The sequence below is a fragment of the Sparus aurata genome, chromosome 7, assembly GCF_900880675.1.
Source record: "Sparus aurata chromosome 7, fSpaAur1.1, whole genome shotgun sequence".
Taxonomy (NCBI): Eukaryota; Metazoa; Chordata; class Actinopteri; order Spariformes; family Sparidae; genus Sparus; species Sparus aurata.
Window position 1 is genome coordinate 4,759,757 of NC_044193.1, and position 121,896 is coordinate 4,881,652.

General features: G+C 43.5%; 6 protein-coding genes across 10 annotated transcripts; 2 read left to right on the forward strand and 4 right to left on the reverse strand.

The window, feature by feature from the left end:
- The first annotated feature begins 522 nt into the window (after positions 1-522).
- Positions 523-7,846, forward strand: zbtb39 (zinc finger and BTB domain containing 39). Its single transcript, XM_030421786.1, has 4 exons — positions 523-635; positions 1,960-3,220; positions 3,304-3,663; positions 4,809-7,846. The coding sequence occupies exons 2-4, from the start codon at positions 1,985-1,987 to the stop codon at positions 5,781-5,783; spliced, it is 2,571 nt and encodes an 856-aa protein (XP_030277646.1). The 5' UTR covers positions 523-635; positions 1,960-1,984; the 3' UTR covers positions 5,784-7,846.
- A 459-nt stretch (positions 7,847-8,305) lies between these two features.
- ackr5 (atypical chemokine receptor 5) lies at positions 8,306-12,669 on the reverse strand. Its single transcript, XM_030421963.1, has 2 exons — positions 12,177-12,669; positions 8,306-10,018 (listed from the first exon to the last, which is right to left on the reverse strand). Exon 2 carries the CDS (start codon positions 10,013-10,015, stop codon positions 8,924-8,926), a length of 1,092 nt encoding a protein of 363 aa, XP_030277823.1. The 5' UTR covers positions 10,016-10,018; positions 12,177-12,669; the 3' UTR covers positions 8,306-8,923.
- A 5,588-nt stretch (positions 12,670-18,257) lies between these two features.
- Positions 18,258-31,363, reverse strand: pip4k2ca (phosphatidylinositol-5-phosphate 4-kinase, type II, gamma a). The gene is made up of 10 exons (XM_030423563.1): positions 30,867-31,363; positions 29,665-29,762; positions 29,274-29,370; positions 28,667-28,816; positions 24,884-25,030; positions 23,342-23,380; positions 23,132-23,245; positions 22,480-22,744; positions 21,329-21,432; positions 18,258-21,131 (listed from the first exon to the last, which is right to left on the reverse strand). The coding sequence occupies exons 1-10, from the start codon at positions 31,023-31,025 to the stop codon at positions 21,051-21,053; spliced, it is 1,254 nt and encodes a 417-aa protein (XP_030279423.1). The 5' UTR covers positions 31,026-31,363; the 3' UTR covers positions 18,258-21,050.
- A 5,625-nt stretch (positions 31,364-36,988) lies between these two features.
- igfbp6b (insulin-like growth factor binding protein 6b) lies at positions 36,989-41,450 on the reverse strand. The gene is made up of 4 exons (XM_030421781.1): positions 40,736-41,450; positions 39,822-39,856; positions 38,932-39,051; positions 36,989-38,562 (listed from the first exon to the last, which is right to left on the reverse strand). Exons 1-4 carry the CDS (start codon positions 41,070-41,072, stop codon positions 38,449-38,451), a joined length of 606 nt encoding a protein of 201 aa, XP_030277641.1. The 5' UTR covers positions 41,073-41,450; the 3' UTR covers positions 36,989-38,448.
- A 2,250-nt stretch (positions 41,451-43,700) lies between these two features.
- On the forward strand, positions 43,701-97,635 carry spryd3 (SPRY domain containing 3). 5 transcript variants are annotated; one of them, XR_003984708.1, is made up of 12 exons: positions 43,701-43,812; positions 46,049-46,179; positions 48,379-48,454; positions 51,548-51,672; positions 53,621-53,756; positions 53,882-54,070; positions 66,742-66,891; positions 79,171-79,228; positions 89,244-89,363; positions 89,895-90,037; positions 92,123-92,324; positions 97,281-97,635. XR_003984708.1 is itself a non-coding variant. In XM_030423805.1 (11 exons), the coding sequence occupies exons 2-11, from the start codon at positions 46,052-46,054 to the stop codon at positions 92,255-92,257; spliced, it is 1,260 nt and encodes a 419-aa protein (XP_030279665.1). In that variant the 5' UTR covers positions 43,701-43,812; positions 46,049-46,051; the 3' UTR covers positions 92,258-94,324. The 5 variants fall into 5 exon arrangements, 4 of the variants coding, with proteins under 4 accessions (XP_030279665.1, XP_030279666.1, XP_030279668.1 ...); XM_030423805.1 differs by lacking the exon at positions 97,281-97,635 and having other exon boundaries at positions 92,123-94,324; XM_030423806.1 differs by lacking the exon at positions 97,281-97,635 and having other exon boundaries at positions 46,052-46,179; positions 92,123-94,324.
- Positions 97,636-99,461: 1,826 nt separating this feature from the next.
- On the reverse strand, positions 99,462-121,626 carry lima1a (LIM domain and actin binding 1a). Its single transcript, XM_030423471.1, has 11 exons — positions 121,382-121,626; positions 118,789-118,982; positions 117,227-117,272; positions 113,495-113,851; positions 105,042-105,108; positions 103,629-103,723; positions 102,272-102,337; positions 102,098-102,149; positions 101,750-101,802; positions 101,517-101,650; positions 99,462-101,258 (listed from the first exon to the last, which is right to left on the reverse strand). Exons 2-11 carry the CDS (start codon positions 118,911-118,913, stop codon positions 100,193-100,195), a joined length of 2,061 nt encoding a protein of 686 aa, XP_030279331.1. The 5' UTR covers positions 118,914-118,982; positions 121,382-121,626; the 3' UTR covers positions 99,462-100,192.
- Positions 121,627-121,896: the final 270 nt, after the last annotated feature.

The window sequence follows — 121,896 nt, forward strand, 5'->3', positions numbered from 1 at the left end:
TCTTTTGTTGGAATTAAAATTTTCAATCAATCAATCAGTCACAATTATTTCATTCCAGGCTATAATACATAAGCTAAATGGTTGACAGATGAAAACATATTTGGTTAGAAACTATATATTTATATATATTTGTATGTTTTATAAATAATACATACATAAATATTACATTTTTATTATTTATTTATTCATAAGTTATGATTAAATGAAGAAGCCCATGCTGGATTATTAGCTAAAGATTCATTTGAACAAGCGATTAAAATTGCCTGTTTTCTTATTCACTAATCTTTTGTTGGAATTAAAAATGTCAATCAATAAATCAATCAATCAAAATTATTTTATTCATGGTGTCCAGGTGTAATAATGTCTTTGCTTCTGTATATACTGATTGAATTGATAAAATCCTGAGAATCTTGAGCATCTATCAATAAACTTGTTTGTTTCTGTTTCTCTGTCGCTGCGATGACTCATCCGGGCTGCAGGGGGCGCGTTCAGGGCGCTTTTGTTGACATACGTCATCAACGTGCGACGGCCGATCAAAAGGGGGATGTAATTACTGTAATTATAAGATCCGTGGACGACCACCACAACATCTGAGAACAGCAGCTTCTCCGTCACCTTCCGACACATTTCAATGGGTGAGTCGTGTTAAAGAGACGCGCGGAACAAAACAACGTGTCGATTTATTTACAAAACGTTTAAAATCTGTTGGAATAAATGTGTGTTTGTGGAGAGAGTTACCACAATGAGTCTGGACTGTCTGGGGAAACTGGTGTAGCTCGGTTAGCTTCGTGTTTGTCTGCTGCAAGTCAAACCAACATTTAGAGAATAAAACATAAAAAAACTGGTGTCATTCTGAGATTCAGGGGGAAAATGTGTTTGTTTATGTTTGTGTGGACGTTTAACAGGAACTCCATCCGTCTACATCGCTGTCTGATGACTCTTCACTTACACATTAATCTGTTTCAACTAATGTTCGTCCTGAAGTATTTTACAGTGAAATGACTACTGTTTTAGTAAAGTTATTTAAAGTAAAATAAGATGATGGTGCTTTGTTGTTGTTGTCAGTCCTTGCTGATGCACTGCAGGTCAGATTTATTTGTATAGCACCTCTCCACCAAAGGGCAATTACAAAAATGCAAAAGAAAGAAAGGATTTTAAATTCAAGAGCAAATACAGAAATGTTTAGTGTGTAGTGTAAAATATAAAGGTGGTGATGCCAGCCAGTATAAGAACTGAAGGTTGGAGCAGATCTTATGTTTTCTGGGAGTTTGTTACAAATTAATGTTGCATAAAAATAAGTAAATGCTGCTTTTCTGTGTTTTAGTTTCGACTTTTGAAAAATGAGCAGACCTGACTGTGATTATCTGAGAGATGTGGGAGGTTGATAACGGAGCAGCAGATCGGAAATGTCCTCGAATAAATCAATTCTTTGTCAGATAGGAAGTCGCTGCAAATATCTGACAACAGAAGTGAAGTTTGTCCGTCTGAAACTTGAGTAAATTATGATATAATGATGATATGATGATATGAAGTGCAGTTGAAGTGAAGTGTGGTTCTGTCACAGGGCTGAAACCTTCCTTGTCTATAACATGTTGGATAGTGAATAAAAGTCCATTGCAGTTTCCCAGAGCCCAGTGTGAAGTTTTCAACACTCCAAAATCCAAAGACATTTAATTAGAAATGATATAAACAGATAAATTATATTATGAGTATGTGACAGGATCAGTAAATGCTTTTGGTCCCAAACAGTCGTCACCCCTTCTCTCAAGAATGAGTAATTATTTTCATGTAGATCTCTCAAAGTTATCTAGAGGAAATTTCTGTATTTTTAAAAATTGCAATACAGTATATATATATCGCAGAAAATCCAACTTTGCACAGTCAGTTTTTTCCAGTGTCTTGCCTCCCTCGTGTGCACCTCACATATTCTTCTCCCGCTCTGCTCTGACTGTCTCGTAGCCCGCCAGGAGCTGCAGCAGCAGGGATGAGGATCCGGCTGCAGGGTCCCGGCCACGCTGCCAGCCTTCTCGCTGAGCTCAACCGCTGCCGACAATCCCGTCGATACTGTGATGTGTTCCTACAGGTTGGCAACCGCACGTTTGCAGCGCACCGTGCGGTGCTGGCCTGCGCCGGGACGTACTTCCGCAACCTGTTCGCTCGGGCGCCGGCCTCGTCCACCGCCGCCTTCTCCTTGGAGTTCATCTCCCCGGCCAACTTTGAGAGGGTGCTGACGTTCGTCTACACGGGCGACATCTTGACTGATCTCATAGATGTTGGGGTGCTGTATGAGTTAGCTGAGAGGCTGGGCATCAGTGAACTGGTCAGAGCTTGTCATGCTACTTTTCCTGACCTGCAGGCTTCTGTGTCTGCTAACTGTAAAGCAGCTGGTTCTGGAGATCTCCCCCTGGACTCCAGCATGGTGGCTGCTGCGGCGTCCACGGTGGCTTCTGTTAGTGCAGCTTCTGTGTCTGCATCGTCTGCGTGTTCCTCTGCCGCCTCCTGCTCGTCTCTGTCTTCGTCTGCTGCCCCGACCCCCGCCGCTCCATCACCTCTCTTCCTCACCAGGACGGCGAGGGACGGCCGGGAGGCTCACACTGGAGCTCTGACTCTGGACCTGAAGGCAGAAGACATCCAGTCTCACATCGGCTATGGGCAGATGGCGGCGGATCATCAACCACCAGAAGGGCACAGTCTTTTAAGCAGCAGCCATTCCAGTCAGTGTGACGGCGGTCTGCCTCCTGGGCCAGTGCTCCAGCTGAAGACGGAGCAGGTGCTGGAGGACGAGGAGGCAGGAGGCAGCTGTGATGCTGACAGAGACAGACAAATGGTTTCTGAGAGCGCGGGAAGCTCTCTGCCTCAGAGCAGCGATGCTGCACCGTCCGACTCCTGCTCCTTCCCTGACTCCTCGGCTCAGCTCGGCGCCGAGGCCTGCGACCCGACGTCGTCCTCAGGAGAGCCTCCGGGCAGCCTGCAGGGAGCACCGCTGGACGGCAGGCTGACGTTTGGAGAGGTGGAGGAGGGAGAGAATGAGGACGAGAGGGAGGCTCTGCAGGGTAATGGAGCAATGGAGGGAACAGAGGAGGAGCAGTGGAGGCAGCTGGCAGGAGAGATCATCGAGCTGAGCGACGACGAGACCTTCATGGAGGAGGGAGATGAAGAGGATGATGAAGATGACCTTGTGTGTGTTGAGAACGGAGGAGGAGGCAACTCGAGCAGCCAGGTAACGTTTGTGCTCATCAACACTGAAACATTCGGGGTATATTTGAGCCCACGCAACAGAAATAATGTTTTTCTCTCCTCCAGGTGACGGAGAACGTGTTGTCGTGTAAAGCCTGCGCGGTGCCTCTCCCAGCTGACTCGGCCGCCGTCAGAAGACACGCCGAGACCCACCTGACGGAGCTCGGGCTCTGCAGGCTGTGCGGAGCCTCGTTCCAGGACCGGACCGCCGGCGTCACCCACTGCCTCTCGCACGTCGGGGTGCAGCTCTTCACCTGCGACATGTGTCACTCGCATTTCTGCAGCCAAAACAAACTGCTGCGCCACCACCGCCAGACCGCCTCCAGCTACACGATACCACAAGCGGCGCTGACCGGCAGCAGCCAAGGCCTGAGCGCCGAGCTGCAGTGTGCCGTGTGCGCCAAAACGCTCAGCAAGGACTTCCAGGTCAGTGTTTTCTCAGGCTGCAAAAATCACAGTTTCAGGTCACTTGAATAGATTATGTTCTAACAATGATAACTAGGGGTGGGTATAGGCAAGAACCTCGCGATACGATACGTATCACGATACTTTGGTCACGATACGATACGTATCACGATATTGCGATATAAATAAAGATGAAAACACAAGTACCTGTATATGTACATCAGATGATATTGATCAGAGGACAAATTGAGTCAAAACTATTTCATTCAAAACAGCCTCTCCGTTTTATTAATTCCCATGTAATTTCCGGGCAGTAATATTCTCTTTGTCCAGCTCGTTGTTCTTGCTGTCTCTCTTAACTTTGAAGCCAAAGTGCTTCCAAACGTCAACTTTAAATTGCGGAGGCGTTGTTAACTTGCTACCATTTTGCAGAGTCGCTCTTCGGCGCCACCTACTGGAGTGGAGGTACGGAAGTCGTACTGCATTCACAACGCGTCTAAACATTAATCTTTTTGTTTTTAAAAAATCGATCTTTGGAGTTGAAAAATCGATATTGTATTGGGCGAAAGTATCGCGATATATTGCCGTATCGATATTTTTACCCACCCCTAATGATGACAATGATTTGTCAAGACATTTTGAGTGTGCCTGATTGTTGGTGCGTATTCCAACACTTTCATTTCATAATAATATGACAATATTCAGAATTTGATACGAGTCATATTCTGTTTGGATATTCCTAATTAGGCTGTATTCCAAACGTAGCATTTTCTGTTACAGACAAGCGGGATATGTCAGTTTGAGGTGTGAAGCAACCAGTTCAAAAACCAGAATATTTTGTAAACGTGGTCATTTGGAGACGGAGAGAGAGAGAGAGAAGGTCAAAATGGCCGACAGACTGTAGGTATTTTCGGTGGTCTGGTCCTCCTGAGAGGCAGACAGGTCACAGAGAGAGAGAGAGAGACGGGGTGGTATAGAATAATTATCAGCAACATACAGAGTGTTGAGGCGTCTGTTGTTTGTATGTAATTAACACCAGAGAACTGATGTAGCGGAGAGACATCTGACAGCGACTGAAATCAAGAATATGGAATGACTCTTGAACCAACTGTTTCACCCTCTGCTCTGCTCATTTCATCATTTTTTTTTTTTTACCTCCCTCACAGACTGTCAAGGACCACCTGCTGAGCCATGTGTGTGCGCAGAGCCTGAGCTGCGGTGTGTGTCACCTCCCCCAGCTCTCCTTGTGCTCCCTGCTGTGGCACGCCCTCGCCCACCTGTCCCTGCCCGTCTTCACCTGCCCACACTGCGCCCGCTGCTTCGTAGAGCGCTCCCTGCTGGACAGACACATGACCGCGCACGCCGAGGAGGCGGCGGCCAAAGAGAGGGAGCTGAGGGCTTTCAGAGCCGGGGCAGATGGAGCCGGTGGAGGTGGGAACGCAGGAGTGGAGGAGCTGCATTGCTTCCTGTGCCCACAGACTTTCCGCTCCTCCTCTGCGTTTCAGTACCACCTCAGCCTGCACACCACCGAGTCCCTGGGGAGCGGCGGAGGGGTCGGGGGTCAGGGTTGGCCGGGCAAACGTAAAGCCGACCAGTCTCTGGAGTGTCCACCGACTTCCTGCTCCTCCTCCTCCCCGCGGGAGGTCGGCGGCCTCGTTAAAATGAGCAACCTGGGTTTGGGGCTGGGGATGGGCTTCGGCATCCCAGATAAGTTCTTTCAGGGGTCAGTGCACAGCCTGTCCTCTGGGATCCTGACCAACGGGAGCGCAGGGCAGGACGGGGGAGTCGGAGCAGCAGGCGTCCGTGGGAAGTGGTACCGCTGTCGCTACTGCGGCAAACGCTTCGCCCACTCGGGGGAGTTCACCTACCACCTCCGCATCCACACCGGGGAGAAGCCGTACCAGTGCAAAGTCTGCCTACGCTTCTTCAGGGGCCGCTCCACCATGATCTGCCACCTGAAGACGCACGCCGGCGCCCTCATGTACCGCTGCACCGTCTGCGGCCTTTACTTCTCCACACTGAAGCTGGTGTCGTCGCACATGGAGCTGCACAAAGACCACCTGCCTCCGGACTTCAACATCGAGCAGACCTTCATGTACAATGATCACTCGAAAGAACCGCTGCCCACCATGGACACCTGATCGGCCTGGTGTCCCCTTCCTTTCCCCTCCTCTGACACTTCCTGTGTGTCTGGTTGTTGTGGACCACATACTGCATATCATATCAGAGTAGGGCTGCAACTGTCGATTACTTTTTTGATTCATCGATTAATCGTTTGGGTGTAAAATGTCAAAAGAAACGAGTGTTTCAACAGAGAGCGGCGGGGATGGCGTATGTTTGTACGCCGACCTGGAGCATCAACAAAAAGCCTGCGGGGTTTTTTAAATGGGTTTTTGAAGTATTATACAAAATAAGCTCTTAAGTTAACGAGGCTTAATGACACTTGATGTTTTGTTCAGCAAGATAATCAATCGGGACAACTTTCTGTGATTTTTAAAGCGTAAATATACCAGAAGTAAAAAGCTAACGAACTACGATGTGCTGGCATGATTCAAACGTCACCACCACGATACAGACTTTACTTTAAACTGATCAGTCTACAAGTCAGAAACTCAGATTTCGAATAGTTTGCAACTAAAATAGCAGATGAATCATCATGTTCGGTATCAAAACGTTTTATGCACCCTCTTCAGTAAATGTAAGTGTTGCAGCATTCCTCTAAACAACTGAAGCAGCTGGAGACTTGTTTTAAAACAGAACAAACTAAAGAAAGAAATTGGCTCCAAACATCCAGTGTGAGATCTTAAGATTCCCAAATTGATTTGAAAAGATGTTCTGTACACCATCGACGACTGGTCGAGCTCGTGCGCTAATGATTTGATCTTAGCAGCTACAGTGAAGATTTAATCTTGAAAAAGGGTGTAAACGACATGTTTTCATATCAGTTTGGGCTCTCTGGGCTTCTGGAGTCATTTCATGTTTTCTGTCTGCTGTTTTTTCTGTTTTAAACAAGTCTCCAGCTTCTGCAGCTGTTCAGGAGAACGCTGTAACACTGTTTTGCTGTGCAGCTCCAAAAATATATTTGTGGACTGAGTAACTTTACTTGACTTTCTATCAACGTGGAGGCGAGGAGATAATAACTGAACTTATCCTTTAACCACACACCTTATTTTAAAGGCATCTAACTGAAAACCCATTTTTAAAAAAAAACCTCACTGACTTTGAGCCTGTTGATGACTCATTCCTGCAGCACTCTATCGAGTCTAAGGTGAAAAAAACCAAACCCCCAAAGATATCCAGTTCTAAATTATATAAAACAGCGAAAAACAAGCTGCAGATCATGACGGTTGAGAAGCTGGAACAAAAGAATGTTTTCATTTTTTACTGGATGATAAATGACCTGAACGACTAAATCGATGATCAAAACTGTTGCAGGTGACTTTTTTTTCTGTTAACCGACCAATCGATGAATCGTGTCGGCTCTGTAATAGACGTAGACTCTTAGAATGTAGTGGACATATTATCTGTCAGATGCTGTTCGCTGATTCGGCCCGTGTGGAGGTCGAGTCCGTTTGAACGAAGATTAAAAAGCGGCCACGCGGTGGCAGTGTATCCTGTCTGTGTGTGGGCGGCAGAAGAGAAGCTGTTTGTCCTGCAGCGCTCTGAACAAGTCTGTATCTTTATAACTTAAATATCAGGATAGCTTTTTATGTCAGTGGTTGATGATTATTACACTGTTATTAAAAGTAGCACCTCATTGTAGCATAGAAATTATTTTCTTATATTTGCAGTCACTATTTTCAAACACTCGATTTTTTTTTGTGTGTGTCTTTTGCAGTTTTCTCACGTCACTGTTGGAACACGACCAGCCACGTAAAGACTTTAACTGTCCGTCACTGAAGCATAAAAACACGTTTTCGATGTTTAGGGAAGAAACGTGCCGCGTAGTCACATGTTGTGTTCACCTGTCCGGAGCGTGTGAAGCATGTCGTGCTGTAAACACATGATATTTAAGTGCCCGTCACATTTCTTTGTGTGTAACATTCGTGTCTTACCTCATATTTATGACCGCAGCGTGACTATTTATTTTGATGCCTTTTATACATTTCATCATCTGTTTCTAAAACAATCTATGAATGTTGGTCTTTTTTTAAAATATTGTTTTTAAGAAGAAATAAATAATAAAAATGCCTCGAGGAACGACTGTTATCACCCTCAAGTGATTTTTTAAAAAAATCTGTTTTGCTTCTGTTTTTCCATCCGTCATCACAATTTCGGTGTTGAACTTGCAGAATTGTGCGTCGTATTGCGACCCCCTCCCGCTTCAGGGGGCTCGTGACCTTTAACCTTTTTAAAAAGCCCCGTCTCTTCCTGTTATTGTGCCATCTGTGGACCGACTACCCCCCCTCTCTTTCCTTTTTCTGCCTTCTTATCATTTAAACTGTTGAACGTGACACATTCCAGATGGAGGCAGAAATGGAAGTAAATGTAATAAAGCGCAGCGACTGCGAGCGGAGAGATAGCCGAAGTGCAAGAACAGCAAAGTGTGGTCAGTAAAATAAACACGACAAGCTTCCAAACGCGCGTGTTTCCCGAACTTTTTTTTTTATTGCTCGAATCTGGTGTTATGATAACAGAGTAAAAAAAATAAAATAATCAACTCTCCGGCTGAAATTGAGTTTTATTGCATGTTTTTTTACAAGCGACAGCAGTCGTAGACAACAGCAGCATCCAGACAAACAGATAAATAAGCGTTTAGCAATGTGCACTTTTATCTATCTGTTAGATTTGGGATGAATCAAAACACTCGTCTATTCAGGTACATTTTCCAATTCTTTTTTTGCAAGATGTTTTACGTATCTTCAGCGGAGTGCTCTTATCTGGCGCTGGAGGAGACAGCAGGCTTGTTTACACACATTCCTGGCGTGGCGCTATTCGTTCCCCCCCCCCGTGCCGCCAGATTTAAGAGGTTGCCATGAGTTCCTGTGGGAGCTGAGCAGCTTTGAGGGGGTAAAAAAAAAAAGAAAAAAACATCAAACATTTCCTGCCTTCCTCTGTTTAAAACAGTGTGCGATCAGATACATGATGAAAACAAACAGGAAGTGGATTATTAGGTGTTTTAGGCGAGACCATCCGTTTACGCGACACAATGAGTCTTTGACCACCAGAGCGAGATGACATGTAAGAAGCTACACCTCAGCTCTCCTGAAGCACCAACGCTCGACTCAGTTCTGTCAACTCTTTCTTCACTTTAAGCTTTTTTTTTGTTTGTTTTTCTTCCTTATGAGCCGACGTCAGACTGGCTGGTGCTGGCGTTACTTAGCTTGCGCTGCTTCCCCGGGTTTCCCCCGTCTCCGTTGAGAGCGTTGGGCTGAGTCCCTGCGCCCGGCTGGCCCTCAGTTCCCTCTCGGGGTAAGTACGTCACCACCGTGTTGATCAGGTTGCTGCGGAAGCTCTTGCTGAGGAAGTTGTAGAGGATGGGGTTGGCGACGCAGTGGAACAGCGACAGGCTCTGCACCACGCTGAACGAGAAGTAGAGCACCTCCACCGTGTTGCAGCTGAAGATGTACGGGTTGATGTCGTCGATGATCATCAGGAACATGACCATGTGGTAGGGCAGCCAGCACATGACAAACACCAGCGAGTACACGTGCACCAGCCACACCTCCCGGCGGCCCTGCACGTCCGGCGCCGTCCGAACTGCGCGAGCGATCAGCACGTTGCAGGTGATGATGACGGTGGCGGGGCCCAGGAACTGGAAGAGCAGGCACAGGAACTCCACGGTGACGAACCACTCGATGAAGTGGTGCTCGGGCATCATGTAACAGCCGGGCTCGTCCCACTCTAGGAGGTCCACGTGGACGTTCTCCATCAGAGCCAGGAACAAGGAGAACGTCCACAGGCCTCCGCAGAGCACCCAGCGGCGCCGGCCCACCACGGGGAAGAAGGCGGGGAACGTGGGTCTGGTCAGGGACAGGTAGCGCTCCAGGGTCATGAAGGCCAGGAACAAGGAGCTGCTGTAGAAGTTGACCACATAGATGAGGTTGGTGACCTTGCAGAGGAAGCGGCCCCACAGCCAAACCTTGTCCATGGTCACCTCCATCATGAAGAAGGGCAGGATCACGATCACCATCAGGTCCGACAGGCTCACGTTGATGATGCAGAAGAGAACCCCGCTGGCCGAGTGGCGCCGACGCCAGTTGACCCAGACGACCAGCAAGTTCTCCAGCAGGCCCACCATGAAGACGAACAGGTAGAGCAGGAAGAGGGCGATGCGCCGGTTGTTGGCGTCCAGCTCGATGCTGCACTCGTAGACGAACCACGGCGTGCCATTTAGGTGGTCCAGTGAGATGTTGTGCTCCTGGGCGCTCATGGTCTGGAGTGAGAAGCAGAGGGGAAATTGTTTCATATCTGGACATAGTTCAGGTTTTACTTCGGGGTTAATCTGATTAGGTTTTCAGGCGTTACACAACAGAAACACAGGCGGAGGAGAAGGAGGAGGAGGAGGAGGAGGAGGGTGGCAGACGTGCCGGGTTGAAATGTTACTCAAATTGCAAATAAAAAAGCCATTTACCAGCCTACAGCGTGCAAATCAGAGAGTATTAGTGTCTCACTGTCGGCGCATGCTTGGATTTGTATACTTAATGATTTATTGCGTATTTTCTCACTCAAAGAAGGACGACGCCGCTGATTTAACAGGCGATGGGGCTGCACAATATGGACCGATCTGATCATTTTGTATTTTTGTATTCTAAAGCAACAGTATGTGGCTTTTTGATCTTAAAACAACAGCTTCAAAACCATACGGATGGTACAGTGACTTGTTATAGGCTGACTGGTGTCAGTAATCCTGTTTCCATGAAGCAAATTTGAAGAATATCGCATTAGAGGTTTTATGGAAACTTCGTCGAAGTCGCAAAAAGAGTTGCTAGCGTCGCTTGAGGTTGTTGTCGTCCTCTGCAAATCAGAGTTAATTCGCAAAATGTTTGATGGAAACAGATTTGCTGAATAAAGTCTGACGTAGCGAACATTCAGCCCACATGACCGATCAGCTGTCTCCGTCGTCTGCATCCGCGCGTGACGTAGCCTACGCCGCGTCATCCTCTGACGGAATTACGCTTTACGTAGCCGAGTTCATTCACTCAAACATTCGCTTAAAATGAACTTTTTATGGAAACGTGGCTTCTGTCACGACGCCCCCCATCACGTGTTTCTGCACCATATAACTTCAGTGAGAAGGTCGGATCACAGCGTTACAGACATGTTGACTTCAACATACAACATTTCAACGCATGACATCATGAGATTTGTTTGTAGTGAGCACCTGTATTACGTCTGACAAACCGTTACAGACCTGTGATTTGTGTTCACGACAGCGCCAGCGCACAAATGCCAATTTCCACATAACGTTGCTTTAAAATGACGTTCAGAGCCTGTAGCTTATACGTACCTGAAAGTAAGAAAGACTAAGAAGTAGTGAGCACCCTGCTGGAAAAACCTGCACCAAAACACAACATATATTAACATATGTTGTGTTTTGGTGCTGGTCGATGCTGGTTTTTCCAGCAGGGCAAAGATGGAGGATTTAATATTAAATTGCTGGCTGTTTAGTCCACACTTCTTCTTCTTCTTCTTCTCCTCCTCTGTGTTAACTGGCGTATCACAAACACATTTTCAAGGCGGTGTCATATAATCGGCTCTATTTATCGGCTAGAATTCGACAGATATCGATATCGAGAGATAAAGAAGACTCAGAGACACCGATGACTTAAAACATGATCTTAGAGGAGCAAAATAACATCACATCCATGAAAATCCTCCCGAGTCTTCTCCAATGTCCAAATGATACCTAACAGCTTCAGGAGGAAGTGCTTCCATACATGTTATCTGTTTAACAACATAGCAAAGCGGGTGATGCAGAATCTCTCCACTTTAGCCGGACAACTAAGAGGTAAAACAGGTCTCAGACACTTCGTCTGTAAACAAAGACAAATCGAAGGCCTCCTTACAAGGTTAAACAGTTAGCTTAGCCTTGGCTGGTCAGACATCAGTTCTGTAGACATATCTACAGTAGCTTTGAGTATCTGGGTTGCAGAGAATATGAAAAGATTGCGCGTATCATCATCCAGACTTTAACGTCTGTACAAGACACGTACGACCTCCTGTTGTCTGGAGACACCACCCACAATGCAACTCAACCACTGAGATTTTGGAGATTGTAACACTAGCAGCCGCTAATAAAACCTCCAGCCTGCAGCAGAGATGACTTGCAGGCTCTCGTAAGCTTCTTCTCTCCTTGCCTCCACATCCTCAGATCCCCTTAAAACAGTCAAACCGTTCAGTTTGCCGACTCGAGTGATGTCACCTCTCGCAGTTTCCCTCGAGAGCAGCAAAAACTTTTTCCACATATGCAGAAATAATCCCCAAGATCTGCTCCATCAGTGGAGATCCCCTATCCCTTTTATGCATACACATTTTTAGTTGAAAGCAGAAGTCTTTAAAAAAAAAGTATTCAGAGCTGTTCTTTCCCGTACCGTGTCGTGATGATGATGAGCGTGCTGGAGATGAAGAGGGCAGCTCCCTCCTCAGGCCTTGGTGAGTTTTCTGAGTGAAGCCTGCAGACACCAGATGAATCCTTCCAGCAGCTCTGACGTTGAGGACTATCTGAGCGATCAAGCAGCCACGAGTTTCTACCCTCCCATTTCTCATGAACACACACACACACACACACACACACACATAAGTACAGACACAGATCTAACAGGACATCCTCAGTGCGTCCTGGGGAGTTGGAAAAAAAAACAAAAAAAAAACTGTATACAGACAAAAACATGTTTCTCAAAATACCTGATCAGTACATGTGGGAGGAACATAACGAGACTTGTGAAATAAATTCACCCCCAAAAAAAGAGAATTCAGTCGTTATCTCCTCCTTATCTTCCATGTTGATGGAAAGTCAGGTGAAGTTTCCTCGTCCACAAAACATTTCTGGCGCTTCGCAGCAGAACAGAGCTGCAGCGTTCTCCTAAACAACTGAAGAAAAGAGTAAAGAAACCAGATTAATATAAAATGTCTCCATAAAGATCGTCTGACGTCATCCAAGCCTGTGGAAGTCCTGAGATCCCAGTTTGATTAGATGTTATTTGCACCCTTGACACCATCGTGTCAAGGGTGCAAATAACATCTAATCAAACTGGGATCAGGAGCAGCTACATTAAAAACTAAAAGAAAGGTCTCTTCCAATCAGTTTCAGATCTCATGTGCAGAAATGAGAATGCTGCAACCAGAAATGTTCTGTGGACGAGGAAACCTCATATCACCTGTTTCCCCATCAGCTTGAGCAGATAATAACTGAATTGAAATGTTTGGGTGAACTGCTCCTTTAACAAAAAAAAAACATTCAAACCTGAACAGAAAGAAAACTGACATGTAAGAACAACATGAGGACGTTATTTGGATTTAACAGACACGGTACATCTCACCACACAGTCCTTAAAGCACTGCTGCGAATATTAAAGGAGCATTATGTAGATTTGGGGAAGAGATTTTAACCAGGAGAAGAGAAAGATCTTCATTGACTGTCATTTTTTTTAATGCCCAAAACAAACTAAACAAACTGACCTTAAAGGACAAGATAACTTCATACTGTATTACTTTGTTTATGTGGCGGACCCTGCCACCTTTTTAGCCTCAAACAGTGTTCTGGAACTTATTTTCCTCTGAGAACAGCTTGTTTATTCAGTTACTGAAAAACAATCACATCTGAGTTTATATTATTACCTCATTAATATTGTAAATGTTTGAATGCTGAGGGTGAAATTGTTCTCCAAAACTACGTAGTGCCCCTTTAAAGACAAAACTTAGCTATATGCTACTAGCAGCTTTCTGATGCTGTTTTTAGAATTGAGTTAAATGCTAACACTGTGCTAACATGCTCACAACAGCAATGTTAGCATGCCGATGCTAAACAGATGTAATGATTAGCATATTTACCATCTTAAAGTGTTAGCATGCTAACATCTGTGCTACTCACAGATGTTAGCATGCTAACACTTCATTTTGCAGGTATTTGTGTACAAACCAAAGTATTGGGACAAATTCTAATTTTGATGATGATGTGGCATTTCACCATTTTTCATATTATTACTGAACTATATTTTTATGATTATACTGTTTTATTTCATTAACATTGTGTAGTTTCTCATGATTGTATAATCGTTATTGTTTTGACTTGTATTATCATTTATTCTCCATGTTTTAATATTTTAAGTAGACGTAACTCTTTGCTGTCTTGCTGTGCATTATTCTGCAGGTGGATGGTGTAAATAATCTACTCCGTGGAGCGGACGTAGTTCACTGTGTCTCTACAAAGGTGGAGGAGTTTCTGTGAAGCCAGACAGTTTTGTTTTTTACTAGCACTCATAAAATCTTCAGGAGGTTGATACCACTTTTACGCAGACCCTCAAGAATCTGTCCAAGAGGAATAAAAATTGTTTACGACTCGTATACGGGCAATATAGGAGGAAAAAAAAAAATACGCCGGCCTTGTCGACCGTCCATTTGGATTTCTGGGGTTATAAAAACCTGAATCAAATCTGAAAAATGGAAGATGTGCAGACGAGTGCTTCTCTTCTGGGTGCAACCAGAACCAGGACATGATTAAAACAGTTACATTAAATAAAGATGGAGTTATGCATCAGATGTTTTGATCTACTCGATCAAATCTCTTTAGGTCTTGTGAGGGATCAGAATTTCAAGTAATTTCTTTAATCGATAGTCGGCTGACTTAACAAACAATTACCGATTTATCATTAATAACATGAAATATGTTGAACATTCTTCCTTTGGAAAACTGTTTTAACCACTGACGTGATCTGTGTTTGATGTAAAATCAGAGTCGGCTACATTAGGAGCTGGGGGGGGGGGGCCAACAGGGGCCAGTGCCCCCGTAACTCTGAGTCTGGACCCCCCCTGTGGCCCCCCCAACAGGGAGTCTGCATTAATAATACAATGACAGATTTCTTGCAATGATTTTGTTCTGAAGGAACAGGCAGAAATAGTGTCTCAGCAGTTTACTACCCAATCAAAATTGCTGAAATTGTAAACACTTCTTTGTCTGAATGAGGGATTTATCCTTTTTTCCAGGTTGTATGTGCCCCCTAACAAAAAAGCCGGCACCAACCTGGCCCCCCTATTAAAACTGGTCTAGAACCGCCTCTGCCTGTATGTCTCTGCAGAAAAAAATCAAACTAATACTGGAGCGACTTAATGACTAATACGTGATATCAGTTTGTGTCAAATGTCTTTTTTATATTTCTTAAAGTATCTTACTAAGTATTTTGTGTTTTATTGGATATATGTGAAAAGTATCTGTCATGTGTTGTTGTAAAATAAACTTTGATGTGTTTGTGTCTGTCTCTTATTGTCGATTAAGACTTTTTTTAATCGGTTAATCATCGACGCCCCTCGTCAGTGAACCACATTCTGCAGACGTCTTCTTTTACATTCAGTCTAAAGAGTTTCTCCGTGAATCCATCCTCCTGTGTGAACGTATATCGCTGGTAGAAACGGTGCAGAAACAGTAAAACGGGCCCCACATAGGGGAGAACAATGCCAGGAAGCGTGGTGGGTGACAGGCAGGAGTGTGGAGGAGGAGGGAGGCCTGGGGCACATCAGCCTCACTGAGGAAGGAGGCTCTTTAACCTAGACAGACTCACACACATCCTACAATCTCAACGCATCTCAGAGCTGTAAACACTGAGCTGCAGACGGGCCTCACTTTCAGCCCTGTTGGTGATGATGACAGAGCAGAAAATGTTCCACAGAGTTTATCAAACATTTCGCACGTACGAAAGTGCAAAACCTGGCATCTCCTGATTGAGGGGTTAAGCTAAGACGGGCTCGTTAGGGTCACGACTTGAGCTCAGCCTCGCACGCAGCGAGCGCAGGAACGTTTGTGTTGGCTGTGATTCACACTGATTAATGGGATCTGCTCCCTGAACGCCTCCCGGCGGTGTTCCTGCCGCCTCTCCGGAGGTGTCAGCAGTTTGCAGCTTAATGACCCCTTCAACGACGCCCTCCTTCTGTCTTGCTGCTCATCCTGCCTCGACTCCCATTGTCTGCATCCATTCAGGTTTTTCTGGTGAAACATGGAGGAACCAGTCAGCAAATTCTGCCTCCTCTGATGAAACAGGAAGGAACCAGTCAGCAAAAACACATCTCCTGGAAAGAGTGAGACGCTCAGCAGACCCTGACCCCCCCTCAGCACGTTATCTGAGAGGGGATTAAAACAACCGTGATGACAAACAAGCTGCAGTGAACCTGAAACTCCGGCCTTCAGAAACCACTCAGCTGCAAGTAAACTACCTTTAACTGGAGGTGAACGACTATACAAGCAGCACAGTGAGGCTACGCTTTCAGCTAAATGCTAACAGAACATAAATTCACAACCCTGTAGAATCCTTTTTAGTTTTTGAAGTTTGTGGTTCTTCGTTTGTGCATTCGAAGCCTCAAGAATCACTTATTTTTTTAAGTGGATCGGGTTGAAATTTGTCCTGAACATCCAAGAAACACTCAGGAAACTCGGCACCACGCATTCATGTAGAAAGATGTTGCTGAGAGTTGGGGTTGCTCAAATTAACAACAGGAAGTCAACGAAGAATCCGTCGTTTGAAAAGGGTTTTCACCTCCTTCCAACCACTTCCACATCCAGCCTGTTACATACAGCTTTGGAGCAGAAAAAAGAAACCATGTATCATATTTTAACTGCAGATTTCTTTAATTTCCTTAAACTTTATGAAATGGTTTCTTTTTATTGTATTTATATGTATAAAAACAAGATAGAAAACATGCTTTGCTACCGTTTTAATAATTTCTGTCACACACACTTTCTTTCATTAGACGAGGTTTCAGCTCGACAGTGATCTCCTTGATTGTTGAGTGTTGGAGCTTGATCGTCTGATCACTCACATGTTACATGTTGTGTTACGTCACGTATATAACACGAGTGTCTGTATGTCAGCGTGTGTTGATCTTGAAGAAGGCCTGAGGGCTGAAACATCATCTAATCAAACTGAACTGGATGTGGAGCCAGAATGTGTGAATCTTTGTTTCTATGATATCAGATAATCATTTATATATTTGTGTTAAATTGCTAATTCTTCCTGCTTTTCACTGGCTGCAGTGTTCATTCAGTGGTTTTATTATTTGCACACTGACACCTGCTAATTTGCACAAACACAGTACAGCTGACTGTCTGCTTCCTGTTGTCTCCTGGTTTTTATTCTTTGTTTTGTCTTTTCTCTTAGAAAACAGCAGCAACATCTCCTTCTTCACACTACGACTTGTTTTGGAAATAATTTTGATTGAATGTTCTACAAGAAACTTTTAACTGGTTATGATTCAGACTTAACCGGGTTGGATATGGAGTCAGAACTGTGACGGTGGACAAACAAAACCTGAACTCACAAAAGGGAAAACATTGGCATTTGTACGGAAGCCCTGAGGGGACAAGTGAGACAGTTTTCTTTTCTAGTGCTCCGTTTTCTGAGTTCTAAAAATGTTTTTTTTATGTGTCGAGACGAGTGAAAAAAGTTTTTTTTTCTCTTTCACAAAAAAAAAAGGTTTAGAACTTGGAGCACCAGAAAAGAAAATGTCTCATTTGTCCCCTCCGGGCTTCCGTACACTGAAATCGTTGTATTTGGAAAACAGTTGTGTTGGCACAGAAACGAATATTCAGCACTGACAAAAACTACTTTGATAAATAACACAGACATTAACAATTATTTAATTTAGATTTTTGTGGATTTTGATGTTTTCAGCGACAGTGTTTTTTTGTCACTGTTCTGGTCCCATGATTGATTTAGTCCTATAACCAAAACGTGTTTATATCTGAGTGCTGATGATGAATTGAGGAGTCTCACAGCTCTGTACTCTGGTGTTACGAAACTAAAGCCTCTTTTACTTTGTTTCACCATCGTCATCTTTGCCTCCGGGCTTTTGTTTTATCTCCCTCCGTCGCCTCCACAGCAGCAGAAATGTCTGCACCTGTTCACATTCTGATATCAGAGGGGGAAAGTCATTTTCGCTGCTTTTCTACAATGTGATGCAATTAAAATATGTCCTCTTTAGTGGAGGATTTCATTCAGGCAACCTCTGAGGATCATTTTGAACATGAACCAAAGATCAACTGAGGAGTTAAAGTACCTGACAAACAGCTGAAATAAACTGTAAATAAGAGCAATATTTGAAACTTCTAATGTCAAAGTATCAGGCAGGTTTAGAGTCATCATCTCCCGGGTTACTTGGAATAAACCGGATTCTAACACCACTTCTAATTTACGGCAATTGATTTAGCATTATATCTGGGTTTGTGTCTCCTCACAGGTCAGAAGTTTAAGATTAGAATTTTCCAGACTTATTGGAATCGGTCCGGTAGTTTATGAGGAATAAACGTCAGACAAAATATGAACCGACTGAATAACACCAGCAGGAAATCACATCTGCTCACAGGCGTTTCTGTCAGTCTCGTTTGTCTCCGGATGAAATATTTCCACGCATGTCGTCACCAAGACTCCCACACGGACCTTTTCCAAGTAAATAACCAGTCACAACACTTTTCAGAAGTTCTTTGTAAAATATATTTTGGTCCAAAAGCTGATTTGCAAAAATACAACATGTGCAATCATCGGAGGATGAGGCATCATACAGAGTCTCCTGTATCTACGCTGCCTAGTCAGTGTTTTTAGGAAAGCTGTTTCACGTCACTGTGTTAAGGCGAACTGCACAAGCTACTCAAATGTAGTGTTACTGTCAATAAAGTTTTTACACAGTACCTTGGTTATCACTAAATCTCAAACGTCATCACAATACACAGACAGTAGTTGCTAGTTCTATTGCTAAACTCTTTATATCTTATCCTATCACGATGATTCACATAGCGCACATTTGCCATTTAAATGCACAAAACACTACACCATGCTCAGAAAGGGAGTGTGTCCAGAACAGTGATGGATGGGCTTGTTTTCAGGAGTGTTTCGATGTCGAGTTAGATGTCGACACGTGACGTTCTTCATAAAAAAATTAAAAAAAAAAGGCTGGACTGATCCTGAAAGTTGTGACAAGTCGCTTCATTAATGCTGTGAGATGCTCCGAGGTCGGCCCGGTCCAGATTCTCTTCGCAGGCTGTTTGTAACTAACAGATGCAGGGCTGCAAAAAAAATCTTCACAGGCTTAAAAAATATACTGTGTGCTTTCAATTCGAAAACCACACGTTCAACGAGTCAATTAACAAAGCTGTTCTGTACATTTTATATCAAATTTTAGTTGAGGCTCTGGTAGAAACCAGGATTTGATCCTTTCTAATTACGGTTCATTGAACTGCTCCGTCACAAAAGAGTTGATTTAATTGTGTGCAAATCCCGCCTGGATAAAAACTCTGATCCCACATGTTTGGCACTCTAAACATTCAAATGGCCTCCTTCAGCAGATAAATAATATCATCCCTCTCTGTAGAGTCTAACCTACCACTATTTTAAACACCCATCTCTATTAAAGTTTATTCATTATTCTAAGATCAAAGGAATGATTTGACATTTTGGGAAACAACATTCTACTTCTTACTGAGAGTTAGATGAGAAGATCCAGCCAGAAGTTACTTAGATTAGCTTAGTCTGTCCAAAAGTAACAACATCCACCTGCGAGCGCCTCTACAGCTCACTAATTAACATCTCATTTGTTTAATCCACGCAAAACCCAAAAAGCAAAAACATCACGTTGTGCACGAATCCTCTCATAAACCACGAATAGTCGTTTTTAGAGACAAACTGTCTCCAGTATCAACGCTAACTGTCTCCTCGTCCTCCTACAACATATCTGAAAGACGCCCCGTGGAGGTTTTATTTCACTTGTTATTGCTCCGGGTGTTGAGTTCATGTGCTCCCCCAAAAAGGTCTCTTTGCTCAAGTTTAGAAGTCGTTCTTCTGACTTACAGCATTTGGAATCAAATCAGGTCAGCTGAGGCAAACAGACCTGCTACACATTTGTTGCTGCTTCATACAAAAGGAAAACTGGCACGATGCTAATTTTCAGTGATCTACAAGACAAGTCTCCCTGATGCAACACGATTTAGTCAGATTTGAAGGTTCTTGGTTACATGGGAGTTTGTTGCATTTCAGTGACATGCAGCCTCTGCATACGCAACAAAACCAGAATCCCTCGATCCTGCAGGACCTTCAGGAAAGATTCATTATTTCCAACGTGAGCTGTTAAAGTTATCTGGAAGAAATTCCTGTTATTATTTCATATGACAATATATATTTCTGAAAACCAAATTATGTCCAGCAGCCCCATCGTGTACCAACATTTTCCTCGACATTAAAGTTCTTGAACGACTTAAAGGGGCGTTTACATTTTTCCGATTATTCAGACACAATTTGAACGCACCGTGAGTGAAATGACCTGGAAGTAGCAGCGATGATTAAAGCTAGATGTTCTGACACGTCCTTTGTCTCCTTAAGAACAGAAAACACTTGACCATCTTTTATGAAAAGGACAATGCCGTCCCACAGTCTCTCTTGTAGCAGCATCTAACAAAATGCACCAATCATCCGGCGACAAAACGGTTAAGTGATTTGCGTGTGTAGCTGGCCTCTCTCAGCATCACAGTTTTCTTTTCAGAGGTCTTTATGTTTCCATCGAGGTCAAGAAAAAAGTGTTTAGAAAGATTAATCGGACTTTTTTCGACTAATCAACTGCACCCCATGTTTACTAGCGTGCACTTTTCTTCTTCTTCACTGCCTTTGTTGGTGCGTTGCTAATTATTTTAGCGTGTTAGCGCCACCTGTTGAACAGTGGAATACTGTGACACCTCTGGCAGGACTGTGTACACTATCAACATGCAACCTCATGCACGCGACAAACAACACAGGGACGCTTTCAATAAAAAAAATTAAAAAAAAAGGATTTCCATTGTGCTACTGGCTTTAATCTTCTCATCTGACTTTAAGAAAGGAATAAAATAAATTGCCCAAAACTTCAAAACACTTCCTTTAAGTTTAGTTCATGCCTGAGGACCCAGACAGAAGAAAAAGAAAGAAAAATATTTGATCTTGCACTGACGTGCTTCTAACACTTCCAACACTGATCAACAGCAGTTTGTTTCCATGTACCCTACATCTCCAAAGTTATTCAGTTAAGAGTGCTTAATATCTAGAAGAAATGCTTCTTAAATCTTAAAAATAAATATATGCATCAGAAGTAGTACATTATATTGCTACAACGTTAAGTAGTCTCGCCTCAGATCACCACATTTAAATAATGATCCGTGTGCGTACTATTTTTTGGTCAATGATAAAATAGACGTATAGCTCTCAGTTGGATCGACTTATGGCAGTGTTCATGGCTGAGTGTTACGCAAAAATGTTTGAGATGAAGTCGCGAAACCGTTTGGCGTACTGCTCGGGGTGGACTGTGGAGATTTCAGCGCCAGCCTGCAGCAGAAGACAGAGGAGGAAGGAGACAGAGAGCAGAAAAAGGTCATCAGCATCATCGCTTCACATCGTGCGCTTCATGACACGACAAGAGAGGAAACATCAAACATTGCCCTTCGTGCAGGTACGACTCGGTGTTTTGAGCGGCCTGACAGCAGCCCTCCACCTCTTTCCTTCCTCTCGCTGGTGCTACTCACCCCGTGTTTGACAGTTTTTGCTGCATGAGCGGCTTTCTTCTTTGTGTCGTACTGAGTAAGTACGTCAATCAGGCCCATGAAATAGACCTCCCTCTGAGGGGCTCCTGGGATGAAAGGCAGAGAACAATCAGGGTGATGTTATTAGGCCTGTATTGACAGTGCTGTACTGGCAGTGACGGGCCTCGTAGCAACAATCAAAAAGATGAAAGATCCCTGTTAGAAGTGAGTATCAAATCCAATATCATTACTCTACAGATGACCTGGATGCTGATAGTTAAGCTGAAATTATAAAATATGGACATTATGGAAGAGGTAGAAGACGGGGTAGATTTAAAGGGTGACTCCACCACATTTGTCTTGCAGAGTACTGCTGCGTATGTGATAAAAGTAATATAAAACCTTCTAATTCTCCAGTGGAAGCTGCATGTAATCTGATAAATCAGTTCCAGTGATGTTACTCGATGGCTGCGTTGCATCGTGGGTAATGTGGCAGCAGGTTTTAAAAGCTTGCTCTCAATTCAGGGTCTGCATCCTTCGGAGGAGCATTTGAAGGCCAATTACGCCACTACGCTGTGCGAAGGCTGGCCCAATTCGAAGGCTCCTCCAAATGCTCCTTCTTTTCCCTCTTTTTGGAGGATGCACCGCTACTATCCTTCGCGGCCTCCCATATCACAAGATTCTGTGCACGCCCCAAAAAAAAGAAAGAAAGAGAGAAAATGGCGACATCGTGTAGCATAGATTGTCACTTTCGCGGGCCTGGGCAGCAGAAATTGTGACGTACGGGTAAAATTTCTGGTAACGCAACCAGGAAATGCTCCAAAGGCTAGACCGTCACATTTAACAACGGCTGACGGGGTTAACAAGGACTCTCTGAAGGACTCGCCTTCGAAGAACGCAAAGGCCGAGTCCTTCAGAGGATGCAGACCCTGAACTGAGACACAGCAACTCTGATGGTCAGTTTAAAAACAAATGATCCGAACTGACACAGCCGAACTAGAGAACCTACATTACCCACAATGCAACTGCCAGAAAGTCATTCATATTCCTCGTCTTGGGACCATGACTGTCACTCTTTGTTGTAAGTATTTTTCCCCAAACATCACAATTTACTCTCAATAAGTCTTATTTTGAGGCCTGAACCGAGTTTTCACCTGGGCAGCTCCCGATTGCGTACACGTCCACGTATGGGTCGAACTCTCCGGGCCCCAGTGGTTTGCAGGCGGACATGTAACCAGCGATTCCCTCTGGAGAGGTGCCGTAAGAGCCCACCGTCGCGCCCGCTGCCAGGCCGTTCTCAGCTTCTGGTTCTTCCTCGTTGGAGACCTCCTCGCCCTCCTCCTCATCCCGTTCAGCTCGACCCACGTCGTGGATACCGAGCAGCAGGCTGTAGTCCATGATCTTCAGCCTCACCAGAAACTGGACAATAGGAAAGAGGCATTAGTTTTCACAACACAGTTAACTGACAACACAGATTCACTGTAATAATAGACAGAATGTAAAATACTGCAGTTGATTAATTGATTGCTACTGCTACTGTAGATGGACTTCTGCAAACCACATTGAAGACAAATGTCCGACAATTAAGTGTTTCTGGCATTTCGCTCCAAAAAAACTAAATACTACAACTATAATGAAAATAGTATACTGAATTAATCTAGTAATCATGTTGTGGTTGTTAAACTAGTAAAAACAGGAATCCATCCTCCTGCAGCCAAAATGGCATCACAGCACCGGTTCATCCCTGATGTGCTGATGCTGCCGCTGTGTGGCGGACGTGTGCTACAGCAGCGAGGCGTCACGTACCTCCACGTCTCTGTTGACTTTCTCCATGAACTTCTCCTTCTGCTCCTCCGTTACGTACACCTTCTGCATGTTGTTCCTGAAGTCCATGTCCTTGAAGGTAGGAAGCTCCTTTCCCTTCAAGAATAAAATACATATTCAGACACATGCCTTAAGGCGGAGACAGCTGGTCACTTCATAATTTAAATTGTGGATACAAGATGTGTCTTTTACCCGTTCTTTGTCACTCGCTTCACGAGCCACCAGAGAGCCCTGCAAGAACAAACTGGTGTAAATACTTTGACTGAAAACAGAGAATCCAACGCTTGATTGGATTATACGGTTTATTACATTACATACCAGATCATATTTACACATTAAAACAGACAGACTAACATAACAACGTTAGCACTGCTTTAAAGGGATATTCCGGTGTAAATTTAATCCATGGTCTAACACACCGTGAAACTGTGTTAGACTCCCTCTCGAGAGATCAAGTTAGCAGACCGCTAATTTACGGAGTTTTATCAACCTCAGAAACGACCGCACGACAACAATACACTGCAGTAAATGGATCCAAATATAAACCGCCACCAAAAAGCCACAAATAATGCTCAGAGCAGCACCAAACTTCAGCAACAGTACAAATAGGGTCTCAGCACATAGTCCGGGGCATCTAACCTCCGCTAGCTTAGCTGGATTTCTACTGAAAAGCTGACTAAATTTACCACTCTTCTGCAGCAGCTTCCTGTTGACGGGAAGTCCCGACGAGTCGATTACCGAGTGCAGTAGAGTTCTGCGGCTCATGGATGAAAATGTATGATTATGATTCCATGGAAAAGCAATCAAAGTTCATATGTGTCTCACCTGCCAGTTTATAACAGTTATTATCGAGAGCGGACAGGGAAAAGAACGGAATTGAGCATTTCTAACCGCACTCGGTAATCGTCGCGTCGGGACTTCCCCGACCCGGAAGCTGATGGAGGAGAGTTCAAATCTGTTTTTAGCTTCACAATAGAAATCCAGCTAAGCTAGCGGAGGTTAGATGTTCCAGACTATGTGCTGAGACCCTATTTGTACTGTTGCTGAAGTTTGGTGCTGTTCTGAGCATTATTTGTGGCTTTTTGGTGGCGGTTTATATTTGGATCCATTTACTGCAGTGTATTGTTGTCGTGCGTTCGTTTCTGAGGTTGATAAAACTCCGTAAATTAGCGGTCTGCTAACTTGATCTCTCGAGAGGGAGTCTAACACAGTTTCACGGTGATTTAGACCATGGATTAATCTTACACCGGAATATCCCTTTAAGGTGTCTGTGGAGTTAGCTACAGTTGTTGGGATCAGTGCGGGGGACCCAACTTTATAAGCATTAATTTTGTGCAAAGTAAGGGCGAAATCTAAAGATCTTAAGTTCAAAATCACAGTAATCACAGTTTTAATATCTTAAAAATGTCTGGCGGTTGAATTTCGTCATCATGGCAAGTTTTGAGTTATACATTTTATACTTTCATCCACATTATTAGCATTACTTTTCTTTTACTTTCCACCTGCACTTATTTCTGTCCATGTGCTGCTGCAACATCTGAATTTCTCTTTTGGATACTTCCCATCTTAAACAGAGTATTAACCCACTTCTGTTCTAAAAGCCATGAATAAGCAGGTTGTTAACACCTCGGTTTATAGAAGAGTACTTTTTGCAGGACTTCCACATTGCGGTGATAAGAAAATAGGACGTGCAATTAAAAAGGTCAGACTGTTTGTCGTGCAGTTCCTCCTCACCTTCAGGTCGTACTTCCTATGTACCACCAGTCTGTGGCTGAACATGTTCCTCATGACGATCAGGTACGTCTCCTCGTTGTCCACGCTCACCCGGTACATACCCAGGAACTGTGGCAGCAGAGTGCTGCCGTGACACTTCACTATGTGCTGCAGAGAGGAAACAACAGCGGATTTGCATGTCAGTGCAGAAAGAGGAATACAGTCAGGGGCATACAAACAGTAGAATACAGTAAAAGAGTAGAAAGATGGTCAGCTACTTTCAAATGTTGCTTTAATTGTAAGCCAGTTACTGAGTGTTATCCAGGTTAGGTTGTTAGGCGTGCTCAGTAGCAGCCAGTTAAAATAGACACTCGCTTCAGACTGACCTCATTCAGCGTCCCCTGAAGTGAACGGGCAGGATTTTAAAAGACATCACTCTAAATATCTGAACACTGTTTTGTGTGTCCACTTTTATCTCTCGCCACTGTCGCCACTGTTGGTTGTCTGTATATAAATAAATAAATTAGAGAGTACGGTTTGGACTGGCTCCAATTGGAAAGCATCAAGAGATAACTTTTGACGTGAATTGGCGTCACACAAATAAAAATTGACTTGACTCTCGTGGCGCAGAGAGCCGGGGTTCAAACCCAGCTACAGTGTTTCAGGATGAGCCAGGAGCTCAGTGAAAGTGCTGGAGAGCTGATCAGGATCCTGCTTTTGTCAATGACGCTGCAACTTGTCATTCAGGGTACCTGAATATGTTAGACAATGAAAAGTCTGAATCCAGTTTTTTTTATCAATGCCATCTTAAGAAGTGGACGGTCTGCCCTCGCTCTTCCCCTCCTGTCTACTGACAATCACACATGCTCTTCAATGATTGTGACGGGACCGGTCTTATTGAACGTAGGCCGACTTCGTTGGTTTGTGCAAATGTTTAAGTTTCGGTGCACATTGGTTTTGATCAGCTACATGATTTGCAAGCTTCCTTCGCACGTGGCTCACCTGCTGTAACGACACCAGAATTGGGGTGAACCAATCCGAAAGGCCATGCGTGTTTTTTGGACCATTTCATTAAATTAAAGTAACGTTATGTGCTTAATGAAGCCTTGAAGAACAACTGAACAAATAAATCAATGTTATGAGTGTTTCGTAGGACATGTGATGCCAAGTTTCACCCAAAAATATGTTGATTTTGAGTAAGTAAGACCTTTTTTTGTGGTCAGAAATTACTGTGGAAGCTCTCATACAATGAAACGGAAACTGTTTCAAAAGCTGGTCTCAAGACAAAATCCCTGCAGCTGCCAACAAACACAAAACCTGATCCTCAACATTCTTAAAATTCATCCAAATAATGCCTAAAAGCCACAATGATGAAGCCCTCTACAACACAACCAGCCCAACTGCTTCAGAAATAATCTCAATATTTTGTTCTTCTGCAGATACGGTTCAGCTGAAAAACAAAGACATCCGAGTTATTCAATATTTCATTTGGTTTCTTTTAACAAAACAGCAACCTGCAAACTGTCATGACGAGAAAAAAATAAAAGGAAACTTTGTCTCTGATAACAAAGAGTTCATTCAGAGCCGAGTGAATTAAAAAAAACACTCTGAAACAGAGCTGCCATTTTTCCTCATCACCCTCCCAGTTCTCTGTAGGCTGCGTAACCACAGGCTACACATTCCAATAGGAGCTCAAAGCAGCCAAAAGTTTACTCGGTGGTATGTTTAGCCCGAAGTGAGACCCAATTTTCAAAGTACCCACGCGACCAGGCCGGGCACTGAAATAAGGCCGAATAACAAACAAACACAGCAGAGGTGAAAGTGTGTCACCTTACTCTTATCTTCCCTTCTAATGTTATCTACTATTTACATGAACATAGATGTGTTGATAGGAGCATTTGAATACATGTGACAGATGATGATAATGTAGCAGAGCATTTGTTCTGTCCCCTTCGCTCAGTGCTGCTGTAACGTCGACTAACCTTTTGTTTGATTTTTTTTTTTTTATATTCTCGTTCAGTTTAGCTTTTCCTCTCAGCGAGGTCAGCAGTCACGTTCAGTTTGACCTTAAAGCCACAGTAAGGCTCTTGCTCAGGGACACTTCAGCAGGACAGATGTGTGTTGCCATCCTCGGGTTTAATACGTATATGCCATCGTTAAACTCACTGCACCATTTTGCTGCTCCAGGCAAGACGTTAAAGCTATAAATAGTCATATTTGGGTCGACTTCCCTCACCTATGAGGCAGAAAAATAGAAAAAAAAAAATCCCTCTAGGAAGTTCTCGTTTTAGGAACTCTATGACAAACGCTCTCGGGGGGTTTCTGGCTACAAAAGGTCCAAACAAAGGTTAAAGAGAAAATATAGTAAGTAGGACACACAGGCGCTGCTGTAGATGTGTGACTTTGTACACAGTTCAGAGAAGCAGACGGGAGGTGAAAGATCCCGTCGCTGTGTGTGATGTGAACGTGTCTGGAAGCTGACTGGAAAACCTGAAGTGAATTAATGAATGAGGTTCAGTTCAGCTTGAGCACAATTTCTCATTTCTCATAGATTTCTTACCCCCTCCTGATAAATGCAAGAACTTTATGATATTACCAAATTGCTTCAGTTAATTTGAGCATGAAAACCCAGTTTAAAAGCAGTTTCAGTAGAGATCAGAGCAGAAAACTCGCCACACTGCTCACTCTGCCATTGCTTTTTGTGTTTATTGACATCAGCCTGATATCTGCAGACAACTGGCTAGTTAGCATTAGCTACCCAGCTGTTAGGAAAGAGGCCCAGAGGCACCAGACCGACAACAAAGAACTACTCAGGTCGCCTATGTCTTGATCGAAAACCTGCACTTGAACATACTGCAAAGATGACCAATGACTGAGAGGAAATAACTCTCCATACAATCAGGCAGCTGTATTCTGTAGTCGTCATTCACAAAGCGATAGAGGAAGACTCCAGACCGAGGATAAACAAACTGTTGTTACGATAAAGCAGCAGTTTTTCACACCACTGTTGCTAATATAACCACTTCTAACTGAGAATGTGTCTGATAAAAAAAATAGCAAATAGCACTGATGAAAAGGAAAGAGGCAAAAAAAAGGAGAACCAACACAAAATGGGTCAAATCATAGATACTACAGTGAGAGGCTCAAGGGGCTTCTCCTTTCTTTTTCACTTCTATTCTTGTGCACGGATTGGCTCTCACCGATGGGCTCCACTGCCGGTTCTACATGCTCAATTGGGCCAAAAGCCGTCAACAAGGGCTGACTAGTACTGACGATGCGGGACGTAACACAACAACTAAGACCACAGACGCTCACGACACCTCAGTTGGCCTGGTCCCAATGACAGAGCATAGATATTGCAGATATTTCAGGCCACACCCATGGACTTCCTGTGACTAAATAATGCCTCATCAACAAACATAATGCCGGAAAGCGAATCATATCAGTCCATCTCTTGTCTTTTCTGCCCCTCTGTAGCTGTGACTAAGAGGTAGCCTGAGTCAGCTGTAGCATGACAGCACCATAAACTAGCTTTTGGCATCAAAGTTGGGCTGAACTGCCAAGAGACAATACATGTAGCCTGCTAACATTAACATGACACTTTTGTACATGGTGCAATATTTGATATTCAACATGTAGACATTTTACTGATGTATTACATACAAAATCAAAACACGCATCAGTCCTCGGCAGGAACTAATACGTTTGCGGCATAGTGCCAGAGACGGATACAGGAAGTGATTTGTTGACAGAAAGTAACTACAGAATATCGGCACACCTTCCCTTCAACCATGCAGACGTTACCTGGTGATACTCAGACAGGATGTTGTGCATGTCTGCAACGTCCTCGCTGGAGATTTGCTTGATGACCAGCGCGCGGTCGTAGGAGTTGAGGAGGAGACAATCTCCCTGGTCATCTACACTCCTCATTGGTGAGCTACGGGTCAACGAAACCTGGAGAACGAGAAACAAAAAGCACGTTGTTAACTGTACAAACAGACAACCTCCCCCCCAGTGTTTCTAAATGGTATTATTGGTGGTGGCGCTGTCGCAAAGACAACTGGACTGTTGAGTTTCCCTTAGAGTAGAAAATACCAACAACACAGGACAAAACCTGAGTTCATTCATTCTTGTGTTCTATAATGGTGTCAGCCTTCATGTTCCTGGGAGATTTCCTGCCCAGAGGCAGACAAGGGAACCAATCTTAACGCCGATGGTGTCATTACTCTACAGCCATTACACTGTGCAATCAGCAACTACTTCATAATGATGCATCAAAGCAAAGAAACGTGTTGATCGACAGTTTAAGGAAAATTAGCTCCTCTAAATACAGCCCAACTGTTTCCAGCTACAACACAGTGACATCAGAGGGACGTCTGCACACAGAACAGTAGATTATTAAATCACATACCTGATAGTCCAGATCCTCAATACCAAACCGTTCCCTCAGATTTCTGAAGACCTGAGGACAATATTCTTTAAACTTGAAATGTCCTGGAAGATTTTCTCTGCAAAAGAAAAGAGGAGGTAGGTCAGTGAGAAGGAGCTGGTTGAACACACTCATGTTTCACATACTCGTAGACAAATTCTTGAAGAAAGAAAACATCTGCGCGACAACATGTCAGGACTTTGTCATCGGTTTATGTTCTGAGCTAACTGCCACTGATTGTATCTCTGAGGAACAAGTTTCTTGAAAACATCACCAGCCACCACGACAGCGTCTGGCACATTTTTTTTACAAGTCTAATTTAGTTACATTTCAACCAGTCCTGCTTCGCTATGTGCTTATTTTTGCGCCGTACTTGTTGAAGAGGTGGTTGTTGACTTTGATCTTGGTGTTGGCTTTGAAGTCATCGGGCAGCAGCATGACAGGAACAGGCACCTGGTTCAGATCGTTTATCTGGAAATAGGAAGGGGAATTAATGCAAGCTTCAAAATACTTTAACAGCCCAGAGGGGAGTGAAGAAAACATTTAATTTCAGCATTAACTAAAAATGGTAGAGCTGAAGTTATAAGCAGATTAATCAAGTCAAATCATCTGCAACTTTCTTAATCATCTATGAATTGTTTAGGTCATTTTTTACAACGAAATATGTATTATAAATATTTATATTCTGGTTACAATGTCTCATATTTTCTTTGTTTTCTATCATTTCAAACCAAATATCTTTGGAAGTTAAACTGTAGATGGGATAAATCTAGTAACAGATAGATAGATAGATAGATAGATAGATAGATAGATAGATAGATAGATAGATGTCTTTATTAATCCCTGAGAGGAAATTAGGTTGTCATAGCAGCGGGTACATTAAAGCACAAACAATCAAAAACGGATATTTGACTGGAAACTTGTGAAAGGCATTTATTTTTGTGTTTTTAAGTTTTATATAAATGATAACTTTCATTTTTTACCCTGTTTCTTTCTTTGAATATTTGCTTAGAATCTGTAAGAACTGTTCCAGATTAGTTTTCTGTTGGTCAAAATGTGGGTCAACTCCAAAACTGACAATTTTTTAATTTGTTTATTCAATTTAGAAGTTGATTTTGATCCACATTAAACACCTCAACTTTATAAAACAATTAAAAATCCAAGGCAAAAGGGAACTTGTAGAAAAAAATGATTTATAAAACTGTAATAATGATTCATCCTTCTGTGTTTAGACAGCTGTTAGCAAAAATGGTGAGTCCATGTTATTTAAATGGCAACGTAATAGCTGTTAGCAAAGATTGTGATGTTTATAATTAGATATGTGTGTGTGTCTGTAGGCCAGCAGCCCTCCACCTGTCAATATGTGGTCTAAACAGCAGTGTTTTCTGTGGATGACCCTTCTGGAGTCCAGGAATCTATCTGACCGGTCACAGATATCGTTGTGACACTAGCCTCGCTTGCTAACGCTCATGCTAGCTGAGCTTTGCTAACCTAATCACAAACACAGTGATACGTTGCGGTTCCTCTCGGCGTTAACATTAGCATGTAGTGCAACGTTAGCTTCAACTGACTCACCGAGTGATTGACGCCCCACATGAAGACGCTCAGGACGGGGTCGCTAGCTCGAAACACTTTCACCTTCTGCTGAACAAAGTGCTTCTTTTTCGTTTTGGTCTTGGGCGCCAGGATCACCATGGGACTGGAGACAGCCCCAGAGTTACCGAGGGTAGCCATGACCACAGACTGGCTCTTCTCGCCCCTGTAGAGAGAGCTGGTGCAGGCGGTGACACTTCTTCCTGATGGCTAACCGTTACTGAGCTACTCGTTAGCTCGTGAACGTTTGTCACCGCTCCTCCCCGGGTCTCTCGCGCTCCGACACGGCCACGGCAGCCAAAGGTCACTCGCTCGAGCTCCGGTTGTGCTGTAAACGTCACTGAAGCTATTTTACCGAGAGTAAAATTTAACGTTTTTAACCCGCGAGATGAATCATTACTTAACTTCATCCATGCGTGGCTCCATGTTCCCAAATAATCGCTGACAGTCCACCACCGCCCCCTCGAGCCCACCCATGTTATTATCAACCACGTGGTGGGTTTGTGATTGACAGGTGGCATGGGCCAATTAGAATCGACATTATTGCATCAGGTGACCAATAGATGGGCGGGTCCTTCGCATATTTTTTTTGTGGTGCGTTAAAGTTAACATTGGCGGTTGGAATTATGAGCTCTATAACGCAATATTTCAATTTCCAAGAGTTTTATTGGCAGAAAGAAACAGATGTTGCCAAAATAAGTGTGAAAGAAAAAGCTAAGTAATAATAATAATAATAATAATAATAATAATAATAATAATAATAGTGAAAAAATGGGTTTGTTCTTGGAAACAAATGGGTAAAAAAATGTGTTTAATAGTTGATAAATGTAAATTTTCAGTTAAAATTACACACAAAATATAAAACATAACAATAACAAGATCAAAAAATGCACATTGCTAATATAAGTGTGAAATAACAACCTCAAAAAATACAGGAAAAGAAGAAAGATGATTTTATTCTTCTTTGTTCGGTGTCTCTAAGCCTTTTTGGCTTGTGTTCATTAATAAAAATCAGGTTATTATACTTATATATCACTAGATATATTACGCTTAGCTTCCAACAAAAGGAAAGATGTTGGACCACCTGTCAAATGTTTTCAAAACTTCAATTAAAAAAATAGTTTGAGGCCAAAAGAGGTCAGATTTACAAAGAAAACATTAGAGAAAACTGACTACAAATTAGAATTGCTTATTAGATCTTTATTTTTTCCTGCTTGCTCTGCAGTAATCATTTCATGACCCCTCAGATGTATCTGACTAACCCTCGGAGGGTCCTGACCCCTTGGTTGGGTATCACAGGACTAAATTATCTTAATGCATAAATTAAAACTAGCTCCACTTCTACCACTAAGATAGTAAAATGCTGCTTCCACCTGACATTTTACTGATGAAGCGATTAACTTCAAAATTGTTGTATGGCTGCTTTTAACATAAACAGCCAGGGTGCCAAACTATCATCATTAAGCGTGTATTGATTAGGGTGCTGTAGAAAAAGACAGTGCACCGGTTAATGAGTCAATTAATCACCGTAGCAACAGCTGTCCTGCCAGGCTGCAGGAATCTCCCCAGCTGGACACTTTAACAGGAGTTTATCCAAGTTAACACATGTTGTGTGTAGAAGACAGGTAATAAGTGGACTGTTCCCATAGCTGTCATGTTGATATCAACGAGGTACTTTCCATTCATTTTATTACTCTTTATTCATTCTAAAATTAGCTGCAGTTAGAGGTTTTTTATTTACAACTTGGAAAACAAAAAGTATTTCATCTCAGTGGCTTAAAACCAGTGATTAAAGCAAATACAAATGATTTATTGCACATTAGTGAAGCCACAAATTACAGCTAATAAACCAATTATAAAGGGTGGTTCCTTATTATAGAGTGTGTGGTTCTGAGGTAGGCTTTGATTGCCAGTTGGCAACAGTAGTGAAGAAGAATTTATTTGCTTTTTAACCTTTGATAACTTTAATTAATGGATCTGAATACTTTTTTTTCCCACCACTGATGGATTGACAGTGGAACATTGGTCATGGGTAGTTGGGTGGTATCAACAGATGAACACAGTGAAAGTAAGTGAATTTATATTAAACAAATTATTTTCAGCTGTATGTTTCAGTGTCCTACTTAAGTCAGAGGAACCAGATGTATGCAGACGTATACGAGGACAGCCTTCATTATGTATAGCCAAAGAGATTATTAGCCTCTAGAGGGCAGTAAGATCACAAACAAAGTCACATCATCATGCTTTGAGGTTCCTTACAGAAACAGAGCTGCCCAGTTTGAATGAAGCAGTATTAGTTTTAGATTCGTCATTGAAGGTGGCGCTGCAGCTGTTGAACAATTTTATGTAGCAGAGTTTGAGAAATCCCCTCTTAGTCTCCTTGTATGTGCAAATCTCCCAAAACACTGAATCCCACCAGTCAACATTATGCAACAGACTGTTTTCTTTCATTCAACTCCCTCTGACTCACACAGGCGCACAGCTTTCAAACTCCAAACCTCCAATTTGTAACACAGAGTTTGTTATGTATTCATTGTCACCAAGCCCAAGCTGAGATAACCCTAATGAAAGCAATACGTCACCTAAGGGGGATTTATCCTAAACACCTAATGATTAGCTGGCTACCATTAGCTAATCAGCTCATGGGTCAGTAAACCATGGAGCCAGCGGACCTACAGTGTGTCTGGACCAGGACCCCTGAGTAGTACCCACTGCAGGCAACAGGGTTCAGCTCGCCCACCTCAAAGGCCTCCCGGTGATCTTGGCTGGACACCGAATTGGGGCTAAGTGCAGCCTCCAAGGGCAGCGGGGGTTAGTTTGAAGACAGGGGGAAAAGTACAGAGGTGATTTACAGCAGCGTTTGAAAATGGCATGTAAAGACAGAATATCTTTCACATCTTACCCTGTGAATTGAGGATTTGATTCAACCAAACTAGAGGTGATTGTGGAAAGAGAAACCAGGACTGTTTTGGTGAGTTTTATTTGTTTATGTTGAGTTATAACAAAGTGTGTTTTGTGATGAGTTATCAAGACAGTTAAGCTCGTCTAAAAGAGAGAAACTGGAATTCAGAAGGTGTAGAGTTGTACTTTTCTTTTGTTTGGTAAGGAAAATATTCCTCTTCTTATATTAAAAGCTAAGAGAGCTTGTAAAACATCTCCCAACTGGAACTACAGGCGCTGTCAGACTGTTGGTATTAGGAGGCTAGCTGTTTAGCATGCCAACTTCAGTGGACATCTCTGCAACACGGTACACAGATGTCGCTTTCTCACACTCTTTTGAAAATGCTATCTAATTTTTTGAACGCTTTAAAATGAAATTCTGCCAATGTCTTACACATTTCCCCTTTAATAATCTGGACATTCTGTAAACTTTGCCCCCCAAATAATCAAATCTCTCCAATCCATCTGCATCTGCCAGGACTCTTAATTAAAATGTTCAATCTTTAAATGGGAATGTGCTGCCTTTTGCAATCATAATTGTGCATGTTGTATCATATCCTCCTTGTCAGACAATATCGCTGGCTTCATCTCAGGCTCAATGCACAGAAAAGAGTCTCCAAGAATAGCAAATGCAACCACCCTAGATAGAGAAGTAGGACGTGTGGTGGTGTGATTCTACAAAGGATCATGCTTCCTCCTGCGTTTTTCTTGCGAGGCCTTCATTTCATATCACGCATGGACAAATTGGATATTCTATGCGGTTACCTTGGAAACAGGCATGTATCGGGTCCCTGTGTTGCGAAGCAGGAGAAAATGATCCTTTATGTGCCTCGTAATGGCAGAAAAAGCAGCATGACTCTAATGTGCTCTAATGTGTAATTTCTGTTTCACTGCTGGTGACGGGTTTCTGGGACTGCAGAGAGGGATTCTCACAGAATGGATATGAGAATAAAGCCTTCAAATCAAGGCTTTTTTTTCAGTAATACAGAGTAACTCGTTCTTATGCCGGTGGTGATTCAGAGAAACCCTCAAAGGCTTCAGGAGTGACTGTGCAGAAGTCTCTGTAGAAAGGGTTTAAACACTCACACCTTCATTACCTTCATCTCTCCTTCTTATGAATATTTATGATATATTCTAGATGGATCTCTTTTGTTTAAGCTCCACACTCAGCGGCTTGTGAAAGAGCCAGAGGTGGAAATGGGTTTTCATTTTGGAGACAAAGCCTGTATTTTTTGATACCTAGACAAAAAAAAAATGCAGATCATTTCTAAAACAAATTGTTTTGCTGCTGATTGCAGATGATTGACCAGACAAACTGCTCGGGCCTCCTCACGGTCTCTCCCTCCTGCAGGGATCCACTTGTGGCAGATTTTTAGATGTAATCTTTGTGATTTCAAGTAATGCTGCAGAAACTGTATCTCCTCTGGCAGCTGCGTCACTCTCATTAACTTATCGTTTTTCACTTGTTCCACCACTTTGGTCTAGACTGAAATATCACAGCAATTATGAGCTGGATCTCTGAGTGCAGTTGTAAATCGCCCGACCTTTCCTCTCATGCCACCATGAGGTTGACATTTTTGGTTTTTGGTGAAATGTCTAATGGATGGATGGTAATGAAATTAAGTACACATATCCATCCATCCAGATGGTGATTGGTCTGAATCACCTGCAACTTGCTACTGACTCTTTTTGTACTTCTGATTTCAGAACTCACCCAAGCCTCGGACAGATAAAGGATCAGTGAGTTTGAAATGGACAGAATAGACCCGTCGCTGGACAAAGTGGGGCCCATGGGACAAAGCTGGCCCGCCATAAGGTTTAATTTAACCTGCCAGATGTTTCTGGTGAACAAAATATTGCAGTATTTTATTTTTTATGAGGTAAAATTTGTAGGATCGGTCGGCATGGTTGGTGGAGACGCTCTTAGCGGATGTAGTCATGCAATTAAAGGAATCCTGGTAACATTTTGCATCTTGATATAATGCAATAGCTGCTTCTTATATTAAGTTTCCATTTTTTGAATTGTGATGACTTTGGTGACCCCCTGACTTTTCCTCGCGTGTCATTCTGAAGTTCACATTTGTGATTTTCAACTTCCCAGCTGTGTTTTGTGTTTTAACTGTTGTGCACAGCAGTTAGCATGCTATCACGCTACATTTACTCAATGGGTGGGCACCAAGATTAATATTGACTTTGTCGACTCCCTAACTTTTCCTCTGGTGCCATTGTGATACCTAAATGTTTGCCAAATTTGGTGGAGATTTGGTTTAGGAAAATTGTAATATGATCCTTCTTTGTTTTAGTGCCAACATTTTGTCCAGTAGTTTGATTTATGACCAATATCCAGTTGTACCTTCTGTTTCAGTGCAAATTTGCAGATGTTGGCATGCTAACATGCGAAAAGATGGTGAACATGGTTAACATTGTACCCGATAAACACAGTTGTTAATCACTGTGAGCATGTTGTCATGCTAGCGTTAGCATTTATAAGCATTATAAAGTGTGTAGTACAGCCTTATAGAGCACATGGCTGTACACTGTTGTTTTTATAGCTTTTTGATAGCTTCTTGATTGTTCGGATCAAGTGTAGCGTCTAGTGTTATACATGTTTTCATGATTTTGTCATCACATTTTTGTTTAATTCAGATTTTTGCATCGGTGGAATATGTATTTAGATCCTTTACCAAGATATTATTGGCGACACAACAATATGAAATACTCCTTTCAAAATAAAAACCAATATTATAATAAAGTAAAAGTACACTAGTATTACTGACGTATAAATTGCTCCTTTCAAAGTCTGGTATCACTAATATTATTAATATCATTATTATTACTGATACCTTCACATTTAAGCAGCATTTTGATGTTGAAATGGAGCAAATTCTAACTATTTTATAATCTGTGTATCATGTTTTATAAGATGGTTTGCATATAAATCAAAGATTCCCCTTGAAATGCAGTGCAGTAGAAACATAGCAGCATTGAATTAGTATCACAGTGCTTGAGTAAATGTACTCAGTTACCTTCCATCACTGGGATTATGACATATTTTGGTGCATCTGGCCTTTGATGTTTGTGTTTGTCACTTTATCATCGTCATAATGGCAACTCGCATCTTCTTCTCCTGCACTTCACGAAAAGGACACACTCGACACCAGTCGTTATATTAATATATGTTTAATTCTTCTCCATTTTTATTATCATTATGTTTTATTTTCATATTTGCAAATCTTACAGGTCCTTTGTGCACGGACCTATCATCACGGCACACACATTGGCACAACAAGATTGTTCAGAAATAGATAAATTCTAATCACACATTTTAATAGCACACAATTTCATGACTTTTGCAAGGACTTGGGAAAGACATACTATAACAATAACAAATTTGATCTTTTTTTTTTTTTTTTTTTCCTCTGTTGAAATCAGAATTTGTAGTATGATGTGCCAACATTAAACATAATAGCAACATGGACATTCTCAATTCTCAAATAAACAAAGCATAAATAAAAAAAGGAACTTAAAAACATGAGATATAACCATAAGATGTGCAGCAGTTGAATAGAGCTCTGATGAATATGATGAGTTTTGCCATAAAGGTGCCTTTAAAGCACAACACTTCCCCTAACATGAAATAAAATAATCTCTGTCTTTAAATAAGAAACTGCTGACAATATAAAAATACATGGCATTGTACTGTAGTTCATTAAATAAACCAACAATTCATATATAAAATATTATATTGACGTGTATAAAAATATGCCTTACAACTTTTTGAAAAGGGTAACAGCCGTAAGCTTTTTGTCTGCCACTTCAGAACACACAGTCGACCACAAAATTCCAACATATGTACAAACAATCAACTAATAAGCAGTCAGATCGCCATCAAATAAAATGAACAGAAGCATCCAGGATCATATTCGTATGACTATTCTTTTTTCTGACTTGACATATATATAAGATACTGTAAGATTCAAGCAGTACTTGATGGACATACAGACTCAAAAATAAATTAATAGAAAAAGAAAATAATCTGTCAATTAGGTATGTTGATATCAGTGTATCTTTGGAGAGAGGGAGAGAGGAGGGTGAGGGAGACACGTTTTTCAAACATTTGTGTCACATCACCTGCGTAACAGTATTTCAGCCCACTGAGATCAGAACAAACACAGGCAGTGTCAGCTATCCTAAAGTAAAGAGGAAAAAAAAAATCAAAAATCTACCAGAAAGCCAGGACAAGAGCCAGGGAATATAGAGATCATTCGGAGTAATACCGCTTGGATCACTGAGGCAGTTCACGGAGCGTTGATGTGAGCATGCAGCATGTCACCGGACGACGCAGAGGACGTTGCTGCAACTGTTGAACATTCAGGCAGATGTTATTGTTGCTGCTGCTGGACTGTGAGAGAGTGTGTGTCTTGCTTCTAGAGAGGACATGAACGTTAACTGGTGTGTATTTTCCATAGGAAGTGGTTTATCCCTGCTACCTCCTGTCCAGGCAGTGTCTAGCACATGCTAAAGCCACCCCCTCTCCCTGTGTTCCTGCTCCTCCACCACCACCTCCTCTTCCTCCTCCTTCTCCTCTTCCTCCAGGCTCAGAGCAATAGGACAGACTCATCCCTCACTCCCCATCGCATGGTAAAGTACCATCTTCGCTGGCACGTGAGGGCACGGGCGTGCCGAGCTCGTCCACGCACCAGCAGTGGCCACGCTGCATGCCCTTGGAGGAGCGGCACTGTGTGAGATTAAAAGACAGAGAGGGAGATTTTGAAAGGGAAGGAGGGCGGAGATTGAGTGGGAGAGTGGGAAAGGTGGTGAGAGAGAGGAGAAGAGAGAAAATGATATGTCATCATAGCGCAGTACTGATTCTCTGAGCTCACAGCTGAGAGGCTCAGAGAGAGAAGTGTCAGTTATTCTCAGCCCCTGTGGTCTCAGACAAATCTCTGGATGCACCGCACAAGAAAGCTGCAGTGGAGTGCAGCTCTCACACTCTCAGAAATACACACAGTGACACCAAGTCAGTGCAGCAAAGACACATTTTCACATCACATCGCGAGAGCGAACAGTCGGTAAAGTTGCACGTTTCATGACTGTGACACCTTACCTGCTTTTTCCTGTAGAAGCCACGGGTGTCACAGTTGGGTATATAGATGTCACGATCAGACTGGAAGATTGTCAGCTCCAGACCCCTCAGGACACTATTCAGCAGCTTGCGGCAGGGTGCCTGAAATCAGCAACGCAGAGATGTGACTTCAAACATCACCAGAGGCAAATACAGAAAAACCTGTCTTCATCTGGAGAGCGGCCGTGGCACGCCGCTATCCCCCCTCAGGTGATTGTGTTGGCAGAAATCCTCTTTGATCACAACACGTGTGGATGTGAATCACAAAGGATTAGCTACAGTGATGCAGCATCAGAGCCAGAAGCAGAGAATATGTATATTTATACATATCAGATGTCACATATTGTATAACATTATATAACCATATTGTTACACAATGCTTTAGCTTTTCAGGTCACTGAATGGTTTGAAGTGACTGTGCGTTTTTTTTTTTTGTGTCACTTTGCGAAATTAAACTGTCATCTTGACCAATTATGTGACAATTGTTGTTGCCGTGATGACAAACGTGTTGGTTCAAACGCTGCGGATTTCGCAAAAGTGAAAAATCCGCGGCGGCAGCGGCCGACTTGAAACTTTCCTGATTCACATCATGCTCAATTAGTTCTGCCGCATAGCAGCACACACATCATGCACCATAATGCATGGCTTCAGGGCAGAGTGTGTGTACATGCCACTGCAACACCCCAAACAGCAAAGAATCTATGGTAATAACTCTCTATAACACATTATAGCTCGATATACAACCCTCTTCATCACATATGGATACAATCTTGTTACACGAAATGCTTTAATCATCACAGATTTTTGATCATTTAGGTGACGATCCATCAGCTTGACTCGTTAAGGACTGTGAAATAAAAGCATGAACTTACTCTTTCAATGTCACCACTGTGTGAGGGATGGGGACCTGAGAGGAAATGACAGACCGGCATGAGAATGTGATATTAAACCACTGTAGTCATTAACATCAAACCACATCCAACGTCACATTTTACAATATATGCGGCACGTGTAATATTTAGACCGTGGTATCGATCATACCGGCTTTTTGCACTGGACATTTCTAAGCAGTCGCCGAGAGGAGATCTTTCTGTGGTGGTCATTCAATGAGAGACCTAATTTCCTTCAGTATATTTCCTTTTCAGGCAGTTAATCGCAGTATCTCAGTTTGAACAGTAGATGGAGATCACTGCAATAAAAAGCTGCTTGATCAGGATGTAGGTGACACTGTGACAGTTTCACATTCATTCTAAATTCTCTACAGAGAGGCTGACTTGTAGGACAGATCATTGTCATGCACCCTGACAGTGAGATGGATGAAATATATCAAACGCAGGGATTCGCATCTTTACTTGAACACTGTTGCAACACCTCAAGAGCGAATAAAAGCTCCTCGTTTCGGGTAATTTGCCATCATTTCTGATTAACGGATCACAATCCTTTACATTAGGACTGAAATGACAAATGACATTTTTATCAGAGGGACTCCAGAGGCACTGCTGAGCAGTATTAGATGCTAGAGGTTTGCAAATTCATCTGTGGTGCACAAAATGCATCCAGGCTTAAATGTCACCCACTAATTGGCCTTTCTTTTTTGTTGGTGAGTGACACAGCATCACATGCAAGACAGAGCAATACAGGAGACACACTGTAAATACAGTTATGTGCGGTGCACACGACTAGCCCGCCTGCAGTGTCCATGCATGTGTCTGTGTGCGTCTGTAGGCGCATGCATGTATGTGTGCATACATGATTTGTGCACGTGTGCGTGTATACAGTATCTTACCTGTGGGGTGGGGCCTCTCAGTGGGACTAGTCCTGCTGTGCTTGGCGCAAATGCCCCTTCCCTGCAACAGAGCCTGGAGGGGGCTGTGCTCCCGTGGTGGGGGAACACAGCGGAGCCCCTTGGCACAGCTCAGGGTGTACACACCACAGGGCTCTCCCTGGGCCAACACTGACGTGCTACCGGCAGCATTATGGTCCCTGGGGGGCCGACCTGCCCCCAGTGGATCCCTGCAGGAGGGACAGACCTTGAAGGGGCCCAAGCGGTTTGCCCCGGTCCACGATCCGCAGTGAGCAATCAGCAACAAAACAACGGTTGTTAAGTTAGAAAGGATAGGCATTTTCTGTCCAGGTCTCAGGTTCTCCACTCTGTCACTCTCTGTCAGTTAAATGTGGCTGATGCTATTTCTGGATGTATATTTCTCCCTCTCTCTCCCTTTCTCTCCCCTTTCCTCAGTCTTCTGCCCGTTTTCTATACAGTAGCTTTCCTTGGTGCTTTGCCGGTTGAGTCCCCTGCAGTGCCAGAGGAGACAAATGGAGATCGAGAGAGACACAGCAAAGCACTAGCTTTTAAAGATCTGAAAGGCGGTGATATAGAGAGTGAGTGAGTGAGTGAGTGAGAGAGAGAGAGGGAGAGAGAGACAGAGAGAGAGAGAGAGAAAGGGAGAGAGAGAGAGAGCACAGTTATGACACCTTCAGGGGCTGGGACTCAGAGAGAGAGGGAGAGAGAGAGAGGGAGAGAGGGAGAGAGGGAGAGGGAGAGAGGGAGGTGGCATGGAGGGAGAGAGCAAGTGGGGGGTGGATTATGTTCCTTTCAGAAATTATCCAAATCTCCCCACCCTTTCCTGTTATATACCAACACATACATCTAGCCCTTCTTCCTACTCTCATGCTCCACATTGCACATGTATAGAGAGAAGTGGTCACGTTGAGCTTCTTGCACTTTCTTTCCTATGTCAGGGACCTCTCTGGAAAAGATTTTTGCCATGGTAACAAACACAAACGTATATGTGCGCCTCCATCAGCCTCGCCACTGCAACGCCATTTCCTCCGAGAGAATGCAAAGCTGTGTCATTTCTCCTGCCTCGACTCTGTGCGAGGTTATGACAGAGAATGTTTCCTGTACAAACATGTAACGCTCCGTGTCCACAACTCGGATACTCTCTCTCTTTCTTCTTTTTTTTTTTGTCAATTACAGAAACACACATCGAAGTTTACTGGTCTCACTTTATGTAGCACACATGACCAGAAACTGTGCCTCCGGATAATCAAATCACTGCTGAGTCAGATGTGTAATGCATTTCCCTCTACAAGAAGGCTAATCCTGTCTTTAATTAGACTTCTAGATTACATTTCAGCAGCTATCAGATATTAACTGACTTCATGGACTGCATTAGACGATAAAGTGTGAAGGGACTGAGGGCGACTGCTCACCAGTTGTTTGAATTGGAAGAGTAATCATCTGGATAATTAGGAGGAGGGGGGAGGACTCACTTTTCCAGGAATGCACATTGCTAATAATGCAATCCATCGCTCCACTCAGCCAGTTAGGATTTTCCATCTTGAAGAGATCGGCTACTGAGTCCTTCATCCTCCGGCTCAACACTTGATCCTGCCATTCTTTACATGATAAAACTGTTCAGTAAGGTATTCCGACAATTAACCACAGGTTATTTGGTGTACATGGATAAGGCTGTTAAAATATATAAGGCATAAGATACAGACACAAAAGGAAACTTTAAAAATCCTGTGGCTAATACTACAGTAGCCTGTGAAGCCTCCAGACTCCAATTCTGAGGAGCTTACAAAGGCAATAAGTGTCATAAATGATAACAGCAGTAAAATTGAAGGTATGAACGTTTCTTTTATGTTTTGTTTTAGCTAGTTACACCTCTGTAAGCACGCACATGTACATACAGTATGTTTAAAGAGAAATTGAAAGCAGAACCACGGATCTGCACATGAAGATCATCGGTGGAGGATGGCCGGAGGTATAGTGTTGAGGAATTCCTCTCTTATCTAGAGTCCCACTGTCTCCTGCGTTATCTGACATTGCCCCGCTGCCACGGGTGCTCTGTGGACAGATACAACTTGCGCATGATACCAAAAAAAGAGAGAGAATTTCAGAGAGCACGAACAGGATACTGATCTAACAACGCTGTAACCTGCAGCCTTTAAAATAAGCTTGTGTGCAGGACATTCACACACAGACATGATGCACCCACTGGCCTGTACTTGCTGGAATTCAGGGCTACCTGAGGCCAAAACCTGCCTCGCCATCAGCAGCCTGTTGCTCTGATTAATCCTGGCACGGAGGGCAGAAATCACCTGCCGTCTTGTGTTCCCATCAGCACACGAGCTACAGAAAAAGTCTGTTTCCACACATCAGGAGAATGTTCCAAGACGCACGCCAGACCGACGGGGGCTCTCTTTTCCACCCTGCCCTGGGTTATTCATTTTTCCTCCTCTAGCCACTCTTTCTCCTCTGTCTCTCTCTCTCAGCTCAGGTCCATTTCAGCTGGCTCTGAACGTCTCCCTGCTGCCACTTGTGCTTTCAACACAGCAACCAGATCCATATAAACCCTGTGGTGGGACGTTGCTCTGGCTTGTTGAGTAGTATCCCCATGAACAACCTCCCTACCTCCATGATTTTGATAGTTACATTTCAGTTTAGGCTCCTGGAACACACTGTCAATAGAAAAGGGGGGGGAATGTTGCACTCACCTGATCCAGGACCAGGTGACCAGTTGGTGCAAAAAGTGGTAAAAGTGTGTTTTCTTCTAAATTATTCATCACTGTGAGACTAAGTTAATATTTTCATCATTTTACATGTTGGTAAAATTCGCATATTGCACCCAGAGTCAAAATAGGACCCACATTCACAGGCACGCTATTCGAGAGATATGATTGGCCGAGCGCTTGTCACCATTTCTCAAAACGCGGTGCGATTGGCTATTTTGGGAGCGAAGCTGTGACGTCACTGGGAAGCGCCGAACTCTAGTTTCCAAAGTTTTATGTGGAAGCTATGGATAGCTGATGGACAAAAGTGAGTTTCTGTCTCATTAGCCGCCTAGATAACAGGTAAGCGATTGACTAATCGATAATGACAGCTGTGATAAATCACTGTCCCGCTCTCTGCCTGTCAGGAACGGTCTCCCGTCATCATTTTGCTGAGCACTGAACCTCAGCTTCAAGCAAAGAAGCTATCACGTTAGCCGCTAGCTAACGATCCTAAGCCAGCTTTGCGACCAAACTGAACCCTCGTCACCAACTGACGAATACATAATCGCCGTTTGGAGACATTATTTAATCAACACTAAGCTTACATCCCGTTTTCAGTCCACAGCCGTTCACTGTTATCTGTCTGAACAGTCATGCTAGCTTCACTGACAGTAGCTTTAACGTTAGCTCGATTGCTAGCTTACAAACCATGACGGCGTTAGATGTAAACAATGGCACGCCCACTTTCCCTAGTCTCGTTTTTTTCACATTGTCTGTTTAAAATGACTAATTCATTCCCGGCACCCGTTGGCAAAATGCCTTTGTAATGTTTTAAAGGAAATAACACTCGGTGTGTAAGTTTGACGTGTTTGCTGTGTCCTCACGACATCATCCAACGTCACTGACCGACATCACGAACCAAACAGACGAATACAATCATCCCAACTAATGCACAAGATACGTATTTATTAGGGTTGCTTGATCTGTTAGTGTATATTTGAGGGAGGGAGTGTGTGTGTGTGCCACCTCTTTCTTCTTGCAAATACACGTTTCTTGGCCCGTGAGAGAGATTTAAATCACCCCGTGACCACTTAGCAGCATAACATAACGTCACATACAATTATGTCACATGTGGGTTGTATAAACATGCAGCTGATAAGTTCCTTATCAAACCATATATGAAGGAGGAGAGTAATGGTGGTGTAAAAATAACAGTAAACCTCCAAAGAGATGTAGTCACGTTACAATAGACATTGTCCTTTGTTCGATGTGTTTCTTAATAATAACAGCTGGCAGAGGCACATAATATCTTTTATACATCAATTGAATAGATTTATGAATGACAGATTAACTTAAATATGCCTGTCAAATAATGTGTCTAGATATCTTGACAAAAAAAGCCATCTGTGACCCATAACTAGGTTTTGGACTCTTGAAAGCAAAATGAATGCGAACAGCAGTTGAGAGAAAAATTGCTAATTAAAGCCCTAAACGTGTCAGTGATTTGCTTCATCTAAAGACCAAATATAATCATGTTAGAAGTTCCAGCAGACATAGAGAGATAGGTGGCATCACATATGTAAATGGATCCTCAATCTATTCTTGTTTCAAATCCCCCCAGTTCAGTTGCACCTCTGACTGTCTATGAGATGACTTTCAAGATTTGTTGGCGGCAGTGACTTTCCTGTTGATGAAGTTTACTCTGTCCTTGGTTTTTGTAAATCAAAAATATACTGACATATTTGCCATTGAGTGTCTCTGGTTGTTTTTTGCATCAGTGCCATGAAGCCCCAACACTTTGAAGTGACCAGAGACATTACAAGAGCAGTCAGTGTCCGACTGTTCACGTGTCAACTATCATAGATATAATTACTGAGGAAAATCCAACCTGGTGGAGAACTGAATTACATAGTAAAAGCGTGGCTAAAAGAGAGCGCGTCTAAACCCCTATTGTGCATTTTTCCTACAGCCATTAAAGTGTGCAATCAGTATTTACTTCAGAATGATAAGTTAAAGCAAACAAAAGTTGTCTTTTGCTATTTTAATCTGTTAACTATCCTATACATACATTTTTCACTAGTGTTTTAACCACATTTGAGGGATCATTGAAAAACAATGTGTGCTTAACTATACATTCTGTGTTTACTGTTTAAAATGTAGTTTTTCTCCCCGGTATTTTTATCAGGTTGGCCCTAGACATCCAATAATGGTCGGGCTCTAAAACGTTTATCAGTATCAATAAGGAAACAATGACACTACAATGGTTCCAATTGTTGATATTTTTTTTTAACCAGCTTAAGTTCCCTTATCATCAACATCTTGGTATGATGACATAAATGAAAACTTTTATGCAGATAAATGTATGAGAGTATTCACTTGTCAGAATCTTTCAGTATAAAAGATTCAGGAGCCACATGCATGAGAGGAGCTGGGTAGTTGATATATTGTAATGACACTGTGATTCAGCTTCCTTCTAGCTGTGTTTTCTTCTCTTGGGCAACACACTGTCAGGACAGTTGACATTGCACAGCCTGCTGAACTTACGGTAAAGTTTTTCTATCCCCCCCCCCCCTTCAATGTCCCATTTTTCTTCAAGCAGATGGATGACATCAACGTACTACACCACAGATGCCTCCTGAATTTGAGGCGTCGAATCAGAGATATCGGGGATGGGCGCCCTGCACAGGAACGATATATGAGGTTGCAGAAGGATGGAGACACACTTAGGTCAGCCTCAGGTCTTGAACTGAAGTGATTATGTGGCTTTGTGGATTTAGTTAGACAGAGTAGTTTATCTTAAAATACGCTGCTGTGTTATATTTAGTTGGTTTCTCTGTGTTCTTTATAATGACATGTAAAACTTGCGTGTGCTAGCTCTCTTATGTAGGTTTTATCTAGCAATATATTGAGTGGGATTTAATCCTATTTAGTTATCAGTCTTGTGGGCCACATTTAAAAAGGGAAATGGCTCAGAATCTATTGCTCTTAAGGCAATCCTGAAAGTTTAGTGTGTTGTTATCATCAACAAACTCAACCACCATTATGCAAGTAGTGGGGATGTGCCAGGTAACCTCTTTTTCCCTAACTAAAAATCTGCATCCAATCCACTTAACAGTGTCAGTATCTGTCCTGATAGGATACAGCAGATCAGATCAGATCAGTGCATTTTTATGCAAGGAATTATTTGGTCTATGAGAAGAACTTCTTAGTTTGTGCTGTTTTGCGATTATCTGTCTCCTCCTGTTTGCTTTAAAACTTTAAAATATGTATTTGGGAAAAGGGTAAGTGGTTAATATCACTGACTCACAACAGAGGTAGAAGATAAAGGACACGTAATATGCGTGCGCATTTGCTTTCCCCCCCGCAGTAAATAAACCCAAACAGTTCTTCACTGAAAGCAATGATTTAAAAAGTCTGTTGTCAGGTCAGCATGACATGAAACACAAAGACACAGTATTTTTCCGCACATTCATGAGGAATTTTTGTGATTAGTTTAGTCTGAACATTGTTTTTGGTTTGACTGTAAACCCCAGGGCCCAGACCTACCACATGGTTTTGTTCTTTAATAATAACTTGCAAATGTAATTCTTTTTTCTTAACATGTCGGCTGCTTAATACTGTGTCAAACATCCAAAACACTTTGCCGCTGATGCAAAAGCTCCTTACGCTCCAGTGGTTCTCGGATAAATCTGTGTTTGTCCTTGCACATGTCCAGTTTCTCCTCCCTTTAGAAGAATACATAGCCAGTAGTGATGTGCATTTCATTTGATAGAGCTTTCTTTCATCATCTGGCTGAAACAACACTTCCTCATTAGCTTTCAATCTCTTGTAATTGTTAACACAGGGCACATATTTCTGTGTCATCTTCCGTGATAATACTGGTAATTCAGCCCAGTCGCCTGAATAAAATGTTGCAAACCAGTGATATTTTCACATTTGTACGTGTCGTAGGCCACGTACCATGTTGACATTTCAACAATACGTGTCATATCATGTTCACATCACAGCCTCTGTGACCCGACCTCCATATTGGGAGGTGGAGGGGATGTTGGGCGAGTTTGGCGGGACGGCTGCCAAGCCAGTGACGGCAGTTCAAGATTGTGTTTCAACACTTATGAGTATGAAATCACTGAATATTTGTATTTTTATTAGAATTTCCAGCCCTGTTTGTAGCAACAAAAAACCCAGATCTTTTCAATGGGAAGTCAGGACAATTTCAAGCCGTGTTGTAAAGAACAGAACAGGTGTTTTTAACAAAGCCTTTGGACGTCTTCAGCCATTTTTGTGGCGACCAAACCAGATAATTCAAGCCAAAACATGATCCTTTCCTCGCCCCTAACCGAGTGATTAGGTAACCCTTAAAATAACCACATCATAAGCACAATTTTGTCTCATATTAAAATTGAAAGTTGAACCTAAAAAAATGTAAGGTTTGAACATATTTGTGGTTCTCAGAAACATACACTGCCAGTGTTTATTCTGGCGATTGGGTTGGCCAGCTAGAGCTTGAATAGTTAATTAATCGCCAACTATTTTGAAAATCAATCGTTTCAGTCATGAGTCAAGCAAATATGTAAAACATTTGCTGACCCCACTGTCTTTAATCAAAGGATATATTGCTTTTCTTTGTCTCTTATGTTCCTTTAAGAAAGAGCGTTTGTGATGTTTGGTCAAACAAAACAAGCAATATGAACCCATCAGTTTCAGCTCTGGGAAATTGCACATGAGCATTTTTCACAATGTTTTGAAATATTATGGAGGAAAAGATCAATCGACACTGAAAATAATTGTTAGTTGCAGCCATAGTGTCTCGACAGTGTCTTGATCAAAAAGAGGAGGTTGTCGATGTGTGTTTCTGATTGTGCATACAGCAGTCTGACATAATAGAAGTCACCTATTGTTAACCTGTAATTTCTTTCTCTTTAGTTACCAAGGGAACTCTGAAGAGGTGGGTTGCTATGTGGCTGGCCATCCTTTATCAAAGGGAAATTGCTACTTTGAGGTAAGGCTCGTTGATAGTGATGCTGTAAGCCAGCCTCTGACATTGTTATTGAAAGTGAGTTCTGCTAGCTTTCCAAGGTTTTTTTTTTTTTTTTTATTGTGCAGGATTTGTTGACTTGACCGACACCAACTGCTGTGCCACACGTTTTGTTCATCAACTTTCTGGATATGGTAATCATTAGAGAACAAGTAGGCCGTTGATCCTTTGCACAATTATTCATTTTGAAATGTTGGGGGGGGGGGTGGGGAGGGAGATTATTCACAATATGATTGGCTCACCACATACCATCGTCCCTGTGTGTGCCCAGGATTGCTTTACCATCCAGCCAGCAATTTTATCCCCCTGGAATCCCATTGCTGACAATTTTCTCAACTTCATATTAAATTCTGTGTGCCCCCCTACAGTCCCAGTTCAACAGTGCAAAACCACTACCTCAAAAATGTCCGAGCTGCATTGGAATGAGGGCTAGGGTGAGGGTTAGGTGGTATCTTTGAGCACAAAGATTAGTCCAACACACAGCGTTTTTCAGCAGGCTGGCAGAAACGGGGACAGCAGGAGAAGCTATTGTGCATTTAAGCATATCTGAGGTGCCCCTATGTATGAAAACTATTATGTTTTCATACATACAGAAGAGCATGAGTGGAAAAAAGAATCCTGGAGATTTAGCACAGGAAAGTTATTCAAGTTCAGTCATAAATTAGGCGCAGAGGGCTGCAGTGTGTTATTTATGAGGCAGCTTGTTTGTGGATGTTGCACGTCAGAGCAGGCCTTGTGACGCGAGGTTTCGAGACGGCAGGTGAGGCGGACGTACTCCCTCGTCTGGGTTTTTGAGGCTTAAAGAGGAAAAATCAGGCCATACATTATCCTGCGAACCTACGTCATTCTGCTAGGCTGCAAATAGAGCCAGACAAGGACCGCGCAGCGTCAGAGACCTGCAGCTACTGCGAAACCTCTCGTAAACGATTAACATCTCCCGTTATTGTTTTCCGATTTCTTCTCTTCTTTTTTAAGTTGAGAAACACCATTTCAGACATATGTTGAAACATTTCAGATCTGCTTCAGTGAGACCTCAAGCAGCATGACAATGTGCTCGGACATTATTTATTGTGGCTGTGAGGTGTCCTAGATTTGGTCCAGATGTGACATTTCTTTTAAATGTGAAGCCAAACTCTCATCTCACGGTGACCTCCAATTACCTCTCTCTCCCCTCCATAGCAAGAAACGCTTGATGATAACAATGTTTATATTTAAATGAGAATAACATTTGGAGACTGATAGATCTCTCTGACATTTAAACAAGTGGATTTTAGTGCGATCATTACCCAGAGTTTTATGCTACATTATTCTCCCCGCTGTGACGCACATGCTGTCAGTTTCCAGATATCTCGAAAGTTTGGGAGCGTTTATTCTGACAAAGGTCAGGCCTCTGTCGACGTATGCGTCACTGCTATCCTCGTGTTTCTCCACGTTCTGCTTTCACAAGGAATCCATTTCACTTCTGTCACTGCTGCTGCTGCGTTTTCTCCAGTTTTTTTTCTTTCTCATCTGTCTTCAAGCCCAGCTGAACATCTGCAGCATTCCACTTGTTTTAATAATGTATTCAAAAAATCCATATCGGCATAACTTAACGGCTCATCAGCGAGCAGATTCCTGTGCTTTCCTAATCTCACATATCATTTCATGTGTTTTTGTAACTTTTAGTTTTATCATACAGACACAAAAGAGACAGTTTAAGTGTGGGAGTGGTGACCTGCCAAGGCCAAGAATTTTGTTCTTTAACAAGGGAGGGGTACAGAGTATTATCCTGAAAGTGCCAGACTGGAAAGGAATCGAGCCTGGAATTTTTAGTTAAGGAAACCCAAGAAGTTTGGTTTCACATGTGCTGAAAGCCGTCCTGCAGGAGCAGTGATTTGGGGGTCTGGGCTGAAGAGGGAGGTAGAGAATGATGGAGGCAGATAATTGGAGAAGGGGAAGAAGACATGTAAGGAATGATGGAGAGGACAAAAAAAGAGGGGTGAGAAATAACTTTGAGAGGTCACCAACGAAGAAAGGGAACAAACGCAGACTCGCACCGGACGGGGCTTTTCTCCTGTGTTTGGCTTTAGTTACCTTTCACCTATTTCTGATTGGTAGTTCGTGTCATTTTGCTCCGATTGACCTTAGTTCAGCAGACCGGCCCCGGACCAGAGAAGGGCAGGTGCACATTTTCATGCCATTATTGTCTCATCACATGTAACTGTAAACCGCAGCTTTGTTGGACTACAAAGGAGAGATTCATTCATGTTTTCATAGTGTTGTCATGATACTGGAATTTCTATCTTTGATACTGCACCTTGAAAAATACCGATATTCATATCATGATTGATACTTCGGGGGAAAGTAACATATAGGGAACTCAAGAGGAGGCGGCGCAATGTGGGCACGGCGGTGGTGTGTGTGTCAACTCAGTCGTAGCTGGTGTTTGTGTATCGATGGTGCCAAAAATTTAAATAATCAGAATACATATTTATCGGTAAATCAATATCTTTGACAACAACCTGTCGATTGTCGATCACTTGTATTCACTCTGTTTACAACGGTTCATGAAATATATCTACTGAGGGTTAATAATGAAGCTCCTCAGTCATCCAGGTCATGGAAAGTCTAAGTTACCATGACCTGGACGTGTTTCAATTTCACCTCTCATCCAAGATGCTTCTTCAGCTCTGACTAACTGGAGGGGGAGTACCTAGAAGTATTTGCCACATTGCTATCATCATAATGTTTCACCACGGTATGCAGTAAAACCATATAATCGGTACATCACTTCCCCTGACAGCTGAGTGTCCTTGTTGGGAGTCAGACTCTGGCATCTGAAAGAGGGCCACACTTGCCAGACAGACGGAGAGATTTACTAAAGAGTTTCTTTTCCTGAGTCAAGTTTTCTCTACTGAATCCATTCTGAAATAGTTCTAATCAGCCCACATGGGTGAGAATATACTATGAAGACCTGCTCTAAAGTGTTGCAGTTGATTAAAGTAGCTAATTGGGGACCACAGTTAAACAGTACTAACAGTGTTTTATGTCCCTGTGTGTCTGTCTGTGTGCGTGTAGGTGACAATAGTGGACACCGGGGTGAGGGGAACCATTGCTGTGGGCCTGGTGCCTAAATTCTACAGGCTGGACCACCAGCCTGGCTGGCTGCCATACTCTGTAGCTTACCACGCTGACAACGGCAAGTAAGTCAAACCACAGTCATCTATACTCCAAAGTACAGCGTTGGTTTCTTGCATGGTTTCAGAAAATGGATTGTGGTTTGTTGATGATGCATCCGCACATAATGTGACTGCAGGAATAATTGTATCATTCTCCTAAATTCTTACTTGGCATTTTTGGCTTCATGGCTCTGAATTGGATATACATGTACTTGTTTGTAAGGCTTCAGCTAATGATTATTTTCACTGCAGAATTTGTTTTATGATGAATCATTTAGTCTGTACGTTTAAGGTAATAAAAAGGAAATACAGTAGAAAATGGTGAAGGATGCATTTCGCAGTTTTCCAGAGCTTGTTGCTTGTTTCGTCTGACCGAAATCCAAAAGCAGATTGCAGCAGCCGACCCTCGTATCGAGGAGCTGTGAGTGTTTTGCATTTTTGCTTGGAAAAAGTGACATATATATTTACCCTACTCTGGTATGGAAAACTCGCCGGAGAAAACACAAGCAGGAGGCCAACGAGCCAACGAAAGTTCACGTTGTTCATCGTGTGTGGCATCCCACCCAGGCTTTGTTGCAACGTTCAGCTTGAGGGTCGATCAAATGCAGGTTGAGTTTAGACAACAGGGGATGTGACGAACCAAATCATACGAAAATTGTGAAGATCTCGCCTGAGAATATTTCATATCAAAAGAAGTCACATCAGCAGCAATGCAGATTTGCCATTGTGTGCTTCAGGGTGTGATTGGTGACGGAGGCATATCAGAATCAGACTCAGTATTCCTTTATTGTCCCACAAATGGGAGATTTGTAAAAAATAATTTAAAAAGATAAGAAATTGAATAGAAAGAATAAACTCCTTACATACATATGGACATATTTAGTGTACAAAAATTACAAAAAATTACAAAAAAAACAGTGTGGCAGTGAATTAACAAATAATAATAAATATGGGTATTTATAAAGATTGTATGCAGATGTATGCTACTGGAAGCAGTGCTGGTTGTAGAGTCTGACAGCAGCAGGTAGGAAGGACCTGCGATACCTCTTCAAACACACTTGGGATGTATCAGTCCGTTGCTGAAGGAGCTGCCCAGTGCTGTGAGAGTGACCTGCAGGTGGTGGGACTCCTTCACCTGCAGCGATGACACCTTGTCCATCATCCTGCTCTCTCCCACCACCTGCACTGGGTCAAGAGGGCATCCCAGGATGGAGCTGGTCTTCTTGATAAGTTTATCAGTCTCCTGTCTGCTGCTGCTCCAGCAGACTACTCCATAGAAAATGGCTGATGCCACCACAGAGTCACAGAACGAGGTCAGGAGTGCCTCCTGCACTCCAAAGGACCTGAGCTTCCTCAGCAGATGGAGTCTGCTCTGACCTTTCTTGTATGTAGCTGCAGTGTGATCAGTCCAGTCCAGTTTATTGTTCAGGTGAACTCCCAGGTACTTGTAAGATATCACCATCTCATTGTCAGTTCCCTGGATGTTCCCCTGTGTGCAGGGTTGTTTGTGCCTGTGGAAATCCACCACCAGCTGTTCGGTCTTCCCGACATTGAGCTGGTTATCAGGTTAAAGTGATACTTGGCGCAGACCAAGCAGGACAGGGAAGGGCAGTAAAACCGTGTCAGGGGGTTCAACTCAACAAGCTGCCTGTCCACGGGCTCCAGTGTGGTCTGGTCTGCTGGGATGTAGTAATACCATAAAACACCAAATTTACAAACAAAGTAGTCTGGCAGATTCAGAGAGGGCACAGATTTACATAACAGCTTACTCATGACGAAAACAACAGTGTAACACAAATATTGACGTGCTAATTTAGCGCACGAAAAAAACCCCAGTGTGTACAAACAGGACTTAGCCGTGACGTGTGAGGATCTTTCTGTCACGTCACTAGAAAAAATGTAGTTGTTGAAAAGAATCATGATTGAATTTGTTGTCTTTTATGAAGATTTTCATTCTTTTCATCCTTCCTAGACTATACAATGGCAACCCTGTAGGACAGCAATTTGGGCCAAAGTGTGCGCGGGGCGACCGAATCGGCTGTGGAATACACTCTGAAAATATTGAAGCAGGTTTTACATCAGTCTTTTTCACCAAAAATGGTAAAGAGGTAGGTGTTTTTTTTAATCTGAATGACTTACAAACGCAGACATGCACTGTTACCAGTTCTGGACTAGCAGAACTGTCTGTATGGTAGAGTACCGTTTCTGTTTCTTACGTTCCTCTCCCATGCAGGTTGGTTCAGTGGAGGTTCCTGTGTCTGCAGAGGGGCTGTTCCCTGCCGTAGGGATGCACTCCATGGGGGAGGAGGTGAAGGTTGACTTGCAGGCCGAGTGGCTCCTGGAGGAGGACGATAGTATGATGATGGTCGACAGCCACGAAGATGACTGGGGACGGCTTTATGACGTCAGGGTGAGCGGCACGGTAAGAAGCAGGGAAAAGACCCTATTGGTTTATTCACATTTAAAGGACAGGTCAGATACAACGCTACTTGTTTCTAGGGCTGAACTACATGCGTCAAAGCTTCAGAGCTTCTGCTGACATGCTTATCAAGGTCAAAATCGCTATTTGATTGCTTCTGCTTTGCTTGTGTTATTTAGTTTTTCTTTAAGAGGAAGGAGACGCTGTGTCCGCTGCAATGAAAAGGAGGCAATAGATTAGTAGAAATGCGAGAGATTGAGCTGCTCCTATGGCTTTTTAATAAACGTCAAAACCCACATAAGTGTGTGGACATGATACAAGAAGACAGATCAGTATCTGCGAGTGGTCAACTTACCATTGAGGGAGCATTTTGTATGCAGAAATGCACAAATGCAGTCCCAAAAACACGGGGCGAGCACAAGACCGTGGCTGAGCATCTCCTCCTGTCCTTCCCCATCATTATTAATTGAACTGTTAAGACTATTAACATTTGAAAATAATTAAAACATTTCCTGAGACATTAACAAAACGCCCTGTCTTAAAGAAAGTAAGAAAAGAATTGCCGGTTACGTCCCTTTATCCGGAATCCGAACAAGAAACCGATCCTCCATCTGAGTTTCATGGAATCCTGTCCCCTTTTTTTTGTGTAATCTGACAAACCGATCGGCAAATCAACAAACAAGGGTGAAAACAAAACCTTCGCGGAGGAGCTAATGACAAGTGCATCAGCAGAGACAAAAGTGAACTGCCCACCCAATTCAAACAAACAATGACGGTAACCAAACTAACTACGAACTATTCCTGCATGTGTGATGGAATAGCAAACAAATCTTCTTCATTTATGATGCTGGAACCGTTTTCAGGCCAAACCTATATATAAAATACATGATATTCGATGTAATTTTCTCTATTAATCACTTGCACACTATTTTCAGAGATGTTAACACATCGTAACACTTCTTTAGTGGTTGAGTTTGTGGCGATGTGCACACAGAGACGATGTATGTGACAATACACACATCACTGATATATTGTGTGTTTTTCTAGCGCACGTCTTTTGAATGAGACAGATTACAGTGCGGTTTTTCTGTTGCTTGTACTTTTGCGTGGCTGTTGCCAGTTCCCCGTGTTTGTTTTGCGCTCTTACAAGATCCTTCAACTGCCGGTTCTTTAGCAAATCCCCCTTTGTTGACAACTGTACTTAATGCTCGCTAAAAATCAGGGGGAAAGCTCCAGACACTCTTGAATTTGAAATATTTTGTCTCAGTCATTGAATGATCTTGCTATTAATGGATTTGGGTCACCTTCTGAGTGTTTTTGCAGATTGCTCCCTGACATCAGCTCAAGGATTTTCCTCCACGCTCTGTAGCAAACAGGTTCAGTAACAAGATAAACAGCAGACTCACAGTAAAGACGTCTGTTTCATTCCCTCTTTGCTACATCAGAGACGGGGATTATGCAACAGTTTGGCAGATCTACCTGCAAAGCCTCGGCACACAAGCCGGGTAACACACCGACATTATCTACGGATAAATTAGGATTGGGACCTTCAGACTTGTCTGATGCAAGGCAGCTTCATCAGCTTTTGGTTGCCGGATGCGGCAGAATGGTTGCCACATTGAATCACTGTAATGATTTGCAATTGATTTAGTCCCTTGGGTTAACTGTCTATCTGTCGACGTGGACAAAAAGTCGATAGTAGGACTGGCATGCTAGAAGCAGAGCAACGTAGCAGATTCTCCTTTTGGCAAACTTGTCGGGTGGGGTTAAAGTTCACAACATGATGTCACGCAAACAGGACATGGCGTGACACTCCCACAGTGATTAATACTGACTGGTGTTGGCCCTGTTCGGGTTAGAGGGTTAAAGTTCAGGTTCGGGGCGGTTTTCTCAGACACAGACCAAACTATGATTCAACTAGTTTGATTTCGCCTCTCGAATGGAATTCATTGTTGGCAACAACTGCGATATCAGCACTATCACAATGCTGCGTTTCCCTTCCGAACAGCAGAACTGTAACACCTTTGTTCTGTGTTAAGGTGTGAGCTCTCATCACCCACCCACCTGCACCTTCAGAGTAAAACCGCAAGACTACAGACAGGTCTGTCATTGACACAGAAGAGGTGGGGAACCGGCTGTGTGTGGGTCCCGTATGTGGTTACGTGATAAACGTTTCTATCCGCAGTGCTCCACAATCATCAGCCACACACGCACAGTACAGAGGCCATCATCTTCTCTGAAAGCAGACAGAGGTCATAAAAGCAGAGAGCTGTGGGTGAGGAGGATGATTCAACCAGCAGTCTTGCTCTCTGTCTTTCTGTCTGTCTCTGCCTTCTGTTTTTCTGGACCAAGGAGTGGCAATGGCATGAGATGTGTTTGTGGAGCCAAGTGCCTGGCAGCCCACCAGGTTGTAAAAATTCAATAAGTGGAGTAACGGGACTCGCAGGAATCTTTTACTCTTTCTCATGTGGTTGGAGGTTTTCACAGCTGGGGTGCCCGGCTGCATGGTCCACTCAGCCGTCCAGCAGTGATTTCTTTCTTCAGTTTCTTTTCTCTCTCTTTCTTTTTTGCTTTCTCTCACGAGTAAGCTGCCATTAGACTCCCAGGTCCATCATGTGGCCGTCATGGTGGGGCTTTAATACTCAAAACCGACGAGGCTACGTCAAAAGTTTTGACAAGTACAAGGATTTAGTATAGACACTGGATAGAGGGAAGGGTGTGGGACAATAGCTGCTTCCTCTAAATAACAGAAAGTTTAGTTTGTGGAGCATCGAGAGAAAGAAAAGGAAAGTGTGGCCGAGGAAATGAAATGATGGGAGGAGAAGTGAGGGGAAAGTCGAGGGTTTGTTTTGAGGGTAGAGATCTCTGAGTAGCAGGATTAGTGTGAGGTAAGATTAAGGGCAGAATGTTACGTCCGCCACAAGGTGGTCTCGCCTAATCTCCTCGATGGTTTTGACTTCTAATTTATTTCATTGTGTGGTTTTTAACCAGTTTGCCTCAACTTTTCCAAATGTCTGCTTTAAACACAGCGCTCCCCTCTTGTTTCCTTCCCTTCACCTTCTCCTCTCTTCTTTTCACTTCTGCTTGCTTCCTCTCCTCTCGTCTTATTTTCAAAGATATCAGTGTTTTCACTCTTTGTCTTTTTCTTAATCATTGTCACCTTTCATCTCTCCTTGCCTCGTCTCCTCTCTCCTTACACCTTCTTCTCTGTCCTTGCGTGGTCTCCTCTTTCCTTGACTTTTCTTGTCTTTCCTTGACTTATCTCCTCATTCCTTGCCTTGTCTCCCCTATCCTTGTGTCTTCTCCTCTTTCCTTGCTTCACCTTCCCTTTCCATGACTTGTCTCCCTATCCTTTACTCCTTTACTCCTTAACTTTATCCATGATTAAGCTACTCTGTCCTTGTCTTTGATTTCTCTACTCTATCCTTGATTCATCTCCTATATCCTTGACTCGTCTCCTTTATCCTCGACTCGTCTCTTTGTCCTTTATCCTCTACTCTATCCTTGATTCATCTCCTAATATCCTTGACTCGTCTCCTCTATCCTTGACTCGTCTCTTTGTCCTTTATCCTATACGCTATCCTTGACTCGTCTCCTCTATCCTTGACTTGTCTCTTTGTCCGTGACTCGTCTCTTTGTCTTTGATTTCTCTACTCTATCCTTGATTCATCTCCTATATCCTTGACTCGTCTCCTCTATCCTTGACTCGTCTCTTTGTCCTTTATCCTCTACTCTATCCTTGATTCGTCTCCACTGTCCTTTACTTGTCTCCTCTCTCCTTGTCTCATCTCCTATATCTATGACTCCTCTGTCTATCCTTGAATCCTTGAAATTCCATGTTGCTTGTCTCCTTTCCATTCCTCCTCTCCTCTCCTCTCCTCTGGCCTCCTCTCCTCCCTCCCCTCCTCCCCTCCTATGGATTCCAGTAACGTTTGAGTTAGGAAAATGTTTTTCTCCTTCCTAACATGTGCGGCTACGCAACAGATATTTCCAGTCCTGGTGGTTTCCGATAACTTACGGATCTATCGTTTGGTTGCCATAGATGAACTGCACCTCACGGCAGCACCCGACAGCACCTCACAAACATTTGGTCAAAACAGTGAAATAGTTTTTATACGTTGCTATTTGCTAAGTGCGGATAATAACTGTTCCGGATGACGGCTGTCCTTACTGAGTGTTAAGGGGGGGGGGGAACATGGTGACGGAAAAGATTGCTGCAAGATAAATGACTTCTCTGACTGGTATGCTTTTGATGAGGCAGTACTGAGAAGTGCAAAGCCGCAGACTTCACAGAGGACAATGGTGGGGGGAAGGCTGGCCACTCCTGTTTAGATAGGTGGGTATCTGATCCTAGATTTCTGCCCGCTCCCATCATACCTACCCTCGCTAATAGTCCTGCTTTATTCTTTTTCCGCTCGTGCCTATGCCTGTTTTATAACCCTTTCACTCTTATTTTTATCAAATATTTCATTAGCATCATTTTGTTTGGTTGTCCTCGAAACAGCCTGGATAAAGTTGGTGTCAGATAAACCTTGAAGATCCTGTGGGGGACGTTACTGTTTTCACTTTATTTCACTCTTTGTTCCTTTCAACCTTTTTAATCACTCATCTGAAGGCCGTTTGTTCAGGGTAATGAATACGCTTTTAATATAATGGTTGTGCCCTTGTTGGCTCTGTTTTCTTTCGGTGGCCGCTTGATAAGTTATAAAAGCGAGTTTCGCCATGAGAAAAATATATTAATATAAGTGCATGATGCCTGTCGAAGTAGCAGATATCCTCAACTTATTAACTCTCCAAAAGACCAACAACAAGTGTTTTCTCTCTGCAGTGTGATGACACTTTCCTCTGTGTTCATTTAATGTGTTATGTTGAGCGACCAAACACCTTGTTCACCAATACATTGATGGTAATTAAGAACCAAGCTTCTACAAAATAAAGGAAAACCACCAGTTTTACCAATATTAACCATTACATTTACACATTCTGTGGGGATTTTTAAAAAATAGTTTAATCTCTGATAACAACACACTCCTATCTCTTCCCAGTTCTTGTTTTATTGTACACCGACATTACAATGTTTCACCAACAAACGGTCTCATGCAAGTAAACTTTACATCTTCCATACATTAAGAATAAGTCGTCTAATCGGACTGAGCCTCATTAATGGCAAAATAAAATGTATTGTGTAGTAAATTGGTGTAGTGCTGCAGTTTAAAAGCGGAAATACCATCCTACCATTTCCATGTCGTATTACTGTTGGTGCCGCTGTCACAAAGACAGTGTTAGCAGTATGGCTACTGTTAGCTTGTCTGCTGTCCAAAGCAACAAATAAATAGATTCATCGTTTGACCTTGAAATCTGATCACAGTGCTATGAAAAGTCAGAGAAAACACATCTGATTATCAAGTAGAAATGCCTGTTTGAACCATCCTGAGTCATGGCGGAAGGGTGAAACGCATATCAGTTGGGTAACAGACTTTGGCACAACACCTGCATTGTCAGTCGAGTGAACAGGTTTTATTTTGGAGAGCAGTGTCCAAAGTTATTCCAGTCGCTCCACTGTTACCTGGGGATAGTGACCAGGTAAAACAATGCCCTTTCTTGTTTAAGTTGGCCTTTGCAGACACACTTCTTTGTGTCGTAATACGACTGAATAGCATAGTGAAAGCAACACTTATAGGGACCAATCTATACACTGTGCAATCAGTTTTTGCTCCAGAACGATAAGTTAAAGCATAACAGTGGTCTATTGCCAGTTTAAACCTCTTTATCTTCCAACTAAGACTGTGAATATGTGTGCTGTTATCCCCGTATTGGCCAGAAGACATTCTCCATGAACTGGTCCCGTTCAAGCCTAACATAACCATTAAAGGTTAGGTACCAGAAGCAGTATATGTGGTATATTACCGCCAATTAAGTGACTTTAAGATCATTTGGACAAAGTAAACATCATTATCCCGTAGAGCGAAGTTAACTTGAGCAATGTTCCGCTTTTATTACACCTACAAAAAATGTTGCATAACACAGAATTTGCCCCCTACTTCTTAAAAACACGTCACAGAAACCAAACCTAGAGAAATGAGAGCTTTAAACAGGACTGTAGTGCAGTGGTACTGTACCTTACAGCCAGGTGTGAGCTCAAGTACAGCACACTTCACCTGAATACGACCAACAGGGTCAATAACAGACGTTAAGCCGTTAACCAATAGAGGTCAGTGCAGCAACATGTTTTTCTGAGTTTAGTTGATAAACTCTTCCGAAGCTACTAGCGCTGTTCAGAATGATTTGATTCATCTGTTGGATTCGGTTTTCAAGGCTTTTGTTCAACACCAATACATTTTAACGTCCCTTTACAAATGCAACTACTTCTAGATTACTTCATCTCGCAAACACTAAAGAACATTTTTCTTCTAGCTTTGTCATGACTGTCAACTGAAGGTGTCTTGGGCAAACACAGCATGTTTGATAATAATCCACATGAATGATTTTTTTTTTTTTTTTTTTGCTTGCCACCATGCTCCTGCTCTGCTGTTTTTCTTGAGAGGAGACATTTGGCTGGCTTTCCACTGCGTACGTGCGACTCAGTGCGAACACGAGCTTCCAATCCTCTGCTTCCTGTTGTCACAGCAGTCGCTGTGCCCACCAACTTAATCCCCTCAGCTGCGGATGAGCGGGCTGACAAGTAAGTGGACAGCACCTGAGTCTGCAGTTATCAGTTTTCCCAAGTGTACCGGCGCTCCCTCACAGCACAGATCTCACGTCCACTCTCTCCACCTCTAACCTCCATGTGGAGATTAAACTCCTCATGATGTATCTGACCCTCTGCTTCAGAGGTGCACAGGAGGTTTTTGTTGTTGTTTTTTTTAACGCTGCTACACGTTGCAGTATCATCTCCAGATCATCTCCTCCTCTGCCCTTACGTTTGTGTGAATCTGAGCCACACCAATCATCGTCGAGTAATAATCATTATTGCTCCGTTCCTCGTTGTACCTTTTCCAGCTGCCAGAGCCAGCTGTAGTACCAACGCCCCTCTAAGGTTGCCTGCTTCCTTCCTTCCTTCCTCTGGGAACAATAGTCATGAATCCCAACATGACACTGCTCTTGGATGAAAGTTCACTGCTTTCCCATCAAGTTGTTGTGGTTGCAACCACCCAGGCCGAGCAGTGGCACCGTCACGGTTGCCTCCAGTTTTTCTGAACCGAGCAGCGTGAGAAAAGAGGAAGCTGTGAAAAACTTAATCCGAGGAAAGTCAATGGGCCGAGTGGAGGCTGGGTGACTGGTTGCGGACCTGCGTCACACAAGTTGACTGGAGCAGAGCTGGATTGTCTACTAAAGGGGTTAACTGAGTCCCACCATGATATAAAGTTAAGATAAGGTTGTCACAATAACAGAATTCTTAACTTCCACACAATACCAGCATAGAAAAACACTCCATACCGCTTTTGATATCACAGCACAAAGATGAAAAAGTCGAAAGCACACAAAATATTAGCTTTTTTTATTTCTGTTTGTGATATTCATGGACAGGATGTCCAGGAGAGTGTCCCGTTCAGGAACCTCAGAGTTGCGTCTCTGCTTTTTGTAGATGACATGTTTCTGCTGGCTTCTTTGGTCTGTGTCCTCCACCAGGCATCCAAGAGGTTTGCAGCCAAGTGGTTGGTCAGTATCTCCAAGTTTGAGTCCATGGTTCTCGGCCAGAAAAACATAGATTGTCCCCTCTGGGTTGGGCCATGAACCCCCACCCCAAGCAGAGGAGTTTTAAGTTTAAGGTCTTGTGCACAAGTGATGGAAATGAGTTTCCTCCAAAGGATAGCTTGACTCAGCTTTGTGGGAGCTCGGAGTAGAGCCGCTGCTCCTTCACTTCTAAAGGAGACAGCTGAGGTGGTTCGGAGATCTGATCAGGATGCCCCCTGGGCGCCCCCCCTTTGGAGGTTTTCCAGGTACGACCAACAGGGAGGAGACCCCGGGGCAGTCCCAGAACTTGCTGGAGGGATAATATATCTCATCTGCCCCAGGACGTCTGGAGAACCTGCTTAACCGTGACCCGACCCTGGATAAGAGGATGAAGATGGATGGATGGATAATTTACACATTCACACAGTCGGCGATGTTTTGTCAGCTGACCTTCCAACATTTGGCATCTCTAACTACGTTACTTTCAGGCTGTATTATGTGTTTAACTTCTTACTCAGCAGTATGTATGTTTTGTTTTGTTTTTTTTTCAAAAGTGGCAACCTTCATGTAAAACTGTAACCTTTTTAAGACTTTGTATAAACGAATCAGCCCTGGTGGCAATGGCCGGATTTGGAGCAGTAAATTAATTTGGGAATCCTCCTCCCAGCAGTTGTAATGGTGAAAAATAAATGGAGTGTATTAAAAGGTGATGAAAAGCTGCACTTGGCCAGCGAGTGATGAGGTGTCAGTGAAGGGCAACAATGTGGTTCCTCGGTTCTCACAGGTTTCAACTGAAATCTCAGCGGGACGATTGATTGATTAAACCTGCAATGTGAAGACGCACGTCTATTCTTTTTGGGTGTTGTTTAGTGAAATAACTTGTGACGGTTGCCCAGAGCTCAGATGTTATTGCTGGTGTGTAATACCGCATGTTGTCACTATGTGAAGTCACTGGCAGCCTTGCAGAAATTTTCAAAACAGTGTTGCTGCAGGAGAGATTCTGCGGCACGCTGCATGGATCCCAGCCAGTATCATCTTATGCTAACATCACAGTTAATACTACTTCACCCGACTCTGCCTCATTTGTGTCAGCGCTATGGTAAACACAGGTTGTGTTTTGATTTCGTATATTGTTTTTATTTCGAGTGTCTCTTTGAACTTCCTGCTCTGGTTATATAAGGCCGGTCCCACCGCAGTCGGTTAGCACGACACATTACATGCTTGAACAAGAAAGTTGTTCAAGCCCTGTAAAGAGTGAGTGATTTGATTTGGATGTGCTGTGTTAAGAGTAAACATTTGTTCATATATAGAAATGTACTGCAAATATGGTGTGCGTAGCTTTTGGAAGCCTGCTGTCAAGGTCGAACATGCGAGCAATTATCTGAGGTTTTAATGACTAGGCGGTAGAGAGTTGTAGCGGTTTTGTTCAGGTGATTTATATCTCATAAAAAGGAGTTAATGTAGTGTGTTTCATGGTAGTATAAACAAAGTCATGACATGGTTTAGGTAGAGTAATTTTAGCACCAGTAGATGCATTCAGTACAAAACGTCACCTGTTGGCTGCAAGCTCGTTAAAAAAAGCAGCAGCAGTGACAGAGTGGCTGTAACCAGCTGTGGCATTATGATGGTGGTTTTCAGTCCAGGAGGATATTCATCTTGGTTGCCTCATGCGCAGAAAGAAATATGACTGATGGACAAGTCAGATTTAGCTACTGGAGGGCATCCAACCCAAGTGAGAGATGAATTAGAGCAGGGAATCACAGCCTCTGGACAAGGACAAGGCCGGCTCTCTTTCCAAATTAAAGTGGCACATGTGGCCCAGATCATTCACATTTAATGTCCAGGTTGTAGTTTTTTTTCTTCTTTTTTTTGTAAGCGTATGAATTGGACTGATGTTTTTGGAGAGAAAGAATGACAGCGAAGAGGAAATATGCAGGACAATGAGATGAAAAACGAGGGGAACAGAAAATGAGGAAACGATTAGAAACGCACAAAGAAGCAAACAGAATGTAATAAGAATAATAAAAAGGTAACGCGGTAAAGACAAAGGTCATTATTTAACATCTGTTACGTGATGTGTAATCACCACATATCTGTGCGCCACATAAAAAAAAAAGTAATGTGTCTTAATTTCAGCTTCACCTTTCTTTTAAGTTCCCCCATTAGGTGTGACAGGAACCTGGCAGGACCACTCTCTGGGCGTTACATCTGTTTCCCAGGCAGCAGCTCAACAAAACACGGCCTTGCACATCACAATTCTCAGCACTCAGAATTGAAGGAGTGAGTGAAAGAGAAAGAGGGAGAGAGAGAGAGATTGTCAGCTATCTCAGTGAGGCATGCTTCGCTCAAGGCTACGTCTCCCTTTTCTGCCCTCTTGTCTCTTCTCCGCCTTCTATTACTCAGCAGCAAGAAGCAAAGAGAAAAAAAAAGGAAAAAAAAAGAAAAAAGGTGCGACTGAGTGCTCATCACGCCGAAACTCTATCCTCCTCTCCCCAAAGAAGAGTAGCTGTCCAGGCATGAAAGTGCAGCAGGTTAAGGAGACACGAGTGCACACAAAAGGGCAGTCTGCAACAAATAAGGTGGAGGTTAATACCGGCATCCATGTGATCAATTAATCAGCAGAGTCGTACAAACAAACTATAAAGGAATAGGGTTTGGTTTCGAGGAATGCGAAGAGATTTACTTTGTCTGTATTACTGTAAAAACACTTAGCAACAGCACACTGGGGAGAAGTTGGCACTTACTTTCACGATGGTGAATAACCTGCAGCTTCTGATGGATGTAATGAACAGACATCTTGTACAAAACTTTATAGAATCACAGAACGGCTTTAGTTTAACAGCGTAATTGTTAGATAATTGCCGCCCCAGGTCTGCCAGCGTTTTCCTTGCCGTTGAAATTGTCAAGAGTAGTTCTGCAGTATTTATGCAACCCGACTGACAACCAGTGGCTGCTGGGTTTTATGTAACTGTAGACACAGGCTCTGGTTTAATATTCCTGTAATCCAACTCAATATATTCACCGTTCTTCATATGGCGTGATCAGCTCGTGTGGTCTGCCTGAATCTTTTGAGGGTTTGAGCTGAGGGTGAGTTCTCCATTATAATCTTGTAACAGTTTAGCTGCTTCTGGATGCTGGTGAAAAAGACAGGCAGACCACAAAGAGTGCATAAAATGACAAAGGCCGCTGTTGGTAGGTCACATAAGCATTCGTTGATTAGTGGTAATTCTTTAGGATACTTGATAGCTGAAGTAGGAGAGTGGGAACTTCCTGATTAGACTTTCATCAATATCATATCCATAGTTTAAGCTTGTCAACGTTTTAGTTATGAACCACGACCTTCGGTATTTGGAGGAAAGATCAAGAATCCCTTATAGGACATGAAATTCTCACTGACAGGTGTTCTTTGCAGGTAGAACGGGAATGACATTCAGCAAAGGTCATCGGTTGGATGGGTGATGTTAGGTTTCCAGGTCAACCCTATTATATTCTTATGATCATAAATTACACGTAGGTTTCCATTTTTCTGTTTCTTCTTCTGCATTAAAAAAATGCTTTTGAAGAGGCTAAACGCTGCTCGCTCGGTATCAATCTTGGTTGCGGTTCTGGTGCTATACAGCATCAAACTAGGCAGCAGATGCTTTTTTCTGTCCTAGTTTGAAGAATAAAACCTAGAAATATGTTTCAATACAGCATATACAGCATGCAGCATTTGTGTTTGGTGCCGTTAAAGCAGTTCTGAACTTAAAATGTACTTTTAGCTTAAAAACAATTGGTTGGTTGTACTTTTTAATCTCTTGAACCAAAGGAATTTTGTTACTGTACATCGTGAACTGTGCGAGTACTGTTCTCACTCGTCAAGCCCAGAAACGGAAATTAAACATTTCCAGAGCCTCGGCTACATTTCTGAGGTATTTTTTTTTTTTTCAGTTTGATGCATCTCCAAGCAACACAGAATAACAAAAAGGGAAAATGGTGCGAGTTAATTGAGACACTTGACTTTTTAGTTGTTGAATAAATGTTCCCACCAGGTGTGTCCTTCAAGTGGCTGGCTAGTGGAAAACACACAGGCAAACACAAAAGCTTAATACAGAAGTAATTTTGTCCACCCCCTCCTTGTCTGTCATCCTAGCCTTTCAAGCCGGGGGCGTATTCGACATTGGCGCACACACACACACACATGCACTCAGGGCATGGAAACTCTGCTCAGCCTAAAGGCTTTGTGGTTGCCTAGCTGCCCACCTACTCACCTGTACCCACCCATCCTCACCTGTTTAGATGCTTAAGACCGAAAATAGACCTGAAAAGTAATTGCATTCTCATCGGGAACCGTGCATGTAAATCTCAAGTGGCTGTTGATACTTGTAGGATGCTCGCCATGGGTGGTGCAGCGAGGGTTTGACTGGGTTTGGAAGTGTCAGTCTGTCACGCTGCCCACTCACTTAGGACACGCTTGCAAAAGCAGGTTGTGCGGTTAAGTCGCTCGACTCCGGAACAACAGCGGGCCGAGGATCCTGCCCAAGCACGATCTGCTGCTTACCACTAACAAACACTTGCATTACTGCTTACCGCGTCGCCTAAATAACCAAATAAAATAAAGCTGAAACAATGAAAGTCCGAATAATTGAATAATAGCTGTAACTAAGTTTACTGAGAAATTTAATGCTGAAACAAAAGCTTCAAACACACAAACATGTTTGTATGATGTGTCATTCCACCATTCCCCTTTTTGGAAAAGCGTATGTGGACTTGGACCCTGAACTCAGCATGGAGAATGTCGTATTATTAAAAACCTCACCGAGAACATGTCATCATTGGAAGTATTGCTCTTCATTATCTAAGCCTCATTGTTGGAGTTTACTGGGCAGTAACAAGTGTAGGATTGAGCGTCTATGTGACCATGTTTGTGTTTTAATTGGTCCCTTTTTTTTTTATTGTTTATCTTCGAACATATTAACTCCCATCCTTCTTTCTGGCCCTCTGTGTATCCCTTTCCTCAGCTCTTGGAGTATGTTGGAAAAGGAAAGAGCATCATGGACGTGGGTTTGGCCCAGGCCCGCCAGCCACTCACCACCCGCTGCCACTACTATGAATTGGAGATCGTTGATGCTGGGGAGAAGTGCTACATCGCGCTGGGCCTGGCAAGAAGGGTGAGCTCTCTAAGAAACAACAACTTTTGACAAGTTAACACAAACCTTCCCTGAACATTTTTTTTTTTTTTGCATCTGGCCCTTTCCACCCTTTTTTCCATACTGATATTTATCAGGCAGTATAGTTCAACGCCTTCCATTGCGTTCCCCTCTCTAGTCCCCTTAGTTCAACAAGTTGTTGAGCTGAAGACATGCTAATGACGGAAAACTTTGACAATAACCTGAATTGGTAATAAGGACGGTAATTGGCATGTACAAAAATGTACCTCAGGCCCTGTCTTGAGAATGTTGGAAGCTTGTCCTAATAGAAGAGCAGCAGCACTCTTTATTTAATTTAAAAAAATTCAATTTCAAAGGTAATAAACCCCGCATACTTGCAAACTGCAGTATATGTAGGAAAGATGATGAGTGGATAAGCCTGTAAAGCCTCTTTGAGAGGACAGAAACTTTGTGAAATAGACTAGACGAGTTGTAAACATTGTGGTTCTGTCATGGGCTTTTATTTTCTTTCTCATTATGCAGCAGCTTAGCAGTTCTCTTTGGATCTAATGGCCTACTTTGGGTAGATGAAACACCCCCAGAGGAAAATACAATTAGAGAAATTTTTAACACCTCTCATTTGAGCCCTTATTTCTTTTTCCAAAGAATGCACATGCGGTTCCCATTTCTGCATTAACACTGCAGCTCTGCTTTGAAGAATAAAAACAGACAACGTGATGTTTTGGGCACCGAGCGAGGGGCCGATGCACGTTACGAGATGCACCAAGCAAATAGAGCGAGAGTTAATATATCAACACGTTACGATGCACAGATGCAAGGACATTAGAGCATGAGCAGTATTAGTTTAGGATCTTGCAGCAGTTACACTCGAGCTGTTTTGAAATCTGCTTACTAAGCTTATAAAGGACAGGATTAAACTTGTATAAATGCCTGCTGCTTTCAGATAGATGGATTCTCTCGCAGAACCTATTTGCATTGCATTTTTTTTTTACGTTACATTATTCTTCTGACTCGGGGAACTATTTCTTCGACAGAATGGGTTCATGATTTGTGAGTGTTTTACACCCTGTAGGTTTAGCCTCGAAAGTGTTATGAGCGTGAAATATTAGTGACTGCCGGAGCCAAGGCCTGTGGAGAGCTGCCAGCACTGTCTCTCCCAGGGTCAGAACTCCTGCTCCTTTTAATAACAAAAAATAAAAGATGAAACTTGTACAACATCCTTCAAGGTCTCGGAGGCAATTTATATTAAACAGGAAAAGAGGAATGCACAGGTCACTGAATTATTAAGACAAAGAGAGCTATAGAGAGAGGGGAGATCAAAAAGTAGAAATGTACTTGCACTGTATGTGTGCGACTTGCATGTAAGACAGTTACTCTTGGAATTTTTGTTAACATGAATATCTGAACGTCCTTTATGTGGATGGTCTCAGTAGGATGTTTGAAGCACTAAGACACAAATGAAAGTCGTGAGTTTAACGTCACAATGTTTTAAAGGAGAACTATTATGCTTCTTCATTTAACTTTTTATTTCCCTTCAGTGTTTATTAAGGTTCTTATGCACGTAAAAGGTCTTGAAAGTTAAAAACCAATGAGAGCTCCTCTCTCCCACAGGAAACACTGCTCCTGAAACGCCTCGTCAGTTGTCCCATCTACAATTTTGTGACTTTGTGACATCACACTGTGTCACCATGTCATATATTTGGATGATTCATGCCTAGCAGCTAGCTTGGCACGTAATAATTAATTTAACAAAGCCGCTCTTTGGTGGCTGTGCAGGCTCAGAGCGGACGGAGTATTCAGAAATGGGGTCTTAAAGATTAATTTACAGTTATGTCGAGTAACAGTTAAAAGGGCATGAAAGTGACAAAATATCAAGAGATACAAAACACGTTAGTCTCATAACACGATGGCAATTTGATATCTATAAACTGCTGAGCCGTTTTCATAACTTTATTTACTGATTTTTGGCGAAATGCGCTTTAATTTCTAGGAAAAAGTAACATGATTTAGTGCGTTTCCTGAAGAACAGACAGATTTACTTGGCTATTTAGCTCAGTTAGCAGCCACAGCTAGTGTTCCTATTGGCTAGCTGACTCTGCTTGGACCGGGAGCCAAGTGCGAGATATTAAGCAGCAGTTGGCGGTCACTTTGAGCAACATGTTAAGCTTTCTATCCAACAGAAACTCTGCAAATCACAGCGAGTCCACATAGAGCATCAGAGTGAAACCAGACAATATTTTCGCCAAAAAATACGATCAAGTTCAGATTCCTGGTCCGAGCCTCTGCAAATCACCTCTGGATGAAAGGGAAAACACACACAGACTGAGTGGGTGGCGGAGTCGCATCCTCGTACTTCCTGTCAGCGCCGTGCCAGGAGCAGATGACCAAGAAACGAGCTGACAATGAAACGCATTCGGTCGCCGAGAAAGTAGGAAAAACTCGGTTGCAACGTAATATTCCTAGCAGTCTGAAACCCGAGTTCTTTGCTCGCAGGGACGACTTTTTCCTATGTTTACCTAATTATTTAAAGCCCTGGTTAAGTTTAATACATCCTCCGTCGTAGCATTATAAATACATAACAGAGAATACTAATAATAGGTGCGCTTTAAAGCCTCAATTACAGTATACTCCAAATCTACATCCATTATATTTGAATTTTTTCTTCTTCTGTGAATTTAGACTTCATGCACACACACACACATGCTCTCAGTTAAGCACATGCAGACGTGGTCCCACGGGTGAGGAAGACGTTGAGTGGTGATAACTCCAGTCCCATTACCTCCTCAGAGTTCTCCTCTCCTTTCTCTTTGCTCCACTGCTTTTTTTCTCTCTGCATCTGGGTTTCATTATAAAGACATTAAGCTTAAGTCCAGGAGAGGTGATAAAGCAGCAAATTGAATGGCTTGGGTAATGACTGTTTACTCAACAGCAGACGCGAGTTTGCACGCTGGACTTTTTCACAAAGCATCCTGTGGTCAGAAAGAAGGCCCGGCCATGAACACAAATCCTCTCATTAATGCCCCGCAGACAGCCATATTCTGCCCGTCTGTCTGTCTGTCCGTCTGCCTGTCTGGGTCTCACTTTCTGTATGTTGTGGCTGCTGACTTCACTCTTCTCTTCTTCATTTCACAAATCTCCCTCTCCTCTGATGCTGACTTTCTCCGGCTTCTCATCTTTACATCCACAGTAACCGATCATGTCTCAAGGAAAAAAAACAAATTTTAATTCTTGACATGGCGCCTATAAAGACAGTGTTGGTTGCGATCTCACTGAAATATCGCAGCAAATATCGGATAGATTGTTAAATTTGGAACAGACAATAATGTCCCCTCGATGACGACGCTCGCTTGTTGATACAGCAAGCATTCAGTTATCCAGTGAAACATCTCTACATCATGGATCGACACCAGATTTTGCACGGACATCCTGTTAAATGTCTTGATGACTATTGGATTGCCATTAAATTCGGTACAGACGTCTTACGTCCCCATCAAGATGAATTAAATGAACCTTTGTAACTCCCCTCCAACTGGAAAACATTCTATTAGTCCAGTGATTTTGTTCTGCAGAACTGTTGACATTTCCATTTAGGATTTGACCCAACAACTCATTTTTCTGACCAGTGTTTCCGACAAATATTATATTTGTTTGTTTGCCGTTTGTTAACCATTTTAAGGTGCCATCCATGGTCACTTCACTTGTGGACAACCTGCTGCAGCCCCTTGTTGTTTTAGTGTGTATTCGCAAATGTTAGCATGCTAAGATAAACGTTATAAACATCAGCATGTCGACGTCGTCAAGAATATCAGCACGCAGATATTATCGTTGGCCTCCGCAAGTACACGTCTGCACACTCCCAACGCAAAGACGCCAAATAAAGGCAAAGTCGACATGTTAAAATCAAATTAGCTGGTTTCAAAAAGGTGGAAGTAAATTTTTGAATCCCCAAAGCCACCGTTGCCAGTTTCCTGTCCAACAGGGAAGTCTGAGGAATTTGTGTTATGTGATAAGTGCGACTGCTTTGTGCGTAAGGTAAATGTGTTGTTTGTGTGTGTTTTGTGTAATCTTAAGATCTGTTTTGACCCCCCGTTGCAATTTTCTAGACCTGACATGACCTCTCGCTTCCTCTCTCATTCCTCTGAAGATAAGGGACTCCATGAATGTACAGCATGCATATGCTTGGTAGCGCGGTTGTTTTTCATCCGGTACACACACCGGTTGCTAGGCTGTGGGACAAAGAGAGATCTCGGCTTAGTTATGGGGTGGAGGAGCGCGGCTGATAGATGGGAGCGAGGGGGGTCGAGGAGGTGGGGCAGCAAGGTGAAAAGTTGGGAGGTAGAAAAATCAAGGGAAGCTATTCAGAATGTGAAAAACACAGGGAAAAAAAAGCAGGAAAACCCTCATGTCCTGAAAAACAAACAAACCCCCAAAAATCCTGCGAAAAGGGAGAATAACGCTGTGGGAGGATGTGGAGGGAGGAGGGCTGAGAGCGAGGGGAGATGGACGGATAGGTGTCATCCGCGTGATGGAGGTCTGACGGGACGGATACGGTTCAGCCGACATCTGCATGAAGCTGATGTTCTGCATCAGATTAATATATTGACTCACTCTCTGGTCATGCACATAAACACAGTCATAAAGCCAAACACACACACACACACACACACACAAACGCCACACTGTGCACTCTCGCACACAAACAAGACGGCTAAAAAAAAAAATTATAATAAAATGGCTCAAACTGCTCAGGAGGTTGGAATGGAAGTGTTTCCTCTGTCCTGGTTTGCCCTGAGACCAGGTCCTGGGAACAGCTCTCCTCCTCTTCCTCCTGTGACGCAGCAGTCCTACTAACCGTTTTTCACTGCTGCTCTTGTTGTGCCTCTAATTCGGAAGCTGAAAAACACACACAGCACACCACCAGCACAAGAACAGCGGTCGATGTGCTCCTCGGTATAACCTAACGTTGACCTGCGACGACTTAGTGGACTATTCTTTGTCGATTGCCAGCTGGTTTGACAATCTAATAAGAATGTTTTCATCAATTTCAGCAAAGAATGCCAAACATTTGCTGCTGTCAACCCCTCAAATGTTGGATTTTTTACGATTATCTTAGTCATTCGTGATATTACAATGACTGTCTTTGCATTTTGGATCGTTAGTGGGACAAAAGAAGACGTTTGAAGATAACCCAAGATAAAAACCGTCTGTTAAGAGTCAAATTAGTTAAATTAAAGACTCACTGTTTCTGAAGCACGTTCAATTTTGCCTTTTCCAATGAAGAACTGGAGTTTATACAAATTAGAAAACAGCCATGTGACTCCAGGATGCAATTATTTCACACAAGTCAACACCTTCAGACTCATCGGGATCCAATTTGTTGTGCTCCTGTGATGATTGAATGAATGCTGGAAAACAGATGTGCAGAAGTGGAAACAGCTCTGCTAGCGCGGCTCTCGGGTTCGCAAGGTCAGTTGGTCGAGCTACGTAGCGGAGACACGGTTTCAAAACTAATGTTCGCGTCTGTACTGCATTTTCCTGTCACTTTGTCTTGGGGTGGAAGAGTGCAGGGTGTCGGCCGGCGGGTTTATCCTCCACAAAGCTAAAACAATTTTATTTACTGCGAATCTGTCTAGTTACTCTGCCTGTAACTTTACTTTGTTGGTTTATTCTCACTGACCCCCATAGTGTCTTTTTCAATCGTGAAAACTCGACTGTACACTATCAGCGCAGCGCCAAACAAATGACAGGCACAGTTAGCAGCTAGCTTGTGAACATAGTTGAGCATTTAGCAGCTAAAGAGCCAAATAATTCCCCTCAGGGTCTGGAAGAGAGCTAAAAGAAAGTGAAGGAAAAAAAAAAACAGCTTGGCATATCAGCATAAAAGATGACATGTTGTCTTTAAAACTTGTGTCTGCTCCCCCCCAAGTGGCCGAGAGTATTCAACATCCAATGAGATTCCCTTCCCAGATGCTATTATTGACATTGTTTCGTAACATTCTCGAGGCTCATGTTTGACCAGTCCTGCAACAACATCCCCCAATAGTTCCTCGGGCCGCTGGAGAGCATCGGCTCTGAACCAAGCAGTTTTTGGAAGTGGGGCAGGAACCTAAGCTGTATTTAAATCAAAATTTGGACCCAGGTTCCTGCAGGTAAGATTAAGGGGAAATTTGGCAGAAGTGAAGCCCGACACAGCCGCCAACACGGCTGCACACTTCTCCCGACGCAAAGATGCCAAATAACAGAGAAAGTCAATACGTTTTAAATCAAATTTCCTGAAGAGAAGTTGGAGGAAATTGTGTTACTTGATAAGTTTGAATGCTTTGAATGTAAGGTTAATGATTTGTTTTCGTCTGTTTTGCAATCTAAGATCTGTTTTGACCCCCCCGACAGCAATTCCTAGACCCGTCCTTGTTTCCTCCCCCTATTCCTATAAAGATAAGGGTCTCCATGAATGTACAGCATGCATACGGTTGGTAGCGCGGTTGTTTTTCATCCGGCACACACACACACACACCGGTTGCTAGGCTGTATTTGAATCAACACAGGACATATGTTCCTGCAGTTGAAACGTAATAATAGTACTCCAGTGATTGCCAAAAGGTGTATAAATGCAAATTTGGCAGATCCCAAAGCAGAGGCGATGTTGTCAGGACACATTTGGGGGAAAAAACTGTATGAATCAGACGCTGCTACACTGTGTGAACTTTGTCCAATAGGTTCTGCCAAACACTCAGAACAAAACAACCCTAGTGATTTAGCAGTTTTATGCCTTTTGTATCAAGAAGTTTGCATATTCGCTCGCATCCATAAAAAGCGATGAACATGCCCTGACAGATACGCACGGATGGGCTGTTGTTCTCTCCTCTCTGCAGTCAGATCATCGGCTAATGTCAGACGGTTGTTGTTATCGTGTGAAGAGCTACGTCTTAGCCCGATGACACGAGGTTAAACAAACAGACCTGCATTAGTTTCCTACACCGTCTCTGCCCAACCCCTATAGGCGAGGTTGTGTGGGCACGTACAAAACAAAAAAAAAAAAAAAAAAAAAAGAAAGAAATGCGCTACTTTCCCTCCCTACAAGCACACGCACACACCCATACACTCGCATCCGTTTGTAATTCATGGCTTAAACTCAAGTGATATTTTTAGACAGTTCTGTGATAACCGCTGTAGATGATGGGTATCTGTTCCACATGGTTCCCCCGCTCGGCCCGCACCTTTCCGCTCTTACTCTTTCAGACTTGTTTACTCTGCCACCGTGTGGAAATGCAGGCTGCTCTGATGACACCGGTGTAGCAGCTGTGGATCTGATATTGCAGGCCTTTGCTCCACTGTGCAGTATTTGTTATTCCTAGATGCAGCTTGCGTTTTGTCAGATTAGGTTAGTAGTGACCGTGTTCTGAAAGCTTATTGTACGTGCGAGTGGACCGGCCGGTTAACGCGGTGTTCTCCGTCTTCAATACATTCCTTCATATGTTGATAGGAGGAGGAGTGTAGGTGCGATCTTGTGGCGCCGCCACTGATTGAAAAACACAAATCACAACATTAGCTGTTGTCATTTCTAGACCACAATCGGCTGGAATGTTTCTTTTTATCTGAGGTAAACCTGCTCCAAGTCCCGCAAGATGATACGATCTCCTTTGCACAATTTATGGGCAGAAACAAAAAAACCATTATAGTCAGTCAGAGACGAGTCAGAAGATTAGGATCTTATTTTTACACTGTTAGCTTGTTTTTTCAGGTACTTAGACAGCCTGTCTAAAAATGTTCTGCATTTATCAACCACACAAAACGCTAAATAAAGATATCATGGTGGGTATTTCAGGTATTACGTACAGCAGTGATTGTCAGTTTGCTGCCACGATAACCAAATGTTCCTACCGGCTAATAAACTTGTGACAGCACTGGTTATAATAATCACAACAGGATTTTTTTCAGTGCAGTTTACTGCAAATGCAAAGCAAACTTCTCTGATTGCTGCAGCTTTGCATTAAAAGCATTTAACCGGTGAAATACGCGTTGACTTTTAGGCTTGTCGCAGGAAATGCAACATGTTCAGTGATGCTGCTGCATGTAGCGGACACCTTGAGTTATAATTGTGATCGTCATTTGACTTGATATTGATTTAAGAACAAGAAGCTAAGCGACGGTGGGTGTTATGGTCAAGATACATAATTGTGTGTGCTCGAACACTGTAACACCGGCAACATCAGCTACCACGGCAAGCCTACCAATGACGTTACAGGATGGAACTTGGGAGATTATTCTCAAAAGTTAATCAATACAGCAGAATATGAACACATTCAGATAATTAGCGCATCCAACATTAGGCTACACACTAGTGGAAGAGGCTCAGTTTACTCTGAGAGTGATCGTGGCTTTGCTTGCCAGCCCATGACAGTGAGCCAAAAAGTCCAACTCTCCTCTCGGTGGACGCACTATGACACCGCCCTGCTCTCAGCCTTGTCATTCCCTGAGGGCTGAGAGCAGCACACAGGCTAGATTACGGGGATGTAACTTCTGAGTTGTCAGAGAATCACTTAGCTTGTCGATTATAAGCAAGAGGCGTCACTTGGCTTTATTTTTCTTGGCCAGCTGCTCCCAAACTGAGTATTTTTGTTCACTTGCTGGGATTCCGAAGACTCATCCTGCTCCTCGTTACTAAAAAGGAGATACCATAGAGCTGAAATATTGTAAAGCCTCCTTCTCGTTGTGCAGAGAAGGGCGTGCTGCCTCAGTTTCCTCACTTTACCCACTATGTTTATTTGTTGAAAAGAGCTCACTGAGTGGATGTTTTTGAATTGGAGATGATGGACACAACAATTACCAAGAAGACGGCTATAAAAACAGACATTTAAGGAGTTGATCCATTTGTCAGACCCAAGTCTGCGGTTTACATTAAAGCACCATAAATCCACCCCGCTATTTGTGCAGTCGTCCCTAATGTTGTCTTATTTCAGAGAGTTCCTCAAAATGTCTGATCAGATCAGGGGGCTGCGGATCATCAATCAGGGAGCGAACACCCAGACGCTCCTCTCCTCCTCGTGGAGATGCAGCCCACATGCCAGTCAGCCAGAGGAATCCTCCGGCTTGTGGTTGAGACGAGGGGGAAGAGGAGCAGACTTGGCGGATCAGGAGTTTTCAGGCTTGGAGCAGTAGCTGCATTCCTCCATGTCTCTCTGTCTTCCTCTGCTGATGTCTCACTCCGTCCTCTCCTCCCTCTCTCACTTTCCCCCCATCCATTTCCATTTCCTGTTCCTCAAGCCCCAATGGGGTTGTCAGACAGTATCGTTGATGTTTCCCTGATGTCTTGTCCTCAAATGCTGCGCACTGTCTGCCTGGCCCGACCGAGCTGCCGGTCTGCGTCGTCCCCCATTACTCATTTCTCTGCTCCACACAGGTGCTAACAATGATAATTACATCTGCCCATTTTTTTTTTGTCTTTATGCCTCCACGCTGGCGGCAGCTTGGTGGGAACAATTATGTATTCGGGTTGTCCCCTCCCTCCATCCAGCCGTCTGTCTGTCCCTCCCATTCTTGTGAACACAATATCTCAGGAACCAGAGCAAACCAAATATTGGCCAAAGGTCACTGTGACCTCGTAATCTCACATGTTTCGGTCCATAACTCAGTAATTCATACACTGCCTGTGACAACATTTCACACAAACGTCTAATAGGATGATATAGTATCATAATATCTACAAGGTCAAAGTTCAACTTCAGTGTGACATCATAATACTCATGAACAGATCATATTTTGTGTTCCGTTCAACACTGAATTGATGACACTAAACGTGGGTGTCCACCATGAAACTGTGGAGGAGATTGTCTGTCTGTCTGTCTGCGTCTGTGCTGCCAGGTTCAACATGTGTGTGTTCTATCAGAATCAGCTGTATTGGCCAAACATGAACACACACAAGGAATTTGACTATTTTGTTCCCTGGAAATTATTTGCTGGAATCAAACATGCGAACGGTAGTGATAACTTAAGACCCTTTTTTATTAAATTCCTCAGAAGTCTTTACCTTTTTATATACTATGATTCTGGGCAGAGTAAAACTGTAACTTGACTGGTTAGCAGAGTTATACAACCGCCAGGCAGTAATTCTAGTTGAGTGATGTATTGTCTCTTGTCTCGGTGTCTACATCAGTCATCATTGGCCGTTCTTTTGTTTGGATGAAATAACTTTTCCCCTCACTGCGACTCGCCAAAGGCTGACTTTTTCTTCTTTTTTCTGCAATCCTGTTCATAATTTGGAATTTCTTTGACCTGAGACTAAATGAAAGTATTTCTGTTGCCCTTTTTTTAGTCTGTGAAAGGAGCGGTATGTAAGATGTGGCTGGAATTTTGGTTTAAAGCGTTGGAAAAATGGACTAACATTGTCAACAGAGTGTGAAGCAACAAGTGTTGGAGGTTTTGTGGACAGACATCTATGTACTCTGCTCAAGATGTCTACTGGAGTTAGCATGCTAACCAGCTAAGCCCGACCCGTCCCGTCTCATTATACCACTTTGCTCTGAGTCCAATAGCCCCTGTGGTAAATTAACAAAATGTCAGAGAGTCATCGTTAAGCACACTTCCTTCAAACTCGACATGAACTAAATAAAACACAACAAAACACTGGTGGTTTGGCTTTTCCACAATCACCTCTGCTTTGGTTGAAATAAATCCTCGATTCCCAGAGTAAGATGTGAAAATATTCCAGATCTACATTCTGTTTTAATTGCTAAACATGTCCGTCTCTCCTGTTGCTTCGTCTCCAGTCGCACGCCTCTCCTGTCCCTGCCTGACACGTCTTGTCGTCGCCATAGTTCGAGCCGCTGTATCGCCGCTGTATCGCCGCTGTACTGTGACTCCTGACGCCAAACTGAGCTTGGTCGCTCTGGGAGGCTGTGTTCTGTCCCGTGTTCACTCTCAGGTCATACCGCCAAATCCAGTCGAGTTGAGCCCCCAGTTATCTGTGGTTTCGGCACTCACGAGCCACTCGCGTCACGGCTAACTGAGCGATAAAGTTAGCTAACGGCAGCAAGCTACAGCCAAAGGATAGCGAGCTGCAGTTGTCTGTTATTCTGGAGATTCGCTACCTCAGTGTTTTAGAGGTGCTTTTGGAATTCTGGTCATATTCTACAGATTGCACCTTTGTGTCCTCCTCCTCCTCCTTCCTCTATTGTTCAGTAATGTGTTTCTGCAGTGATGGAGGTGCAGCCTAGAAAACAGATAAAAATCTCTGGTAATTACCTCTGAGTCATCCTCAGATCTTATCCAAAAGTTGGCCCTCTACTTATTTCTGTTGGCATGGTGAAACCGTGAAGAAAGGCAATCATACTGTACATGCAGACAGATGAGGAGGGAGACGGCTCGACGAAACTGACAGATATCCAAAATAGAAAGGAATCATCTCACTCATTAAAATGTTAATGTTGGTCAAAGAATACAACAATATTAATTAAACCTGTGCTGCAGGGAAACCATGTTAAACTGCTCTACGCTGTAATTCAGAGTTTATTGACAGACTTTGGATTTCTCCTCGCGTTGAAGCGGTGAGCGGGGTGTCGTACAAGCGATAGTCTGCATTTAACCCTGTCATACATGGTGTCCACTGCAATGGGCAGATGTGTGGAGTAGGAGTGGGTAAAAATATCGATACGGCAATATATCGCGATACTTTGCCGCCCAATACAATATCGTTTTTTCAACTCCAAAGATGGTTTTAAAAAAAAAAAAAGATTCATGTTTAGACGCGTTGTGAATGCAGTACGACCTCCGTTCCTCCACTCCGGTAGGTGGCGCCGAAGAGCGACTCTGCTGTGCGGCGGGTGTATTTCTGTAGTAGAGAGAGTGGCTGTGGTCTTTGCAAAATGGATGGCAAGTTAACAACGCCTCCGCAATTTAAAGTTGACGTTTGGAAGCACTTTGGCTTCAAAGTTAAGAGAGATGGCAAGAACAACGAGGTGGACAAAGAGAATATTACTGCCCGGAAATTTCATGGGAATAAATAAAACGGAGAGGCTGTTTTGAATGAAATACTTTTGACTCAATTTGTCCTCTGATCAATATCATCTGATGTACATATACAGGTAATTGTGTTTTCATCTTTATTTAAATCGCGATATCGTGATACGTATCGTATCGTGACCAAAGTATCGTGATACGTATTGTATCGTGAGGTTCTTGCCGATACCCACCCCTAATGTGGAGGCCGTGTTTTAACCATGTAAGCTCGTCCAAAACATCAAAACGTTTGTTTGTGACCCGCGTCTGTTTGTGTCTGTGCAGGACTACCCCAGGAACAGACACCCAGGATGGAGCCGAGGCTCGGTGGCGTACCATGCAGGTGAGATTTCTAGCTTATTTCTCTTTCCATCTGTCGCTCTGTATTTCGTAGAAAGAGGATGGTTTGGAATTTCCTCTGTCGTCTTGTGATAAAACTTCCTCTAAAGCCTCTACTGTATCTGCTGCCTTTTTTTAAGATGCAAACATCACAGGGCACCGGCCTCAGCTGGAAGTCAAGGTGGCTTGCACAAACAGAGATCAAGGAGGATTGTGGGTAGATAAAAGAGGAAAAAAACCAGATAAAACAGACGGTGACAGCATCAGAAAGAGGATGAGGATCATATCTCCATCTCTCTCCCTCCCTCTCTCTCTAAATATGTCTCTCTGCATGGCTCGGGGAGAAAAAAAAGAGTTTATTTATCTTTATCTTTTTATGCTTACACACACACGTTCAGTCTTGGTTGTTTGCGACGACAGGCTTGTGAACATAATCTTTACGGGCATCTGCACTAAACCCCCACAGCTCCCATTCCAGGCCTCAGCACCCCTCACTATCGGTGCTAAGAGATAAGCTATCAAACGCTAGCTGCCATGATATGAGAATAGCGGCAGCTAGGTAGGTGGTTGTTATTACAGCGTACAAACTATATTAGGTTGCTGCCTCTTTATCCGACAATCCACTGTCACAGTCAAGATCTCGTTATTCCCTATCGGAGCGAAGCGGTTAGGATCTAGCTGCCTTCTATCTGCAGTATCTCCGTCTGAAGCGTCCCATTGTTAATCTCTCTTACAGGGGAATTTCAGCTGCTCTCGCTCTGAGTGATTCACACGCCACACATGTCACTTTCTGTCGTATGTTTTTCCCCACCAGGAAATGTGTATGATTTCATTTATTGAGGAATGTTTGTGTACTGTTCTTCCAGCTGACCTCCAATCAGCCATCAAAACACATTTTCTTGTTCACTCCGCACATTCCATTCGTGTTTTCTAGTCGATGTTTCTGGTCGTAAATCCCGGCGTCCCTCAGCTGATTCCATTTATGCTTTTAAGATACATTAATTATAGTAATAACAGTTGATGCTGCGCGTCCTGCCGGGGTCTGTCGCTGACTGACAGACGAGACCAGTCATTCACGGGGGCTCACCGTGCCAGTCCCTCAGGTCTAGCGCTGCGGTCCGCCTGGTTTGGCCGCCGTCCGACGGACACCACAGAAATGTGCGCGCCCCAGCACAGCTCCCATTAATCTTATTTGTTAGAGACTAAAATGATGTATGTGGTTTTCCACGCTGTGCACTCGAGGTTTGCCTTCCCTAAGGTGAGGCAGTGATCCAGCTACTTAATATCAACAGTGAGGGCCTCCTCTTCATGCCTCTCCTCCTCATCCTCCTCCACGCATCCAAGATTTTCTCTACGCGGCGCAGGAGCCTCATGAACTGCACGTGGACGCTCTCTGGCAGACCGACAGAAACTCAATGTATACACAGTATAATGTACCCCAGGTCATATAACCACAGCAGAAATTACTTAAAGAAGGAACGACTTTAGCTTTGTACCCTCGCTGTGAGCCAGGAATGCTGTGAAGAGGCGTTTCTGTTGCATGTGGTACCTCTGTTTATTAACTTTTATGGTTCGTTTTTTTGTATTTGACCTCCGTATCTAAAGGGGGCAAATGTCTGCCAGGATTTTCTTGGCAGGCGTTAACCTCGTACAGACTGCTTATACTTTTATCGCGCTCCATGCTGTTCCTTAACGCACTGTGACTGTTTGTAATGTTTTTATCATTAGCTGTCAGTGGCTGCAGATGGTTTTCCCGAGTTATATTACGCAGCCTGGAGGCAAATACATAAATTACATAATGAGTCAGTGCAACATCATTGCTCTGCTTATTTATTCTTTGCGTTAACAGTTTGACTTCGGAGCGCTCCTCCTCCCAGCCTGGTTTGCGGTACATTGTGTTGGACACGCGACCGGTGTTGACCTGGATCACATGTGACGTGTATTATTGACTTTTAAGTGAAACTCTCACCAAAATGCAACCTAGGCTTTTTTGTGAATATATATGAGTCAAACCTTCGTGTAAAAGCATAATTAAGACGAAAGAGGCACTTTTAAGATTTAACGTATTTTCGTTTTCAGGCAAGCTCATTTTCAATGGGAGTGCTACGGGCACTTTTACACTAGCATCAATTTCTCTATTTTTAAAACGCTAAGAAGACTCGACACAACATGAAACTTTTCTCGTAGTATCACCAGGGTCTCTACACATGAACACGAGCATTGAGAACATTGTTTGTGTACACAGAGTTTACTAAAAAGAAGGTTTTTGAACAACTCACGTTAGCAGTAGCTTGTTCCGCTCGCCGCCGTCCTGCCAGTGGAGAAGTGTCGATCTCAGAATGTGACGTAACCTGGAGGACAGTTAAGGTAGAATGCTCCTAAAGCTTAGTTCCATATAAATGCACAGATAATTTGTTGTTTTGTCGTGAGCGAAAAACAATATTGACCTTGAAGTTGAAAAAGGAGCCTCATATAAGAAACAATACTAAAATAAAAAGCCGGAAAAGTCACGTGAGATCTCGCGTGGATAGTTGTTGCTGGAAGACAGTAGTTCCACCTTAACTGTCCTCCAGGTTACGTCACATTCTGAGATCGACACTTCTCCACTGGCAGGACGACGGCGAGCGGAACAAGCTACTGCTAACGTGAGTTGTTCAAAAACCTTCTTTTTAGTAAACTCTGTGTACACAAACAATGTTCTCAATGCTCGTGTTCATGTGTAGAGACCCTGGTGATACTACCAGCAAAGTTTCATGTTGTGTCGAGACTTCTTACTGTTTTAAAAATAGAGATTTTGATGCTAGTGTAAAAGTGCCCGTAGCACTCCCATTGAAAATGAGTTTGACCCGGAAAAACAAAACTACAGTAAATCCTAAAGGTGCCTCTTTCGTCGTAATTATGCTTTTACACGAAGGTTTGACTCCTGCATTTTGGTGAGAGTTTCACTTTAAAGTCTGTGATTTTGACTCCAGGTATATCTCAGTCATACACACACATCCTGTCAACTGTATCGCTGCTCCTTTTTGTGTAGCTTGTATAGTTTGAGTTTTGAGTCCGTTGGCCTGCGCTGGTTGTTACCTGAGTGTTTGTGTTGGGAGCGGGCCCAGCGAGGACCTCCATCCTGTGTGTTGGCTCGGGTTGGCTCCGCAAGTTAATGGGCCGTGGGGCGCTGCGAGTCCCTGTGGGCCCCTGTGGGACCTATCATGAGCAACCAGCCATCCAACCAGTGAGTGCTCCTCAGCAAGCCTCATTAACCCTGTCACCCCCCCCTTCCAAACCCCCCATCAGTGACTCACACGTGCTATGACTCAACACCCGCAGCTGAAGGTTATGCCCTACCACCACCGCCACCTCCATCCATCCATCACCACCCAGCCAACCTGAGATAATGGGGCTCATTCTTACTTCTGTGCTCTGTATCAGTGACGGGGTCTAATCTGATTCCAGCTCAGGTTCCACAAAAACAAATATTCAACACCAACATGTTGTGTCAGGGGGGATCATTTTACCGTCCTACCTAATGGGACAAAAATGGACTTGGATGACATAGTCTCTTAAAACACTTACCGGCACAAAGAGAGTTTCGAGAAAACGCACCAATTACTTTAGACCAGAGCGTGTGTGTCCTACTGCGGACGTCACCGCAACAAAGAGAATAACAGCTGCAGCTCGCAGTTATGTTTAATATCGGTTGATTAAGCTGAGAAAGAGTCATTCTTGCACACACTTTCCACCTTTGCATTGATAAATCTATTAAAGGGACAGTGTGTAACGATTTAAGTAATTTATTAACTCAAATCAACGTCTTCGTTCATAAGTAAGTCCTGATTGGTGTACAATTACCTCTGCCAACAATCTGACTTATCCTCCTGAGCGAAGAATTACCTATCTGAATATACACAGCACGGGCAAGCTCTATGGAGGCCGCCATGTCTGTCCGGTTTTAAAAAAAACTACGGACTGCCGAGAGGGACACAAAGCACTACGTGGTACTACGTAGTAAGGCTAAATGCGTTTTCGCTCAGAGCTAGCTTGACTGCGGAACTGAGAGGGAACCTCTAGTTTTATAGCCTTAATAACTAACTACATCTTTACCTCATTACTTGAATCAGTAGAGATACTCAACGCTGTTGGGAAAGAGTCCATATTTTGAAAATTAGTTTCTTGTCCGTCAGGGCCACCGTAGCTTCCGGAACGTCTCCAACGTCTTCAGAACGGGAGGGGTGAGCAAAGGAGTGTTGCAGTGTAGAACCTCACAGCTAGATGGCGCTAAATACTTGATATATTACACACTGTCCCTTTAAAGATGATTGACGATCACAAAATCTTTTGTGCCTGAAACGTCGACCTTTTTAAAGACAGGATGTAAAGACGTACAACCACTAGAGGGCGTAACTCAATTGGTCAAGGCAATTTTGTCTTGTCTTGCACGGACCACCATTTTTCCTTCGCCACTGTCCGATCTCCTCCCAGCTGTTATGTAGTGATTGTGGGCTCGGGTAACGTAACAAATCAAGGATGTTTAAAACTTCTCACCAACTCATATTACCTGTCCTCAAATAGTTCTGCCATCTTTAAAACTTCTTCTTCTTGTCTTTTGGTCTTTTGTCGCTTGAGTTATTGGCCAAACTGCTGCACTGCCCCGCACGACTACCAGAGGTCCTGCTCCGTTCGTTCATACCTGTAACCTTTCAGAAAACGTGTGGAAATATGGATGAATTTAACACTATATGCATATCGTAACGTTGTGCATGAGCATTTAGGGTAACTTTCAGTTTTCAGTGTGTAAGTTTCTCTGAGGTGGTTGAGGACAGTGATGCAGACTATGGCCAACCCATCACATAAGATGATCTCTAGTTATTATTTCAGTTAATCCTGCAGTCTGTATAATCTTGTGAAAAATGTCAACCACAATTTCCAGGAAAAACCTCGTAGTGATGATGTCATATTGCTTGTATTTTCCCTTAAACTGTCAAATAAACAGGAAATATTCTGTTTTTATCGTCACATTAAGACAAAGAAAAGCATCAAATCCTCAAATTGGAGAAGGTGGTGATTGAGAATGAAACAATCTGAGTCTGGACTGTTTATTAGACCCTTTGCAGAGAGTAAAGAACGGAGGAATCCTGTGTTGTATCTCTCAGACAGGACTCATGTTTGTTCTGTGGTCAAACGAAAACAATAAATAGCTGCAGATTATTTGTCTTTAGATCAACACGGTGTTGTACGTCACGTCATCACCACCATTCATCCTAGATTTATAACAGAAGCCAGTAACCTCTCCACCATCCTATAACCTCAGTCTTCTCATGCTTTACTGTAACCAGAGATTAATTAGATTTATTGTTCGTATACTTTTGCAAGTTGGGGCCTCACTCTCAATCAACAGTTCAACACTTGGCAAACTGAATTTATAGTAAATGCTTATGAACAAACTCTTGTGTGTGTGTGTGTGTGTGAGTCGGTGAACTCATGGGAGAATATCAATATTTATTTTTAATCTTACATGTTTTAGGAGTCTGTGAAGTCATTGTTCCCCGGGCAGGGAAGCCCAGTTCTTTCCAGACAAACTCTCATGTTACGAGAAAGCCTGTTTTCTTGTTCCCAGCTGCTCTCAGTCAGGTTCCCTCCGCCGCCACAGACGCTGCCCTCTCCTCCTGTGGGCTCGGCTCCAAACCACCAAAATCGGCTCCATTTTTTTTTTTTCGTGTTGCTGCTCGGATCACCTTTGGATCCAGCACCTGGTGGCGGTCACGGTAGCTAACTCTGTCGGCTTCTCCAACAGCTGCCACAGTTTATGATCTTGGCGTTCCCATTAACACTATCACCCGTATTCTGCTCCGTACGCTCTCGCCGGCGTCGGAGCCAAACCGTGGTCAACACCTCTGTGCTAATTTTAAACTCTCCTGGTCTCCAACACAAATTTTAACATTTTCCGCCACAGACGAGCTCCAAATTGAGCCTGCTTCCTGAATCTCGATTTCCAATCTTTTGAGCACCAAAGCGCACACAGGCAGATTATTGTCTGCTCATCAAGTGCAACGGATTCTCAAAAACTTCAAGACAAAATGTGTTTCAGCACAACTAAGATTTGGGTTGGGGTTATTTCATTTATGTCTTCTATGGAACCACAGTAATCAGAATAACCCGACATGTGCATCTTAGATTTAGACCTTCTTTATGCGTCCGTGTCGGCGATGGTCGTGGTTTGATGCATTATGTTTTTTGTTTATCCATCCATCTGGACAACGCTTCACATTTTTGTCAAACACTGAATCGGTGGCACTAATCTTGGGTGCCCATCTTGTTTATTTCCTTGAGTTATGTGCTGACATTATCCCACCGAGGATCAACCTAAAGAAATCCAGTTGTTTACTCATGATGTGTGTTTCATTAGGTCGCCTGTCGGAGTTCAAAGAGAGTCAAGAGCGTTATGAAGGAGGTCGGCGAACTAGACTAAACTTTTAGACGATTTGAACTTTAAGAGATTAACTTGTTTATGAACATTTTGTGTCTGACTCAAGGATTCCGCTGGTTGGATGTGCGTTGTGGAACGGCAACCGCTGAGGTTTTGCTCCGTGTTCCCTCGTCCGTCAACACCCAGCGGCTGCGTTTTGAGTGCAGCGCTGCCGGACAGCTGGAGTGACGACGGGGGGGGAAGTCGCGTCAGATAGATTCTCATCAGCGAGGCTGGTTGTTAAATAGAAATGTTCAGCGTGTTCAATACTTGTAAAAAGCTTTTTTCACCCTTAGCAGCCAGATAACCTTCCTGTACATCAGTCGTAAACTAGGTCTTTGTGTTGGAATTCAGTTGATGTCAACTCCGCGGATCACTGCTGCAGTCAGGCTGATAAATGGGAGTGAAGATAAATCCACTTTAAATCCTAAAAGTGAAGAAGTTATCTCTGAGCTCTCCTCCCGTCAGTCCCGAGCAGAATCTGATGTGACTCCACGGTTTTTATTCCTCCAACAGGTCGAGCTCTGCACCTTCCTCTCTCCCCTCTGAGCCGGCTCATGTTTTGTTTTGTTTTGTTTTTTGTACAGTACACTTAAAGGGACAGTGTGTAATGATTTAAGTAATTTATGAACTCAAATCAACGTCTTCGTTCATAAGTAAGTCCTCATTGGTGTACAGTTACCTCTGCCAACAATCTGACTTATCCTCCTGAGCGAAGAATTACCTATCTGAATATACATAGCACAGGCAAGCTCTATGGAGGCCGCCATGTCTTTCCGGTTTTAAAAAAAACTACGGACTGCTGAGAGGGACACAAAGCACTACGTGGTACTACGTAGTAAGGCTAAACGCGTTTTCACTCAGAGCTAGCTTGACTGCAGAACTGAGAGGGAGCTCAGCGAAAGCGCTCGTCACTAACAATAACAATAACTAACTACATCTTTACCTCAGTACTCGAATCAGTAGAAATACTCGACGCTGTTGGGAAAGAGTCCATATTTTGACAATGAGTTTCTTGTCCGTCAGGGCCACCGTAGCTTCCGGAACGTCTCCAACGCCTTCAGAACGGGAGGGGTGAACAAAGGAGTGTTGCAGTGTAGAACCTCACAGCTAGATGGCGCTAAATACTTGATACACACTGTCCCTTTAAGAATTTGTAGATTTTCTGCTGCAGCGTCCATATTTGAAGCATCATCTACTATCAAGGCTTTGTGTTCTTGTCCAAACTGATTTTTAAACTTTAACTTAATTAACAGCTAATATTGATTAACTATGAATCATTTCTGCCTTTAATAAATGACTGATTGGTAACAGAGAGCTGCAGTTTTGTGTTTTATAGATGATTAAAGGCCAGCTGGCGTTAGTGAATCATCATCAAATACGTTTGCTTGTCGTTTGAAGATTTCTCCAGTTAAGGTCACGAACATCCGTCCAGTCCTCGACGCTCCGCCGGGCTCTTCCCGTCTCTCCTGCCCCAGTGAACCAGCTCCATCGTTGGGTCCAAACCTGGACTTCCTCACCTCGGCTCACCTCCGGCTCCAGCCGTTGTCACTCTCCAAAACCCTGCTCTGCTATTTTTAGTCGCGCTGCGCCTGTGCCGGCGTGGCTCCACTGTTTGCCTTGTGTGTGGTGTTGTGACAAGGGCCCGCATGGGAGCTGTAATGATACAGTGTCTCCGTCTCCCTCCCGGTGCTCAGATAGAGATTGTTTAAACAGTATCCTGAGCCGGGGACGGGTCCCATGACAACTCCATAAATATTTACCAGCCGCAGCCACGCCGCTTCGCTTGAGGAGAGCTCGTCTGCAAGCTACCTCTGCAATGTTTTTCTTTTGCCCTTTTTTTCCATTGTTGTCGCTCACAACTGTAGTATGTGTTGTTTTGATGATTTCCTTTGGATGTCCTTTTTCTTTTTTCTTTTTTTTTTTAAACGAGAAGTGTTTTTACTAGCGTTGCTTTCACCTTTACACATCATCATCTGACTGGAATGTCAGGATGTCCTGAATGTGTGCACTGCATTGCATGTACACATGTTGCACGCTGTGGTAAACACATTAAAAAGGCGAAGCGTCGTCCACGTCTCGGAAGTCGAGTTCGCCCAATCGGACGCGTAACAGAGCTTTTCAAGACCTGCAGTTTCCTCAAAAAAGAAAGTATTAAAGTCTGAAATACTTTCTCTTCCCTGCAGCGGGCAGTTACGTTATAAAGTGTTTTTGCATCTGATTGCAGGCTGTCAGGAGACACTCACAAACCTTAAGTAGGATTGATGTGAGGATTATGCTGCAGGAGGTTATTTAATCTTTTCTTGTGGAACTTCAGTCAACAACAACAGACCTGCAGCGAAAACTGTCACTACTGTGGCAACATCAGCGAGGAATCCCACCCAGCGACGACGGGCAAATGTTGATTCTCGGCATAAACTTTTTACAAACGCGTCTTTTACTTGCAAACAGTAAAGAGTCGAGATAGAAATGATCTGAACTTCTTTGGCTTCGCGCTGTCAGAAGCTAATATTTTGACAGCACGCTGCGGTCTCTCTTCAGCGCTCGCTGTCGTACCGGTGAAGCCAAGAGCGAGTTCTGCCTCGTCATATCTGCTCGTCTCTGTTTTGGTAGTTGCACGCTTACCTGGAACTCCTGTCACAAATCAATCCATCCATCCATCATCCGCTAATTATTCCGTACATCTTATCTCATCTAATAAATCACTAAGTGGAGCTCAAACGCTGCCAAGGCCCAACAGTTATTTGGTTCACGTAGAATTGTACTCACTCATAGATAGCAACCACCAAAATACGCTTGATTTATTTATTTATTCTTTCCGTCAGGGGGGTCTAATCTTGGCCGAGTCCCATCCTCCCTCCAAGTTTCAGGAAATCTGTTGAGTCATTTTTGTGTAATCCTGCTGACGAACCAACCAATCAACAGACACATGGGTGAAAACAGGTAACGGGTAATAAGTCAAGCAAAGGTTACGTTAGTCTTTCACGTTGTCCGTGTCTTAAAAAGTCCGTCATTGTCTTTTATCACTGGCAGTTTTTATATATTTTTGGCATGGGGTTGTTTAATAGCAAAACCGCTCGATCACAACGATATTTTGCATTTTTAAGTGTATCGAGAGAAAGATGTCGACACCAAGCAAAGCAGATGAGTGCAGTGACAGCAGGGGCACTAAAACACCAGCAGCAGCTGGACAACGAGGTCAAAGACACGACTAGACAATAGCTGATTAATATGAACACTTGCGATCAGTTGGACAAAGGTTTGCTGCAGGTGGTTTACAGGTGTGTTGTGGGTGAATCCCTCAACGTTACGCCCTCAAATGTTATCAGATTTGTCTGTCAGATTTCAGTAAATGACAGAAAATGTTCAGATAAACCGATCCTGGAATTCAAGCCGCTCTTTAACAGGTGTAACGGGTTTTAAATAGCATTTTACGCGGGATTAAAGAGGTCTTATAAATCATCAATCTAAGTTTGAGAACGCTGCAGAAGAACAGACAGAAACATGTTTCCACAGAGTAAGTTGACCTATAGCTTCCTTCTCGTTTTCTCCTCTCTTACAGACGACGGGAAGATCTTCCACGGCAGCGGGGTCGGCGACGCTTTCGGTCCTCGCTGCTTCAAAGGTGACATCATGGGCTGCGGCATCATGTTCCCCCGAGACTACATCCTGGATGGAGAAGGTGAGGGCGCAGGGTTCAGGTGCTACGAGCACAGCGTCACTCCATGAAGCGGTTGGCGTGTCTGTGGGAGGCTGCGCTCTTTAAACATGCTTATCGTAGGTTTAAGCGCGGGGAGGTTGCGGCAACATTCGGTCTTAACGGAGTCCTTTGTGTTGCCTGTGGGAAAGAAACTGGATGCAAACCAAGATCCCCCGCAGGGAGAACAGAGGAGCCACTAGAGTCGAGGGGAAGTTCTTAACTCCCCCTCCCTCCTTCCTTGAGGGACAAATATAGTCTTTCCTGCTCTCAGGTGATTTCAAAACATCCGATTCACATCACCAAACCTGTAATTACAGTGCAGTTAGCGTCTGTAGTATCAAAATTACAGACGCCGCAAGAAAGCAGCGAGTGTCATCGAACCTCACAGGGGCCCGTGAACAAAACACAACATGTCTGGTTTTGGCATCGATTGACATTTTGTTGCCGTCTCATGTCTCTGTGCTGCGTTTCGAGTAAACCTCAAACACACCGAGCTCTCTCTTCCGTCCTCAGGTGACGTGGACGACTGGGATCGGCTGGAGGTCCGACCGGGTCACGCCGGCGTCCAGAATGTTCTGTACCTCAACGACGAAGAGGAGGAGGAAGAGGAGGATGGGGAAGAAGCGGAGCAGGGGCAGGACGTCAGGAAGGTCACGGTGAGGAATAATCACGACGTAACACAGCTGTGTTAACCATCGCTGCACTTACTCCACATGAACCTCATGTTTTTAGATTAATTAGAGTTTTATATTTAAATCAGGACATATTGTGGGCCTGCATTTGACCACCTGGGGGCAGTGTAACAAAGTGTAAACACAACTGACTTTTCACCTTCTCATCAGCTTAATAGCAAACAACTAATAACATATCAGTCAACATAAGCATTCATCTGGGTCGTGTTTGTATCCACCTGATGAAAGCAACAATATTTACTCTCACTTTGACTGATTTCATCAACTCCTGAGGGGAAACGTCGTGCAGAAGGACAGATGAACAACACGCTGAAACGTACTTTCAAGCTCCGTAAAGCCGAAGAGCTGCAGATTCATCTGATAATTTCCAGAAAATATTGATTATAAACACTTGTGGAACCACAAACATGCTTTCCAATCTCTGCATTACAGTTCCACTCAGACTCTTTGTGGCCAAGCTTTAAAAACATCCCCCAACTCTGCAGATTATATGAAAAATCAGATGATAAAGAGGAAGCAGAAACAGGAAAAAAAAAACAACAAATGTGAAAGTAATTTCCAGATGTTGTTACAATTATTATAAAAAAAAAAAACACTTTGGAAAAACCCACAGCAGTAAAAATCGAACAGATAACTTTGTGGTTTCTCTCGTTGTGAAGCCATTTGAAGTCAGAATTTCCGAGTCCCCAGTCGGCACATTAGCCTGGAACCTCACCAACCCCAACCTCGAAAAAGATGGTAGAATATACAGTTTATTAGCACTCGGTCCAAGATCTGTCTGTGGACATGTTGCTTCTGTGGTTTTTATGACAAAAATGCTCAGAAGTCGACGGGGATCTATTAATTTTTTTCCTCGTTGGATGGTTTAATGTAAATTTGTGGTTGGTTAATGTCTTCTTGGAAAGACCTTCTTCTTCTTCTTCTTCTTCTTCTTCTTCTTCTTCTTCTTCTTCTTCTTCTTCTTCTTCTTCTTCTTCTTCTTCTTCTTCTTCTTCTTCTTCTTCTTCTTCTTCTTCTTCTTCTTCTTCTTCTTCTTCTTCTTCTTCTTCTTCTTCTTCTTCTTCTTCTTCTTCTTCTTCTTCTTCTTCTTCTTCTTCTTCTTCTTCTTCTTCTTCTTCAGTCCGTCCACGAGTCGCCCTCCACTCGGATCGTCCTCACGCTGCTGCTGCTGCGATGTTCCAGCTGTTGTTTGTTGTTGTTGTTTTAATTACTGCAGTTTCACTTCGCCCTGACTCGCACCCGCTGGGCCGACTTGCCTACACGGTTGTGCAAGTCGAGGCCGGAGGTGGGGGTTCACGCGGTGCTGAAACCCAAGTGGGTGAGAATGGAAGAGGCCGAGCCGTAATCCAGGGATTTGTCAATATTTACTCAGCAGGACACATTACCCTCAATGCACCGCTCGCTGATGTCCCAGAAGGCCTCTGTGGGCACGGCTGCACGTGCGTGCGTCTGTCGGGGGGGGGCCGCTGGCGTTCGCATCAGCGAGGCCTGTTGCAGTTTCACTCGCCCTTCATCTCTAATTGAATAGCGGTTAAGCCTCCTTTTTTTTTTTTTTTTCTTCGAGTGGGTGGTACAGTAAATGTTTGATATGTGACTCAGCCTGATTTATCGGAGACACACACTCCGGTACTTCACTTGTTGTTTTAGTGTGGCGGTGTTTGCTCTCAGACTTGGAAAGAAGCCCTCGGTATTAGCATTGAAAAGCTTGTTGATGTTTCTTTTGAGAACAGCTGGATAATGTTTGATCACTCGCTGATTTAGTAGAGACATGTACTGTAAACACTGGCTCCCCCCCCCCCTCAGAAAAAGACAGACATTACTGTGTCACCTGTTTGTTTAACGATATTTCCTAACTGCACATAATTCCCGTGTACGACTCGCACACTGAGAGCTCTCAGATGAAGTTTGCGCTCCGATCAGTCATTATGAAAAGACTTTTTTCTTTCATGACTAATTGTTCCAACGCTCCATCGGTGGATTTACAGTGAAAGGCGGGATTGTGCTTTGTGGGGTTTTAACTCTCACTGTCGCCCCCCTGTGGTCCTGCAGGTGTTCTTCACCAGGAACGGGAAGCTGATGGGTCGGAGGGAGATGGCGGTTCCTCCGGGGGGGCTCTACCCCACAGTGGGGATGCTGAGCAGCGGCGAAAAGGTGAAGGTGGATCTGCATCCCCTCAGCGGATGATCCGGGAGCGCCGACTGGACTCGTGACGCCCTGCAAACAGCTGGCTGCGCTGTAGAGCTCACCCACGGTAGCCTAGCATGCTGCTCACACTCAGTTCAGCCGCACACACGCACGCACGCACGCCGCCGTCTTCCTCGACTCCGCCACGGCTTTAATTTATAAGACTTTGTACATTTCACCGCCATCACAGACACACGAGCAAGACCGTCGGCAGAGCGAGAGAGGGGGGGGGGAGCCGAAGAAGACTCCTGGAAGATATTTAACTGTTAATTCTATGCAATCTGTACTGCTTTCATCGTCACGTCTAACCTCCTCCTGCATGCAGTGCGTCTCTGAAACACGGAGCTGTTAAATCCCTCTCATGAGGTCTGGCACGCTTAGTTTATTTCATTTGTCACGACCCCAAGCAAAGCAGAGCGAGGCCAACAGTTGTGCCGAGTCAGAGCTCGTGGGTGGTTTAAGTTTCAGGGAATACACCCTCTCTCATTCTCTCTCTCTCTCACACTCTTTCTCACCCTCCCTCCTCCTCCTCTCCCTCCTCCTCCTCCTCCTCCTCCTCTCCCTGTCCTCTGTCGGGGTGAGGCTGCCCTCCTGTGAGCGATCAGGGACCTGCTGCCGCTGCCCCACCTCGCTCGCTGCTCTCCCGGAGCTTGGCTGGATGTGAACAGTGGATCTATTTCCACGCTTTATTTTCTATGAGATTATTTTAGAGGATTATTATTATTATTATTATTATTAACAGGTCTGGTCGTCACAAACCTCACGTGAGACGCTCTCGCTGAGCCAGCCTCAGATTCAGATGTGTCCCGAGAGAGGATGAATAAGATCTCTGAGCCAGACCGCAAAGAAAAAAAAACACGTCAGGTATATTTTCTAACGAGGGATCCGGTCATTTTTAAGTTTATCTGATGATTCAAGAGTTCAGGGAATGTTTTGGGTTTTTTTTTGCACTTTGAGAACGTGAGATGGTCCCGTGGAAGGGAAGCTGAATCACTCCAGTCTGATGCAACAGCAGCCATAAAAACAACCGTAGAGTCAAATAAACAGTTCTGACAGCAACATTTAACTCACACTGAAGTATCCGTTACAGGTTTACTGGACTGCATCACACTGTGAAGTGTTACACTGTGTTTTTTAAAGGATGAGTTCACACAATATTTTAAGAAATGCTGATGGAAAAAGTAAGGTGACGTTCCGTAGTCGGTAAAACATTCTAAGATAAGATAACTCGTCACAGCAGCTCGAGAGTCAGAAGCAGAAACAAAGCTGAATAGATAAAGAAGATAAACGAGACAAAGGAAGAAGATGGTGATTTCTTTTTTAAAGCCTGAATATAAAAACATAAGATGGCTTCAGACAGCTCATCCGGCTTTTATCCAACTCTCAGGAAGCCGTGAGATCCCAGATTTGGTTTGAGAAAATAATATTTACAACCTTTTTTTTTAAACTGTAATCTTCATCTTAGCGGTTAAGCTAAACGTGTTAGCATGCACCCCCCCCCTGTCTTTTCAAAATTAATTTGGGATCTTTGGTGTTCTGGAGTCTCTGACAACTCCTGGAGCCATTTAATGTTTTAAGTGTTTGATTTTTTGGACATTTTAAAACAAATCTCCATCGACTTCAGTTGTTCAGGAGAATTCTGCGACGCTGTTCTGCTGCTGAAGCTCCAGAAATGTTCTGTGGAGTTAAAAACTTCCCCCGACTTTCCCACCAGCACTTTGGTGAGTTAATATCGACTGAATGTTAATTTCTTTTGTGAACTCTTCCTTTAATATTTTGTTCTCCTCTTGCACAGCTTTTAGTCGCTGTGCATATAATTTTCCCTGAATATGAACGATTATTTCCCGTCTTATTTTTTCCTTTCCCGAACATTTTTTTTTAACCTGAAAGTTACGCTGAGATATTTTGCAGATACTTTTAACAGATTTCTACGAGCCAAGAAATATAAAATCAGCTCACAGTTCATTTCATGCTTTTTGATGGTCGGGAGATGATTTTCCTCTCCGTGACGCCATGTGTGATATCGAATTAACTGCTGGATGTCGATAAAGACAATGATGTTCGGCTGCTGCGTGAGCTGCATGTTTAAAGACTTTAATGATGCGTCTGTGTGTCTGCAGCACCGGGGCCCGTGTCACAAAGCCACATTTTAGCGCGTTAGCCGTGTTATCTGTTTCTTTCTGGTATCATAAAAAAAGCTGGCTCACTTTTAATCGTGTTAGATCACCATGGTAACTAATGCTGGACAGAACGAAACCCAATCAAAACAGCCCGTCTACCGGCCAATCGGATTAGAATCGAGTCATCATTCCTTCGGGGTCCAGACACGGAGGTTTTCCTCCTGAGCTCCTGTTACCTGTAAACTGAGTTAGCAGGTAACGAGAGAGGAAGGAGAGATGAAAATCAACAGTGTTTACGCGATAATAACGTCAAAGATGGAAGAAACACTCGGCTCAGGGCTGCGACTAACAATTATTCTTCTGACGGATTAATCTGCCGTTTCCTTTGTTTTCTCGATTGTGTAAAAAAAATACCTGTTACCGTTTTTTATAAAACACAGATCCATCTTTGTCTTTATGTTTGTTTTGTCCGACCAAACGTCTAAAACACAAAAATAATCAATTAGTTACAATATGAGAAGATAATAAACAGCAAATAGTCAAAAATGTTCCTGGTAAAATTGTAAATTATGATGCAACAATGATCACCTCACTAATCATGAATTCAATCGCAATCCTGATATCTGTGGAAATAATCACAATATGACAGTTTATTTATTTAAAGGAGAATTTGCGGCCGACCGACGCGATCCAGCTGCGATGGCTGCAGCGTCATCCTGCTTGTTCTCGTCACTGACGGGTTGAGGTTGTTGTTCTAAGCGAGCGGGAATCATCCCTGCAGAGTCAGAGACCTTTCTGTTGATAGTAAACTCAAACTCAAGGCTCGCTGGAGGAGATTCGGTGCTCGGAAACGTCTCGAGAGGCGAGTTAGTGCAGGAGGACGACGCTGGAGACGTGAGTCAGAGCTGGGGAGAGGAGGAACTGCCAAGAAAGTATTTCCAAATTCATGGCTGAATATTCAACTGACTGACAACTAACCTTTCACGAGATCTGCTGGGACTTGTTTCTGGTAACAAAAAGGATTTTAACTTAACAAAATGTCTCTTTCTGTAGGAATTGTTTGCGTAATGTTCAGCCTCGGCCTGTCCGACTCTGACAGTCGGAGTTGCCCCAAAGGATTACATTGCAGCTGTTTCAGTTTTGTTGCTGCCACTAATTCCAAAACTTTTCGTACGTATGAATCATTTACACACCAAAACAAGTTTAAAGTCACCAGATTCCCCTTAAAGTACTTTGAATTATAAGTACTTAGAAGGTGGCTGAATGCACCTTAAAGCGAAACCCTCCTCAAAATGCAACCTAGGCTTTTTTTGTGAATGTGCCCGAGTCAAACCTTTATGTAAAAGCATAATTACGATGAAAGAGGCACTTTAAGATTTACCGTATTTTTGTTTACGGGTCATTTTCAATGGGAGTGCTACGGGCACTTTTACGATAGCATCAAAATCTCTATTTTTAAAACGGTAAGAAGTCTCGACACAACATGACACTTTGCTGGTAGTATCACCAGGGTCTCTACACATGAACACGAGCATTGAGAACGTTGTTTGTGTACACAGAGTTTACTAAAAAGAAGGTTTTTGAACAACTCACGTTAGCAGTAGCTTGTTCCGCTCGCCGCCGTCCTGCCAGTGGAGAAGTGTCGATCTCAGAATGTGACGTAACCTGGAGGACAGTTAAGGTGGAACGCTCCTAAAGCTTAGTTCCATATAAATGCAGGATAATTAGTTGTTTTGTTGTTAGCGTAAAACAATATTGACCTTGAAGTTGAAAAAGGAGCCTCATGTAAGAAACAATACTAAAATCAAAAGCCGGAAAAGTCACGTGAGATATCACGTGGATAGTTGTTAATGGAAGACAGTAGTTCCACCTTAAATGTCTGTTTTTGTGCTGGTGGTGTGCTGTGTGTTCAAAAACTCTCTTTTTAGTAAAAGAACAAACAATGTTCTCAATGCTCGTGTTCATGTGTAGAGACCCTGGTGATACTACGAGCAAAGTTTCATGTTGTGTCGAGCCTTCTTAGTGTTTTAAAAATACAGATTTGATGCTATCGCTAATTTGCCCCGTAGCACTCCCACTGAAAATGAGCTTGACCCTCAAACGAAAATACGGTAAATCTTAAAAGTGCCTCTTTCGTCGTAATTATGCTTTTACACAAAGGTTTGACTCGAGTACATTCACAAAAAAAGCCCAGGTTGCATTTTGCCGGCTGCATTCCGCCATAAAACAGAAGAAGAAGCTGCAGTAAATGTTAGCAAGCTAGCTGCTAACACAGTGTGTGGCTATAATATTGCTCTCCACCTCCCAACAATCATATTTTGAATTAAAGAGACAAAACACAATAAAGTTAAAGACAAATTTAACTGATAGCATCTGTGAAAATATCGTTATCGTGAATTCTTTGGTCGGCGATGATCGTGACAAACGTAACATCAGTCAGGTGACTTTGTGAAATCGGCCCCGGAGATTCAAAAACAATCTGTGTTGATGATGAATGAGAAATACCGTTTGTCGTGTCGTGTCAGTGGGAGCTGGTTTCCACACAACTTGATCAATTTGTTTGCTTTGTTTTTGTTTGGAGTGCGTTCGACTGAAGGGAAACTGTTTCACCTAAATCAGTTCACCAGACTCTTCATCGAGATCCTGCACATCTGTATTTTCTCCCATCACGACATCTGCAGCCCTGTAAAGTTAACTATGAAGTAAAAAAAAACTCGTCTGTACCTTCCTGTCGGGTGCAAACAGAAACGCTAGAATATAACAACCATGTAAAAGTACTACACAGGGTTTAACTGTTGAATCATATCTGCTGGAGATTTTTTTTGTTCGTAGCTGTTTGTTTGTTTTTAGAGCCATGGATGATGATGAAGATGATGATGCTGATGATGATTCTCCTCCTGCAGGGCTGGATCGAGACTTCTGTTCGGTTCGGGTCGTGTTTTTCAGCCCGGGCTGTTCAAACTTATGCTAGACAGTGCAAAGATGTTAAACGAGACACTGATGTGGACGTCTGGGCCACGTCGAAGTTCAGGGTATTAAAGTTCACTTAACGTTGAAGTTTACTCAGAATCTTTTAAGTTTACAGAAAGTTTCACGGCTCAACCAAATTAGAGCGAAATCTGATTGATGAGTGTTCGTAGCGTCTCCGACTTTACTCACCAAGGACTCCTGTAATAATTCCTCGCCTTGTTGACTTGCACTATAAAGGCCTTGTTCAGTACATGTGTGATTATCAATAAAGGTTTCAGTAATGTAACAGAAGTCGTGGGATGTTTTTCTGTGAAATGTTTTTTTTTTCCCATGTTTGTAGAGTTTGGAAGTTGTGCTTTATTAATGGTCCTTTTATATTTTTTAAAGATGAGTTATACGATGATAATCACAACCTTTTCATTACCAGATTGAGAAAGGTGAATATTGTTTTAATGTATTAAAGAAAACAAAGAAAATACTCACATTTACCCATCAGCACGTGGACATTCTGACCCCGCGACTACCCAGAAGTCGTGACGTCATTATTATTACTTATAGTCGGACCACAAACCTCTTCAAACTTGAGTTTTTATGACAATCACACACCTGAAGAGTTTCCTGACTGCATCGCACACGGTTGTGATGATGTCACGGCGACAAAATCTGACAGAACACCTGACAAAATACTCAAAATCACCGTTGGTTCTTGTTACAAAATGTGTCTCCAGGACCACGTTTTGCCATGAAGACACACACACACACACACACAGGCTGACGAGGTGAAAGCATTACCAGATGATGCTGTCACAGCTGGTAGAGAAATCAAGTCTGTGGTTAGTCGTTATTAATTTGTTACCAGCCGCAACAGCTGTGTGTGTGTTCTCACTGTGTGTGTGTGTGTGTGTGTGTGTGTGTGTGATCAAACCTCTTCAGTGTTTCTAACTAAAAACGTCAGACTGGCTCTCTTGCATATAAAACATATATAGATGATAAACTGAGTTTACCAGACGGTGTTGATTTTATATGCAACAGCCAGTCTGACACTGTGTTTGGTGAACAGGCTGAAGAGGTTTGGAGTCGGTGTTGGCGTCCTGGAAACGGACGGTGCGTACGTCAGTCTGATGGAGAGCGTTCTCGTCTTTTATAGTTCTGTTTGGGAACCCGACCTTCGTAAAAAGAAACGAGCTGAACAGGATCGTTAAGACAGCAGGGAAGATAATCGACCACCAACAGAGACGACGATGCGGAAAACGGCTCGTTTATCCCAATTACAGTAAATGTCAGTATAAAGTTGAGAGGTCTGTTTTATTGATGGGATGTGTCTTGTTCTTTTTAATCCTGCAGACATATTTGCATTTTCCTCGGTGCATGTGGACAATAAAGTTATTCTGTTCTATCATCGCAAAATATGATCCTGGAGGAGAAACTAACACAGGAGTGAGTTTGAGTATTTGGCGTTTTTTTGTACGACAGATACTCGCTGTGTCTTTGGAGGAGCATTTGAAGGCCAATTAAGTCACAATGCCGCAATAAGGCTGCCCCAATCCAAAGGCTCCTCCAGATGCTCCTTCTTTGCCCTCTTTTTGGAGGATGCACCGCTACGACCTTTCGTGGCCTCACATATCCCAAGATTCTTTGCACGCCTGAAAAATAAGAAAGAAAGAGAGAAAATGGCGACATCGTGTGGCGTAGATCGTCACTTTCGCGGGACTGGGCGGCAGAAATCGTCACGTAAGAGTAAAACATCTGGTGACGCAACCAGGACCAGGAAATGCTCCAAAGGCTAGACCGTCACATTTAACAACGGCTGACGAGGTTAACAAGGTCTCTCTGAAGGACTCGGCCTTCGAAGACCGCAAAGGACGAGTCCTTAAAAGGACGCAGACCCTGAATTGAAACACAGCAAATCTGACTTTACAGGTGTGTAGTCGAGATGAAAATGAACCGCTATCTGCACAGCTAACTGAGCTAACAGGTGGCAAATTCTTACATGTTGCACCTTTAAGTTAACGAGCATCATAAACACCTGAACATGTCAGCAGCATCATCGTGAGCAGGTAAAAGATGATATCAGTTAAAAGAGCGTCAGTCAAATTAAATAACGTACGAACACATTTTGTATATAACAATTTATTTCAACAGTAGCAATCTAGGATATTTGGTCCCCTGGTTTAAAAACAGAACAACAGTTTCAGATCCAGTTCTCATATAAAACAAAGTGTGTTTTTTTTTTTTAAAGTTGAACATGAACAGACAGAACGGCAGCTGAAAAAGAGAAATGACACAGAAATAGTCAAAAACCATCCAAACCCCATTATTTTGAAAAACAGATCAAAGTGCTGTTTCTTCTTTGAGCTTTCCAATAAATGTGACTTCATGAAAAAAGAGGTCGTTTAGATGACCAGAGCTACGACGGCTGTGATAATCCCACATCTCCATAAAATAAGACCATGTCATTTACACACTAACAGCAGTTTCAAGCCAGATTCAGTGAAAATAGAAAGTCTTGTACACAAAAATAAAACTAGTCGTCTTTGTGTCGCAGCTTTCGCACATTTCTGTTCTATAAAATATTCCTTACATGGGCGTAATTTTAAATATTGTACATTTTAAAAAAAAACAAATTGTGTCAGAGCGACACGTTCTCCAACAGGCGTGGAGTCGAACTTTGTGGTAGGAATGGCTGTAAAAGGTTTCAAAGTGTTAAGAGAGGCACGAGTAAGAGTTCAGTAGAGTTCACACTAGAAACTGCAGCAGAAAACGTCTAAAAATACGAAGGAATGGCGAGAAGTCTTCTAAAGTGTCCATGGCGGTCGTCTTGTTGGCCTAGAGCGGATCGATCAGTTTATACGTCCTCTTCCTCCTCTTCGTCCTCGTAGTATCGGTTTCGTTTGATCATTTCCTCCACAGACAGCGCCTCCTCCTCCTGCTGCTCCTGCTCCTCCTCCTGCTGCTGCTGCGGCTGCTCCTCCTTGTCATCCACCTCCTCGCTGTCCCAGAAGCCGACATCCTGAGACGACCGGCTGGCCTCCACCTCTCCGTCTGTCGGCGAGTCCTGATGTTTCAGAGACGGCATCTCCTCCTCCAACACGCCTCCATCCTCCTCCATCTTCTCCTCCTCTTCCTCAGGCTGTGCATCAGGAGTGTTGTCGTCCTCTTTGAGATGGTGCTCCGGCATGTTCTCGTGCTCCTCCTCTCCTGAGCTGGTGTGGACGTCCACGCAGCTGTCTTCAGTGGGCGTCTGGCTGTCTGACGACTGGCCGTCGTGCTGCAGCTCCATGCTGGACGGTTCAGGACTGAGCTGTCCGTCGTCTTCAGGAGGAGGTGGACTCTGTCTTCTGGCCTCCCCGGCAGGAGTGTCGCCGGCTTGTCCTGCCAGCGTGAAGGGCATGCTGCGCTCCTTCAGGGAGGAGGTGCGGCGCAGGCAGGGCGTCTCTCTGGCAGCTTCGGGGGCGGAGGCGTCCTCCTCTGGGGGCCACTTGGGTCGGAGGGGCTTGCTGGCGGAGCCTCCGTCGGTGGTTGTTGTGGCTCCGCCGCGGCTCGGCGTGTCCTCCTGCTCTGATCGCGGCGGCCAGGAGATCTTCAGCCTGCGGGTCTCAGTGGGTCGGTCGGACTTCTCTGACGATCCCTGTCCCAGAGCCTCCATAGTGGCTGTCAGCACGTTGACTTTCGCCAGCGGGGAGTCCTCCACACTGGGGCTGTCCAGGTCTAAGGCCGGGGCCGGGCTCTGGATCTTTGGCTGGGTCTGAGCGTTGGACTGAGGCGGGGTCTCGCCGCCCTCTTTGCTCTCCCACAGCTCTTTGTGGGGCCGATGGCCGAAGCCCTCGTCGTAGTTGCCCTTGGCCTTGAAGAGCTGGCAGAAGTGCGGCTTGCAGTAGACGTTGTTGTGCAGCGAGGCGTAGTTCGCCAGACTGGAGGGGGAACAAAAGACGTGATTAGAAATGTTGTGGCGAGGTGAGAAAGTGTTTTTACCCTCATGCCATCAGACTGTTAAATGTCGGCTGATGATCAGGTCGTAGTCTTCACATTAACAGTAATGTGCTTCATGCATTTATTATGTTATATTATATCCAAAACCTCAGTGCTGTCCTCTAGTAAATAAGAACAAATGCAAAAAGATGAAAATGGCTCCTGAGTAAATATCCTCAGTGCGTTGGCGTCGTCCTCACCTCAGTTTGGTGTTGCAGTGCGAGCAGCGGAAGCAGGAGCTGTGGTAGACGTGCTGATTGGCCACCAGCCTCTCCAGAGGATAAACCGTCTTCAGACACGACACACAGGTCTCCCTCACCGGCAGGCGGAAGCTCTGCACGCACACACACACACACAGAATAAACTCATTAAATCTCACGTAACATACATATATGTGTACAGTCTGTGTGACGGTGCCTCTGTGAAGACTCACTTTGGAAGTCTTGAGCTGAGACGAGGAGGACGCGGGAGTGCCGGTAGCCGAGCCTGTCGGATCAGAAGATGACCAATGTAAGAATAACGGTAGTGACGTGGTGTGAACACCAGGTGGAGCCGTTTACATGTTTAATACAAAGAACTGACAGATGATCAGGGATCTAAAGTCGAGCAGTGGATAGAGATCTCTGAATACGAACAAAATGGATTTAAAATAATGAACTTCAGGTGTTTTTTCATCACCTACACCAAGATAAAACACTGACGATGGTCCAATCACTAAGTTCTGATCAGAGGGGAAAATTCATGTCATCTAGAGAGTAAGAAGAGCAGGAAAGTAGATTACCGTTGGTCTCCGGGGTGAAAACTTTCCTGCTGTTTGGTTCAGACTCTGGACTCTGTAAACAAGAGAAAGAGAGGACGTGAACGCAATCACAATGTGACAAAAAAGTCATTTATAAATCATTTAAATCGCTTAAGTGAGCAGAAAAACAGGAGGAACACGACGTTAAAAACTCACCATGTCCAGAGTGCACGGAGGAACGTTCTCCTTCTGCTTCCCACAGAAACCGTCCATCTGATCATTCTGAGGCGAGACAGGAAGTCAACAACAAAGTATAAAACTCTGAACCCACGGAGCTCCTCTGAGACATCACAAACACTCATTTGACCGTCTGAGCTGCCGGTGGCCTGTTTATTTGTCCACCGCGGTGAGATGCTTCTTGGCCGCCTGCAGTCCAGAGCCGGTTTGGATGATTGGATTTGACTACAGGACGGGCGCAGTGAGAGCTGCTCGTGCCAGGAAGATAAGTCGTGTGTATAATGTTGAAGTGAGCTCAGGTGCTGCGGCGCTATACGACTTTTATCTTGCGATTCCTTTAACGCAACTCTGTGGGGTCATTTGTTAAAAAGCACTTCCTGTCTGGTAAACTTTCAAACCGCACATCCACAAGTTTGCATCGCAGGCTTGTTGATCTTTTCAAGGTTCCTGCCTGTTAAATTTTAAATCGATTCGTTTAGTCAGTAATTAGATTAACTGTCAGACATTCTGATGAACGATTTGGGTCGAGTATTTTTAAGAAGGGAAGAAAAGAGTTAAAAATCTAATTCCTGCTCTTCAAACATGAATATTTGTTCTGGTTTCTCGACTCCTCTGTGACAATGAAGTGAATATCTTTGGGTTGTGGATGAAAACAAAAACATTTGAGGACGTCAAACGATTAATCAGGACAAAAACAGACGCTAGCTTAGGACAGTTTTTCATCGCCTGCTCATCAGAGATCGTCAGGTCTAATAAATAAATAAATAAATAAATAAAGAGTCTTGAAAAGTTTGTGATAACTTCAAATAAACTAAGCTGATGTTAATAAACTTCTCTCTTGTCTTACAGGATCAGCAGTCAGGGACAGGCTCTGATTTGCAGTTTAAGCTGAGATCATCAGTACAAAAGTAGATCGCCTACAACATCTTTAAACACCAATCTCCAGCGACACAAGCAGACCGAGATGACAAATCACAGTCCTTAGAGCGTCTCGGTATTCGCTGTAGCCGCGACATGTAAACTCTGCAGCTACACAATAAGTGTTTGTTTTGGACTGAGGGAAGTTCCTCCAGAGCCACAGAAGACATTATAACTGTTTTTACATCCTGAGCAGTGAAGACGTGGCAGGTAGAGTGTAGTCTTTATATATTAGAAAGCAGGAGCTGAAAGCAGCATTTCCTAAAAGTACTGTACTTAAGTAAAGTACAAGCTGGCCGCCTCAGAATTGTTCTCGAGTGTTTTTCATTTCATGCCACCACGAAAGGAACCGGAGGAATTATTCTGCAGGAGATTACAGGAGTGAAACATGTGGTCTTTGATGGACAGGAGGACTCACGTTGACTGAGGTGGGAGAGACTTCCTGTTTGGAGATGGCAGCTTGGTAGAGGGCCATCCTGTCCCGGAGAGGAGTGGACTCTGCAAGACTTCCATCTGGAGCAACACACACACACACACATAAAATGTAAGAATGTCACAATCAAACCAAGCAGCTTGGCTAAGAGTTCTTTCACACTGGTAACAGACGCTTTAATCATTTTTCCTCTCGCACGAACTCAGTTTTTACAACATCTGCATTATGTAAAGTCAGTTAATGGTTGGGAAAGTTTGGTGACTCTTTAAAAATCGCACGACAAATGTTCCTGATGAGGATTCATTTTTTTTTCCACCCGGTTCAGCCCGAGTGCAGAATGTGCTGGTTAGTCACGCGGGCCGCGGACGGGAACAGGAGGTCAGGAGTCGTGCGCAGCGAGGAGGGGAAACAGAAGTTTTGTCTCTTCCTGTCTGCTGATCTCAGAGCTGCTTCGGCCATCTGTGTCGTCACTTCTTGAGTATTTTTTTCTACTTCTGGGAAGGATGTAATCCATCCAGAGGAAAGCTGGACGACGCTCGCAGTTTGTGACCCGTAGAAAGGCACCAGAGAACAATGCTGGACGTGCTGACGAGCTGAGACTATTAGAGCTGCGGACGTTTAGGTTTCAATTTGTTTCTAAAGCGGTTTTGATCTACATATCCGTGTTAACGGATGGAGACGGTGGTTTTACTGATGGTCTCGTTTGCCGTTACAGGTCATTTATAATCATCCGAGGAATCAGGAGACTTTAATCAGTTTGATTTCATCTTTATGTTTTCTGTACCGGGCTGTTTCTTCTGTGGGTCTAATTCTTGTGAACATCGTATCTGAAGAACACCTCGAGGTGTTGGTACAGATGTCCACTACGACTCCAGGATGATATTTGATGTCCATCATGTCACGTTCTGGTCGTTATTCAGCGCCACAGCTCTGGAACAGCAGCTCGACTCTTTGGTTAAAATGTTTTCTTACACCTATTTTTAGGTTTTATTTGAGTTTTGGTAAATCCTGATGAACAGACAGGTTTTATTCATATTTTAAAACGGGGTTAAAACGGTGAATATTGGACTTTCCTTTCATGAGTTGGACACAAACACGACTCCAGATAAACGCTGTTAGCAGGCCGAGATTGTACAGTTGTTGTTTTTGTGGCTGGAAACAACGATGATCATAAGACTGGACCAAATCATTGAAGCTGACGGCAATGTGTTGTATTTATTGCTGTGAACTACATGATGTGGGTTTAATAATTAAGTTTAAAGTGCACTGGACTTTTCTTCTTGTCCCAGTGTTTTGCTCATTGTTCTCGCTCCCTTTCCCTGTCCCCTCGTGTCCTTTCACCCCTCTGATAATGAAAAACAACTGCCAAGAAACACTTGGAAACACTGAACTCTGTACCTCCTAGTAGCTGGTCCATGTTGGCTGGATTCCCGCTGCTTCCTCGACTTGTTGGCTCCCTGGAAACCTGCAGAAAAACAAACAAACACAGAAGGTCAGATGTGTAGAAAAATAGGGCAATAAAAAGACCCAAAAAAACCAACAAACAGCTTTCGACGTGTCCTGCACGACCTGTGAAATCACTCGGACAAACAGAACCATCTGATGCTCACATGTTTGCAAACGACCTGGAAGCAACGCCGTCGACCAGGGCGATCGAAGCGTGGAGGAGCAGGCGGACAACGCAAGACGAAGAATCAGGGAGGCGTACAGTAGAGTGTGTGTGTGTGTGTGTGTGTGTGTGTGTGTCCCATCCAAACCACTTTAATCCCCTTATGAGCTCAGAAAGTCGGAGTCTCAGACGTCTCCGTCTGTTCGCAGCAACTCAGCCAAAACAAACTGAACTGATCATTTCTCGGTTGTGGTTTTACACTCGGACCGTCCGTTCATACATCTGTTATAAAGATCAATCAGCCAAGATGTCTTCTTAAGACTCCGCCTCAGGATTTAATACGTCTTAAGTGTATTTAAAAATCCGTAACTTAAGAAACTGAAGCTCTGAGAGCCACTGACATTTGAATTTAGTGTAAAAGGAAGCTTTATAATTAAATGTTATTAAAATTAGTATATCCAATTGATGTGGTGAAGTCAAGTCTGCCAACAAGTCAAACTCCTCCCACTGCCGGTCCTGCCAACGCGAGGACGCACGTCGTTCTCCTCCAAGTACAGATTACACAATCAGAACACGACTATGACGCTGCTACTCATTTAGCCTTCGCTCTGTGAGAACCTCAGATGACTCCCAGCATCTTAGATCTGTTCAGCGTTGCGTTCAAATCCTCTAAAAGTTGTAGCTCCCCCTCCTGCAGGTTCAGCACCAGGTGGTTTCAGGAGGCGAGTTTCAGAGTGTTCGCAGGCTTCAGCAGGTAAAAAAAAGTCGGGAGATATTTCGCAAGAGAGAACAAAAGCCGAGGTCGAGGTGAACGCGAAAAAACCAACACCTGGAGGTTCAGACATGTTAATACTCATCAGGTATTGCTGAAAGAAAGTGAATTATGGTTCAGCTCCGGGAACATGTTCGACTTCGCCTCAGTGGGCTGCGTTTTAAAACTACGCTCAGATCTAAAAGCTGCAGTGACCTTATTATTATAAGTTTGTGACCTTCTTTATAAGAGAACACCGATCACTGAAGTTTGAGCCAAGAGTCACAGACCAGGAAGTAAAAAACGCAGAGAGACGGATCAACACATTGTGGGTTTTGGCCTTTTCATGAGATTTATTGATGGAAGAAATGCGTAGAATATCGCCAGCCTCATCCGTAACGTACACGATGTCTGTATCTAGCTTTAAAGCTATACTTAGTTAAATGAATGAGACTCAAAACCACTGAAGAAAACACTGATCAGATCTCCTTTTAAGTTTATACAGATGTTTGTTTACACATCAGCAGATACGGAGCAAAACGATCATTTACCTGAAGTCGTGTTTGTGTCGAGTCTCTTTTAGTTCCGTATTGGCCTCAAACAAAACTCCTGAGAAAACATCCGTCTCATTGGCTACCTGGTGAACACAATGGCGCGATGAGAAGCTAACTTTAAATGTCGTCCGGTGTTTAGCAGATAACGTGCGTCAGGTTTTAGAGGTGTGGACGAACAAACGTACCGAGAGTGAATTAAAAGAATAAAGTCGTGGCTGTAGAACCAAAACACGGAGCTGAAAGATGCTAAAGATGCTTAAGATGCTTCTTTTCACAGGGCATAAAGTCATCAAGTCTGTAGAGTGCACACCTCCACCTGAGCCCATCAGTCCTCCTTTGCACTCACTAATAGATACCAGCCACATAAATACGCCAGATGTTTTTCCCATCCAGATCCGTGTAGTATTCCCTGAGTAATATACAAGAAACTCCCCGTCTCGCAGTGATGGAGAACGTGAGGAATAAAATCCTGGATCCGTTCTTTTTAGTATCTGGACCCACACCAGGAGTTAATGGGGTCCAATCTGGGCCGAGACTCGTCTTCCATCCAAGTTTCCTGGAAATCTGTTCAGTAGCTTTTGTGTAACCCTACTGACCGATGGCTGAAAACGTCCTTGGCTGAGGTAATAAAAGAATATTGATTATAGCAGATTTACGCTCGCTGACTCTTAAAATCTTAGACTCTGAATTTAAATTGAACCCTTTCTTGTTTTTTAATCTGGTGAGGATGAGCCAAGACCATCAGATGATGTCATCTCTGAGGGCGAGTCTTTACCAACGCGTAGAGTGAGTTACTCCTAAATAATACATGAATTATACACAACACACACCGACTCTGCGTGTTAATCCCACTTCCTGCACACATTATGATTCAGAGTGTGAGAGAGATTTTGTCTGAGGAAAACCTCAACAAAGGAGACCGTCACCATCATCATAATTACGGATCTATTCCCGAGGGTGGATTATCTTCCAGAAACTGGAGGTGCAGCCTCCATGAGAGGGGGGGGTGTCTGAGACTGGTCTGCATGTGTGTGTGTGTCTGTGTGTGTGTGTACATGAGGGGGGGGCTGTAAACATGTTTGGGTCAGCGGGATGTAAAACAGGCAGCCGGGCCGTGCGAGGCCAGGCTGGGTCTCAGGAGGCTGGATCAACGGGCTAGACAAAGAATCTGTCGTTAATCCTGATACTATTAAAGCTCTCATTCAGACCGACAGACTGACTTGCAGTTCCCCTTATTGACTCCACCCCGCCCCTGAACACATCACACACACACACACACACACACACACAAAGACAATCCCTGCTCTTACATTCATACCAAAACAAAAAGAGAGGATGAAGGTAACTACAGGATGAATAAAAAAAACCTTTAAATGAGGTAATATACTCGACCCAGGCCACACAATAACACAGCTGAAAGTGAGACACAGATGAAAGGAGCCACTGATAAAGTTCGCCCATGAAGTGGCCTTTTGAGAAGCTGTTTTCATTACAGGCACTTTGGGGGGAAGAAAAAAAAAGAGAGAGAGAGAGAGAGACTTCTTTCAGCTGCAGCGAGAATCAGAATAACAGAGAAGTCAACAAAAACAGACAGGAGAAGTCAAAAAGTAGACAGTCTGTCTGTCTCGGAGCGATGGAGCCGAAACCTGTTCAGGAGGCGAAACAAAGAAAGCAAAAAAAAGAAACAACCATAGCTACCTTCTCGTGCAGGCGGACGGAGAGAGGAGGAGGAAAAAAAAAAAGGCCACGAGGGACAAAGAGTCGGCGGAAGAGACGAGACGAGTAAAGCCTTCAGAGGGAGTGTGATCGTCTGACTGAATCCGAGGAGGAGGAGGAGGAGAGGCGCCGACTGAGCAGAGCAGCCCGATCTGGCTTATGACAGGGGAGATGTGGGGTAGGGCCTCTGGTGATGGTTCAGGGGAGGAGGAGGAGGCGACACAGGGAGCAGGTGCTCCAAAAAAAAAAAAAAAAAAGAGGGGGTGCGACCGGATGAAGGTGGAGATAATGATAGGAGAGGAGGCAAAGTGTGCCATGGTGTGTGCCACCCCCCTTCACCCATCTGTGTGTGTGTGTAGTTTTAATATCATTATTTTTTGGGGTGTGTTTTTTTTTACTGTCACGGTCCCCCAGCCTCAGAATAAAGCAGCCGGCGTTCAGGGTGGAGTCGTGAGGGAGAAGAGGCTGGTGGAGGAGCAGCTGGTGCAGGGGGGTGACAGTGGGAGGGCTGGGCTGGGTGGTGTAAGTGTGTGGGAGGGAGGGAGGGAGGGGTTGGGCTGCTCGGCAAGAAGGGTGAGGGTCAATTAATTTCAGAGTGCCTCACGCTCATGATTCACCCGCACCAGGGGAGGGGAGGGAACGCGAGAGGGGGGGGTGTTCAGATCTGGGCCGAGGGAGTCGACAGCTAACGTTAGCAGCTCTGCGCTACCTGCTGGTGTCGCAGCCTCACACCCAGAGACAGAAACAGTCTGTTTGCAAATCAACAAATCCTCCGAGAAAGCGAAAAGTACTTTAACGTCAAGTTCTAAAGAGTGAATTTTCTCCGTTACGTTTCACCATCTTCTTGTAAAGCTGCTCGAAATCTTCTTTTCCCTCCGAGATTCGTCTTTTTAAATCTCTGTAGAGGTTTTTTATTTCATTGATTGATGATCGCAACATTCCTCTGAACCTTCCTTTGCATATTTTGTTTGTTACTCGTGTATCTTTGATGTCTACATCTTACTGTGTTTCAGTACGTGTGCAAGAGAAACCGGTAGGATAAACAAAGTTGTCTGAATCTGAATCTATAATGTCGGTAGTATGTGCAATCTCTTTTTTATTAGATTTGTTTTCACTCGACATCATAAAAAAGAGGCTCATCCTTTAATGATCTCGCTTATATAAAGGATTTAATGATTGAAATCAAAAGAGTAGGAGAGATAAAAAGTCTCATCTGATGACGGCGCTAAATAAAAATAAATTAGGGACCAGGAATGTTTCTCCAGTTCATCCTGAGGAGGATGTGAAGGCCTTTGAACACATTTCCTCTTAATCCATCCCAAGAGAACATGATTGCTTGTAGGTCGTCGATACTTGAGTTAACATATTTCAGTCTAGACCGACACTGTTGTGCCTTTTTACAGGGGAAAAAAAAAAAAAAGAGGGGGCGAGTGGAGGTCGAGGTCTTTGATGATGTGGCGAAGAAGGACGGAGGGGTTGAGAGAGAAAACAGAAGAAGAAGAAGAAGAAGAAGAAGAGGTGGACAGAGGGCCGAGGAGCAGAGAAGTGGACGACAGGGAAGATTGATGAGGTGGGGAGGGGAGGTGGAGAGCTTTGATGGCCTCGGGGAGGGAGACAGCCTGAAGAGGAGCAGAGTGCAGATCAGCTGTCTGCAGTCATGAGCCGACCAGCCTGCAGCATGACATCATCTGCGCTGTGAAGGGGGGGAAGCCCAACAAAAGGGAAGCAGACGGCCCGGCCTCGGCTCTACAGTGGACGCCATTGTGAAGGGCCTCTCGACTTTGTGTCCACAGAACTGTAAAGATCTTGTGCGACTAGTTTTCCAGGACTTCCACCGAAACAACTCCTCCTTTTGGTAAGAAAACTATGCAGCGCTGAAGAAAAAGACTCTCCGGCTCCCCGCAGCGCTCCTGATCTCACTGTTAAACTCAACACTGACCGCCTACGTGGGCTTTTTTAAAGAGGGGAAACAAAGCGCGGTTCTAACAGACTACAGGTCTCTGTTTTTTTGCCAAGAACCGCTCCTTTTGTTGGTACTGGATCCCATGAAATCTCAACAAAACCGTCTCAGAGTCGAAGGATAAATCTGGTGGGATTCTTTGTTTTTCTTAGTCTCAACAAATCCCACGAAAAGAGCGAGAACCAACAATGAGTTCCTCCTACAGACAGGCATCATCTTTCTTCTTCCTCTGACCATGAAGCTCCACTTTTGTTCAAAACTATTTAAAAAAAAAACATATCAATGAGCCACATGACATGTTTTCCTCTCATATCTGCTGGAAGAACTTGCTAGCGATCGAAATGTGTATTAATCCGCGTCTGAAAATAGTTCCCAACAAATGCAAAATGTTCTCCTGTTTGAGGAAAGTTTGTGAAAGAGAGAAAACCCCAACATATTTTACATTTTGGGAGATTTGTAATATCTTAGTTTAGATGAGAACAGGGTCCGTACACTTTTTTCAAGGTCAAATTCAAGCACTTTTCAAGCACTTTTAAGGGTCATTTTTAAGATTTTCCAGCACCTTATTGCTGGGGTGAAATACGTATCAAAGGGAATATATATACTTGTGATTTTTTTTCTTCACTTTTTATCACAGTTATGTACACTGTATCATGTTGTAAACATCTAAAATTATATTTTATAATAGCAAAAACTTCAGAAATTAATTATCCAGTCTGATCCCAATTTTGTGAAAGACACAGAGTTATAATGTCAAGCACTTTCAAGCACTTAAACTAAAATCCAAGCACTCTTCAGACCTTGAAAACACAACATTGAAATTCAAGCACTTTCAAGGATTTCAAGCACCCGTACGAACCCTGAAGATTGCAAACGAAGACAGTTTAAAATGTAACGTGTCAGTTCAACAATTCAGCTAATCAGTTATTTAGTTAGTTTTTCATAAAAGTAATCTGTACGAACCCTGTGAGAAGATCAATGAAACCTTCAAAGCAGCAGGACAGTCATCAGCTGATTAGCGTAGCATAAAGACTGACAGTAAAAACCTCCATTTACAACCTCTGGAGAAAGCCAGGCGAGCTCTGTCCTTCTGTTATCAGGTCATCTGATAAGCTAAGCTAAGCTAAGCTAAGCTAAGCTAACCGGCTGCTGTGTGTAGCTCTATATTCTTATTATACATGTAAGTGGTATCAAATTTCTCATCCAACTCACGGCAAGAATGTGAATTAAAGTTTTTTCTCAAAAGGGCAAACTATTCCTCTAAAAACTGCAGCGTTTGTTGTTTGTGGCGATCAGAGTCGTAAGGTCAGGCAGCATTAAAAAGATAAAAAACTCAAAATTTTTTTGAGATGAGATCTGCTGACAGCGAGAAAAATAAACAACATCCTCCTTACGCTTTAAAAAATGCTCCACGCACGATCGGTGATGGGTACTGTTGGAGCCTGTTCGCCTGGAGGACTCGTTCTTGCTGATAAGTAAAAAAAAAAAAAAAGATTTACAGGAATGGACGAGCACAGATTCTTAGGAGTGGCTTTGTGCCCGAGGGAACTGGCTCCGAGTTACAGGAGTGTTATTGGAGATGCAGTCTGCTCGCTGAACCGCTCTAATGAGGCTTTCTCGGATCTGCTGCTGACAGCATCCAGTCAGGGAGACTCTCAAAGAAAAAACAGAAAACTAAACTCAAAGAGACTCTGATGTGTTTGTTTTTACTCCCTTAATCATCCCATAATTTAAGTCACCGACTCCTCACATAGTATTTTATTCCATTTCTGACGATAGATTCCCTGAAATCCTACACAGTGGACCTTTAAACTACTCTCAGCACTCAAACTGACATCTGTTACTTCTTTAAAAGCCCTGTATTCTTAATTTAACGTCTTAAAACGTCCTAAACTCAATAACTTCAACCTGACATGAGCGATTTGTTGGCGCTTGGGAGCAGCGGAAACCTCCTCAAATATTTTTGGTTTCTTTCCTCCTCACTGACGGCTAACTGAAGATCTTCGGGTTGTGGACAAAACAAGACATTTGAGGACATAAATTGGGCTTTGGGAACCAATGATCACCATTTTATGGGCCAAACAACAAATCTATCAATTGGGAAAATCTTGAGTATTGTTTCTGTAAAAAGAAATCTGTCTTTTGTTCGCCATTTTTGATCTTGGACAACAATATCTGTACATCTTCTTACGTCATTTTAAATTTTCCATTAGCAGTACTTGCCTCTCATCTTTGTATGTGAAAGCCTTCTTGGCAATAAACCTGATTCTGTGTCAGTCTGTGTGGTGATGTGCAGGCAGCGTACAGCGAGTTTTTAGAGCCATTCGGCAGAAAAACATCAGCCTGCTACAGAAGAAAACCACGCGAATGTGAACCAAAAGAATTAAGTTGTAGTAAAATCAAATCAATGATCTGATAGCTCTGCTCACGTGATCCTTTGTTACATAAAAATCTTTACTATAGCAGCTTAAACGATCGTGTTTCCACTTTTTCCTGATCAATTATTTAGAGTACAGTGAAAACGACAAACCACACAGCATCTCAGAAAAATCAATCAGGATGACTCAAACCAACTGACTCCAAGTCAGCGGTGCTTGGAAGTTGTTAATTATATAAAAAACACTGAAAGCTGAAACAGCCGTTTCCTTATTAAAAAGCGCCGTAACGACCCGTAATGTTCTCTTCCTGTCATAAATGGGCGCCCTGTGTGGAGGAAACAGCGCGGCTGTTGTTAACGTGTCACACCTCGAGTGTGAGCGCTTTACATTCTACACGCTCTGAGCAAATGCATGACTGGACGCTAAAGACCTCGACTTTTATGTTCCACAGAAAACAATTAGCTGCCCGGGGCGGGTGATGGAGCTCCAGTCAATGATGCTTGTCGGGAGGATGTGCAAGTCAGCTGAGTGTGTGTGTGTGTGTGTGTGTGTGTGTGTGTGTGTGTGTGTGTGTGTGTGTGTGTGTGTGTGTGTGTGTGTTGGGGTGAAGGATGGTGAAGTGAGGCGGCACCATGTGACTTGCAGCATGACAGCACTGGAGGGCTTTGACCTCAGCATGAGAACAAGAGGACTTTTTTAAAACTCAAAACTCATCGCGATCCTTTTCTGTTTGAAGAGTCTGAAACTTTCTCTAGTTTCAACTTACACCTCATTAACTTCTGACGTTCAGGAAGTCACACACATGAAAAAGAAAATCTAAAAAACACCTGATCAAAGTCTAAAAACCTGCTGGTCGTCGTCGGTGAAATGAAATAAGACTTGCCTTGTCGGCCTCTCCTCTCTCAAACATCATCTTGAGGCTGGTGAGAGGAACGCTGGGCTTCTCCGCCTCGGGTACTTCAGCTGCCGCCGCCTCGCGTCCCTCTGAATCTCTGCTGGGCTCCATGTCAGTCAGGTCCTCGGGTAGCTGGCTGGAGTTGGTCTCGCTGGTCTCGGTATCCTCGTCCTGGGAGAACGTGGTGGTTTTCAGAGAGGACTGGTTCTGGATCTGCGATTGGCTGATGTGGGTCTGAGGTTGGGCTCTGTGGCTGGACGGCTGCTCTTGTTGTTGTTGCTCCCAGCGTTTCTTTAAAACACTCAGATTCCCGCTTCGCACTGAGGAGGGTAGAGGTTCTGCAACCTGTGGGGAAAAATAAACATAAACATAATTTTGAAAACACAGAACACATTTTCATCTGGACTCCGTCAGAAGATACGTCTTTTTTAAAATGCAACCTTTTGAAAGCATAAACCAACAATGTGTGAGTCCGTCTCTAAATCTCTGACATCAGTCGGTGGCCTTTTAATTTTTAGTTGATCGACTGATTAATTAATTGGTTTTGTGGGTCATTTTTTTCCCCCCAAAAGACAAAAAAAAAATACAAATCTTATGGCGACCTAAATATTCAAACCTCAAATACAAAAGTTGTAGAAATTCAGTCACCAGATCCAACAATTAGAAGTCCAGATGTAGGAGCAGAACTAACAATCATTTTCAATGTGAATAAACCTCTTTAATGTCGCGATTGATCGATTGTTTGACTATAAATCACAATTTACAAGATCCTGGAAGAACAAAAATGATCAAACTACAGAAGACGAAGCATCAAATTCTGACATTTGAGAAGATGGAACCATGAAAATTTTACATTATTGTTGAACTATTAAAAATAGTTGACAGCTAACTTTTTGGCAGTAATAATTTTAAAACAATGACTCAAATAATCGTTTCAACACAAAAGGAGGCCAACACTGATTCTGTACGAGTGTCAGCTTCAGGATTCAAGACTGGATGATAAAATATTCAAGCATAAAAGCCCAATAATTGATTATTTGTCTAATAAATGTCAGACAAAGTGAAAAACAACCATCATAGTGTCCCTGAAACTCAAGTTGAGAGCTTCAAACTGCTTATTCGCTCTTAACTTTCACACATCATCATAAAATAGTTGCTGATTAATTCAAATTCCTGTTGAAGGACTCATCACTTAATAGACTTTAACAGCTCTAAAGTGATGTTTGCCATGAAACCCACAAAGTCCATCATGCAGATGTACAGTACGCAAGAAAAGACTTTACATAAAAACAGAACAGCGAGGAAAGTCGAGAAGATAAACTGCCAAACCACGCAAACAGTCACACAGCAACAATTTAAACAGGATGACTCACTGTTTCTAAAAGGCTTTGGCAGAGAAGACGCGCACTGAAGGATGCTAGCTGCTCTCTGAAGCTCTCTGAAGCTCTCTTTAAGTTTGTTCAACGTTACAGCCTGATCCTCCAACACATACAGTAAAACTACACGCGAGTTTTCATGCAAGCAAGAAGAAGGAAAGGAGAAAAAGACAGTAAAAAAAAGCGAGGAAACAGAAACAACTGCACACACACAAAAAAAAAGACAAAGAGCTGCTCAGCATGCACGTCTAAACCTGGATCTGCTGGACACACAGCTGGAAAGACTCCTGAAGAAGAAAAAAAACACCAAAGAAGAGAAGTTTAAAAACCTGAACGAGAGGCTGAAGAAGACCCGGCTGTCCAGTTGGCGTTTGTGTGTCTAAGTGTGTCTGTGTGTGTGTGTGTGTGCTGGCCGGTTTGGAAACGCTTGCAAGCCGTCCCAGATGTGAGAGTCTTGAGAAGTGATCAGAGAAGCAGCATGAAGTAACTTAGCCCACCCCCTACAACACACAGAGGGAGAGGAAGCAGAGAGGGAGTGAAGGGGGCGAGGGGTGAGGGGGGCGAGGGGAGGGAGAGAAAATCAGAACCAGAGACAGTCAGCGAGGGGAAAAAAAAAAGGGAAAATAAGTCCAGGAAATGAGAGAAAAAAGGTAAAAAAGAGGGAGCGAAGGGTGGAAACCTAAACAAAAACTTTTCACAGAGACTGAACCTGGATGGATATTAATCCTCTGATAAGCCTCCTGGACTGTTATCTCTGCCCCTGTTTGTTTTCAGGGATCAGATTCACCAGCAAGTCACTTTAACTTTCTTTTCCATTCAGTTTATTCACTGATGGACGACAGAGAAAAGCTTCCAAAGATTAAACAAATAACTGGAAAGTAACCAGCGACACACGAACAAGTCACAACAAGTCACAGATAAATAAAAGATAAAAGATAAAAGAGTCTACTGACATGATACAGACGAGTAAATCTGAGGCTGATCGGACTGTCACTAGTTTTAAAAACAAGTTTATCCGACTCTTCAGCACAACTACAAACACAAATTTACAATCAGAAATCATCAGGAGCGAATCGTCTTCATGGCAACCGATCGAATATTTCAAATGTTTTACTCAAAAACCACAAACGTCAACCTCATGGTGGCGCAAAACAGAAAATAATAATCAGATGATCACCTAAAGTCAGAAGAATTCTCCCTCTTTTTAACTGTTAATGTCTGAGCAAATCTTTTAAGTCCATATATCTGAAAGGTTACTGAGATATTTCAGTCAGGACCGAGGTGTGAGCGACACCGACCCTCAGAGCCAAAATCAAAAAAAAGGGAAAGAAAATACAAAAAGGTGCATTAAAGCAGCAATCTTCAACGTCATACAACTAACAAAGAATCAAAAGAATATACACTGAACGCCCCTAAAAGCTCTAATCTCCGTTTAAAAAGCAGAAGAGCAACACACCTACCTGAGCCTGTAAAGAAGCCGTCTGACCTGCACCTCCCTGCTGCGCTCCATCCCCACCGACACACTCGTCCTCTAGACACTAACAAGCCCTCCCACACGGATCAGGTGGGACGGAGGCGTCTTGTTACCACTGCAGCATGGCAGCACATGCAAATATGGCTCGCCTACTTTACCTGCCGGGAGTGTGTGTGTCTGTGTGTGTGTGTGTGTGTGTGTGTGTGTGTGTGTGTGTGTGTGTGTGTGTGTGTGTGTGTGTGTGGTGTGTGTGTGTGTGTGTGGAGACGCTGTCGAAGCAGCAGATGTCTCATCTTAAGATGAGTGTCTCGAGATAAAAGCTGTGTTTTAGTCTTAAAAGTGCAGCTTGTGGATCAACAGGTAGGAAGCAACAACGCTGCAATTTTGAGATAATGACTACAAACTCTCAGGTTTGTTTTCTGCCAAAAACATATGCTGGGATTTATGCGATTCTCCAAACTTTATGAAGATAAAGTCTTGCATATAAAACTATCAGGGGAGCGAGCGAGCGCGTCAGCCCTGTCTGAGCATGCCCACACAGTCCTGAGACGAAAACACCTTATCAGGGAAAACACACTACGGTAAAATACCAGCGGGGGTGGAAATATGTGAATTACTCAACAGATCAGGAAGTAGCACCTCCATCAGCGTCAACACGCTGCTGCGACAAATACTCATAATGAAAACAGAGAATTTCATGTGTTTTGAGTTGAGAGTCTGTTTGTTTTGCTGCCGTTGTGTTTTTCATTTTGATATCTTCTGCATATTTTCTGCACTTACTTGTGATACATTATTTACATGTTTGTACAGGATCTGCATACTTCTGCCACTGTGACACCAGAAATGCTTAATATTAAATATGGTACCTACCAGTTTCTTCTTCTCTGCACTGCCTTCCTCTGCTGCCATCTGGTACCTGAGGAAGAGAAAGAAGAGGAAGTGAAGTTAGAGAACATTCATGGTCAGACCATCATCACAAAACGGTGACACAGCACACAGCAGCTGGTCCACACCCAGGAAAGTATTAATGCTCCAAAAACATTTAATAAATGTCATGTGTTCAATGAAAGCTGGATGGAAAAATCTTCAGCCCACGTCGGGTCACGCAGAGGGGACAGGAAGTGGATTCAGTGTCTAATCCACTTCTGCTTTGTAACTACAGACGATCTGAACTCTATTGTCCTCCAAAGTCTCAAGTTGTAGCCTCAGAAAAGATCTTTGTCTCACAGGTGGTTCAGGGAAATCCTGCATCAGCCTCAGAAACAGCCAGGTAGTTGTTGTTTTTTTACTGGGTTTAAATTTAGTTCACATTGAAAACTTTGAATCTCAATATTTGCTTAGATGTTTGTGTCATAAAGCAGATTTTAGTTGACAGAATCACAACTACTTGTGATAAAAAGAGGTTTCTCTGTTTCCAAGTTTGTATATAACAATTGTGCCTCACAAAAAAAAACCAAAGAGTTTGTACAGAAAACATAAAAAGATGCCCAAACATCCGAAGGGAAAGTATGAGAAGCTGCAAAAATGATATGTTCCATCTGCACGTGTTCCTATAATTTGTCATGATTTGTCGACTTTTGCACGCAGATGCGTTTAAAGAGCCGCTGAGAAGTATCAAGTCTGATTTAAGGGTTCTTGGAAATGCTCTGAAGTAATGGATCATACAAAGCAGGGACTTCTTGCTTAATCTAAGAATGATTATTTCCAAATGGAGCTAATCAACTTATGTGGGGAAAACTCCTGTTGTCACTTTTGAAAAATGCGGTAAAACTCATTTTAATTCTAAAGAAAGGAGCGCAGATCATACAAATCTAAACATTTGAAAGCCTAGAAACATGTTTTTAATCAGCATATCATGGAGAATATGTTCATATGCTGCAAGATTTGTGAAATCTAAATGATTATTCTATATTTAAAGGTTGTGACATGCATCTGAAAACAAACTGGACTGTTTTTTCTCTTTCCACAGGAAGGGAGAAACATACCATCAGCTGTAAATTCCCGACCCACAGACAGAGCAGCACTAACTCCTAGTGGTCGGATGGAGAAGGTGCAAAGAGGAAAACATCCTTCCATGAAAACACCTTCTCAAAGATATGAAGTTACTCATTTCTGAATTAACAGGTGATCGGGGGAAACCCTGAGCGATGAGGCACTTCTATTATGAAACAAAACTGTGTCTGTGAACCAGACGTGACACAAGCACAGCTGGAGGAACTGGTCGGGTCAGAGGAGGTGATAATGACAAAAAGAAAGAGGAAACTGAATCAGCTGAGGAGTCAGAAAGTGTCACGAAGAAGATCTGTGACCCAGTTTCTGATGAGAAGAGGCAGCAGGGTGAGGTGACAGATTTTAAAAAAAGGCTTATCTGCTGAGTGGCTGCTGGTAAATTATTCAACTCGCAGCGAGAAGCGAGCAAAGGCGAGACTTACTTGGAGAAGCGCTCTGCGATGGCGTTGTTTTTAGCCCGGGTAGAGACGATGGACATCTCTTTGGCGGTGACCCTCAGCGACTGGGACGCCCACTGCCTGCGGCCGAACGGAGCGACGGAGGCCATGTTTGTTGCACGTCTGAGCGATCAATCTGTCTCGTCGGGGTGGCTTTGGAAGGAACACGCGTCGTAACTCTGAGAGGGCACAAAAAAAGGAGGAGGAGGAGGAAGATGCTGAGCCAAGTGGAAACAAAACAAAAAGGCAAACGAGTGCTGGTGGCGAGCTGGTGACTCTACAGACTTCTCCTCTGCAGCTGTCGAGCTTTAAAACTGCAAGAAACACCCTTCCTGTATATCTAAATTTGAATAACACCCTCCTCCCTCTGCTGAATAACCATCAGACTTACCTCTTTGCTCCACATGTGCCTGGTTAAACAGAGGCTTTAAAACTCAGACGTGCCAGTTGGGCCTTTCTGTCGGTACGAAACCTCACCAAAAGGAATCAATACATTTAGCCAGGCTACACATTTGACTGTGTCACCGCTGCAGAATGGACCAACCACAGTCAGAAAGTCAATACAGCGCGTCACGCAGCCATTGACCATCTGCTCTCTGAGTGACAGAGCTCCAACTGAGCCTCCGGGGCGCCGACCAGCAGACAAGACAACTGATACTCACACAAAAACACTCTTGTATACACACACACACACACACACACACACACACACACACACACACACACACACACACACACACACACACACACACACACACACACACACACACACACACACACACACACACAAACACACACACACACACAAACACGTCTCTACCTGCTTGCCTCTTCCGCAACTTTCGCAGCCTGGAGGCGCAGAGCGAGCAGACACACGCAGCAGCGCCGCCAGCGTGCGACTAATAACTGTCATCTGTGAGTTATACACGCTCCGGATGAATTAAACAATGAGGTCGATGAGCGGGTCGGTGACGGCACAGCCTCCGGGGTCCAGACTCATCGGCTCGACGTCACTCAGCAGGTGGACTATTGTGGGATCGTTGCCTATTTAGGACTCGTTAATTTCCTACAACACTGTTTCCTTTGTGTTAAATATCTCCCTGCAACTGGGACCGTTTAAGTGACATGAGGGGGACATTTATGACTTATGACGTCATGCAGAACTTTTACGCTAAATAACGGCGTTATTGCTTCAATTGAGGATTATTTTCATTATCAGTTAATCTTCTGATATTCAGGATTAACAGATTTCATCTTGTAGTCTGTGAAACATCAGAAAAAAGTGACAAACAGCTGCCAAATTAAGTCAAAAGGTGAAAATATTAAACTCTCCATGATATAAAAAACTGAAAAAACAAACAAGGGAATCTGAAAATGTATTATTCACTGAGGTCATTTAAAGGATTAACTTACATTTTGGGAAGTTGCCTAATAAAGGAACACTCATTCATTTCTACAACCACAAGAATTAAAGGAACTGATGCTTCGCATTCAGGATGAGTCTGTTTCTAAATGACGGCAATGAAGCGGTTTTCATTATCAGTATTGATTTGACATGTCGTCCTCATCAGAAAATAGTCAAAGACGCCCGTCAAAGACGACTTAAACCCAATGAGACATCGTACCAAGATATTATATTCTCTTATAATAAAAAAAACAAACAGAATCAGCTCATTCCTTCATGTGAAAAGCAGAAATTCTGGCCTTTATTTGTTTGGGAAATTAAATGAATGACTAATTTTCAGACACTGTGGGTTGTTGCCTAATAAGGACCGGCGCATTCATTTCTACAACCACAAGAATTTAGCAACTGGTGCTCTCCATTCAGAAGAAATCTCTTTTGATGATTCAGGCTGCAACCAAGGAGGATTTCTACAATTGATTAATCGCATTTCCTGAGTATAGTTGGAATGCGAATCAAATTTCCCAAAGCTCAACGTGAGATCTTCAAATGTCTTGTTGTGTTCGCTATAGTTTCTGAAGATATAAAAGAAAAGGCAACAAACACTCACATTTCTGAGGCTAGAAGCAACAAATATTTGGCATTTTTGCTTTTGCCAACTGATTTAAAACATCAATTAATTATCCAAATTGCTGATGGGTTATTTGTCTTTATGCTTTCTAGCCAAACGCCCTTGAACTTCATCTTAAACTCACATCATCACTATGCTCAGTGTCACAATTGTCTCCAAATACAAATGAAGGATATGATAGTGACTTTGACTCAGGTCTTCTCTTGTCACACGAGTTAGATTACAAACAAAGCAGCATGTAAAACTGATGCAGGACATGCAAAGCTGAGTTTTAAAGTCCTGAGTCAACAAAAAAAAAAAAAGAGAAAAAAAAATGTCCTGGACTTCAGTGTCAGCAGCTTTCCCCGAGGCTAAAAGAGCACAATGAGGAGCTGCTGGTGTCTGATTTCAGCTTTTTAAAACATGAAAAGAATCCACGCATGCTTGATTTCAAACGTCTTCACACAGAAAAGAAGCTCAGTCTTTTTTAAGCAGCCTCACATTTTCCATTTTTCCACACAATCAAGTCAAAAAGTGGAGCAAAACATTTCAAAACATCCGCCTACCTGTGGCTTTCCCAGCTGTTTCCACTCCCCGCGTGTGTTTCAGACGTCCACTGCTTGTGTATTTCTTTCTCTCTTCACTCCTCAGCTGCTGCCACCGGCGCTTTTGAGTAGACAGGGAAGTAGGAGGAGTCCCAACACTCCCATTTAACTCCCGTCGGCCAATAATGACGCACAATTCACCTCCACCTGGCAGGTACGAGCTCTCAACCCTCCCCGTCCAATCAGCAGAGCAGCCTGGAGGTATGTGAGGCGAGCAGCCCGCGGGCCCCGAGTTAAACAACATGGCAGACGAGTGGGAGGAGGAGGAGGTGGGGAGGAAAAGGGGGAGGTGGAGAGGGAGAGGGAGAGGGGGGGGAATCCCACAGTGGATTCCTGGAAGCTGAGTGAACTGCAGACTTCTGACTGCCCACTTTCTCACAAGGTCAGGACATGAGAGGATGTGACTCACTCACAATTCCTGGCTGAAAGAAGAAGAAGAAGAAGAAGAAGAAGAGGAGGAGGAGGAAGGGAGGAGA

Coding starts and splice junctions, on each gene's coding strand:
- lima1a (XM_030423471.1), bottom strand. CDS start 118,913: ATGGCCTCCGTCGCTCCGTTCGGCCGCAGGCAGTGGGCGTCCCAGTCG. Junction 105,109..113,494: donor AGAGAGGAGAGGCCGACAAG/GCAAGTCTTATT, acceptor GTTTTTCTGCAG/GTTTCCAGGGAGCCAACAAG. Junction 103,724..105,041: donor CATGGACCAGCTACTAGGAG/GTACAGAGTTCA, acceptor GTGTTGCTCCAG/ATGGAAGTCTTGCAGAGTCC.
- spryd3 (XM_030423805.1), top strand. CDS start 46,052: ATGGATGACATCAACGTACTACACCACAGATGCCTCCTGAATTTGAGG. Junction 46,180..48,378: donor AAGGATGGAGACACACTTAG/GTCAGCCTCAGG, acceptor CTTTCTCTTTAG/TTACCAAGGGAACTCTGAAG. Junction 54,071..66,741: donor ACGTCAGGGTGAGCGGCACG/GTAAGAAGCAGG, acceptor CCCTTTCCTCAG/CTCTTGGAGTATGTTGGAAA.
- zbtb39 (XM_030421786.1), top strand. CDS start 1,985: ATGAGGATCCGGCTGCAGGGTCCCGGCCACGCTGCCAGCCTTCTCGCT. Junction 3,221..3,303: donor GAGGCAACTCGAGCAGCCAG/GTAACGTTTGTG, acceptor TCTCTCCTCCAG/GTGACGGAGAACGTGTTGTC. Junction 3,664..4,808: donor CGCTCAGCAAGGACTTCCAG/GTCAGTGTTTTC, acceptor CCTCCCTCACAG/ACTGTCAAGGACCACCTGCT.
- ackr5 (XM_030421963.1), bottom strand. CDS start 10,015: ATGAGCGCCCAGGAGCACAACATCTCACTGGACCACCTAAATGGCACG.
- pip4k2ca (XM_030423563.1), bottom strand. CDS start 31,025: ATGGCTACCCTCGGTAACTCTGGGGCTGTCTCCAGTCCCATGGTGATC. Junction 25,031..28,666: donor TCCTGTCTGAGTATCACCAG/GTAACGTCTGCA, acceptor TCCTCTCTGCAG/CACATAGTGAAGTGTCACGG. Junction 23,381..24,883: donor ATAGGAAGTACGACCTGAAG/GTGAGGAGGAAC, acceptor TTGTTCTTGCAG/GGCTCTCTGGTGGCTCGTGA.
- igfbp6b (XM_030421781.1), bottom strand. CDS start 41,072: ATGCCTATCCTTTCTAACTTAACAACCGTTGTTTTGTTGCTGATTGCT. Junction 39,857..40,735: donor TGAGAGGCCCCACCCCACAG/GTAAGATACTGT, acceptor ATTTCCTCTCAG/GTCCCCATCCCTCACACAGT. Junction 39,052..39,821: donor ACAGTGGTGACATTGAAAGA/GTAAGTTCATGC, acceptor TGCTGATTTCAG/GCACCCTGCCGCAAGCTGCT.